The sequence below is a fragment of the Gorilla gorilla genome, chromosome 15 (assembly GCF_029281585.2).
Source record: "Gorilla gorilla gorilla isolate KB3781 chromosome 15, NHGRI_mGorGor1-v2.1_pri, whole genome shotgun sequence".
Taxonomy (NCBI): Eukaryota; Metazoa; Chordata; class Mammalia; order Primates; family Hominidae; genus Gorilla; species Gorilla gorilla.
Window position 1 is genome coordinate 122,179,125 of NC_073239.2, and position 107,037 is coordinate 122,286,161.

Genomic DNA, 107,037 nt, shown 5'->3' on the forward strand with positions numbered 1-107,037 from the left:
TAATCCCAGCTTCTCGGGAGGCTGAGGCATGAGAATCGCTTGCACCCGGGAGGGAGAGGTTGCGGTGAGCTGAGATCTTGACACTGCATTCCAGCCTGGGTGACAGAGCAAGACTCCATCAAGAAAGGCAAAGGCAAAGGCAAAGGCAAAGCAAGGCAAGGCAAGGCAGAGAAAGGGAGGGAGGGAGACAAAAAGCAAGAAAGAAAAAAGAAAATGTCCAGAACAGTTAAATCCATGAGACGGAAAAGCAGCTGCTGACTGGTGGGGCTGAGGGCGGGAGAATGAAGAATGCTGACTAATGGGTGCCGGCTTTCCTTTCTGTTTGGGATGAAGAAGGCATTCTGGAAGCAGGCAGTGCTGGTGGCCGCACAGCAGTATGAATGTACTAAATGCCGCTCAGTGTGCACTGTAAAGTGTTTAATGTTCTGTGAATTTCAGTTCCATTTTAAACAAATTTTATTTAGAGATAGGGTCTCATTATGTGGCTCAGGCTGGACTTGAACTCCTGGCCCCAAGCAATTCCCCCACCTCGGCCTGCTGAGTAGCTGGGACTACAGGTTCACACTACCATGCCTGGCTCGGTTCAATTTTTTTTTTTTTTTTAAAGGAAAAACCCATGTCACTGAGGCTGTTCAGGAACATTCCACGCTGTCTATGACCACAAGGCCACTGCCCACACATGGAACTGAGGACAGGGCAAGTGAGGCCTGCTGTCCCTCCAAGATGGAAAGGGAGAAAAGGCAGAAGCAGCCCAGGCACTTTACCAGTTCCTGCTGTGCACTGGGGTGGCTCGAACGGGGGTTCGGGGCAGGCCTGATGTCACAAGAAGTTAGGACAGGCATGCCGAGAGGCAGAGGACAGCCTCCCCGAGGACACGACACTCCCCAGAAACCCGAAGATCCAAGGCAGGAGAAAGGAAGCTGTCCTGGCAGGAGGAGACCGAGGCCGGAAGAGGTGCTGTGGCCCTGGGGGCAGCTCCCTTGGCCTGTGCTTGGCACATCCCCTGGGGGCACTGGAAGTCTCGGAGGGGTTGGGCAGGGCAGGTGGTCAGATGCCCCTCTGGGAGGTCACCGCGGCTGCCTGGGGCCAGGGGAGGAGGAGACTGGTCTGAGGGCCTTTGGCTGTTGTCCAGAGTGGTGGCTGTGCAGAGGGTGGCTTCGTTCCCCATGGAAGCAGGTGCAGGAGGAGGAGGAGGAGCTTGATTTGGGGAGGGGCTCCAGGAGGGGGAATGAGAGGACTCCGTGTGGCCAGGTGGTCTGAGCCACAGTGGAGAGCTCTGAAAAGCCACCTCTGGCTTTGGCAGTGTGGGGGCTTCAAAGACCCTGCTGAGCATAGTGGCAGAGGCCCCTGCAGATGCCCTGTAGCGGGGCCAGAGGGCACGTGGGGTGAGAGCACCAGTGTCAGCTCCCCAGGGCTGCCAAGACAAACCACTGCCAACCCAGCAGCTGGGAACAGCACAGCCATGGCCTTCCAGCCCTGGGGGATGGGTGTCCAAAATGCATCCCACCGGGCGAAGGTCAAGGGTCACAGGGCAGCGCCTTCTGGGGGCTCCAGGGGAAGATCCATTCCTTGTCTTCTCCAGCTTCCGGAGGCGGCCCCCGCCCCCTCCTCATCTTCCAGGCCAGCAGAGTGCCCCTCCGTCCTCTCTCTGACTCTGCTGCCGTCCTCAAGTCTCCACCTCCACCCTCCTGCTCCCTCTTCTGAGGCCCTTGTGACCACAATTTAGGGCCCCCCCCGGGTCATCCGGGGCCATCTTCCCATCTCGGGTCCTTCTGTTAGTCAAACCTGCTAAGTCCCCTTTGCCACAGAAGGTCCATACTCGCAGGTTCTGGGGATCCAGGTATGGACTCTGGGGAGGATGCATCGGGAGGGCATCACCACCAGGGCAGGACCCTGTGGCGCCAGGATCTGCAGCCTGGGGTCTCGCCCCGCAGCAAGTGGGCGGGTTTCTTGCAGGACACCTAGGAGACTGCTGTGGGCCTCTGTCCTCCTTCCTCTGTAAGGGGAGTGAGGCAAGGGCCCCTGCCAAGGATGAGATGGGAGGGGAGGGAGGCGAAGTGGCCCCCGTTGGCAGGGGGCTTGGGTGCGGGCTCCGAGGGGGCCTGGGGAGCAAGGCTTCCTGGTGGCACCGTGCTGGGGATGCTCCTGGGCCATGCTGGAGGCAGGGCAGGTACAAGGGGGGCCCCTGGGCTCCTCCAGGACTCAGCTCCTTCCCAGTAAGGTCACAGGCAGCAGGTGGATTGGAGAGTTGAGGACACTGAGCAGGGAGCTACAGGCATGACAGAGCCCAGGTGGGGGTCTGGGGGGTGGGGAGGACGTGGGGGAGTCAGGGGCAGGAGGGACGCAGGAAAGCCGGGGGCGGGGATTCCGAGGTAAGTGCAGAGGGAGTGTCCCGAGAGAGGCTGAGTTGAGGGGAAGTTGGAGGAGGATCAGGATGGGGGGTCAGGAGGTCGGGGGTGTGGGGCACAGAAGTCCACTGGGTGTGGGCAGGAGTTGAGTGCAGAGTGCTCATAAGTGAGCAGAGTGGTGGGCTCCAGGACTGGCAGTGGGGGGCTAGGGGTGATACAGTAGAGACCACACCCGGAGGAACAGCAGGGGGCTGGGCCGTGTGTATGTGTGTGTGTGTGTGTGTGTGTGTGTGTGTGTGTGCATCTCTGTGTGTCTGTGTGAGTGTGTAAGGGAGTGTGAGAGAAGAAGTACGTGTGTGTGTGGAGGTGTGTGTGGGGGTGTGTGTGGGGGGGGTGTACATGAGTGTGTGGGGGGTATGTGTGGGGGGGTATGTGTGTGAGTGTGGGGGAGTATGTGGGGGGTGTGTGGGAGTGAATGTGGGGGGTATGTGTGTGTGGGGTGTGTGTGTGTGTGAGTGGTGTGTGTGTGTGGGGTATGTGAGTGGGTGTGGGGGTATGTGTGGGTGTGTATAGGGGGTGTGGGGGAGGTGTGTGTGTGGGGGGTATGTGTGAGGGGTATGTGTGTGGGGGGTATGTGTGGGGGGTATCTTTGTGGGGGGTATGGGGGATGTGGGGGGTATGTGTGTGGGGGTGTGTGTGAGTGTGGGGGGTATGTGTGTGGGGGTGAGTGTGTGGGTGTGTGGGTGTGTATAGGGGGTGTGTGGGAGGTGTGTGTGTGTGGGTATGTGTGTGGGGGTATGTGCGGGGGGTATGTTTGTGGGGGGGTGTGGGGTGTGTGTGTGGGGATATGTGTATGTGGGGGTGTGTATGGGGGTGTGTGTGGGAGGTATGTGGGTGTGTGTGTGTGTGTGAGTGTGGGGGGGTATGTGTGTGTGTGTGTGAGTGTGTGTGCAGTCAAGCTTCTGCACTGAGTAGGAATAGGGCGGCTTCATTAAGCAAAGGGGCTGAGCGGGTTGGAGCACCTGCAACCCAGGAGCGCGCTGCAAAAGAGGCTGAGTACACAAAGGCTTCCTCCCAGGCTGAAGGTCCTGCCTTCGTGAGGTGCTTGGCAGGGAGAGCCCGGGAACTGCTGTTTTTTCTGGGCATCTGGAAAAGCCTTTTCTTTTCACCTATGATAGGGAGTTTTGGTGATGATAGGTTGTTTTTTGTTTTTCTTTTTTTTGGGGGGGTGTTGTTTTTGTTTTAGACAGGGTCTCACCCTTGCCCAAGCTGGAGTGCAGTGGTGCAATCTTGATTCACTGCAGCCTCGACCTCCTGTGCTCAAGTGATCCTCCCACCTCAGCCTCCTAAGTAGTGAGGACTACAGGTGTGCACCCCTACGCCCAGCCAATTCTTTGTATTTTTTGTGGAGATGAGGTCTCGCTATGTTGCCCAGGCTGGTCTCAAACTCCTAGGTTCAAGCAGTCCTCCCTCCTTGGCCCCCACAAACTGCTATCAAGGCATGAGCCAGTGACCCAGCGTGTTTTGCATGTCCTAAGCTATATTACCTTTTGTCTTGAGTAATCTCACAGTGGGCTCAACCTCACCCTGTCAGCTGAAAGTCTCAAGAGAAGAGAACTGAACAGAGCCTGGGGTCAAGGTGTTTTCAGCCTCCCGGGGACTTCACAGGAGCCGTTCAGGGCCATCAGTGGGTGGGGACTGGAGGATTCTAAGGATACCCAGGTCCCCACAGTCAGGGCGTGTGACGAGGCTGGCAGGGGCTGCTCTGCAGTTCTGCTTCTAGCCCCCCAGGGCCTCACCACCGTCTCCCAGGTCCCAGGCATGAGTCAGAGCAGGTGCGGTGGAGAAGCAGCATCCTAGCTGCCCCACAGGCGCCACCTGGTGTCACATCCTCTACTCTCAATGGCCAGCTCCCACGTGGGCACAGCTGGCCTCCAGACACCTCCCTTCACAGCCCTCTGAAGGCTCCCTCCCCCTGCTCTGGTGGAGCCCATCCTGCAGCCACTTCCTGCGACAGGGTGCATGGAAGACACATTTTGAGCACCGTGCCTATCTGAGAATGTCTATTACACTCTCATCCTTGAATGATAGCTGGGCTGGGTATAGAAGTCTAGGCTAGGGCCGGGCGTGGTGGCTCACACCTGTAATCCCAGCACTTTGGGAGGCTGAGGCAGGTGGATTACACGAGGCCAGGAGTTTGAGACCAGCCTGGCCAACATAGTGAAACCCTGTCTCTAATAAAAATACGAAACACTAGCCAGACATGGTGGTACATGCCTGTAGTCCCAGCGACTCGGGATGCTGAGGCAGGAGAATCACTTCTGCCTAGGAGGTGGAGGCTACAGTGAACTGAGATCACGCCACTGCACTCCAGCCTAGGCGACAGAGCAAGACTCCATCTCAAAAAAAAAAGAAGTCTAGGCTGGAAGTCACTTTCCTCCAGCATTTTGCAGGCATTGCTTCATCGTCTGTCTGTCTCCAGGGGCTGCTTCCACTTCTCAGGCCATTCTGAGGCCCGTTTGAAGACCTAACATATGTCCATGTGGAGAATGTTCTGTTTGCCCTGGAAACGGGCACGCAGTCTCTGTTCGCGGTGTTTTCCACATTGTCGCGTCTTGGCTTGGGGATGCTTGAGCTGGCAGTTTCTGAAAGACACGTTAGAGATAAAACTGAAATAGGAGGTGACAACTAGGATCGACTTCAAAATAATCACGTCGGGAGAGGGAAAGGAGACGGCAGAACTGGCCCCACGCTGAAGACCACTAAGGCCTTCTCAAAAAAAAAAAAAAAAAGAGGGGGGCATAGTGTAGAGAGGTGGTGTGGGAACCGGAGCCGGCCCAGAATGGTGGTGGGGCACGTCACTCACTCCTGTGGCTTCGGCCGCCGAGTGTGGTAGAAACCATCAGAGCAGAGGTGGTCCACACACTGTGTCTGCCACAAGGCCCGTGATGAGCCGTGGCCGGATCCAGGATGTGACCCAATGGCAGATCCAAGAAGAGTTCAACATGAAGGAAACAGGAGAGCCAGAGATATTCCCCAGGTTTTCTGGCCCTAGCACCTGGGAGGTGGGCCCACCTGGAACAAGGGCAGATGTGGTTTGTTTGTTGTGGAGCTGGGTGGAGTGCGAGGCGTCCTGGGGAAACTGGGTATTCACATGCAAAAGGAGGAAGCTGGATCTTCACCAACCACCCTAATCACCCTAACTCGGGCCAGGTGTGGTGGTACACGTCTGTAGTCCCAGCACCCTGGCAGACAAAGGTAGAGGCTGCAGTGAGCAGCGATCATGCCACTGCACTCCAGCCTGAGCCACAGAATGAGACCTTGTCTCTAAAAAAAAAATAGATTAACTCAAAATGGATGAAAGACGTAAATACAAGAGCTATATCCATAAAACTCTGAGAAGAAACAGAGGAAAAGCTCCAACACATTCCATTTGATAGTGGCTTTTTTGGACATGACACCAAAGGTACAGGCAACAAGATAATAAATAGACAAATTGGGCTTTGTGAAAATTTAAAACTTGTACCTAAAACAGCTGAAGTCCATTGATGGAGAAATGGATAAGCAAAGTGTGATATATACATACAGCGGAATATTATTTAGCTTTAAAAAGGAAGGAGATTCTGACCCATGGGTGACCCTTGATGACATTATGCTGAGTGAAATACACCAGTCCCAAAAAAGACAGATCCTGCCCAAGTCCACTTATAGGAGATCCTAGAGGAGTTGAAGATATAAAGACAGAAAGTGAGGTGACGGTGCCAGGGGCTGGGGAGCATGGACGGGGGCGCTGGTGTTGAATGGGAACTGCTTCAGTTTTGGACGATGAAGGGCTCTGGAAATGATAGTGGCAAAAGTTGCGCGCCATCAATGTTCCTTCACACTCCTGAGCTGTTTACTTAAAAATGGTCGAGATGGCCGGGCACGGTGGCTTGCACCTGTAATCCCAGCACTTTGGGAAGCTGAGGCAGGCAGATTGCTTGAGCTCAGGATTTCGATATCAGCCTAGGCAAAATAGCGAGACCCCGTCTCTACAAAAAATTAGCTGGACGTGGTGGTGCACCTGTGGTCCCATCTACTTGGGAGGCTGAGGTGGGAGGATCTCTTGAGCCTAGGAGGTTGAGGCTGCAGTGAGCTATGATGTACTCCAGCCTGGGTGACAGAGCAAGACCCATCTTAACCCCCCCCACCAAAAAAAAAAGATGGTAAATGTTGTTATTGCATGTTTTAACACAATATAAAACACGCAAGCACTGTTGGCCATGGTTGACTCTGGTAGGGAATGCACTGTTCACTGCATACTTTTAGGTGCTATTTAAATTTTACCATGGCATGTATTACTCTTTCAATTTAAAAAACTTTTAAAAAGTGGTTACCGTGGTAAATTTTACATTGTGTATCTTTTACTACGATAAAAACAAATTGGAAAACTTTGTGAAGTGTCACTGGCTATGTACACAAAAGCTGGAGCGTGTGAGTCGACCCCTGCAGGTGGGGAGGGCCCTGAATCAGTGCTCCAGGGGCCTTCCTGGGTGAGACGGGCTGGGGAGCCCATAGGAAAGGTGGAAGGTCCCCCAGGCAGAACCCGGGAGCAGCAGCAGAGGTCACTGAGCGATGGGGAGGGGGACACTGAGCAATGGGGAGGGGGACACTGAGCGATGGGGAGGGGGACACTGAGCGATGGGGAAGGGGACACTGAGCGATGGGGAGGGGGACACTGAGCGATGGGGAGGGGGACACTGAGCGATGGGGAGGGGGACACTGAGCGATGGGGAGGGGGTCGCTGAGCGATGGGGAGGGGGACACTGAGCGATGGGGAGGGGGACACTGAGCGATGGGGAGGGGGACACTGAGCGATGGGGAGGGGGACACTGAGCGATGGGGAGGGGGACACTGAGCGATGGGGAGGGGGTTGCTGAGCGATGGGGAGGAGGACGCTGAGCGATGGGGAGGGGGACGCTGAGCGATGGGGAGGGGGACGCTGAGCGATGGGGAGGGGGACGCTGAGCGATGGGGAGGGGGACACTGAGCGATGGGGAGGGGGTCGCTGAGTGATGGGGAGGGGGACAAACGTGCCTTTGAGCCCCAGGGCCTGTAGTCAGATGCCTCGATGCCTTGGGCCCCACCCTCCTGCTGGAGCTGTGAGCCCTTCCTGCTCGAGCTGTTCATCTTTAACCTAGGGAAATTCTGACTTTGTATTTTCAAAGACTCCTCCTCCAGTGACCCGTTCTCCCTGGGGTGAACAGGAGGATGCCCACACCTCCCCAGGCTCCACGACCCTGCCCCCACCACTGTGTGTTCTGGGGAAACCCCACCACCACCCGTGTCCAGCTCTGGCCCCTTCCCCGGGGCACCTCTGAGCCTCTGGGTGGTTCTTCCCGGGCCTCTGCCCTGCCCCGGCCCCTCTGTGCATGCCTAGTCCACCTCTTCTTGCTGGCATAGGTGGGCACTTTGCTTCTTTCTCTTCCAGGGCTGCGCACCTGCCATGCCAGCCGCCTCCCCCTGAGACCCATCTCTCCCGGGAACGGGCCCACAAGGTGGGAGGTGACAGCACCCGCCGACGGCACACAGGCCCTCTGAGACCTGCAGGAGCCGAAAGTGCCTGAGGGGCTGGGCCCGGGTCCTCTCTGCCCGCGGCGTGTTCCAAGCCTGTGGACAGTTCTCACTTGGTCCTGTCTCCTCTGTTGGTCTGTTTTGTTCCTGACTGTGGTTCCAGGACTACGAAGGCAACAGAGGGGCGTCACGTGCATGTGCGCATGTGTTCTGGGTGTGCCCCTGACACCCCATGGCCCCTGGGACACCAGGGCAGCCTGGCACAAGAGAGGGTCCCCGTCATGGGCTGGGGCGGGTGGGGCTGGGTGGTGGGTACTTGGGGCAGGGCCTGCGGGTGCTCCCTAGACCACCTTCACTGGGCAGTGCCTTCCGGAGAGTGCAGGGGCGGGCCCAGCAGCAGCAGGAGGTGTCCACCGTGGGCTTCAGATGCAGCCACAGGCTTGGAGGCCAGAGCTCATAAATGACAAGGCTCTGGCCTGGGCCGCGGAGTCTGGCCAAAGGAGAAGAAACAAGTCACTTTCTCTCCCTCAGCCCAATTCCCAGCCCCCATGGAGCTGGGAGAACAGGGGTGGCTTCTTCCTCCTCCACCTCGGCTCCCGGGTGCTGCTTCTCCTGGGACTTCCGACATGGCTCCCTCGTCCATCCCCATCTGGCATTGCCCTTAGGATGTGGGAGGGGTGCCCGCTGCCCCAGACCTTTGCAGACGATGCCCTGGTCCTCTGGGTAGCACATCAGCACATAAAGCATTCTCCACGCTGACCCCACACATCCCCGCAGGACTCTCAGACCCCACGCTGACCCCACACATCCCCTGCAGGACTCTCAGACCCCATGCTGACCCCACACATCCCTGCAGGACTCTCAGACCCCACGCTGACCCCACACATCCCCACAGGACTCTCAGTCTCCACGCTGACCCCACACACCCCCGCAGGACCCTCGGTCTCCACCTCCTGCTCGGCCCCCACCTCCTGCTCGGCCCAGCCGCATTCCCCAACCACGGCAGGGTCTCCCAAGGACAGAGCAGCCAAACAGGCCCACAGCAGGGCTGGGGGCTGCAAGCCTTGCCTGGGGGCAGGGGCTGGGCTGGCCTCACAGCCTTAGGGAACGCCTTATGGTCCCTTCCTGGGAAGAGGAGGGAGGGTGTGGCAAGGCAGAGGAGGACACATCTGCCCTCCTCTCCCCAGCCCACCCTGAACGTGGGGACTCCGGAAACCACCGCCAGGCACAGAATAGACCTGCCGCACTCAGGCCCACCCAGCCCCTCCTTCGATAGGCCCCCAGCCCTGCTCCTGCCGGCACCCGCCTTGTGGACGTGTGTCACCTGGGGCTGGCCGCTGGACCGAGGCCCCCATGCCTGGCCCCTAGGCGCCCCTGGGTCTCGAAGGGAAACGGCTCAGCCCACGGCCCCAGCACCAAGTGAGCCCCAGCCCCCGTTACAGAGCAAGCCCACCCGGAAAGCACTAGCCCAGGGAACAATGCCCTTCGTGTGACAGACTTTCCCCTCTGTGAGAGAAAATAGAGTTCAGTAGAATGGCAACTTCCTGCATTTGTGCCTGCGCCTGAAGGGGTGATTCACGCACGGACCTCCCACAAAGACAGCCCCCACCCCGCGCCCCAGCCAACACCGCCAGGCCCAGTGTCCCAGAGCCTCCCGGCTCTGCCAGCCCCCCGGGGCCGGGCCAGGGCCCACTGCCCTTCCAGGGAGCTCCTGCCTTCTTCCTAGGCTTCAGCTCCACACCCAGCAGCCAGAACACACGCATCAACACAGCTGGTGTGAAGCACGGAGGGCTTCCTGAGGAGCCAGGCACAGGGTGCTTGGGCACTGAGGGGCTGTGGTGAGGGCAGGCTGTGGGTGCTCAGGCAGCAAGGGTGGGGTGGGAGGGGTGGGCATGGAGCCCACAGTGGCTGGGGAGTGGGGGGTGTCCCTGGACATGGGGAAGCCAGGGAGGGCCACGGTACAGGGGCCATGGCTGCAGGTGCCCGGTGCCTGTGGGTCCTGGAAAGCGTGTGCTCCTGAGTGGCCCCAGAGCCCATGGGACATCTGACCTGCCAGGGGACAGTCCTTCATGGTAAAGGAACCTCGAGGGCACCCCCAACATCTTTCCCTTCTGGAGAAGAGAGGTGGAGGGCCACATATCAGTGGGAGATCTGAAGAAGGTGCAGGAGGAGTCAGCGGAGGTTCCTGCCAACCGAGGCATAGCTCCTCTGCACCCCGCCCCCAGCTTCTGGGAGAATCCACACAGCTCCAAATCATTCCTCTGAGGGCCCAGCCGCCATCAGTCTCTCCCCAGCTCTGTATACAACCTGTGTGTGGTCCCCAAGCCTGAGGAGCTCCTGCTACCACGAAGCAGCCTAGAACCCGCCCCCAGACCACTGCCCTTCCTGGGACCACTCGCCTCCTGGTCTCTCTTGGGCAGAGACCCAGCCAACCACCCTGGGGCCTCTGGTCTTCAAGGTTCTCACTCCCTCCCCTCTTCCTTCCATCCCCCAAGTCTCCCCTTAGGAGTCCCTAGCACACAGAGACTGTGGGACCACCCTGCCCCCGGGGGACACACATGCCCTCCTCTGCCACCAGGTGCAGATGGCTGTGACGAGGCTGTGTGCAGACATCCTGATGCAGGAGCCAGTAGACAATGCCCAGCTGCCCAGCGCTGGCCCCGCATCACACTGGCATCGTGCCCAGGCAGCCCCAGCTCTGAGGCTCCTCCCACCCACCACCCAGCTCTCTTACCTCCATCCTTCCCAGCGCCCCTGCATCAGTCAGGCTCTCCCTGCTGCTGTGCCTCCTCCCCTCTCTATCCTTCACCTGCATTTCCCCAGCTGAATCGCACCTGCACGGGATCCTGGTGTCCTCTTCTCAGAGGACCTGAGCTCACACAGGAGACTCAGATTCAGGGCCCTGTTCCATTTCCTGGGCTGTGTGCCCTCTGGCTCCTTATGCCAAGGGCTGCCTCCCCACTTCTCTGGTTCATAGGCAGCATGGCATGGCTCCCCAGAGTGCCCCGGTTAGTGCCAGGACCTTCATAAACATGTGCTGCTGCTCGTAGAGTGCCCACTAAGATCTGGCACCTCCTTTCACCTGTGTGAACTCCCCCAGGAGCCTCAGAGGCAGGGAAGACTTGTCCAAGGGACAAGCAGCTGGGCTGGGGTGGCCATTGGCTTGCTCTCATCGAGTTCCCGGGAGGAGCTGTAGGCGGGAATGCTGAAAGCCATGTGCACGTGGCCCCCAGGCCCACTGTGCCCGTGAGCTGGAGGGTGGGGGGGCCTCCTCTCCACCCGGGGCCCACTGTGCCCGTGAGCTGGAGGGTGGGGGGGCCTCCTCTCCACCCGGGGCCCACCGTGCCCGTAAGCTGGAGGGTGGGAGGCCTCCTCTCCACCCGGGGCCCGCTGTACTCATGAGCTGGAGGGTGGGGGGCCTCCTCTCCACCAGGGAAGCCTGCCTCCCCATCTCCCACACTCTCTTGCTGACTTCCCTGGAAGCTCTGTCCAAGGAAGTCCAGAAGGAGGAGGGACAGGCCATGTTTGTCCGGCAGTGGCAACTTCAGGTGATGATGGTGGTGGCAGACATGGGGACAGAAAGAGGCAGTGGTGATGACGGCAGGGACGTCAGCAAGAGGGGGTGCACCACTGGCCCAATCTGTGGGGACACAGCAGCAGTGGGGCCTGGCTAGCCGCACCCCCCACCCCACCTGCCGGCTGCCTCTTGCAGCAGGAAATAGATTTCCGGCTTGCCAGACTCTCCTCTCCACGTTCCTGCATCCCCTCCAAGCTGTTCGCATTAAGTTCTGCTGTTTGAAATCCCCGCGGTGGCTTCCGTTTGCTGATTGAGTTGGCCTGAGTCAGGGCCAGGGCTTTGCTGGGAAGGCACCCAGGGGGTCTCGGAAAAAGGAACTGCAGGAGACCCCAGGGCACATGGTGGGAAGTGAGCAGCGGCTGTGGCCATCCTGCTCCAGCTGGTTCAGTGGCCTCGAGTGCCATGGGGAGCTCTGGTGGGCACCGGTGGGCTGTGGCACTGGTGCCAACTCCCCCTCCCACCAGCTCCCAGAGACCCAGCCCCAGCTACGGGTGAGCTTACAACCGATGGCCAGCCAAGCAGGGTGCTGTGCTGGGCGAACCTGTGGGGCCTGGTGAATGGGCAGCGTGGAGCACAGGGGAGAGAGGACGAGGGGGTGGAGACGGCCTCAGATGGTCAGGAGCGCCGCAGAGCCCCCGTGAAGGAGGGATGAACCCTGGCCGCATCACTCCCCTCCCAGGCCTCAGCCCGTCTTCCCAGCCCACAGTCCTGGGTGGGCGTCTTCCGCATGGGAGGCCGTGGGCGCTGGGTTTTCACGACCCTGAAACTTGAGCCTGCCCTCGCTCTCTCTGAGCCTGTCATCCAGCAGGGAGCAGAGGAAGGCTGCAGAGCTGGGAGGGGCACCCTCTGTCTCAGGGTCTTCCTCCTCCTTCCTCCACCCGCCCCCAGCGCGGCAGGATCTGGAGGCGGGAGCCCCGCCCTCACAGTGTCCCCCTGGAGGGGACATCCCGCTCCTGCCCCCGCCCTGCAGACCGCACACCGAGCCCCAGCCTCACTCCCCAGCCCCCGGGAGCCCCGAGCCGGGTCTGCCGTCGCCTCTGACCCCAGGCTGGGCCGGCCTCCTCGTCTGGGCCTCGGCTCGGAGGGTTTCCTGCCCGCCCGCTCCTAGCCCGGCAGGAAGCGGACACCTCAGAACAAAGGGACCGGCGGACAATGGCCATTGAATTGGGCCGGGGCGCTCGCGCAGGGACAGGCCGCCAGCTGCCCGCGCTGATAAGACCCTCCCCGCGGCGCCCGGCGCGGGGGCCAACGCCCGGCTCGGCCTTCCCCTCCTTCGCGGCCCGGGGGGCCTCCGCAGGTGCGGCCGGGACTCGGGACCGCGGGCCGGGAGTGGGAGGCTCAGCTGCGGCCTCAGGGGGCCGTGCCCGCCCCGCTGGGGGCTAAAGAGGAGCCAGCGCCCGGGACCAATCCCAGGAGCGCGCCGGGGAGCCACCCTAGCACCTGCCCCCCTCGACCCTGCCCCGCGGGCTGAACCCCCTGGGATCTGGCCCTGCCCCGTGCACCTGACCCTGCCCGGAGATCTGAACCCCTAGGATACGGCGGGTCCCGCAGTCTGGGCCCTCTATGATCTGACCCCGTCCCTGCACCTGACCCCGCCCTGGGGTCTGGGGGTCAGGCCCAAGCCCTGGGCAGGCGGGGGCGGGGCGGGGGACGAGGGTATGTGGGGGCCAGACTCTACCCGGCTGCCTGAGAGCCTGGCCCTTGTGCACGCCAAGGAAGCCGCGCTTTTAAGAGGGCGTGATGTTTGGTATTTCCCCAAAATGCACCAGACGTCATGACACTGGAGAGCCTCAGGGCTTGGCTGCGTTTCCTTCGCATTGTTGTGGACAGAATGACAGCCAGGGAGGGCTGGCCACGTGGCTGCAGCATCTCCTGGCTTTCTGCAGGGTCCGGTCACTTGCTGTCCCCAGGGGCAGCCTGGGCCTCATGCCTGTGTATGCTGCAAGGGAACACGGGGTGGGGGGGTCTGCTCCAAGGAACGTCCTCCCCAGCTGGGCCTCAGGGCAGGGCCATCGGGAGGGAGAGGCCACATTCCTGCCCACCCCCCACCCCCCTGGACTCTGCAGGACTGTCCGACAGCCTCCGAGTGCTCGAGGGCCATGTTTCCGGAAGACTCTCCTTGAAGACTCTACCTCCTCCCGAGGCCTGGGGCAGCTCTGTGTTGGCAGAGACTGAACCTAGGACCAGTGAAGAGGCGGCTCCCTGTCCCCCATCCCCAGGCCTGAGCACCCAGGGAGATCAGGAGTGAGCGCTGTGCTGGCTCCAGAGGGCTCAGGGGCACCACGTTCCCACTCGAATCTGGGAAGGCTTTGTGTGGGCAGGTGCAGAGCTGTCATTAGGGCAAGGGCCGGGAGGGGTTGGGGTGTCTCAGCGTTTTCTGGCAGCAGCCTGGCACCTGGCTGCCCCAGGATTAGATAACCACACAGGAGGGGTGTGGCACTGGGAGGGGTCAGGGGCTGGGGGCTGAAGGGGAAGCAAGAACTCAAGGTTTGGGGAAACTGAGGCAGCCCCTCTCTTCTGGGCAGGATGAGATAGCCCAGGCCCACTTTGGTCTTGGCAAGCCCCAGACAGACGTCCAGCCCATGGCACTTCCTGCCATCATCTCTACCAGCCACAGACCGCTCCCTCAGCAAGCCACTGGCCAGGACAGGGATGACACAAGGTGAGCAGAGTCAGGACAAAGAGACACTTGCCAGCTGCAGAGGTCCCAGAGCGGGTTCTGGCCCAGCCATGGGGGTGAGGGTGGCAAGGAAGGCTTTTTGGAGGTGGCACTTGGGTTGAGTTTGCCAAGGGAGGAGGTGACAGAGGAAAGGCTTGACAGGCAGGGACAGCGGGGCATAGACCCCAGTCAGGGGAGAGCCGGGTGCTGACAGGGAGGGCAAGGAGTCCCAGGGGCACAGGTGGGGACAGCAGGGGCTGAGGCCATGCTGGACCAGGGACAGGAGCAAGGCTCTGGAGTGGCAACCTGGAGGCGGTGGCAAGCCATGGCAGGGCAGGTGGATAGTGGTGACTGCTTATCTGCTGGGGTCCCCAGGAGTCAGGTCAGGTGGGGGTACCAGGGAGAGGGTGCTGGGGCTGTGACCAGAGCTCTAGGGAAGCTCCCCTATGCAGGTCCTACAGGACCACCCTGGCAGCGGTGGTGCTGAGCATGATCACCCTGGGCCCCTGCTGGTGGGCTGGGGTGGTGGCCACAGTATGCCAGAAATGCTGGGGTGCTGCAGGCTGCCTTCTGGCTCAGGGGCTCTGAGCATCGATGCCCAACCAGGGCCCCGCCATCCAAGGAGCCAGCCCCAGAGTGCCCTACCATGTGCTGTGAGCACCCCCCTCTCCTGGGTACCCCTGAACCCTCTCCGAAGCCTGGTCAAGTGGATAACTGCCTGCCACATCCTCCTCCACCTCACTGGCCTGGCCCTGGTTGTGGCCCTGCTGGGACCACCGTCTCCACTCCACCCTGATCCATAGCCCTTCTGTAGCCTCCTTCCTGTGTGAGCAGAAGCTTCCTGGGTCTCCCTGCACCCACTGGGACAGATCCTGCACGCCCCTGGTGCTCAGCCACGCAGGTCATGGCGCTTGTGCATTCTGTTTTCTGAGCCACCCAGCCCAGGCGGTGGACACCAGCGTCCAGCCCCAGCACTCAGGCCACAGGAAGTGGGAGGTCCAGCGGCTTCCATTCCTGCCCTCGATCAGCCCTTGCTGCTTCCTGCGGCCAGGCCCCGCTTGGCGCCGGGCGGCCTGGTGAGCAGTGACTCATCCAGAGCCCAGCACCCGAACGTCCCGCTCCCGGCTCTCAGCAGAGGACCCCGTCCCCACCTCACCCCACCATCTGGCCTGGGCTGCAGGACTGCCACCGCCCAGCACACACCTCCTCCTCAGTGGCCCTGCACCTGCTCCCACCCACCGGCTGGGTGTCTTCCACTGTAAAGAGCATGACACCCCAGCCTCAGGGGACTCCAGCCCCCCACTCTCAGAGGCCCTTGCTGTCCCTGGCTGTGGGGCTCTGCTCACCTCTGCCCTGCTCTCCCTAGAGCCACCAGCCCTGCCGTCACACACCCTCTGTTGCCTGAGTCCTAGGTTGGAAGGCCTACCTACCTCTGTACACCTGGGACCTTCTGTAGCCCATTTCAGCCGGCCAGCCCCTCCTCTGGGAAGGCTTATGGGCTCCTGAGAGCCCTCTCAGCCCCGCCTCGTTGAGGCTGCCTCTCCTGCCTCCACCCCATGGACCTTGTCTTTGAGCTTGGTGTGTCCCCAAGGCAGAACTCACCCTCCAACCCCATCCTATCGCGACCCTCGCCCAACCTGCCTGGAGACACTGCACCGGTCAGGATGAGAATGGAAGTTGGGCCAGGCAGCAGAGAAAGCTCCGAGGAAGCTCCCCTGTGCAGGGTGCCCCGACCCCAAATCCAGGTGGCCACCCCATTTAAGTGACAAAGGAGCTAGCCGCCTCAGTGGACTCCTTCCCTCCCTAGAGGCCTCCCCTCCCATCAGCGAGGCTCCTGCCCTCCTCATGACACTGTCACACACGCCCAACACCTGCAAGAGGGCTGCACCCACACAGGCACTGAGGGCCCCTCAGGCTCCCACGCCACACAGCCCACCCAGCTGTCCCGCAGCGCCTCCTGATGGCCAGGGCCCGAGGGGCCTCCCCCAGCTTGCAGAGCCTGCGAGCATCCTGTGCGTGGGTATGTACAGATGCACCTGTCCCCCAGTGGCCATGTGACCACCACACCCCTCCCCTTGGTGGGCTGGGAAATATCGTCTCTGAATAGCAACCTCCCCGGGAGCCAGGCTGGGACACACCAGCCCAAGAGCGTGCCCAGGGCCCTCCAAGGCCACCAGCAGGCTGCTGAGCCCTGATTTTCACCTCCCAGGATCACATCATCCCAGGCTCTTCCAGCCCCAGCCCCTCCACACATCACAGGCCCCTAAATTTGGCCCCACCTGAACCTACTCCTTCCCGCTGTCCCCCTCCCCTAATAACAAATCCCTGCTGAGACCTTCACCAGGGCGCCAGCCTCATCTCCTCCTCCACCCACCTCCCGGCCCCACCCAGGGACACCCCTAGCCTCTGGGCCCTTCTCCATCCCCTCCCCAGAGTGCTCCAAAATGGAACTAAGCATGCGCTCTGCTCACAGCCCCACAGCCCACCCTCCAGCGGCTGGCAAGGCCACTTCTCCTCTGCCGACCGGCCGCTGCGCCTCACGCCGATTTCCCTGCTCAAACTTGTGCCTATGGATCTTGTTGGGGAGGGGGTGGCTCGAAGCACATCTCCCCTACAAGGACAGGGGCCCCGGCCTGCGGGCAGCACTTCCCGGTTCCCTGCTTCATCCTCGCCGACTCTGCGCACGCACTTGGCTGTCAGGCTTTCTCCACGCTTGCTGCGTGAATCCATGAACAAATGCAGGAGAAACACGCATTTTCCAGAACCCCACGTGCAGCTGGAAGGAATGCTCTGGTCAGGGATTTGTGGGAGGGGAAGTCGGATGGGGTGAGGCCTGGAGGGTGGGCTGTGTGGGGATGGCAGCCACTCCCCATCCTCCGGGCGCCGCGGGGGCAGAGCACAGAGACAGAAGCTCGAACATCATCTCCATGCTGGGTACGTGTCTCCCAGCATGTGTGTTCCTGGACCCCAGGCAGGCGAGGCTGTGGCCTGCAGGTGCTGACCCTAGCTCAGCCTCAGCCCACAGTGCCGCCTCCACCTGCCAGGTTCTGCGGCACCTGCAGTCCGGCCCTGCACTCCTGCCCAGGACCCCCACGGCGGCCAACTCAGCTCAATGGGTGGGTGGTCAAGGCTGGAGCAGAGCCATGGGGGCCACCCCCCGAGGTGTGCTGGCAGCCGGGTCAGGCTGGGGTCATTTTCCCAGGCTCCACGAAGGCGGGTACCTGGCAGACAACGTTATTGTCCACAGGGAGGCAGCAATGACTCAGTCGGGCTGGTGCAGAGGCCCCCCGGCCGCAAAGGAAAGGAGGGTCCCCACATCGTCTGGCAGAGTGGGCACTGCCTCCCCTGGGCAGGTGTGACTGGGCCTTTTTCCCGGCCTCCTATCCCAATCTCAGTCCAGCTAGGGCCTCCTGGGCCTCTGTGATCCCAGCTTTGCTGTTAAGTGGGTACATGTAACGCTCCCTCCCTGCCTGTCAGCGGGCCTGAGCTGCGGGCACTTCCCCAATCGAGGCCCCCCGGGCTGCTCAGGAGTGCCCCGACCCCAGCTGTGGCTCCTCCCTGTCCAGGGTGAGCTGGGGTGGCAGTCCTGGGGGCATCAGTGATGGAACAGAGTTGGGGTTGAGGTCAGGGTTGGGTCCCCCAGCCTAACACCCCTGACCTCACAGTTCCAGCCGTGCTCATTGTGTGGGGACAATGGCTTCCTGAGCCAGGTTCCTCTCCAGGCAGGAAAACCACAGAGAACCTCCTCTTTGCCTCCGCCCACGGCCCCTTTGAAGGGCCTGGGCCAGCCTCAGGCACTGACTGCAGCCTTGGGGCCTGCCCCTGGTGCCACCTCTTACCAGCCTAGCCCAGGCCCCGGTCTCCCCAGGGACCTGCCAGCCCTCCAGACACGTAGTACAGGCCGCAGGGACAGTTACTGACGGCCCAGTAAGCCGCCGGCCAGAACCATGCAGGCAGTGGCTTCAACACGGCATCAGAGCTTGGAAGGACGCAGAGTCCTGGGCCCGGACTCCGTACAGGCTGGAGACGGAGGCAACCAACCCCCCTCGGTGCCTCCCAAGAGGCCAGGGTACATCTGCAGGGTGGCTGAGCCCTGTGGGGGCGGACAGCCAACGGGCCCTGGAGGGTGTTGGCCCTGGAGCAGGCGCACCTAGGCTGGAGAGGGCAGAGGATCCTGGCACTCAAGGCCTGAGAAGGGCCATCTGTCCTCACACAAGACAGGGGACTCAAAGCGGGGCTGCCTCAGGGCGTGTGCATGCCCTGCCTCCCCAGATGGTCCTGGGATGCCCCTGGAGATGCAGAAATTGGGGGTCAGTCCTCCAGGGGAAGGCAGGATTGAGGGCTTTCTAGAGTCACAGGTGGCAGGTGGGTCTGGCAGAGCTCTGCACTCTGAGGCCTCCAGCCGTCTGTTCACCTTGCTGGTGAAGGTCTTAGACCCCAGGCAGAGGAGGCTGGGATGTTCAGGCCTGGGGTGTGTCCAGGGCCCCACTAAGGTCTCTGGTGCCAGGACTGGGACAGGGACTGGGATGCTGCAGGGGCAGGTAATCTCCTGAAGCCCCCAAGGCTCAGGGTTACTTTTCCTCAGAGCCTGTCTCCACCGTCTTGGCCAAGGGGTCCTCAGACCCTGAAAGGGAAGGACCGAGGAGGAAGGCGAGGCGGCCTTGCTGTGTGGTGTTGGGGGGCACCAGCCAGGCAGGGCTCCAGGATTCAACAAAGACCTGATACAACAATAAAGAACACAAAGGCATCTTCGTGGCCTCCGGATTCACCAGATGGGGTGCAAGGTGGGCTTCATCACCCGGGAAAAGGCCAAGTGTCCCAAGAACATAAATGTCCGCTTCCAGATGGTGCCGCCCGTGGCCGCCAGGGGGCGGGCCAGCCGAGTCTCCCGGACACACTGGGCAGGCCGGTCCCGCAGGAGCCTGGATCCCAGGTGCCCATCCCTCAGCGGGTCCATGTCAGCCTGCTGCGTCTGGCTACCACCTCCAAGCTCCATGGAAGAACCACAGGGCGGCCCCCACCCACCATCACCCAGCTGTGGGGGCTGGGAAGGGCGTGCTCCACACTCCTTCGCCCGACTCCCTTAAACCAGGGGAGCGGGTGGCAGTCCCTGGTGGCAGACTCAGACTCTAGACAGTGACAAAAGAGCTCCCCATTTCTGGCCCCAGGCTCGGCAGCTCCTCATGCAGCAGCCCCTGCCCCACCTGGAACAGGACCAGAGAGCAGCAGCAGGCCTAGAAGAGGGCTTCTGTCAGTGTCTTGGAGGACACTGGGGGACAGACGGTGGAAAGAGGGGCTGGGAGGTGGAGGGAGGGGATAGGGGGTAGGTGAAGGGAGGGGTGGGGGATGGGAAGCAGGAGGCAGAGGGAGGAGTGGGGGCATCCTCAGGGGCTGCCCAGCATCTGCCCTCGCAGAGCCTCTCATTCAGTGAGAGGCCCTGCAGGTGTCCCTTGCTGCCCCAGTAATGCTCAGCCCAGGCCCAGGATTCCTGACCCACCCTGGCTGGGCTGACCGGGGGCCTGTTTGGCAGAGGGGCAGACGTGGGCAACAGAAGGCACCTGGGGGTTGGGGGAGCCTGGGCCTGTCTGCTGTCCCCTATTCCAGGGGCCTGGGCAGTAGGGGGTTCACGCTGGAGCGCTCACCCAGCCTGGCGCTGCCTCACTCCCCGAACTGCCAGGAAGCTCACCTCACTCCCCACTCTGTGGCCGAGGGATGGAGCAGGTGCCAGGTCACACAGCACCGGTGTGGGCTGGGTGACCATCAGGTGCCGGAGTTACCAGACACAAGCCCCCAGATCATCCCTCCCCGCTGCATCTGTGGGGAGTGGCTGCAGGGGCAGGCCTGGTGACTCCTGGGCCCTGTCACGGTGCCCCTGTGAGGAGAAACTACCAAGAGCATCCCCAGCCGGGCGCGGTGGCTGACACCTGCAGTCCCAGCTACTCTGGGGGCTGAGGCAGGAGGATCGCTGGAGCCCAGGGATTTAAGGCCAGCCTGGGCAACATAGCATGACTCAATCTCAAAAAGAAATTTAAAAATTAGAAAGATCACCCACAGGCCCACAAGTGTCTGAGGGCTCAGCCACCACGTGGGTGTGGACTGCGGCCAGTTGTCTGCCCCAACCGGGCCCGACACCCTGAGCTGGTCCAGAGGCTCCCGGCCCTTAGCATCTGTGCATCCAGGTGTGGGTCTGGGTACACACGCTCAAGCCCGTGCACGTGGTGGTGGGATGGGTGCGAGCAGACGTGCGTGCGGATGAATGTGTGTACGCGTACACGGGTACTGGGTGTGCATGAATAGCGGCCATGTAGGAGGGTGTGGTGTGCATGGAAGGGCACTCACATGAGGTGTGCACAGGCACACGTACGTAAGGGCATTAGGCATTTCTCTGTGGATGGTCACATGCCTGCACACGTGTGCCCCTGAGGCTGCCAGCTCCGTCCTCTCTCTGGCTGGCTGACTCTAGCTCAGCAGCCAGCAGCCAGCAGCCCACGTGGCCCTCAGCCCCTGCCCTGCCCTCCCCTCTGGCATGCGGGCAAAGGTGACTTGGACTTGGCAGAGGGCAGGAAACTGCCCAGGAAAGCTCTGTGGCTGCATGAATGGGCAGAACCCGCCCACTATGCCCCACCTGAAATTGGGCAGGACACGTGCACTTCCTGCCCACTGGCCCTGAGCGGTATGTGCTGAGCTGGGGTAGGGGGGTGAACAGAGGGGCCTGGCTGGCCTTGGGTCCTGGCCCTTGATCCCACAAAGTTCCCAGTACACAACACCAAACTCCACACTAGGACAGGGGTCCAGGATGCTCGGGCATACGTGTGCACTCATGGATGCACGCACACTCACATGCCGATGTGCTCCATCCCCACAAAGGGCCGGTCCCTGGCTAGTGCACGCCAAGCACAGTGGGGGTACACGAGAGGCCTGGGGACTGTGGAAGGCTGGGGAAGTTGGGGTATCCCTGGCAGAGAGACCACGGCGGCTGGCTGCCAGTCACACTCCCAGCCTGAAGTAGATCTTGCCACATCTGGGGACAGCCCCGGGCCATGGGAGAACCTCCAGGGCTCTGCCCCTCCAGTGCCAACAGAGGCTCCCCAGGGCCCAGCTCTGCTTACCCAGGGTCCTTGGGGTTCCTTGGCCCTGTGCCCCTCCCCCGTGGGGCCCGCTGCTGCCTCTGCCCTTGCAGAGCCTCAGACGTGGGAGGCCAGGGGCGGGGAAAGGCCATGCAGGTGCCCCCTCCCACCCCAGCAATGCTCCGGCTTTGCAGCCCTTAGCCTGCCGGGGGACCCCTCCCCAAGGCACCAGAAGAGAGAGAGGCCGCCCAGGCCAGCAGCTGGAAGGACCGGGCCTCAAGTAAAACATCCAGCCAGCCTCCACGAGGACACACTGCCAGGTCTGGGGCCACTGCCTTCTGCAGCCCCGACTCCCCCTGCCGCCCTTGAGGCCCTGCCCCTGCTCTTGGCAGCTCTGGGCAGATGCCAGCCTGCCTTGAACACTCAGCCCAGGCAGACAGCTCAGGCCAGTGGGGAGGGGAGTGTCTGGCCTCCTCTGCCACACTGGGAGCAGCAGCTGGGCTGGACCTGCCTGGGGCCCGACTCTGAAGCTGCCAATCCGCCCACCTGCCGGTGCCCCCAACCTCGCTCCAAGCCACAGGGTAAGGCTCTAGGTGCCCACCCAGCATGAGGCAGCCAGCTGCAGAGGGTGCTGGCCACACTCGCTCCTCTTCCCCTGCTCCTCAGCACTAGACAGAGGCTGCTGGGTCATCCGCTGTCAGCTGTGCTGGGCATGGGAACTGCTCCCTCTGGCACTTGGAGTCTCCTGCAAAGCACCTAGGCTCAGGAAAGCCTGGAGACAACCAGTGCCCCTGCAGGGACTTGAGGAAGCCAAAGTCAGGGGCGCAGATGCCCGGCCTGTCCCTCCCCTGGCCAGCGTGGTCCACACCCATACGGCTGGACCAAATGAGCATGGGTCAAGAATAAAGGCCAGTGAGCATGTGGGCAGGCATAGCAGCCCCTCTACAGTTGGGGTACAGGGATTGTGGGCAGGCATGGCAGCCCCTCTACAGTTGGGGTACAGGGGCGTGGGCAGGCATGGCAGCCCCTCTACAGTTGGGGTGCAGGGGCGTGGGCAGACATGGCAGCCCCTCTACAGTTGGGGTGCAGGGGTGTGGGCAGGCATGGCAGCCCCTCTACAGTTGGGGTACAGGGGTGTGGAAAGACATGGCAGCCCCTCTACAGTTGGGGTACAGGGATTGTGGGCAGGCACGGCAGCCCCTCTACAGTTGGGGTATGGGGTGTGGGCAGGCATGGCAGCCCCTCTACAGTTGGGGTACAGGGATTGTGAGCAGGCATGGCAGCCCCTCTACAGTTGGGGTACAGGATTGTGGGCAGGCATGGCAGCCCCTCTGCAGTTGGGGTACAGGGAGGTGGGGCGTGGCCCAGCTTGTTCTCTGGGTCAGGGAGTGAGGTCGCTGGGCAGACATCCCTAAGGACTTGGCAAGGAGCCCAGAGGCGGCAAAGGGTCAGATCTCGTGCCCCACCCTCCAACTCTGTGGCTCAAGGGGATCCCTCCAGGGGGCTCTCCCCACCCCAGCTCCATGGGCTGCAAAGAAGGAGCCATCCAGGCACAGAACAGCTGGACCAAGACAATGGAGCTCAGGGCCGGCTGTGGTGGAGCCTCGGGCCTGACCCAGTCCTGAGCCCCACATGCCCCACCCCCTCGCTCTATGGAGCTGTGCAGACCACTTCTCCCGGGCACCCCCAAAGGTGGACACAGGCTCTGACAAAGTCCTGGAGCCCTCAGGACCAATGAGCCCCCAACTGGCTGTTCTCCAGTCCTGTCAGGACTGTAACGTGGTATCCAAGGGGTGGTGGCGGCCACCAAACACCAGGTTCCTAAGCCAGCTCGTTAACAGCCTCGGATGGCCCTGCTCTGAGCAGGCAGCAGGAGGCGGCGGTGGCTGCTCAGGGCTGGGGTGTGCATGCCTGGCAGGCCCAGCCCTGAAGGCAGCGTTCAAGGGGACAGCTAGCAAGCTAAGGATAGTGATGCGGGGCTGAGAGGCTGGGCTCCCCCTTCCCCGAGGCTGCAGCATGGTCTGGTCCTGGCACTGGGAAGGGCCCAGGCAGAACCTGCCCGAGGTGCTGCTGGACATGCTGGCAGGCCCCATGCAGCTGCAGCGTACAGCTGGCCAAGCACTGCTTCAGGCCTGTCAGCCTCCAGGCTGGGAGATGTGGCCCCTAAGCCACCTACGGGACTGAGCAATACAGACCTGAATGCCCAAACCCGGCGTTCAGGCCAGCACCCAAAGGCACCTGGCCACTATGGCTGTCTACTCCCGGGCCGCAGCACCTCAGCACCTCGGCCACTCAAGTGTCTGTGCAGCACAGGCCCCCATGGCTCCAGGACCCGGATGCTGTGTTCCATGCCGCACCCTCTCTGGGGAAGAGTCTTTCCCCCACCAGCCCAGAGATGCCCCACCTCCCCTCCACGCCGCACCCTCTCTAGGGAGAGTCTTCCCCCACCAGCCCAAAGATGTCCCACCTCCCCTCCAGCCATTGTGGGGCTTGACTCTAGCACACTGGTCACCGCCTGGCCCCGCTTGTGCCCCTCAGCCCCACATCCCAGCCATCCTCTCCCGCGCCCCAGCCCCTGAGCCCCCCCCCCCCCCCCCGCTTCCATCCCCAAAGGGTGGACAGCCACTGCCTCCCGGGCCTCCCTTTCCCCTGGCCCTCACCTCCCACCCACCTCTCCACCCCTCCCTCTGCCTCCAGCCTCAGGCGGGCCGTTCAGCCAATATCCTAAACCACCTGTGGGCCAAGCCACTCCCGCACAGGCAGCCTGGAAACCTTCTTTCCTGGCCTCCCGAGTGGAAGTGCCCAGCCAGAGCTGTCTGTCCTGAAACCCCTCCAACACCCAACTGGCCCCAAAGCAGGTCTCCCTGGGATGAGGATTCCTTCCCTCCTGCGGAGCTGCAGCCCACCTGTGCCTGGGGCCCCACAGCCTGGCAAACAGCACCACCAGAGTCAGACGCTGCCCCCAGCCCTGCACCCCAACACCCGGGCCGAGGGCTGGATCGCTGCACGGCCCGCCTCACCTGCGCCCCTCAGCTGCACATCTGGTCTCCTCCCCAAATAAGATCTGGTGGCAGGTTTCACCCATTTCACCCCCCAGATCCACCCTCTTCCATCTCCAACAAAACCCCCACTCCATGCCACCTGGCTGTCATCTCTGGCCCGGCCTCAGTGGCCATCTGCTAGGCCGGGAGCCCCTCCAGCTGGTCCTCAGGGTTCCTCTAAGAGCCCCCTCTCCAAGCCCCCATCCTGCGGCCCCACGGCCCACCTGCACCTCCCTCGGGGCCTCTGGGTGCCAGCTGTGGCCCCCAGGCCCGCCCACCCTGGCCCAGTTGCTGCTTCCTGCTACCCCAGCCTCAGTGAAGCCCCTGTGGGCTGGTCCTGCTGTTTCACTTTCTTCACAGCACTCACCTCCCGGTGCCCACACTGCGCTGGGGGCCCAAGCGGGGACTTGTCCACCCGGTCCCGTGGCACACCCATGTCCAGCCCAGGCTGATGCACACCCACTTAACAGCTGCTGCAGTAGTTGGGGGGACCTAAAGACCCCACACCCCTCGCTCAGGGCAGCCTCTGGGTCTCAGGGGCTAATATCCACAGCCAGGCTGTGCAGCCAGCAGACCGACATGATGGCTGGCCACAGATCGCAACACAGAATCAGACAAGCCTCAGGCAATTTCTGTTAAGTAACAACAGATCTTCCTGCTTTACTAAATCTATTCTTCCCCCAAGCCCTCGAGAAGCCCTGGCAGGACCCAGGCTGGCTGCTGAGCTCTGGGCGGGGGTAGGGGGGTCTGGCCTGCTGCGGGCCAGGTTGGGGCAGGACATACGCCCCATTCCATGGGGAGGATGAGGCCCCTGGGGATCAGTGAGGCATGGCTCTGCCTCAAGGCCACCCTCTCCTAAGGACACAGGGTGAAGCCCCCTCCTCGGCCACATCCGGGGCAGCCATGCCAGAGCTGAGACCCCCTACGAGTGGTACTGGGGCCTTCCCACGAAGAGGCCTGGGGAGGCTCTCGGGCCTCCGTCTGCCCTCCCTCCTCGATGGGGGGCCCGATCCAGCTCTGACAGGGAGCGCCACTGCCCTCTGGCTCTGTCCACGGGGAACTCCCAGCGCCAGGACACTATGCAGGCTACGCCCGCACTGCCTACAGAGCTATGCTCAGGACGGGTGGGCGCTGGTCTCAGCTGTCGGGCACTCAGTTCACCTGCCGGCAGCCGCAGGGCTCCTGGGCACACAACTCAAGTGGCCCTGGAGCAGGGGTCTGACCCCCATGCTGCTCCAGGCGGTGCAGGCAGCGGGGAGGGGGGTCTGGAGGAGGCAGGGGTGGGGGTGTCTGCCTCGGACGAGGCAGGTATCTGGATGCAGGGCCACAGCTGGAGGCAGAGGACCTTCGCAGAGCTGCTGCCTCTTAAGTGCCAGATCCTCAGCTCCCACGGCTGCGCCGGACACCTGCAGGGCTCTGGCTTCCACTCTGGCGGAGGCCACTGGCGCCAAGTGCTGCTCAGGAGGGGACGGTGCAGAGGGTGGGCTGGGGACTGCAGAGCTGGTCCTGAATCACAGGGCCAGCACACTCAGCCCTCCACACACTTGGACAGCAGTGGGGCTGCCCCAAGCCTGTTTCCTTAATAGTAGCAACACCACACTGCCAGCCTTGAAGGGTCCTTGGATGAGTCGACGGCAGGCAGCGGGACCCAGCCCTGCGCACACCCGGCCCACATCTGATCACACACATGCAGACGCTTGGTCCGGTTTCCCTTGCTGAATAGAAACACAATCCCAATGGTAAGTTCCACATGGGACAAGGACTGTGAGACAGGTGCCACCTGTCACCAGGAGTCTCGGCGCTGGGGCCTGCCTGCTGCGGTCCTGGAAGCCCGTCTGATGCTGAGGAGACCCGCGAGGCCCCCTGCCAGGACATCACCTGCCTGGAGGCCACACTTCAGTAGCCGTCGTCCTCATCGCCATCACAGCCATAGTCTGCAGAAGAGCACAGTCATGAAGCCCAGGGTCTCTGTGGGACCCAGGAGCCCAGACCCCCCAACCCGCCCTGTTCCTGGTGCCCCCCTAGAAGACTCAGGCTCCAGCCCCAGCCCCAGCCCCCCACGCCCCGCCAGGAGCCATCTTGGGCTCCTCTCCACCTCCCGGGACTGGCACGCACCCAGAGCAGGGCCTTGCTCCTCGTCGAGGGCACCTGAGAGCAGTGTGGGCTCCCTCAGCCTCCCTCCCTGGGTGTGCAGGTCCGTGGTGGCGTGCAGACCCGGGAACCTCGTGCTGCTGGCTGGGCGGCCCTCGTGGCGGGTGCCTCACCGTCCCTAGCCTCTCGGACCCTGGCTGGCTCCAGCCTCACAATCGACATGACCAATTTACAAAATGTCTTAGTTCAAATTTCTTTCCAGGGAAAAACAGAAATTTAGTTTGAAGCTAACAGGCCCAAGTTCAGGGATCATGAGGGGCAGTAGCTGACGCCTTTACTTCCCTTGAACCCCTCCCTGTTGTCGGGCCCCACCCACCGTTGCTGCCCATCATCTGCAGGGCACTGACGCAGGGCTCCCCGTCCTCCTCGTCGGGTTCCTCCTCGTCAGCCTCCTCGTCGGCGTGGTATGACACGGGCCCGCTCTCCACCAGCACCGCCTGGGGCCTGGCAGGCTCAGCTCCGAGCGTGGGAGAGCTTGGGAGCAAAGCCTGGAACAAAGTGGGGCTCTGACACACACAGAGCTGGGAGCCCTGTGTGTCGCAACAGACCCCTCAGACCCACCAGGGCTGGTCCAGGATGCTCAGCCACGCCCGCCACACCAGTGGCTCCCGCGGGTTGGCCACAGCTCCCAGGCCCACTGGCCCCTTTTGGCCTCCTGGGGGCTGTGCCATGAGCTGTGTCAGCATCAAGATCCCACCCTCAGGCCTCTGCCAGCCCCTGCTCCTGTATCCTACTGGGCCCCACCCCAGTGCTCGGGGAGCATGCAGAACACCTTTCCAGACCATAGGCCTCGGCCGAGGACACTGTGGCCTCAGCCCCCGGGGGCTTGGCCTGCCCTGACCCCCAGATCACAGACAGAGGCTGCTGCTCCGGCCCCTGCCCCAGCCCCCGCCACCTGCCAGCACCTTCACCCTGGTTTCCTGGGCCAGACCAGTCCCCAACAAGTGACAGTCCAGGTGAAAGACCCCTGAGCCCTGGAGGGCTGGGCCCTGTGACCTGGCAGTGCCTGCTTCCTACATACAGGCTCCCTGCAGGCACCAGGCCCACAGCAAGGCTGCTCAGCCTTGGCCCGAGCGCTGAGCAGCAGGCACACAACGGTCCCCACTTCCTGCCTGCTCCTGCTCCGGCAACCGGGAGCTCCCACCCTCGGGCCTCGATTCTCTGGCCATGCCAGGCAAGTATGGAGCAGCAGGGGCAGGCGCCTCTGTCAGGCCTGTTCTCCCTGTGGTCACAGACCAAGCATCTGGGCCCAGGAAGAAATGGGTGGGCTGCCTCCCAAGGTCTCCCTGCCCTGGCTGTGTGGGACAACGCACCTCTCCCGTGGCCACCTTCTTTGCTGGCTGCGTAGACACCAGAGGCCTCAACCTGCAAAAGGAAGCACAGCATGGCGGCCTCAGCCCAGGCTCCTGAACGCCTGCCCACTTATTCCCTTTTGCCCATCTTCACTTTCCCAGCGTTAATTGACTGTTTCTCTGTCCCTTTGGAAGCCTGGTTCTGCGTCCAGGCTCTGTGTACTCCATCAGTGCTCACTGCACGTCAACACAGAGCTCTGACCCGTTCACATTCTCAACAGCGAGCAGCACTCGACACAAACACAGAAGCTGCAGACGCCCCGCTCCCCAGCCCACTCCCCTTCCAACAGTGCCTGAGCCCTCAAGGAGCTGCCTGGTGCCCTACCTCACTCAGGGAGGAGGGTAGGAAGGGTGAAGGGACACTGTCAGACCCGAGACTGCTTCCCCAACCCTCACCAGGCCCAGGGCAATCCCTACTTCTGTTGACAATACCCTGCACAGGGCCTGCTCGCCGGCCCGCCACACACGAAGGCCAAAGGTGCCTTCCATATGCCAAGTCTTCTTGGAGACTGCTGGTCCCCCCAGGGAGACAGAGGGGCCCAGGGGAGAGGACGCAGGCATTACCCGCAACCTCCAGCACGGACACACAGGGCTGTCGGGCAGGCAATGAGAGGGCTCAGGGCCTGTGGGGAAGGATGCAGTGGGGACAGAGCCCTTCCCTCCAGGGCGCAGCTGTGTGGGGAGGCGGTAGGGGGCCTGAGGCAGGGCCCTGCCTGGCTCTGACGTGTCAGATGAACCCTTGGGACACTGGGAAGGGACCCCGTGACAGGTGGACCTTAGCAGAACATCTAGACGTGGAGCTCTGCTCGGGGTGAAGCTGATAGCAGGTGTGAGCCAGGCTGAGGCCCCGGGCTCCCCATGTGGCCCCTCTCCAGACTGGAGACAGTGGGAGCCTCAGCTCCCAGGGCTGCTGGTGGTGCTGTATCCTCAGGCCAGGCCTCCAGCCTGGTTCCTGGAGCCTGACAGGTGCTGCTCCGCCCTCCCCACTCCCATCCCCAGGCCCACTGTGCAGTGGAGTGGGGGCCTCTGGGGATGGCAGCTGGCCCTGCAGCGGGGCTTCTCAGCAGGCTGACCTCAATGAGACACCCCACTGTGGTCTCTCCAGAAGTGGCTGGCGCTCCAGGAGGCAGGCCTGGCAGTTGGGTGGGAGGCCTGATCTTGGCGGGTGGGACTAAGTCCCCAGGAGATTCATGCTCTGGAAGGTGAGGCCAGCAGGCCCACATTGAGAAGGGCCGTGAGACCCCGCTGGCTCAAGGAGAGGTAGTTTTTTTTTTTTTTTTTTTTTCTGAGACAGAATCTTGCTCTGTCGCCAGGCTAGAGTGCAGTGGCGCGATCTCGGCCCACTGCAACCTCTGGAAGAGGCAGTTTCTTTGACTTTGGCAGACTGTACCTTAGCCAGAGAGGAGCAGATGCTGGCGGACAGCAATACGGGGCTACAGGGAGAGGGGCGCTGTTAGGAGGGTGCGCTTCCTGCAGGGACACACCCTCCCTCCCCCACCTGGCACTGAGGACAGGCTGAAATTCAAGCCACAAGGTCCTGCTGCACTGACCCAAGGTCCTAACGGACACGTCCAGCTTTTCCAGAACCAGGAAGCAGCTGTGCCAGGCCTCACCCTGGGGGGCCAGAAAGCTCCCTACTCCTGCAGAGCCCGGCTGGAGAGAGGGTGCGTGGTGTTCAAGAGTGCAGAACCGCAAGGGCTCCCGGGGTCTGCGGGCTAGCTGGGGGCCTGTCTCAAGGGCTTCCCCCCTCTTCCACGCAGTATCCTGTGTGAACCTGAGGCAGCCAGGCCACATGGGAGGGCCTGAGAGCGCCTGGAGAACAAGCTCCCACCTGGCATCACCTCGGCCATGGCTTTGGCCTGTAGGGGGGTCCCCAGCCAGGGACCTGAGGATGTGGGGCGCTGCGGCCCACTGTCCACGCAAACCCACTGTTGGGCTCAGGCTGCTCCCTCTCGCAGCCGCGCCAGCACCTGCTGAACCCGCTCGGCTGAAGCTCGGCCCCAGCCCAGCCTGGGGTGATCCTGGGGCCTGTAAGCAGGCAAGAGGGCAGCTCATCTGGTGGGCCCCCACTTTGTCCCCCTTCCAGATATGGGCGCTGGGGCCCACAGCCCACACTGGCCCCTCTGCCTGTCCCCAGAGTGGGACGCTCAGGCATGAGGGCAGACTGATCTGCATGAGCTAGAGGAAGACCCCGAGGGTCAAAGCAGCCCGAGTGACCACAGAGTGAGGAGGAGACAAGCTCAGAGGGAGCGGCTGCCCACATCCCTGTGTGGCTCAGCTGCCCATACCCCTGCATGGCCCACCCCTGCGTGGCTCAGCTGCCCACACCCCTGCGTGGCCCAGCTCAGGTTCTGCAGTTGTCTGTCATCAGCGGAAGCATGCATCACTACGCGGGACCAGGGGCAGGTGGCCAGAGGGAGATGGGCTAGGCAGCCACCGGCAACCAAAGAGAAAGGGGGTGCAGCTCAGGCTGGTTCCCCCACAGCAAGGAGGGACTGCCATGCCTGGGCCACCCAAGGCAGCACAGCTGCTGCTGAGGGACGCTGTGGTCGCTGGGCTGAGGCAGTGCCTCCTCAGCTAAACCCCTCCTCGGTGGTCCCTCCCCACCACCCCTCCCCACGTCGTAGCCTCAGCCTCTTTCCAAGTGGTCCAAATCCCTTTTTCCTCACCCGAGTGTGGGTGAAAAGCTGCCCCCATGGGCTGCAAGGGCAACCGGGACATGCCCTTCTGTCCCCAGGTAGACCCCCTCTCCCCTGCCCCGCTGGAAATGCCTGAGCTGCCCAGGCCTGAGTGGGGGTGGGAGTGCGGGGGGTCCCCAGCCCTGAGGTCTTCATGCTTCCGTCTTAGAACACTAAATATTCCCGAATCAGATCATGGCCATGTTGGGGGGAAGACTGATGGGTTTCTAATGCAGGAAGCAGTGCACGAACACGCAGATGTGTGTGCACATACACTGTGTGCACACAGACTCACAGATGTGCACACACTGCACACAGTTGAGAGACTTAAGACACACAAACACACCCCACGCACACAGAGAAACACAGTGTATACAGACACATGCATGCACACGTGTACACAGAGACACAGACCTGCACACCACAATCTGTAGACATACAGGTACACGTGTTGCATGCACACACACTGCATGCACAGAAACATAGGCATGCACACCTGCACTTGCACACAAAAACTTACACACACATGCACACACACTATGTGCAGTCACAGATACAGGCACACACTGTGTGCACACACAAGCATGCAGATGCACTGTGTGCAGACACTGAACACATGCACACACACGTACTGAGTGCACCAACGCACACACGTACTGTGTGCATACGCACTGCATGCACAGACACAGGCACACACACATGCACACATACACTGCAGGCACACAGACACAGGCGCACACACACACACTGCATACAGACACAGGCGCATACACACACTGCATGCATACAGATACAGAACACATGCACACTGCATGCACACACACAGGCACACACACATGCACACACACGCTGCAGGCATACAGACACAGGCACACACACACTGCATACACAGACACAGGCACACACACACACATGCACACAAATACTGCATGCACACAGACACAGGCACACACTGCATGCACACAGATACAGGCATACACGCACTGCATGTACATGTATACACACACAGAGACACACACATGCACACCCGGGCCCTGTCTGGGCCAGCTGGTCAGATGTGACAGAGGGGGCTGTGAACCCTGTCACCAGGCACCAGAATCACCCAACTGGGACAGGACCCCCACCTCCAGCGCTGACAGAGGCTGGCTGGGCAGGCAGAGGACACGGAGACTAAGGCCTCAGATCGGACCTGGGAGTACTCAGGCACAGGGGAACCGAGCCACAGACCTGCCCTGACTTCACCTCTGCCCCACTGACCACCTACGCATGCCAGGAGCTGTGCTAGGAGTGCACCCCCAGAGGACCAGTGCATGGCTGATGTAGAGGAGACAGCCCATGCGGCCCTCCTGAGGGGCTGAGATGCCGGCTGAGAAGCACCAGCCTGCAAGGAGGTCAGGCTCCCTCACAGAGCAGCACCTGGGCACCCCAGGGGAGCGGCAGGGGCAGGGCCACAGCACAGCCGACTCTCGCGGGGTAGAGTGGCCAGCCTAGAAGCTCAAAAGGCCAAGGAGAAACCACCGCAAATACCGCAAACAACAGGAGGCCCCGACAGGGCTGCCGAGAGTCAGCACTGCCCCACAGGCGGAAGCAGCTGGAGACAACGCAAGAGATCCCAAGAAGCAGTAGGACCAGCAGACGCACCCAGCCCGGAGACTCGGTGGGGTGGAGTGAAGGTCGGAACCACCAAAGGGTGGACCCAGAAGCTAAGCCGCCAACCCCATCTCCACTGCCAGAGGGACACATGGACCAGCCACGGGCCCCCAAGACACCGCAGGTGAGCCCAGCTGCCCGTGGCCTCGTCGGGAGAGCCTGCAGCCGCCCCCCAGCGGCAAGCTGTGCACAGAGGCCGACCCACTCCAAGGTGGCCTGCATGGAGCCGCAGAGCCTCGTGACCCTGTGCGCTGAGGCCAGCACATCCCGCCTTTGACGTCCCTCAGCCACGTTCTCCACCCACATCCTCCTTCCTCAGCAGTGCGCTGCTCTCACCCACCACCTCAGCAGAGACGGCAATGCAGCCAGGGTGCGCAGAGCAGGCACAGGGCGGCAGGGCTGGGGACTCTTCTTCCTGAACCCAGTCTGGAGAAGGCACCGACCCCACGGATTGTCCCAGCCCCTCCTTGGGACAAAACAGAGTCTAGGCTGCAGGACCCCTCTGACAGCCGGACCCGCCCGTCGGCTCACAGCCCACCAGGCCAAGGAGAGTTGAGACACTGTCAACGTGCCGGAGACGGCCCACCAGTCCCCAGCATGCAGGTGGCAAATGCCACTCCAGGCACTTCTGTGGCCTCGGCTGGCCCCTGGCAGCTCCAGGACCCGAAGCCATGGGCCTCTGCTCGCCCTGGGCTGCTGCCCTAACCCAGCCACTCAGGACAGGATGGTACCTTTTCCCCACACTGGTCACAGGGTCAGCCCCACTTCTGCTGGCCGGCGTCCTCCTTCGTGACAGCTTCCTGGCACTGGCGCTATGCTCGGGCTGTGCATCCTCCCTGTGCGGACTGCCCCCGCCGGCGCTGCTGAGGCCCCGGAGCACGCTATAGTTGATCTTGCTGGAGATCTTCTTCTGCTCCAGCATCTTCTCGATGGCCTCCCTGGCGGTACTGGCCTGAATTGGCTCCCGTCGCTTGCAAGACTTCTTGGGCTTAATGGAAACACGCAAGAATGCCTCCCATGAGTCATGCCCCCTGCACTCAACCATCAGGGGCTCCACGTGAGGCCAGGAGTGCAGGCGGGTGAGGCCTGGCTCAGGCCCTCAGAAGGGCTGCTCCTGCCTCTTCCTCCCAGAATGTGGGCCAGCCTGGCGCTCTCTGGGCCTGCCCACGTCAAATCCTGCCCTCCCAGGTGAGTGGGGCACGTGGCCTGGCATGGGTGCTGGCAGGGCCTCCAGACAGCAACAGCAGCAAACATGCCACAGGTGCTCAGGGCCCTGCTGCCCCTGGGTCCCACACAGGGCAGGGCCACATGAACACGGCAGGGCGATGTGCTGCTGCACTGTGAGGGCTGCAGCAGAGATGGCTACTCAGTGAAGACAGACAATCCACCCCAGCACCGTGGCCCACGTCAAAGGCCCCAGCTGCCCGAAGACCCTGGATCTCATTCTAGGAGCTGGAGCCACAGACCACTTCAGGGCAATCAGCCTACACCACCCCTGCTGCCCCCTGCTGCACGACGACCTTCCCGCGTGGCCCAGCAAGGCCTGGGACGTGCTGCTGGGTGGGGTGGAGTCCCTGGGCTCCTAACTCTCTGACCACAAGCTCCCCGGGTCCTGCTGAGTGGGTAGGCCCCACATCTGCCATCCCAGCCACCTCCAGCTTCGTCCGAGGGACCCCAGTCTCGCAGGCAGGGAACTGGCTCCCCGTGTTTTCTCCTGCTCAGTCACTCAGAGGCTCAACCACTGCTGCCTGCACCACGAGGCTGAAGGCACATTCCACCAGAGAGTAAGCTGGCAGAGCAAGTCACCGTGACGGCCACAAGGCAGGGAGGCATGACAGTCGGACTTTCCCAGGGCGTGAGAAGAGCAAACCCATTACACAGGCAGGGACCCCAGTGTCCAGCCTCGAGTCTCGACAGTCTGCCCCGGTGCTGCATCCAGAAGGTTACCCCAAAGCTGAGCACACGCCCTCCAAGGTGAGGCCGACGGCTGGGCGCCTGTGGCCAGCACGGGGCAGGACCTAGTGGTTAGGGATGTGGGTCTGGGGTCCAGAGCACATGGCCTCCGGCTGCCTGCCCTGGGACCTAGACCCTCCTGTCACATGGGGAAGGGACATTCCAGAGACATTTGCCCCCCCGTAATCTGGACACCCCCAAGAAGGCCAGGCCCAGCGTCACAGGCGCCCACCTTGTGTTCCTTGTAGATGCCGAGCTCCTTCTCTTTCGCTATTCTTGCTTCTTTTTCTAAAAGTTCAGAAAGGGGACCAGCGTCACTGAGGGCCCACGCCCCAGGCCTGGGGACTGTGCGTCCTGCGTGTGAGTGCGGGCAGGTGGCGCTTACCCCTCTGTTCCCGCAGGTACTCGGCGTTCTCCCTCATCCACAGCTCGGCCTTCACGCGGGCTTCCGACTCATTCAGGATGTACTGGGCGAGCACAGGGAAGTGGGGCTGGCTTTTAGCCTTTGCACACCGGGGCATGCTAAGGTCGCGCTGGCCAGCGGGAAGTATTTCCACCGTTAGAGGAAGGGGAACCCGGGGCAGCCTCTATTTAGTGCGGAGCCTGGGCTGAGGCCTCACCGCGCGGGGCGAGTTGGGGACCTGTTGCTCCGTTGCCTGTCCCAAGGCCAACCACGCAGGCCACATGTGTGAGACCCTCTAGGGCAGCTTGCAAGCCCTGCCGGCACCAGGACCCCGGCCAGCCAGAGTGCAGGCCACAGGTCGCCACAAAGGGGCCAAGTGAGGGTGAGAGCCTCCCACTCAGGTACAGATGGGCCAGGCTGGAGGGGTCTGAGGCACCACGTGGCCATGAAATCAAGGAAGAAGACTTCCTGCCTGACAGAGGGCAAGTATATTGAGATAAACTGCAAAGAGCTGGTCCCAGTGGCTGGAAGCCCTGGGGTTTGGGGGCGCACAGCGCATGTGGAGTCAGTGGGTGCCCTCTTGTGTCTAGAGACCCCTCGAGGGGCTGCCCCTGGTGCTATTTGTGCGATGTGTGCTTGCCGCAGGCTATGTGCCGAGGGCCGCAAGGGCCAGGTGCAAAGCCAGGGGCCTCTCGACAGGCCGCCCCCGAGCCGACACTGGATAAGAGAGTGTGGGGGTGGGTCCCGGGAACAGTGGCTAGAAGGCCAGGAGCCCATTTCACCCAGCGGGGTGGGCTCGGCAGGGGAGGTGGCCAACCCCGCCCGACCACTCAGGGCTCCTTGGGCTGCAGCGCCCTCCCAAGCCCAGCCCCTCTTGGGAAGGGGTGCTGCCACTTACCCTGTCAATCTCCAGGTCGTCAATGCCACTGAGGTCCAGCTCACCGTCTCCTGAAGCATCTTCTGGAGGGAAGCACAGCATCAGCGTCACTCAGGGCCAGCTCTGATTACAGGAGCGTGGCCACCACCTGGGCTGGCTCAGGACCCTGGGTCTGGGCTAAGGGCCTTCTAGAACCCCGTCCCCTCCTCTGCACTGGTGGGTCGCGCCCTGTTTGCCCACATGGCCACACCTCTTTAAATGCTTAGCTCAGGACGCTAAGCGAAGCCAGCAGAACGCTAAACTGAAGCTACAAAGGAAAACCCCAGCACTCCTGTGCTTTTCGTAAGAAAGCAACTTTTTAAGAACAGGAGACAGAGGCTGTCAGGCCCCAAAGACCGAGGGAGGGCACGGAAGCTGGGCAGGAAGGAAAGGTCAGGCCACGGAGTGAGAGGGGTCTGTGCTCAGGGTAGCCAGTTCCCCATCACTGAGCCCATAGGTCTGGGGATAGAAACGAAGGAACAGAAATGATTCCGGAGTCCAGGCCTGAGGGAGCCCTCCATCATCACGCTCAGGACACCCCAAAACCTGCCTGTCACCCCTGCCCAGCCCCACGCAGTCCAGGCAGCATCTGCACAGCCTGGAATTGGGACAGCCTCTCCTTGCCACAGCCCCACGCCATAGCTGCCTGCCCCGTGCTGCCAAGTCAACTCCAGCACAGGGCCAGACTGTCTGAGGTGCTCTCCTGCCATGCTGCTCCAGGGCCGAGGCCAGAGACGGCTCCTCTCACACTCACAGGCAGCCCTCAAGGCCCCCCACAGCCCTTCCTCAGCCCCAGCCAGAATGGCCCTTTCTGCTCAGGGTCACTGTGCCGCTGGCTGCCCCAGGGCCTGTGCATGTCCCCTCTGCCTGTTGCTGTGTGTGACTTGCCTGGGTTCCACCCACACAGCAGCCCCAACCATCAGGATTGTCTCTACCTTGGCCCAGAGGTCACTTGATAAACATTCACCTCGCTCCTCACACAGAGGCCAGGCCCTGGTGCCCGACGGGAGGCAGGGCTTGAGGGTGAAGCATTGCAGGAAGGTCTAGGCTCTCAGCCAGGGAAGCCTGCCCTGGCAGGGATGGGGGACGGGACCCACCTTTCTCCTAGAGCTCCCAGCCAAACGGGCAGGGTGAGGGGGGGCTGGATGGGCACAGTGGCCTGGCCTGGGCACTATGGGGCAGGGGTGCCTCGTCATTGCCATGCCCAAGCTCAGCAAGTGACGTTCCCCCGACCATGTTGGACAAGCGGATGAGGGGTGGAGCTGCCCCATGGGACTCCTGGACACAACTTGTGGGCTCCATTCTCCGTGGCCTGTGACCTGAAGGCGGTCCCAGTGAGGGTGACGAGACTCACTGCATTCCGGCGTCGGCACACACCCAGTTCTTCACGCCAGGACCACTGACGCCCACACAGCCCCATTGGGGGGACTGGTGGTGCCACCACCCAAGCCCACCGCCCGAGAACACCACACCTCCCGACAGAGGATGGCAGCATCCGGCTCTCCCCATGAGAGGGACATGCCTGAAAGCTCTCCCGATGACCTCAGCGCCCCCCAGGGCCCCATCAGAACTCACTGGGGTCACTGCTCTGAGAGGAGATGCATTCGCGGATGGAGTCTGAGATGCCCAGGCTGGCTGCAGTGGGGAGGGGGTCCAGCAGGGACCCCAGGGCCGGAGGCCTGCTGCCCCACTCGGGGCTTCCTGCTGCTTCCGAGCTGCCGGGGGCGCCACCAAGGAGCTCCCGGTATAAGTCTTTGTTCAGGTGGCTGGCCGCGGCTTCCAGCTCCTCGTCCTCCGTGTCCTCCTCGCCACACAAGCTGGACGCGGTGTCCTCGGTGGAGCCTAGGTGTACACAATCCACCTGTTAACCAGGCACAGGGCCAGGGTGCCCGCTTTTGTGACAAAAAACAATGCTACCAAGCTGCCAGGTAACCCATAGAACGGCTGTCAGTGCACGGTGCCTGGCGGTCAGGTGCCAAAGAACGAGCCTCAGCCCACACCTCGCACTGCACGCGGAAGTTAGCTCAAAGCAGATCACAGACCTAGGGGGAGAGTTAAAGTACAGATATTTCAGACAAAAACGTAAAAGAAAAACTTTGTGACCTTGGATAAGGCAAACATTTCTAATGGTTCTAAAAGCAGAATCCATAAAACACTGATAAAACGGATTTCCAAAAAATTAAGAACAACTGCCCTTTGAAAGACATCGTTAAGACAATGAAGACAGCCCACAGGCTTATCTGCAAATCTCATAACTGATAAAGGACTTAAATCTAGAATGGATGAAGAATTCCCAAAACTTCACAAGAAAACACAACCCAATTAAAAAATGGAAAAAGATCTGAACAAACGCTCCAGCGAAGACGACATATTGGTGTAAACGAACATATACAAAGACCTCCAGTCCTGAAGGAAATGCAAATGAAACCACCCCAGGCTCCTCCTTCACAACCATCAGAATGTCTAGCCCTGAAAAGAAAACCAGGCCGCACTTCCCAGACAGGGGGAATACGCTCCCTCGCACTTCCATGCATGGTGCTAACCCTTTGGAGACAACCTGATCAGTTCTTTTTTTTTTTTGAGATGGAGTCTCGCTCTGTCGCCCAGGCTGGAGTGCAGTGACGCGATCTCAGCTCACTGCAAGCTCGGCCTCCCGGGGTCACGCCATTCTCCTGCCTCAGCCTCCTGAGTAGCTGGGACTACAGGCGCCCGCCACCACGCCCGGCTAATTTTTTGTATTTTTAGAAGAGACGGGGTTTCACTGTGTTAGCCAGGATGATCTCGATCTCCTGACCTTGTGATCTGCCCACCTCAGCCTCCCAAAGTGCTGGGATTACAGGCGTGACGCTCTGCGCCTGGCCGACAACCTGATCATTTCTTAAAGACAGGCAGTTCGTGGCCGCCCACTTGAGCCCAGGAGTTCCAGACCAGCCTGGGCAACACAGCAAGATCCTGTCTCTATGAAGAAATGTAAAAATTATCTGGGTGTGGTGGTGCCCGCCTGCAGTCCCAGCTACTTGGGAGGCTGAGATGGGAGGGTTGCTTGAGCCCAGGAGGTTGACACTGCAGTGAGCTATGATGGAACTATTGCATTCCATTCTGGGTGACAGAGTAAGACCCTGTCTCAAAAACAACAAAAAAAGACATACACACTTGGCTTTCACATAACCCAGCAATTTCACTCCTCAGCAATTGACCCAAAAGGAAATCAACGTCCACACAAGCACTTGTACACGAGTGTTCACGAGCGCATCTGAAACAGCCTCAAACGTGCAATGTCCTCCAACAGATGAATGGCTACACACCCTCAGCGTGCTGAAGGGCTACCGACTGCCACGCCACAACACAAACGAACAAACCATTGACGCGTGATTCAACAGAATTACACTGTGAAAAAGCCGAAGGGAAAAACATATACTATGTGATCCCACTCCTACGGAATTCTACAGAATACAACTAATTTATCGTGACAAAAAGTAGCTCACTGGTGGCCTGGGGCAGGAGGGGGGTTAGTGACCAAGGGCCTGTGGACCCCGTGGGAGCCACAGATCTGTGGGTCTTCTTGGTTGTCACTATGGCTTCACAGGTGTGTGCAGACATCGAAGTTCAGAAATTAAAGGGCACGTTTTAAATATGAGCAGTTTTCATACGGCAATTACACCTCAATAAGGCTGTTAAAAATCACCCAATGGTAAATTTAAAAGACTGAGAAAAGAACTTTCACGGGAGGAATGTGAATCCTCCCCCTTGAGCTACGTGTTCATTTCTTGAAACCACTTGCTGTTGCCACAAGTAGCTCTAAACTAACCCAATAATGCCGCACCCAATAGTTTAAGGATGTACAGCCAATCACGAATGAACGTTACTATTGTAAGCCAATGAGAATTCCCGACAGACAACTTTGTATCTATCCAATCACTGTCCCTTTTTGCCTTTAAAAATCCATCTGTAGCTGAGGATGGCTCACTCCTGTAATCCCGCACTTTGGCAGGCCAAGGTGGGCAGATCACTTGAGGCCAGGAGTTCGAGATCAGCCTGGCCAACATGGCGAAACCCTGTTTCTACAAAAAATACAAAAATTAGCTGGGCGTGGTGGCGCATGCCTGTAGTCCCAGCTACTCAGGAGGCTGAGGCAGGAGAATTGCTTCAAACTACAGGGTGGAGGTTGTGGTGAGCTGAGATTATGCAACTGCACTCCAGCCTGGGTGACAGAGTGAGCCTCTGCCTCCAAAAAAAGAAAAAGTCCATGTGTAACTGCTGCTCACCAGAGTGTATATTCAGGGCAATGGGATATGTCCCCCCTGGCTGCAATCCTCAAGCTTGACCCAAATAAATTATGTAGATTAATTTTGCCTCTGCTTCTTCCTTTAAGGTTGGCAAAACTCATCTTAAAACATCCCACTCTGGATTTTGTGTGTGTGTATACTAGGGACAGGGTCTGGCTCTGCTGCCCAGGCTGGAATACAGTGGTGCAATCATAGCTCACTGCACATCGAACTCCTGGGTTCAAGTGATCCTCTGGCCTCAGCCTCCCGAGCAGCTGGGACTACAGGTGCACACTCCCACGCCCAGCTAATTTTTTAATTTTTTGTAAAGATGGGGTCTCACTATGCTGACCAGGCTGGTCTTGAACTCTGCTCAAGCAGTCCTCCTGTATTTGCCTCCCGAAGTGCTGCGATTACAGGCATGAACCACCATGCTTGACCCGCTCCCTAGTCTTAGACTGCTTTCTTCTGAATGTGTTCCAATACAAGATTCCCAGCTAGCACTGAGTCCCGGAGGGGTCTCCATGGTGAGGAATGGCTCCTTGGGGGAAAGCACCTGATCCCTAGAGAGCAGATGTCAGTGGACGATGACCTCTGGACAGAGCAGCCTCTCAGAAGCCCCTCCCCAGGCAAGTGGGCCCAGGCCGCAGGTGCCAGGAGCCTTGGGGGCTCTGGCTGCCACATTCCCGGGACATGCACATTCCCTGGACTGTTGGCTCTGCCCCAAAAGTACCTCCAGAGTTCGACCAGGCTGGGCCAGGTCTCTCACCCTGGGTTCCTGCAACAGCCTCCCTACCTCCTGCCTCTGTTCTCAGGCCCTCCCGTGGCTCCTGCTAACCCCCAAGTGAAAATACACCGTACAGAATACAAATCAAACACAAAATTCTAAGCCCCACAACCAACCAAATGGATCCCTTCTCTTGGCCAAGGAGATTTCAAAGAAACCTGAAAAGCTAGTTCAGACCATGATGGGAAGTGGGGGCAGGGTCAGACACGCCTCATTATACCCGCTTATACCCCCTCCCTTTGGAGTTCAGGCACAGCTCATCAGCATTAACATCAAAACAGAGATCTGATGATTGACCAGACTTTGTAGCAACAGATACCAAATTCCAACCTGACTCTAGTACAACATCAATGACAGGTAGCAGGCCCTGAAATAAATAAAAATATTTTACCCCAAAATATCTTTGACATATTTTGAAATGGCCCCGCAAAGCTGTCTTTTGTAGGGGAAACTTACATTTTTTTTTTTTTCGAGACGGAGTCTTGCTCTGTCACCCAGGCTGGAGTGCCGTGGTGCGATCTTGGCTCACTGCTACCTCCACCTCCCAGGTTCAAGTGATTATCCTGCCTCAGCCTCCCGTGGAGCTGGGACTACAGGTGCGCACCACCACACCCAGCTAATTTTTGTATTTGTAGTAGAGACAGGGTTTCACCATGTTGGCCAGGACGGTCTCCATCTCCTGACCTCGTGATCCGCCTGCCTCAGCCTCCCAAAGTGCTGGGATTACAGGCGTGAGCCACCATGCCTGGTGGTAAACTTACATTCTGTAGATAATCCCCTTCCCTTTCCAGGTCTTTTTCTGATCCTGAAGAGATCTGCTGAGACTCTAGCACATTTTAAAAAGGTCTGAATAGGGGCCGGGCACAGTAGACTCACCATCTTTTGCCAGGCTGGCCAGGCCCCCCTTGGCCTTTGGCCGGCTGTTTTCTAGTTCAATCTCAATTGCATCCTGGTAACTGGATATTTCACCTGAAGCATAAGTTAAAAGCAAAAAGTCAGCACAAAATCAATTTTCCCAACAAAACAGAAGCATTGCATGGGAAGATCGGTTGGTTACCTTCAACCTCCTCCAGTTTTTTTGACAGGACTTGTTCAAGCTGAAACGGAACAGGGCAAGAGGCTTTGTGAAGGGAGGCCCTGGTGCACAGCGCAGCCTCTGGGGTGCCCCGTGGGCCCCAGGGACCACAGGCTGCTAGAACTTAGGGGTACGCAGTGGTGGAGGTGGAGCTATGGGCCTGTGTCCCCCACGGGAAGAGGTGGCACTTCCCAGAGTCTGTGTGCGGGGCATCCCGGAGCCTCAGGCTCTGGCCGGTCATAGCACTAAAGAGCGGCTATGAGGTTTTGGGATGGCACCAGCTCTGCTACAACCCCAGTCGGGGTGTGCGGCTTCCCCCCAAGGCTGGCAAGCCCAGCACAGACAGACACCAAGGCCGGCGCTACCTGCTTCATCCGCAGCTTCCTCTGCCCAGCTGTGTAGGAGGGGGGGTCGCACTCCTCCTCCAGGTCGATCTTCATGAACTCGTCAATGGTCAACTGACTGGTGGGGGTGTCTTCAAATTCCGTGAGCCTAAAATGGAGCCAGACATGGGAAATGGAGCTGGTGGCTCTGAAACCAGCTGTTTAACACTGAGCTTCCGCCTGGGCGTGGCTCATGCCTGTGATCCCAGCGCTTTGGGAGGCCAGGGTGGGTGGACTGCTTGAGTCCAAGACTTCGAGACCAGCCTAGGCTGTAACACAGTGAGACTCTGTCTCTACCCAAAAAAAGAAAAAAAAAAAAAAATTAGCCAGGCATGGTGGTGCACACCTGCAGTTTCTGCTACTTGGGAGGCTGAGGTCAGGGAGAATCGCTTGAGCCCAGGAGGTTGAGGCTGTAACGAGCTGTGACAGCGCCACTGCCCTCCAGCCTGGGCAGCAGAGTGAAATTTTGTCTCAAAAAATACATAAAAAATAAAGTAAAAGGCCCGGCGCAGTGGCTCATGCCTGTAATCCCAGCATGTGGGAGGCCGAAGTGGTAGGATCACCTGAGGTCAGGAGTTTGAGACCAGCCAGGCCGACATGGTGAAACCCCATCTCTATTAAAAATAACAAAAATTAGCTGGGCATGGTGGTGGGAGCCTGTAATCTCGGCTACTCGGGAGGCTGAGACCGGAGAATCGCTTGAATCCAGGAGGCGGAGCTTGCAGTGAGCCAAGATCGTGCCACTGTACTCCAGCCTGGGCGGCGAGAGTGAAATTCTGTGTCAAAAAAATGAATAAATAACAATAAAAACAAATACCTGAACTGTGCTTGTCAGATGTTCCTCCAAGGGGCCTGGCGCTCAGGCCTTGCCCCTCGGCGCCCAGGTCCCTTCTGGCGGTTTCTCCACCCCTACCCGATCCTGCCCGGACCTCTGCTCACTAGGAGAAAGGCCCACAGGCACCTTCATCCCTCACAAGAGGACCCCAATCCTAGGCGGAAGACTCAGAAGGCCTGAAGAGAGGAGGCTGGGCTAGAACATCAGCACCTGGCAGTCGGGCAGGAAGGGGCCCTGCAGGCCTTTGAGCCATGGGGCTCAGTTCTTACGAACGCCTCTACACGCTACACAACCTCCAACACGTTTCATCAAAGGTTTTTTACAGAATCAACGGTCAGATGTTTAAAGTGAAATACTTTACAGCTGGTTTTGGAAAATGCCACAGGACACAATCTCAGCTGAAAAACAGCAGTCCTGTGTTTAAGATTTGTGATAAATGTCACAGCAGTTACAGGTGGCAGCAATTCCACTGTCACACTTACCTTGTCAAAGTCTATGAAACAGGGCTGTGGTGCAGGTGAGCTGTGAGGAACCCCGACAAATAGCACCCAGCAAAGCCGGGGTGCAAAGCCCCGCCCCTGCCTGCCTGGCTTGCTGTGCCACTCATTTCACTGATGCGGGGACCTCTTATGGAACTCCGGCTTCTCACTGGGACAGGGGTCACCTGGGCTCTCAAAGTCCAGGACGGGCCACAGCAAAAAGGAGACGGACCAGGCTTCTGACGTCAAAGACAGCCTCCTGCCTGTTTGTGACTTAGGGCAACTTTACACATCACCCTCCGCCTCAACTTAGAAACACAGGGCGCGTGGCTCATGCCTGTAATCCCAGCACTTTGGGAGGCCAAGACGGGCAGATCACGAGGTCACGAGTTCAAGACCAGCATGACCAACATGGTGAGACCCCATCTCTACTAAAAAATTAGCCAGGCGTGGTGGCACACGCCTGTAATCCCAGCTACTCAGGAGGCTGAGGCAAGAGAATCTCTTGGACCCAGGAGGCAGAGGTTACAGTGAGCCGAGATCACGCTATCGCACTCCAGCCTGGGCGACAGAGCAAAGCTGTCCCTCAAAAAAAAAAAAAAATAATACAGAGATCGGAGGAGGAGGATGCCTCCGCGGGATAGGGCCGGCCCCAGAAGGACTAGCAGGGAACTCTCTGGAGGGAGGCGAGGCAGCCCACGAGCACGTCCAAGCCATAGCGCGACCGGGGCTGGGCTAGGTCCCGGCCAGCAGCCAGGCGGGGGACCAGCAGGGTCCCGGGAGGTGGTGCCTGCTCTGGCAAGCAGGCCTGAGCTGGACTGACGAAGCCTCTGCGTGGTCCCCATGCCATGAATGAGAGCCCCTCACCTCTTCCGCAGCGTGGACTCACACACTTTGACCACACTGATGACCTCCTTCACAGTCCTCCTGAAGTCATGCATTCTGGCTGCAACCAGGAGTGCTGGAAGGCAACGAGACGGGCCTCGTCAACCACAGCTGGGAACCAGGGCAACATCTGTGGTGGCCCAGGACAACACTGCGGATCCCGGTCACTGAGATGATGACCTGGACGGGCCCCGTCAACCATGGCCGGGAACCAGGGCAACATCTGTGGCGGCCCAGGACAACACTGCAGATCCCGGTCACGGAGATGATGGCCTGGGAAGACGTGTCTGTGCCAGGCAGTGAGACCCTCACTTGTCATGGCTACTCCTGAACGACAAGACCCTCTCTATCTTATTGTGGGTGGTGGCTGCACCCCATTCCATTTTCAAGTCAAGGAAAATTAAAATGAAGGTTTCCGAGAGCTTCACGTAATCCCTCAAAGCAAACAAACTAACTCTAAGATGACTGTGCGGGAAACACAGCTTGTGATGGGAGCTGGGGATTCTGAGGATGTGGAGCCAGGCTGGGCAGGAAAGGGGCGAGGCCACAGCTGGCAGCTGACACAGGTTCACCAAGGACACAGTGGGCCCAGAACCTCCAGTGCAAACATGGAGATCATGTGTGCAGATGGAATGGCTTCTCAGGTGGACTGAATCCTGCAGTGCAGGGATGCTGGTACCTGGCCTGCTGGGTAGAGTGGACTCTGTGGGCAAGAGGGTAAGGGCCCTGATGAGGAGTGAGGGCCCTGCCGACCTGGGGCTCCAATTCCGGGGTTGGGGTAGTTGACCAGGCCACGGCCACATCCACCCACCAGCACCGAGGGCAAAGTGAGAGTCTGAGTGACAGCTGCAACCTGGGGGTTCACAGAGGTCCAACTAGAACAATCGCCCAGCTGGGGGCGGGGGACAGCCTGACAGCCCTGTGGCACCCTCATGAGCAACAACCTAGCATCTCAGGAGAGGACACACCACTATCCGCGTCAGAAGCCGGGCCCCACAAGACCACGGGCAGGGATGGCCATGCAGCCGCACCCCAGAAGTAGGCAACCTGGGGTCAAGGCCGCTCTGCCCTGAGGGTTCTGCCCCTTATGCCAGGACACGCAGATGCCAACGGGGCAGCCAGGAGGTCCTGGAGGGCTCAGGACCCCGGTGGGCCAGGCCAGTGTCAGCCCCGGGAGGCTGGAGGCAGCTCTCAGTGCTCTGCCAACATACGGCACAGCTCACCAGCACTCAGGAGTCAGGAAAGTGTGAAGCCAGGACCCAGGCCAGCATCCCCCAGGCCAGGGCAGGGCCCGCTGTACCTGCTCCACAGAGGCCCGAAGGGCGCCGGCCTGTGTGCATCCAGTCCCGCTTCATCCTCTGTAGGAGCCTCAGGGCAGTCATGGACACCTCGTGGTTCTTCTCCCCGAATTCCAGCAGGTGCGCAAAGCGTGGAATATACAGGCACGGGTCTGCGGCAGACACAGCACCTCAGTGCCCACCTCCATGTGCCACGGCACGTGTACAGGCGGCCCACGCAGCCCAGGGGTGGGGCAACCTGCACTTGTCTTTCCAGGCCCCCCACCAGTCCCCCTCCCCTGGACAAAGCCTCTCTGACCCTCAGCTGGGGCAGCCATCGCACTGAACCCAGGAGAGCCACTGGCCACCTGCTGCCAGCCAGCCTGCTGCAGACACGCTAGGGCCAGGCAGCGTGCTCCTACTGCATGGCCGCCCTGCTCAGGACACAGAGGGGCGCACACCCAGCAGCCTTCCCTCCAGACCATGCAGACAGCACCACCCCCAACAACGGTCCCGGGACTCTTAGAGCAAGACAGGCGTGGGCTGGGTACACAAGTCGCCAGCCGGCCGGCATCAGCTGACACTCATGGGTGAGAGAGGAGGACCCACTTCTGGCATCTCTACCAGCATGGCGGTGCCACGGGGGCTGTGTGTGCACACTGAGGCCTGGCGCTGTGCACCTCTGCCAGCACGGCACAGTGCCACGGGGGAGTGCCTGGAGCAGGACAGGCTGGGCACTCTGCAGCCTGGGCCCTGAGCAACTGCATGGACCTAAGCAGCACTCCCCTATGCCGAGCATGAGGCCGGGATGTGACTCCACAGGGCCCTGCTGTGCCCCACCAGGCTCAGGTGGCTATGACTTGCATCCATTCATACTCACGACGCGGCCCCCCTTTCCAGCTGAGGGTGTCCGTAACACGAAGGATAAACGCTTAAGGTGAAAAATGTCCCATTTACCCTGATGTGATTGTTACACACTGCATGCACGCATCAAGACACCTCACGTGCCCCATAAATACACACACCCGCTGTGCACCCACAACTAAAGATAAAAACAAATGATCCACAACTAAAGATAAAAACAAATGATTTGTGGTGATTTGGCTGCTAAAATAGATATTATTTGGAAAAAAAAATTAGGTAATTTAAAATAATTGCCAAGATTTTTAATGATTTTCAATAAGATACAATCATCGGAGCTAGAAATAAAGAGAATGATAAAAAATATGCTTATAGGCTGGGCGCGATGGCTCACACCTCTAATCCCAGCACTTTGGGAGGCCGAGGCGGGTGGATCACTGAGGTCCGCAGTTCAAGACCGGCCTGACCAACATGGAGAAACCCCGTCTTTACTAAAAATACAAAATTTTCAGGGCGTGGTGGTGCATGCCTCTAGTCCCAGCTACTCAAGAGGCTGAGGCTGGAGAGTTGCTTGAACCAGGGAGGTGGAGGTTTTGGTGAGCTGAGATCGCTGCATTGCACTCCAGCCTGGGCAACAAGAGCGAAGTTCCGTCTCAAAAAAAAAAAAAAAAGAAAGATATGCTTATAGACTGGGCAATACAGAGACGAAGTCTATACAAAAATTTTTTTAAAAAATTTGGCCGGGGCCAGGTGCTGCGGCTTACGCCTGTAATCCCAACACTTTGGGAGATTAGGGCGGGTGGATGACCTGAGCTCAGGAGATCGAGACCACCCTGGGCAACATGGTGAAATCCCGTCTCAACTAAAATACAAAAAATGAGCTGGGTGTGGTGGTGCACGCCTGTAATCCCACCTACTTGGGAGGCTGAGGCAGGAGAATCGCTTGAACCTAGGAGGCGGAGATTGCAGTGAGCCAAGATCATGCCACTGCACTCCAGCCTGGATGACAAGAGTGAGACTCTGTCTCAAAAAACAAACAAACAAACAAAAAAATTAGTGGGTGTGAGACTGGGTGTGGTGGCTCGCATCTATAATCCCAGAATTTTGGGAGGCCAAGGCAGGTGGATTGCCTGAGCTTAGGAGTTCGAGACCACCCTGGACAACATAGTGAAACCCTGTCTCTACTAAAATACAAAAAAAAAAAAAAAATTAGCCGGGTGTGGTGGCAGGCACCTATAGTCCCAGATACTTGAAAGGCTGAGACTACAGCATTGCTTGAAGCTGGGAGGTGGAGGTTATAGTGAGCCAAAATCATGCCACTGCACTCCAGCCTGGGCGACAGAGCAAGACTCTGTCTCTTTAAAAAAAAAAAAAAAATTAGTGAGTGTGGTCTAGTCCCAGCTACTGAGGAGGCTGAGGCAGTAGGATCACTTGAGCCCGGGAGGTTGAGGCTGCAGTGAGCTGTGATTGCACCACTGTACTCAGGCCTGGGCAACAGAAAAAAAAAAAGAGAGAGAAAGAAAAAGATGTACTAATGTGGGTGGGACTTTGATGCTCATTAATTCTTGAAATAGAAAACTCATTTCAAAAACACTGGTAAATATATCGACGGCTGGGCACAGTGGCTCACACCTGTAATCCCAGCACTTTGGGAGGCCGAGGAGGGTAGATCACCTGACGTCAGGAATTCAAGACCAGCCTGGCCAATACAGTGAAACCCCGTCTCTACTAAAGATACAAAAATTAGCTGGGTGTGGTGGTGTGCGCCTGTAGTCATCCCAGGTACTAAGGAGGCTGAAACAGGAGAATTTGCTTGAACCCGGGAGGTGGAGGTTGCAATGAACCAAGATTGCGCCACTGTACTCCAGCCTAGGCGACAGAGCGAGACTCCATCTCAAACAAACCAACAAAAATTCAAGACAAGCCAGGCAGAGTGGCTCATACCTACGTTCCTAGCTACTTAGAAGGCCAAGGTGGGAGGATTGCTTGAGCCCGGGAGTTCGAGGTCAGCCTGGGAAACACAGCAAGACCCCATCTCTTAAAAAAAAATCTGGGGCCGGATGCAGTGGCTCACACTTGTGAGTCCCAGAACTTTGGGAGGCCAAGGCAGGAGGATCGCTTGAGCCCAGGAGTTTGAAACCAGCCTAGGCAATATAGTGAGACCCCCATCTTTACAAAAAATAAAAATTTAGCCTAGTGTAGTGATGCATACCTGTTGTCTCAGCTACTTGGGAGGCTGAGGTGGGAGGATTGCTTGAGTCCAGGAGGTCGAGGCTGCATTGAGCCATGACTGTGCCACTGAATTCTAGCCTAGGTGACTGACACCATGTCTCAAAACAAAAAACAAAAAAGACAAGCCAAAAGTGTTTTTTTCAAGACAAATCCGTCAGTGACTAGGGTGGAGGAGGAGGTGGTGGGCAGCGGCGGCACGGTGGGCAAACGCGGAGTGGCAGAGCGGCACGGGACAGGCATGGCATTTCATCATGGAAAGGAACCCATGTCAAGCAGCCTGGAATCTGCAGGCGCACAGCGACAGAGGAAGAATTAAATGAAGGAAAAACACTGGAAACAACCTTCAAAACCACAATAATGGGGGATTTTAACATGGTTCTCTGAAATTTGACAGACTGATTAGGAAAAAAAAGACTAAGGGACGACTTAAGACACATCACCATAGACTCAATCTGACAAGGATGTTCTAAATTCTGTACCCCATGGAGTCATCATGCTTTTCCAGTGTCTGTGGGACAGTTATGAAAATGACCAGGTATTATAGAACAAAGAAACCCTCAATATATTTCAGGTAACAGCACATAGGACATGCCATTTGACCCCAAGTGCAAAAAAAAAAAAACTAAAAATGAGCAAAAACAAGTAGTCCCCTCACCTCCAAACGCTATTAGAAATTAAAGTTCAATCCTTCAGGTAACTTTATTAACTCAAGCGCTTTGTGTATTTAAGGCAGCAATGGGTCAGGCGTGGTGGCTCACGCCTGTAATCCTAGCACTTTGGGAGGCCGAGGCAGGTGGACTGCCTGAGCTCAGAAGTTTGAAACCAGCCCGGGCAACACAGTGAAACCCCGTCTCTACTAAAAAATACAAAAAATTAGCCGGGCATGGTGGCACGTGCCTGTAATTCCAGCTACTCAGGAGACTGAGACAGGAGAATCACTTGAACCTGGGAGGTGGAGGTTGCAGTGAGCTGAGATCGTGCCACTGCACTCCAGCCTGAGTGACAGAGCAAGACTCCATCTCAAAAAAAAAAAAATAAATAAATAAAGGAAGCAATGAAATTAATGAACCAAAATAACAGAAAACTAAAAATTAACAAAATTAATTATTTAAAGTAGGCAAAGGCACTAATAAGAAAAAGAAGCAAATAAATTACCACTGTCAAGAAAAGAATTAAAAAGTCCAACAGCCAGTATGGTGCTGACATAAAGACAGACCTACAGACCAACAGAACAGAACAGGACAGGACAGGACAGCACAGGGCCAGAAATGACAATGACAGACAGATGACCTTCAACAAGGGTGACAAGAACTTCTTGCACAATGGGGAAAGGATGGTCTCTTCAATATGCAGCGCTGGGAAAACTGGATATCCACTTGCAAATAAAGATAGACCCTTACCTTACATCATACACAAAAACTAACTCAAAACCGATGCAAGACCCAAACACAGACTTGAAACTGTAAAACCCTTAGAAGAAAACACAGGGAAAGACTTTATGACACTGGTCTTGGCAATGATTTCTTGAACATGACACCAACAGCAAGGGCAATGAAAGTAAAAATAGACAAATGGGATGACCTCAAACTAAAAAGTTTCTGCACAGCAAAGGAATCCATTAACAGAAATGATATCCTATAGAATGGAAGAGACTATGTGCAAACCATCAATCTCATAAGGGGTTAACATCCTGAATATACAAAAAAGTCCTACAACTCAGGAACAAAATCGATTAAAAATGGGCAAACTGCACTTTTGTAATCCCAGCTCTTTGGGAGGCTGAGGCACAAAAATCGCTTGAACCTGGAAGGCGGATGTTGCAGTGCGCCCTCACCACCGCACTCCAGCCTGGGCAACGGAGTGAGACTCTGTCTCAAAAAAAAAAAGGCAAAGCCCTTGAACAGACGTTTCTCCAAACACGGCATGCAAATGGCCAACAAGCACATGAGTAGATGGTCAACATCATTATTTATCAGGGACATGCAAATCAAAACCACATGACACTACCTCATGTCCATTAGGATGACCATTATCACAAACAAAAAAGAATAGGCTGGGCGCGGTGGCTCACACCTGTAATCCCAGCACTTTGGGAGGCCTAGGCGGGTAGATCACTTGAGGCCAGGAGTTTAAGACCAGCCTGGTCAACGGAGTCTCGCTCTGTCATCCAGGCTGGAGTGCAGTAGCATGATCTCAGCTCACTGCAACCTCCGCCTCCCTGGTTCGAGCCATTCTCCTTCCTTGGCCTCCCGAGTAGCTGGGATTACAGGTGCCAGTTAATTTTTGTATTTTTAGTAGAGATGGGGTTTCACCATGTTGGCCAGGCTGGTCTCAAACTCCTGACCTCAAGTGATCTGCCCACCTTGGCCTCCCAAAGTGCTGGGATTACAGGCGTGAGCCACCGCGCCCAGCCTACACTGTAATATATTTAAAAATCAAAGTGCAAAGGGTGGCTTCTAAGGATGAAAATTATTATTCACACGCTCCACACCACCATGCAGATCAAGACGCTGACTACCTCTGGCGGCTCAGCAGTTCTATCCCAGCAGCCCCGGAGACAGCTGTCGCCCAGGTCTTGCGTGTTGCTGTAAGGTATTCCTTCTCACTGCATTCCCCAAATGGGCCCACCACAACCTGCTGACCCTTTCTGTTGCTGATGGACATGTAGGCTGTCTCCACTCTGGCCATTTGTATTTCTCCTGGAAATTGCTTATGCCCGTTACCTTTTTCTATGGAAATAGACGGCTGGGAAAGAAACCATGGCCACAGCAGCCAGCGTGTCTTTGCCAGTGGGGTCCCACACTATGAAATCGCAGCTGTGGCCTCGGTGGGTGTGTCCTTGGCGGGTGCGCCCACACACTTTCTCTCGGAACTTTCCGGACTCTCATGCATATGCTACAGCTTTCCAAACGGCTTGGCCGTGCGGAGTTATGCACCCACCTGCAGCAGGTGATCTCCAGCTGCTCTGCATTCCACCAACACTACGTGACAAGTCTCAAGTTCAGCCGCCTGGGGGCTCGGGCACCCCATCCCTGGGAGAAATGATGATGTGTGCACTCTGGGCCATTGCACGGTGTCTGTTCACGTCCTTTGCCCGTTTTTTAAAAAACTGGGTTGTCAACCTTTTCCTTCCTGACTTGTAGTTGCTCATCCATCCTGGAGAGTCCTTTGTTGAAAATACGGCAAATATCTTCTGAAGAGGACTCTCCCAGGGAACATTCACTACAACTGTAACGACCACAGAGACACAGAGCTCCTGTTCACTGTTTAGCCCAGGACTGCGGTGACGGGTGCACCCATGACCCGAGATGCTGGCTGCGTCCTGTGGAGTTTCCTGCATATGGAAGTTTTAAAAGTCTAAAGCCTGGCGGTCCAGGAGGTTGCGTGTGGGTCCTCGGGGAGGAACCCTCCTGACAGCCAGGCCTTTGGAGCTTCGTCTGCACGCGAGCTTGGCGTGCACCAGCTGTGCGGCCCAGGCCAGGTGACACGGCCTCTGAAGTCTGGTCTCCTCGTCAGCAAAGCCAGTGCCCCATGCCACGCACCTCCCAGGATTAGCCCCAGGCCGGGAGGCTAGAGGCCCCACAAGGAGCGAGCCTGCGACTGCGATCCACAGGCAGAGCCACAGAGGCAGGGCGCGCCCTGGGGCCCAAGCTCCAGGGCTGCAGGCCCAGGGCCAGATCCTGACTTGCCCACCCGCCGGCTGTGTGACCTTCAGCACGCGACTAACCTCTCAGTGCCCATTTCCTCGAGGAAAATGCCGGGAAATAGCAGCGCCTGCCCCTGTAAAGCCCTCAGAGCAGAGTGGACCGCGCTCTCTGCAAGCGCTGGCTGCTGGCGTCCGCAGCAAGCTAAATCGCGAGGCATCTGAACGAACAAGGAAGCCCAACGACCATCCCACAGGCCGCGGCCAGAGGCAGACTCCGGAATGCAAATAGCCAAACAAGCAGGTCCACCTGCATTCCTAACCAAAAGATCGCTAACTGAAGAACCGGCGCAAGCACGTGCGCATGGCACTGCGGGTCTGGGGGCGGCCCGGGAGCCGCCTTCCACGGCTGCCTCTGCACCGCGCGCGGCTCGCGCCGGTTGCTGGGCAGAAGCTCGAGCAGCTTCGAGGATGTCGGGCCTGGGGGCGGGGCCGCGAGGCAGCGTCGTCGCGCGGGGCGCGGCCCTGACGCAGCGTGACGCACCGGCGCCGCGGCGGGTACGGGCTCGGGCGGGCGGGACGGCGCCCCCCGCGGCCGGGCCTGGCCGGGCTGCGCTAGGCTGGGCTCGGGCAGGGTCGCAGGGGCGGGGGTGGCAGGGGAGCGGGTGGCAGCCCCGCGGGTCACAGCGCCGCCGCCGCCCATGCTGCTGCCCCTAGCCTGCCTGCACGGCCGCGTCGCTCAGTGCCTGACCTCCTTGCTTTTGCTTGCAGAGCCGCTCCCGAGGCCCCGGCGCGGCGCGAGGGCGCGGGGCGCGGCGTCCACAGGCGCCGAGGCTGCCCCCGCCGCCCCGCCCGCGAAGATGGCGGCGGAACTCTACGCTCCCGCCAGCGCCGCGGCCGCGGACCTAGCCAACAGCAACGCCGGCGCCGCCGTGGGCAGGAAGGCCGGGCCGCGCAGCCCGCCCAGCGCCCCCGCGCCCGCGCCGCCGCCGCCCGCGCCCGCGCCGCCCACACTCGGCAACAACCACCAGGAGAGCCCCGGCTGGCGGTGCTGCCGCCCCACGCTGCGCGAGAGGTGAGCCCGTGCCCCGCGGCCCCCGCGCCCACGCCCCGCGGCCCCCGCGCCCACGCCCCCAGCCCGTGCCTCTACCTTTGCAGGAACGCGCTCATGTTCAACAACGAGCTCATGGCCGACGTGCATTTCGTCGTGGGGCCCCCGGGGGCGACCAGGACGGTGCCCGCCCACAAAGTAGGTAGCGGCGGCCCCTCTCGGAACGCGTGCCCCGTCCGCCGTGTGGCTGACCCGCAGCCTGCGGGAGAGCCAGGCTCACGGCGACGCTTTCTCCTCCCAGTACGTCTTGGCTGTTGGCAGCTCCGTCTTCTATGCCATGTTCTACGGAGACCTGGCGGAAGTCAAATCTGAAATTCACATTCCAGACGTGGAGCCCGCAGCCTTTCTGATCCTCTTAAAGTAAGTCCACTCTACTGGGGAAGGACGGTGGGTCCGTTTTAGGCGGCCTCCCGAGGCTTTTGAGGGGAAGCACACAGGAGCTGATGGACTCCTCTCCCAGGCCCAGCCCCGCAATGGGTGCTTGGGAGCCAGCCCCTGACGTGGGCCCTGCCTCGCCTAGGTACATGTACAGTGATGAGATCGATCTGGAAGCCGACACGGTGCTGGCCACTCTGTACGCTGCTAAGAAGTACATCGTCCCAGCATTGGCAAAAGCCTGTGTCAACTTTCTGGAGACAAGTTTGGAAGCCAAGAACGCCTGCGTCCTGCTGTCCCAGAGCCGGCTGTTTGAGGAGCCCGAGCTGACGCAGCGCTGCTGGGAGGTCATTGACGCACAGGCCGAGATGGCCCTACGGTCCGAATGCTTCTGTGAGATAGACCGGCAGACGCTGGAGATCATTGTCACTCGGGAGGCCCTCAACACCAAAGAGGCGGTGGTCTTTGAGGCGGTCCTGAACTGGGCCGAGGCGGAGTGCAAGAGGCAGGGGCTGCCAATCACCCCACGAAACAAGAGGCATGTTCTGGGGCGAGCCCTCTATCTGGTCCGAATTCCAACCATGACCCTAGAGGAGTTTGCCAATGGCGCTGCCCAGTCAGACATCCTGACTCTGGAGGAGACCCACAGCATCTTCCTGTGGTACACGGCCACCAACAAGCCCCGCCTGGACTTCCCCCTGACCAAGAGGAAGGGCCTCGCCCCGCAGAGGTGCCACCGATTCCAGTCTTCTGCCTACCGCAGCAACCAGTGGCGGTACCGCGGGCGCTGCGACAGCATCCAGTTTGCAGTGGACAGAAGGGTATTTATTGCAGGGCTGGGCCTGTATGGCTCCAGCTCTGGGAAGGCTGAGTACAGCGTGAAGATTGAGCTCAAGCGGCTCGGGGTGGTTCTGGCTCAGAACTTGACCAAGTTCATGTCAGACGGATCCAGTAACACCTTCCCGGTCTGGTTTGAACACCCGGTCCAGGTTGAACAAGATACCTTCTACACGGCCAGTGCCGTCCTGGACGGCAGCGAACTCAGCTACTTTGGGCAGGAGGGGATGACAGAAGTGCAGTGTGGAAAGGTGGCCTTCCAGTTCCAGTGCTCCTCGGACAGCACCAATGGGACTGGGGTCCAGGGTGGGCAGATCCCTGAGCTCATTTTCTATGCGTGAGGTGCCCGGGGAGGCTGCAGCGGGTCAGCGAGTGAGTGGAGGGGAAGTCAAGATGCTAACTGCTTCTTGACACCATGAAAGGCTGCTCTTAATTTTGTCTCTCTTTGACATGTAGTCAGCTGAAGCTTGACTGTCTAGAGACCTTTTCCACACAGCTAGAACGCAGGGATTGGAGTCTTAGGCATCTCTGGTACACTGGGGTGCACGTCTCAGGTGGAGGAAGATTTACGGCTCAAGACAGGCCCCAGATCCCCTCCCAGTGGCACCCACGCCACCTGCTTTGAGGGGTTGGATGTTCCTGCTACCCTCTTGGATTCTAAGTGGTTCCAAGCTTAACTTGAGACCTTCCCTTCAAATCTAAAATTGGCAAAAAGTCACTTAAAATAGTGGACTTCTGTAATAAACATTGCCTAAAATAACACCCACGTGTCAGTAAATGACTACAGCAGTTGTACAGTGGGGTATTCTCTTTCTCATGCAACAGAACAGCTCCCTCCCATCCCGAGGAGAAAACCTGTCATGCTGAACATGCTATGTGGTTAGGAGCAAACTGCGCCCTAGTGAAGCCCATCTGTCCCCTGGGTTGCTGGCTGGCTTCTGGGCCACCCTAGGAAACACCAGGTGCCTGGTTGTCTCTATGTCCTAATGCATCACTAGCACCTCAGAGTCCTACCCTATGAACAGATTGTCGGGGGAGCATTCTGCTGGGCCCAGCGTTCTAGACCCTGGGGACACAGTGTCACTAGCTGTGACACTGCTGCGGGACAGCCTGTTGCAGGAGTGGACTATAGGGTGAAACAGGCTCTCCCACCCCTTGTCTCTCTCCTCCCACTCTGCATACCCTGTAGGCAGTTGTTTTCTGGAAAACCTGTATGGCCCCTGAAAAGAGGGATGGCCCCTCTTGGCACCTGGCAGAGGGCATGGGCCGAGTGTATAGCCCCAGCCAGTGCCCCTCTGCTGCTGCAGCCCATGCTGCTCAGTCCTGTTGGTGACCCAGCCCCACCTGGTGCTTCTCTACCCAAAGGACATACGCTCCTAGATGCAAACAGGCAAAGTAAGAAAGGGGCCTCTAAGCGGGCCATGGAAACCAGTCATCTGCTTGGTAAAGAAAGGGTAGGTCAGAACCATCGGGCAGTGAGTGCTGTTTTGATCCTTTCCTTCTAGACTTTTCTACTAGGTTAGATTCTGCATGCATGAACACTGCTGCTGCCTTGAGGGGGAGACAGGACTTACCCTACACCTAACACACGTCAAGAAAGGCATACAGGAGTTTCACAAACTAGCACACAACACAGAACAAAAGTGGCAGAAAAACCACAAAAGAGGGCTATGGCTGGAAAGCACAACCAGGAGCTGCCCCACTGTCCCCATCTGTCCAGAGGCACCTGGTGCCACGTGTGTTCCTTAAACCTTGTCCACACAAGATGCTCCCAGCACGCAGCACTTCTGTTTCCCCGTCTACACCTTCCTGCCACCTGACAGGCACTGACAACAGGCTTTCTGGTTTTGCAGCAGAAAGCAAGCCCCAGGCCAGGTGCGGTCTCATGCCTGTAATCCCAGTGCTTTGGGAGGCGAAGGCAGGAGGATCGCTTGAGGCCAGGAGTTTGAGGCTGCAGTGAGCTATGATTGTGCCACTGCACTCCAGCCTGGACAACAGCGAGACTCTGTCTTAGAAAATAAGGCCCCACATTGCTGAGCTCCTAGCAGCTTTAAGAAACATTTCTTACCTTGAGGGGTCCCATGCTTGGACAGGATTTCCCTCCATTGTTCAAAGGACATTTGGCACGCTGGTCCCTACAGCAGCCTGCTGGACACCCCAGCATCTCACCCAGATGCCTACCTATGGCCGGCGCATTGATGCAGAGCTCTCTTGCCAAGAGAAGAAACGTCTTTCCCAGCACGTACACATTCACCTGAGATGGAGAGATCACAACCAGAAACAGCATTGGTATTTAAGGAAATGTTTGCTTTTTTTCTCTTAAAATGCATCTCTTGTGCAGTCTCTAAAGACTCCGATAGCCCGTGGAGCAGCCACCCCACACCCGCAAGCCTGGCTGGCCTCCCTTGGCTGCTGGGGCTCCCAGGGCCCTGCCTTCTTCCTCTAAGCTGCTGCTTTAGGCCATGCTGCCGTCTCGCCAATGATGGCATCTGCTTAGAAGAAAACCTGACTGCAAGGTCCCTCCCAGGGCGTCATCACATGGTGCACGCGGCATTTCATTCACAACTGCACACCCATGAACACAAAACCAGTTCTGTCCACATGTGCTCCCACCAGCCACACCTCCAGCCCAGATTCCGATGGGCCCAGGGGTCTTGGCCTCAGCCCCCATGCTGGGATTGAGATCTGTGTTCCTCAGTGACTCCCCTGCCCCCCGCACTGTTCCTACCTTAGGTCCAAATCCACACAGATCCTGTCACCCCTGCCTCGGCTACCTGCCATAGGGCAGTGGAGGTGAGGCCCAGACCGAGAAGGGCAACGCCGAGGGCTGGCAGTGATGGGAGCACCGCTGCTTGTCCTCAGCAAAACAAGGACTCTAGCCTGTGCGCAGACCCTGTGCACAGCCCTGCCGTGGGCCGAGTACCCCTAAGGAGCCCTGCTGGCTGAGGGAGGACACTTCTGAGCAATGTCTGCTGGCAGGTGTGGATGAGGTGCACAGCGGGAATAGCCTGGTCCCTACTGGAGCCTGCAAGAGCCCTGCCCACCCTTGGCTGTCTTCATCCCAGGCTTGCCCCTGGGGCCCCCAGGCCTCACAGGCTTGGCCAGTCTGACCCTCTGCCACTAGCCTCCCCCAAAGAATTCCCTCGCCTGACCAAGCCCGGCTCATGCGCCCTTAGACAAGTCCCCTTGTCCTGGCCCGCCAGTGGCACTTACAGGTGCTTGCTGACTCCAGGGTACTGGGAGACCTAAGGGACCGCACACAAAGGGGCCTGTCTGCGCTAGAGGCAGGAGACAGAGGCAAGAGCCAGAGGCAGCGCTTGTGGGGGATACCTCTGATCAGAGACCCTGCCTGCTGGGAGGGCTGGGTCCCCACAGCAGCTCCTCCTGGTCACCATCCACCCCAGTGGGGCGCAGCTTCCATCTTCTCCATTATATCCGAGGGCTCCATCACAAGGGCTGGTGGCTCACAGAGTGTGCCTTCTGAAGGAATTTCCCCTCCTCACAGTTTCTGGGGGTTCCAGGGATCCCTGGGGTCTGCTCACCAAACTGGGGGGCGTGTCAGCACATGCAGTGTGTGTGTGCATCCGCATGCAGTGTGCAGACATGCATGTGTGTACACACGCATACAGCGTGTCTAGGTGTGACTCACGCATGTCATGTATGAGTGCCCCAGCCCCTGTGCTGGGTTCCTGCCAGGCCCCTGCATCTTGATCGTCCTGATCCCACCATCTCTCTTTAAGCCACAGCAGAACCATGATCTGCTGCTGGCCTCTGCCTGCCCACCTCAAACTCCACACCCCCCAACCTTGTGTCCCAGAGACACAGGGGTCAATGAGACCTGAACACTGCAAGTGAGGAATCTCCAAAGGGCCTTTACATGGAAACTCACGTTTAAAAAGCCATGTGTGCAAAACGCATGCAGTTTTTTTGTTTTAGTTTGTTTGTTTTTGAGACGGAGTCTTGCTCTGTCGCCCAGGCTGGAGTGCAGTGGTGCGATCTCTGCTCACTGCAAGCTCTGCCTCCCAGGTTCACGTCATTCTCCTGCCTCAGCCTCCTGAGTAGTTAGGACTACAGGCGCCCACCACCACGCCCAGCTAATTTTTTTGTATTTTTAGTAGAGATGGAGTTTCACCGCGTTAGCCAGGATGGTCTCGATCTCCTGACCTCCTGATCTGCCCGCCTCAGCCTCCCAAAGTGCTGGGATTACACGAGTGAGCCACCGCACCTGGCCGCAGTTTTTTGTTTGTTTCCTTGAGATGGAGTTTCACTCTTGTTGCCCAGGCTGGAGTGCAATGGCGCAATCGTGACTCACTGCAACCTCCACCTCAAGGGTTCAAGCGATTCTCCTGTCTCACCCTCCTAAGTAGCTGGGATTATAGGCATCCGCCACGATGCCCAGCTAATTTTTGTATTTTTAGTAGAGACGGGGTTTCACCATGTTGGCCAGGCTGGTCTTGAACTCCTGACCTCAGGTGATCTGCCTGCCTCAGCCTCCCAAAGTGCTGGGATTACAGGTGTGAGCCACCGCGCCTGGCCTAAACACATGCAGTTCTTTACAGAGTTGCTAACGTGTATGAGGACCATTTATTGGAAATTTTCTTGCTAACAGTCTAACAGTGGCTGCTCCTTGAGGGCAGAGGTCAGGGTGGGGCACAGCCAGCTGCCCCCCCATCTCTCTTCCTGGGCAGCAGGTGGATTCTGCCTGCAGACTGCCCTCGTGGGTGTCTGATGAGCTGTGTGCCCAGGCCAGTGAACAACCTGGGTCTGCCCTAAGGCAGGGATCAAGAGGGAGACTCCATGAGCTCGCCATGGGACCATCTGAGTCCCCAGGAGCCTGACCACTTCCGGAGCAGCTGCCCTGGCCCTGGCCCTCACACTCATCTTCCCTGGAAAGTCGTGGGGTTGGAACCAGGGTCATGTGGTTTTGCCCTGCACCGAGCACAGAGCATCTGAAATGTGGACTTGCTGGATTATCACAATTCCAGCAGACCATTTTTAGCTTGACCACAAAATGTTTCAGCGGTAGCTTCTGAGTTGCCATTTATAAAGACAGCTGGGAGGACAAGGACCCCAGATGCCACCTGACACAGGCAGAAGCCTAACTGTGGGCTGCTGCCAAAGGCGGAAAGCCCCTGAGGACCAGAGGTGGCAGCACAGCCTGTGGGTGCCCAGAACCCCTGTGGGCACCTGGATCTGGACAGAGCTCCCTTTGAGGAGTGAAATCTACATGAATTCTGCACTGTGGTCACAACTGTTTTCAATATTTCTCTTTTTGAGTCCTCAGCAGCATGGTCACCAAGGACCTGTGGTGCAGCCCCCAGCACCGTCCCTGCAGAGCCTCGGTGCCCCCACCCTGTATCCTGTCTGCACAGGGGTCCATGGGGTTGGTCTTTCCACTCTGTCACTTTGTTCAGTCATGTGGAAAGAGAGAGGTAACTGAAAGTGCTTTCTGTGGTACCCAGAAAGTGAGTGTCTCCAAACAGACTGTAATATAAGATTTTTCTACAATTTAAAATGCATGCAAGAGGCCAGGTATGGTTGTTTATGCCTGTGATCCCAGTCTTAGGAAGGCCTTGGTGGGAGGACTGCTTGAGCTCAGGAGTTCAAGAGCAGCCTGGGCAACATGGCAAGACCCCGCCTCTACTAAAAATACAAAATAGCCGAGCATGGTGGTGGGCACCTGTGGCCCCAGCTACTTGGGAGGCTGAGGTGGGAGGATCGCTTGAGCCCAGGAGGCAGAGGTTGCAGTAAGCTGAGATCACGCCACTGCACTCCAGCCTGGGTGACAGAGCGAGACTCCATCTCATAAATAAATAAATAAATAAAATGCAAGGTCAAAAGACAATCTCCTATACCAAACTAGGTACTCACAAAAAATTTATTTAATTGAAAATAATCTCCTTTGTGTAGGACAAAAGTTCACTGTTCACCCAGGCCTAGCTAACACCCAACCGTGCCCAGCATTGGCAGGTGCCCTCCTGCCATGGAGACCCACACTCCCACAAGTCTCGGACTGTGACCCGCATGTCATGAAGGCCCCTCATCCTACAGACCAAAACTTCCTGACCGGGCAGGCAGCACAGACCGGCCACTGAGATGCGTGGAGGCACCTGGGGTACACCCCGGTCACAACCCCGGCCACAACCCCCAGGTCACAACCCCAGGTGGGGAAAGATGCAGGACGGAGGTTGTCTACCTGGAGCAGGTCGCTGAGGTCCAGGAGCATGTCTGCAGCAGGAGTCAAGGATCCTGTCGAGTGGCTGCAAGCTCAGGTTACTCGCCCACCTTCAAATGGGCAGGACCGCAGGACTGCACCTCCAGGGAGCTGGAGTCGCCCCTCCAAATATAAGCTCCACCTTTGATCAGGAAGGAAAGGTGGGATGGAAGCGAGGCGCGGCACGCTCAGGCCTCACCAGAACCTCCCAGCCCCAGGCACAAGTGAGACTTCTGTGAACCCAGTACCAGGACAAGGGACTGCAAGGAACGTGGAGCCAGGTCGGGGGAACCAGAAACGGTGGGGGCTTCCATCTGATCCTGGAGAGAGCGTGCACCCCCACACACCCGCCTGCCCAGTCAGGTGCCCACCATATGGTGGATCTGCTGCCCACACACAGCACAGAAGAGACAGTGGCACTCATGCTCCATCCCAAGGGCACTTGCTGAGCACCTATCAGGCGTCAGGCAGGCAGTCCTCCCGAGAGACAGAAACATAGACCTGGGGCCCCCTTGGTGAGTAGTGAGCCTGCAGGCACCACTGGGGGCTGCGCTCAAGAGACAGGTGTGGGGACCCCGCACAGGACCTGTCTTCACTCAGATGAACAAACAGGACCAAGAATGTGTCCTAAGTGATTCAAAACTCACATGGATACATAAGTTATCAAACACAAGTCACTGGTTAATACACCCTGCCAGACAGCTGAAGTGCACATCTCCCATGGGCCCACTGTAGCTTCGAGAAGTCACTAAGGACACCTCCTGGAGCTGGATCAGGAGTCCAGAGCAGGGGTCCAAAGGAAGATCCCCGGGACCAGAGCAGCAAAGCCCCACCACGCAAGAACCTCGCAAGCAGTCAGATGGTTAGGACGCCAGCCCACTCATCCATGCCCTGGGCTGGAGGCCCCTGACCTCTCTTGCAACTCCATGCAGAACAGCAAGGCCTCCCACCCTAAGAAGGTGCCAGGGCTAGGTACAGGGGCATTCCGACACAGAGCAGAACCCCCAGGACGGCTGGGACGTGAGCGGTAAGGCCCGTGAACAAAGGTGCATCTGAAGGCAGGCAGTCCCAGAGGGCCGAGACGATGGGCAGGACCGACTGCAGCACAGCCAACAGCCTCACAAGAGGCACTGAGAAGACCGGTGGCAGGGGTGGGGCCAGTGACATCAAAGAAACCAAAGGAAAGCAGTAAGAACTACCTGGGGAAACACCCGTGACAACCAACACACACGAACGGGAAAAGTGAACGAGGCCAGAAGGCTACACCCTGTGTGACTCCAAGCATACACCTTCCGGAAAAGGCAAAACTATGGAGACAGCATTAGGTCAGTGGCCACCAAGGGCTGGGGAAAGGCAGGGTGGGTGGGCCGAGAGGAGGGTTCCAGGACACTGCAGCTCTGCACCACTCCGCACTGGTGGGTTCACATATTGCATATTTGTGAAAACCCATAGAAGGCACAGCCCCAAGAGTGAACCTCAATGTGAACTGTGGACTTTTCTTACCAACAACTTGGCAAGACGGGCTCATCAACCATAACAAATGGACCAGCTAACACAAGATGTTAATAACGTAGGGAAATTGGGGATTGAAGGGGGTGTATGGGAACTCTGTACTTTCTACACAATTTTTCTATAAACTAAGACTGCTCTAAGAAATGAACTCTACTGGGCTGGACGCGGTGGCTCACGCCTGTAATCCCAGCACTTCGGGAAGCCGAGGTGGGTGGATCACGAGGTCAGGAGATCGAGACCATCCTGGCTAACACGGTGAAACCCCGTCTCTACTAAAAATACAAAAAAATTAGCCGGGCGTGTTGGCGGGCGCCTGTAGTCCCAGCTACTTGGGAGGCTGAGGCAGGAGAATGGTGTGAACCCGGGAGGCGGAGCTTGCAGTGAGCCGAGATGGCACCACTGCACTCCAGCCTGGGCGACAGAGCCAGACTCCGTCTCAAAAAAAAAAAAAAAAAAGAAATGAACTCTATAAGGCCAGGCGCAGTGGTTCACGCCTGCAATCCCAACACTTTGGGAGGCCGAGGTGGGAGGATCACCTGAGGTCAGGAGTTTGAGACCAGCCTGGCCAACATGGTGAAACCCCGTCTCTACTAAAAATACAAAAATTACCCAGGGGTGGTGGCGGGCGCCTGTAATCCCAGCTACTTGGGAGGCTGAGGTGGGAGAATTGCTTGAACCCAGGAAGCAGAAGTTGCAGTAAGCAAATATCGCACCACTGCACTCCAGCCTGGGCAACAGAGCGAGACTCAGTCTCAAAAAAAAGAACTCTATTTAAATAAGAAAAAGAATAAAGGCCAAAATAAAAAAAAGGCAAAACAATTCAACAGAAGCTTCATGAAGACAAAAAAAAAACAGCCAACAAGCACATGAAAAAGAACTCAACTGCATTAATCATCAGAAATGCAAACAAAACTGACAATGCAACGAGCCCGCGACGTCACTGAATGCCGGCGAGGATGTGGGGCAAGCATAGCTCACCCATGCTGCTGATGGAAGCGTGAAGTGGTACAACCACCTTGGGAAAAGGCCTGGAAGTTTCTTACAAAGCTAAACACACACCTCTGACCCACGTATTCCACTCCTAGGTATTTACCCAAGAGAAATAAAAACAGACGTCAGCCAGGTGCAGTGGCTCACACCCATAATCCAAGCACTTTAGGAGGCTGAGGCCAGCAGATCACCTGAGCCCAGGAGTTCAAGACCGGCCTGGGCAACACAGTGAGACCCTGTTTCTACAAAAAAATCCAAAAATTAGCCGGGTATGGTGACAAACACTTATTGTCCCAGCTACTCAGAAGGCTGAGGCAGGAGGATTGCTTGCACCCAAGAGGTCGAGGTTGCAGTGAGCTGTGATTGCACCACTGCACTGAGCTGGGGCCACAGAGTGAGACTCTGTCTCTAAAAATAAAAAGAAATATGTCCACAAAAAAACTTGTAGAAGAATGTTCATAGCAGCTTCATTCAGAAGAGCCAAAAATGGGGAGCAGTCCAGGTGTCCATTAATACAAGAATACTCTGGCTTGTATTCACACAGCAATACCACTCACCATACAAAACACCATGGGCGCCTCTCAAAACCATGTCCACCGGACACGGGGCGCACACCTGTAATCCCAGCACCTTGGGAGGCCAAGGCGGGCAGTCACTTGAGGCCAGGAGTTTGAGACCAGCCTGGCCTACATAGCAAAACCCTGTCTCTACTAAAAATACAAAAGATTAGCTGGACATGGTGGCGTGCCCCTGTAGTCCTAACTACTTGAGAGGCTAAGGCATTAGAATCGCTTGAACCCAGGAGACAGAGGTTGCAGTAAGCTGAGATGGAACCACACTGCACTCAGCCTGGGCGACAGAGCTACATTCAGTCACCAAAAAAAAAAAAAAAGCATGTGAAGTGACAGGGCACAGATCATATGATTCCATTTATAGGGCATTCTAGAACAGGCACAACTGGTCTGTAGTGCAAGGAAATGGAAACAGCGGTTGCCTTTTGCGGGGCTGGGACTGTTGGAAGGGGCATGAGGTCTGTCCACAGAGCCCTGCTCTGGGCTGACGGGTGACCGTTTGTCAGAACTCTCCAGATGGAGCAATTAGGGCCTGTGCATCTCACTTTAAGCCAACTTTACCTTCAGAGGAGAAGAAGATCCAGGAACGATGCTCACCCCTATTGACCTGATGGTCTGCCTGCTGAAGGGCTGTGTGCAGTACACAGACGTCTGCAACTTGCCTTGAAATGTGCCAGAAAATAAGACGGTGAGGGCAGCATAGCTTTGGGGAGCGGACCACAGGTGTGAGCGAGGGGACTCCACAATTCACTTCAACTTTGCAGGTGTTCGAACTTTTTTTTTTTTTCCGAGATGAAGTCTCGCCCTGTCGCCCAGGCTGGAGTGCAATGGTACAATCTTGGGTCACTACAACCTCTGCCTACCAGGTTCAAGCAATTCTCCTGCCTCAGCCTCCCAAGTAGCTGGGACTACAGGCATGCACCACCATGCCTGGCTAATTTTTTTTGTATTTTTAGTAGAGATGGGGTTTCACCATGTTGGCCGAGCTGGTCTCAAACTCCTGACCTCAGGTGATCTGCTCACCTCAGCCTCCCAAAGTGCTGGGATTACAGACATAAGCCACCAAGCTCCACAGAAAATTTTCTTAATAAAACAATGGGATAAGTGTGCATGTTTTTAAAAGGAGCTTCGAATTAAACATTTCACGAAGTTACAATTACTGCTTTCCTTGAAATGAAAATCACCTGGCACTTGATCTGCATTCACATGGCTCTATCAGGCGCTTTCAGGGAAGTTTCCAGACGATGGAAGCTCACTTATGTGCTTCCCTTGTGAGGATATCACATTCCCTCTGGCCAATCCTGGGAGGGCCCATTAATGCCTTTGGGGCCCAGCCTACAGGTCCCCCAGCTAATGAGCTCCCGGGGCTCTGGAGGTTCCCCTGTGCCCAGCATGGCTGGTACCTGTGTCCTCCCAGCAGCCCCTCCCTTTTGCTGAGCAGCTGCTTCTGACCATCTGGGAATCAGAAAAAAGTCTGCAGAGAAGAGGCCCTGTCTGCGGCCCCCAGGGTGCGAAAGCCTGGATTCTGCCAGCTGGGGCCTCTTTCTGCCTCCCTTCTGGCCCCTGCCACGCTGTGCCGGGTGGTCTTCTGCTCCGTGCAGCTGAGTGCCAGTCAAAGGGGAGACGCGTGAGCACAATGGAGGGCAGGTGACACAATGGCCTCAAAGGGCGCCAGACATTCCTGAGTGCGGCAGAGGCCCACGCGAGGCTCCCATCAGCAGATGACAAGGCCCAGAAATGGTCCAGTCATGACGGTGCAGCCCTGCACCCCACTGCTGTGCCATCAAACTATCCCGGCTCCAGGAACCAACCAGGCTTCCCCACCACAGCTGTGGACAACACAGCGAGGGGCCACTCTACTGTGAAGAGGATGGGGAAACTGAGGCCGCCCACACCCTGGCTGGCTGCACGATGCTTGCAGGGAGAAAAACCACAGATGGGTCCTGACTCAAACAGACACACTTTCCTTACGTGGAAAAGTTTACAGAGATTTACATAAGGCAGAACTAAAACTTAAAAAAACAAGAAATTTCTCTCAACAGCCTCACATACAAATGCTCTTACTGGATACCCAAAGAGAGAAACAAGGGAAAGTGCTCTTGTATATAGAGCCCCACAGGAAGGGCTGTGTCCACAACAGTCAGCAGGAGCCAGCAGGGGCCCCACCCTGAGTGGACACCGGCATTCCCGGCCCCATGGGACTGGAGAGGGGGACTGCGGTGCCCACACGGTGTGAGGACCAAGGAGCGAAACCCACACCTTCTGGAGAATGATGCCCAGCACTGCACCGGCCCACGGCTCACTGCCCCTACCCAGTGCCACTCACCTTCTGCAGGCCCCCCCTGCTCTGAGTGCTCCTCACCGGCAGCCAACACCACCTGGCACGGGAACACACTGCCTGGCTGAAGCTCCGTGTACAGCAGTAGCGCCCAGCCCCACCCCACCAAGGGCAAGGCCCCGCCAGCACTCAGCATACAGCACTCAGCGGCCGACCAAGCACCCACACAGGAGCCTGGCAGGCAGACTGGGCATCCTCAGGCCCCACACATGCCTGGACGGGGCTATGATGGATCCTAGCTTGGAATGGGGTCACTCACCCCAGAGCTCGGATGCCCTCAGCACCCCGAGAGCAGGACCCATCAAGACCCAGGGCCTAGGTCATGAGCAGCCCTGCCCTCCTGAACTTCCCAGAGACCACCTTGCTCCTCCGCCTGGTGGTGTGGCACAGAGCAGGTGCTCTGGGAGTCCCTGAATGACTGATGCGGGGTAGGAGACCTGCTGGCTGCCCTTTGTCCAGATACCTCTGACCTCCAGGGAAGAGCCAGTGGGTCATTGCTGAGCCTTGCCTATCCCCTGTACAGTGACTAAATCCCTGAGCCACTGCTGGCTGCCACACCCCACAGTGGGCTCCTGTGTGCAGTACACCCTGAATAATCTAGCCCCTCACTGCTGTCGTCATGCATGGCCTCTGTAAAGTTCAAGGGTACCCAGGTGCCTTCTCAAAGTTCCCTGCTCTGAAGACTGAGCCTCCCACAGAGCTGGGAGCCTGGCTTTGTCCCAGCCACACTGAGGTGGTCTCACGGATAATGCAGCTGCTATCCAGGCAGTCACCTGACGTTCCCAGCCCCTGGCTTTCAAGCGCACACATGCAACCAGGCACATGGATGGCCCCAGGAGGAGCTGAGTGGCACGGGTGTAAGGTGCAGTGTCTCAGCTCGGGCCTCCTTCCAATTCTCGCCAATTCTAATAAGCTGTCATAGTCTGGCAGTGCCAGGCCAGGATTGCCTGAGGACAGGAGTTCAAGACCAGCCTGGACAACATAGCAAGACCCCATCTCTATTAAAAAAAAAAAAGTGGCTGGGCACGGTGGCTCACGCCTGTAATCCCAGCACTTTGGGAGGCCGAGGCGGGCAGATGACAACGTCAAGAGTCCGAGACCAGCCTGGCCAATATGGTGAAACCCTATCTCTACTAAAAATACAAGTTAGCCAGGCATGGTGGCGGGCACCTATAATCCCAGCTACTCGGGAGGCTGAGGCAGGAGAATCGCTTGAACCAGGGAGGCAGAGGTTGCAGTAAGCTGAGATGGCACCACTGCACTCCAGCCTGGGCAACAGAGTAAGACTCCATCAAAAAAAAAAAAAAAATGTAGGAGCCTAGTGCTCACAGTCTCACTTGGCAAGGGAAGATAAGAGTTTACAGTTCAGTGGCTTCCGAGCCAGCCAGACGCGAGGGGCCAAGCTGCCAAGAGAAGAGGAAGCAACTTCAACAAGCGAGCAGGGCACAGTGCACTTAGTCCCTTTATGGCAGCTGCTGCCCCTGGAGCCACAGGCACCAGGCTGAGGCCCACCAAGCCCAGAAGTCAGCTCTGAAAGGCAAAAGAGCCGAGCAGGAAGTTCTGCAGTCCCGAGGTGCCAGGAAGGGACACCTGGGTCCTGCCACGATCCTTCAGCCGGGAACCAAGATGGACCAGCAGCAACTGGATCAGAGTGAGCTACCTGCATGCTCTCTGCTTGCTCAAGAAAAGTTAAATTCCTGGCCGGGTGTGGTGGCTCACGCCTGTAATCCCAACACTTTGGGAGGCTGAGGTGGGCGGACCACGAGGTCAGGAGATCGAGACCATCCTGGCTAACACGGCGAAAACCTGTCTCTACTAAAAATACAAAAAATCAGCCGGATGTGGTGGCAGGCACCTATAGTCCCAGCTACTCAGGAGACTGAGGCAGGAGAATGGCATGAACCAGGGAGGCGGAGCTTGCAGTGAGCAGAGATGGTGCCACTGCACTCCAGCCTGGGCAACAGAGTGAGACTCTGTCTCAAAAAAAAAAAAAAAAGAAAAGTTAAATTTCCTCTGGATGGAAAAGTATCCATCATCTCTGTAATATTTTACACCTAATATTCCAGCGATTCAATAAAAAATTACCAAGCATGACAAAAGACAAGACCAAACGAACAAAAACAAAAAGAAAATCAAGATAATAAAAACAGAACCACAAATGATTCAACTATTTGGCTTATCAATGACTTTCACCTAACTATGAAGAAATGAAGAATCTTACCAAAGAACTGGACTCTAATAAAAGGAGTCTTAGTGATGGCTCACATCTATAATCCTAGCACTTTGGGAGGCCAAGGCAGGAGAACAGCTTCTGCCCAGGAGTTCAAGACCAGGCTGGGCAACAGAGCAAGACACCATTCTCTACAAAAAATAAAGAGCCCAGGAGTTCAAGACCAGCCTGGGCAACATAGTGAGACCTCATCTCTATAAAAAATTGATGGCCGGGCACGATTGCTCATGCCTATAATCCCAGCACTTTGGGAGGCCGAGGTGGGTGGATCACGAGGTCAGGATATCGAGACCATCCTGGCTAACACAGTGAAACGCCGTCTCTACTAAAAATACAAAAAAAAATTAGCCAGGCATGGTGGCGGGTGCCTGTAGTCCCAGCTACTCGGGAAGCTGAGGCAGGAGAATGGCATGAACCCGGGAGGCAGAGGTTGCGGTGAGCCAAGATCGCGCCACTGAACTCCAGCCTGGGTGACAGAGTGAGACTCCATCTCAAAAAAAAAAAAAAAAAAAAAATTGAGTGGGTGTGGTGGCGCATACCTGTAGTCCCAACTACTATGGAGGCTGAGGTGAGAGGATTGCTTGAGCCTGGGAGGTCAAGGCTGCAGTGAGCTGTGACTGCACCACTGCACTCCAGCCTGGGCAACACAGCAATATTCCATCTCTTAAAAAAAAAATTAAGAAGTTAGTAGATGGGTTCAACACCTGATTAGATACAGCAAAAGAAAGGATGAGCAAAAGAGAGAAAGGCTAATATATGGAGTCCCAGAACAGGAAGAGAGAGTGGAGCAGAAACTTTATTTGAAAAGATACTACCCAAGATGTCTCCAATGTAGACAAAAGACATCAAGTCATAAGTTCTACTTATCCTTTTCTTTGTTTTTTTTTTTTTTTTTTTTTTAGAGACAGGGTCTCACTCTGTCACCCAGGCTGGAATGCACTGATGTCATCACAGCTCACTGCAGCCTTGACCCCTGGGCTTAAGTGATCCTCCTGCCTCAGCCTCCTGAGTAGCTGGGACTACAGGTGTGCACCATCACACCTGGCTAATTTCTTTTATTAGCCTAGGCTGGTCCTAAACTCCTGGCCTCAAGTGATCCACCCACCTCAGCCTCCCAAAGCGCTGGGATTACACCCATAAACTACCACACCCAGCCAAGTCACAAATCCTTGAACTTCTACAAAAAATAATCTGGATAAACACAAAGAAAACCAAATCTAGGTACATCAGAGTCAAACTGCCAAATCCAAACACAAAAATATTTCTTAGAAGCAGGTAGTGGGCCGGGTGCAGTGGTTCACGCCTGTAATCCCAGCACTTTGGGAGGCTGAGGTGGGCAGATCACCTGATGTCAGGAGTTTGAGACCAGCCTGGCCAACATGGTGAAACCCCTCTCTACTAAAAATACAAAAATTAGCTGGGCATGGGCCAGGCATAGTGGCTTACACCTGTAATCCCAGCAGTATTGGGAGGCCGAGGTGGGTGGATCACAAGGTCAGGAGATTGAGACCATCCTGGCTAACACAGTGAAACCCCTTCTCTACTAAAAATACAAAAACAAAATTAGCCAGGTGTGGTGGCGGGCACCTATATTCCCAGCTACTCGGGAGACTGAGGCGGGAGAATGGTGTGAACCCGGGAGGCGGAGCTTGTAGTGAGCTGAGATCATGCCACTGCACTCCAGCCTGGGCGACAGAGCAAGACTCCCTCTCAAAAAAAAAAAAAAAAAAATTAGGTGGGCATGGTGGCATGCACCTGTAATCCCAGCTACTTGGGAGGCTGAGGCAGGAGAATCACTTGAACCCAGAGGGCGGAGGTTGCAGTGAGCCGAGATCGCACCACTGCACTCCAGCCTGGGTTGGGCAGCGAGACTCTGTCTCAAAAAAAACAAAACAAACAAAAAACCGTGTGATGTAACGAAACTCACCTAGAGAGAAATTTATAGCCTCGAATGCTTATGTTAGAAAAAACAGGCCAGATACAATAGCTCACACCTGTAATCCCAACACTTTGGGAGTCCAAGATGAGAAGATAACTGGAACCCAGGAGTTTGAGACCAGCCTGGGCAATACAGTGAGACCCCATCTCTAGTGCACCTATGGTCCCGGCTACTCGGGCTGCTGAGGCAAGAGGGTCGCCTGAGCCAGGGAGTTGGAGGTTGCAACGAGCTAGGGTGGTGCCGCAGCGGTACAGCCTGGGAGAACAGAGCAAGACCCTGTTTCTAAAAAAGTTTTAAGAATTAATCAGTGTTACTTACATTAGGTAACAGATTAAGGGGAAAATGTACATGAAAAAATCATAGCAATAAGTACATTGGTGTTGGGTAAAATTCAGTATTTTTCATGACAAACACTCTTGGAAAGTTAGAAAGCAAGGTAACATCCTCAAGCTGGTAGAGAGTCCTATACACAAAAGCCTACCGCAGATAATACAGCGAAGGGCAGAAAACACCCCTCCTAGGACAGGAGGGAGCCAGGCACATCTCCCTCCCCAGGACCATGCCGAGTCCTCGGCATACAAAAGGCAGGACAAATAGATGAGAGGTGTGTGGGTTAGAAAGGAAGAACCAAGGCTGGGCGGGGGCTCACACCTAGAATCCCAGCACTTTGGGAGACTGAGGGAGGCGGATCACTTGAGCTCAGAAGTTTGAGACCAGCTTGGACAATATAGCAAAACCCCGTCACTACAAAAAGTACAAAAATTAGCCAGGGGTGGTGGTGTATGCCTGTAGTCCAGCTACACGGGAGGCTGAGGTGGGAGGATCGCTTGAGCCTGGGAGGCAGAAGCTGCAGTGAGCCAAGACTGCGCCACTGCACTCCAGCCTGGGTGATCGAGATCCTGTCTCATGAAAAAAATGAAAGGAAAGAAGCAGAACTGGCATTATGAGCAGCAGGCACAGTTGTGTGCATTAAAGGAGAGACTCCAAAACTCAAACAGTAAGATCGACAATTGAATTTGGTAGGAATGATGTATTAATAATGTCAACATACAAAACTCAGCTAAACCTCTGCTACGCCAGCAACAAGACACCACTGACAAGGGGCCCACATGGGCCCACGCTGGGTGTGCCCGTGTTTCCAGGTTAGCCTTTCGGAAGTCTGAAATGGCAACTTTTTTTTTTTTTTTTGAGACGGGGCTCACTCTGTTGCCTAGGCTGGAGTGTAGTGGTGCGATCATGGCTCACTGCAGCCTCGACCTCCTGGGTTCAAGCGATCCTCCCACCTCAGCCTCCCCAGTAGGTGAGACCACAGGTACACACCACCAGCTGGATTTTTTTTTTGTTTTCTTTTTCTTTTGTAGAGACGGGGTTTCACCATGTTGCCCAAGCTGGTCTCAAACTCCTGGACTCAAGCAATCCTCCTGCCTGGGCCTCCCAAAGTGATGGGATTTACGGGCGTGAGCCACTGTGCCTGACCTGAAATGGCAACGTCTTCATGCCTAATGATGTCTGCACCATTTGATTCCCTCATCAGCCATCCTGATACCTTCTTCTGACCACTTAAACTGTTATAAATGCCCTGTCCTTGAGAAGGCAGCAGAGGGAGAGGAGCAGGAGCAAAGGCGCCTGGTGGCAGAGGGAGGTGCTGGCCAGAACAGGGGGGCAGAGAAGTGTGGGCTCTGAAAGCCCATCCCAGACCCCAGAATGGAATAAGCTGAATGCACATGGCCCCTGCTGACCTGAACGCACGTTTCTGCAGCCTGAGAGAGGAGCCGGGTCTGAAGGGAGTGTGGCGGCTGGCGGCAGAGGCCTTGCTCCCACGCATGGCCAGGCACGCCATGGAGGCTGAGGCTGGCAGGCCATGGAAGCTGGGCATGCTCTCTGCAGACCTACGTGGGGACAGGTGATGGCACCATCCACAGTGCTGGCCCCAGGGCTCGGACGCCCTCTAGGGCTCACCAGCCTGTCACCATCCCAAGATGCCCTCTCACATGCAGGCCTAGGGCAGCCTGGCTGGACAGGAACAAATGTCAAAGACCCACAAACCAGCTGTGGGCAAAAGCTGCAATAACAAGTCAAGACACACAGCCAGGAAAAGCACACTGGCCACAAACTACCTGCTCGACAATGGCAGAGGTGCTCATTCCAGCTGAGTCTCTGCCCGGCATGTCCAGGTCCCGCGTCTCAGCCCTGCTGCCCACACAGCCTCCCTGGGCTGGGAGCCAGGAGCAGACTCAGGCCTAGGGTCAGCCGGGCCTTGCCAGACTCAGTGGGACTCAGCAGCACCCTGTTCCTCCTCCAGGAATCCAGGACTGGCTGTGTCAGCCACCAGGCTGCGGGGCCAAGAGAGGAGGTGTGTGTGCACAGCCCCCGGCACTTTCGGGGTGATAGTGGACACACCTGAGGAGCGGGCAACAATGAAGGGTGGGCAGAAGGAGGAATAAGCTTGGATGTTCTTAAATCAAGCCCTTGTTCCTTCTGAGAGAGGTTTTCTTGTATCCAGCCCTGGGCTCAGGGCACTGGTCCCACCCATGGGCTGGACGATACGATAGGAGGATCCTGGAGGGCCTCTCCTGGGGTGGGGGCCATGCACCCCAAATGTAAGCTCACTGCACAGGACCCTCCACGTCCTGCTGACAGCAGGGTGGGGGTGGGGTGGTGGGTGCTGTTGCGCCCTGGCTAAAGGGGGCGAGTCCAGAAAGTGACGGGAGCTGTGCAGGCAGCAGGGCTGGGCCAAGCAGCCCTGTCTCGGAGAAGAGAGCCTGGCTGCACACACCCTCTCCTGGGTGGATTTTCTGTGGAAGGGAAGTGGGTGGAGCTATTGAGGAAACTGAGGCAGCACATGAGCCCAGCCAGCCAGCTGGGGCTGCAGGAGGCGAGGACAGTGGCCAGAGCCAATGCAGGTCAGCAGGGAGGGAAAAGGCACAGGGGCAGGAGAAAACAAGGAGGGCGGTGAGAGACGGAGACATGTCCAGGATGGGTCTGGGGGCTCTGGCTGGCAGGCCTAAGGCATGGTGCTGCCAGCAACCTGAAGGGAGGGCAGAGCGGGACACGCTACACCTGGCCTGACCCACTTCCCTCTAAAGCGCCGGCAAAGCAGGGGTGGGCTGGGAAGTGCGGGCTACAGCTACCCGAGACCAGCCCGAAGCATCCTCTGAGGATGCTGAAGGGAGCCCCACCAGGCCACCAGCAGCCAGAGGGGATAGAGTGCGGCCTCCCGTGAGCACAGTCCTGTTCCAAGCTGTCTTGTCCTTAGCAGCTTTATAAGGTACAAGTTTGTGCCACAAACCTGCCTGTTCACAGTGCACCGGGCAGTGGGTTTTCGTATATCCCCAGAGCTGAGCAACCACCACCAGGATCTAATTTTAGAATGCGTGGGGGACACGGGGTGGCTTCCTGGATGCTGCCGCTGTGAGCACTGTGCTTGAGCCTCGGTGGGGACACGGGTACTCTTTTCCCTTGGGCACACACTTAGGAGCAGGCTCGCTGGAGCGTGTGGGAACTTTGTGGCTAAGGGTGGTCCTGCCCGGCTCAGAGGCAGCCCCGGCAGTGCCACAGGACTGCTCTCCGTCCCGCCCGTCATCACCCCATGAGGGCCCATGTCCCAGGGCATCTGTCCCCCCACAGGAGGCCCGGTGAGGCAGCAGCATGGACGCGGTGCCACCCCACCTTGCTGACGCCAGGGTCCCAGGGCCGGCCTGCACCCTAGGCCCTGCTCCACAGCGGTCCCCACACAGCTCCTACAAACACAAGGGAGGCAGAGCCACGGGCTGACCCTGGGCTCTGCTCAGCTTCTCTCTCAGGGCCTTGGTCTGCCTCTAAGAGAGCAGGATCGGAGCAGACCTCTCAGTGGGACCCCAGGGTGGAGCTGGGGCGAGCAGACAGCAGGCGGGGCGGGCAGGGACACGGGCGTGGGCTGCCTAGGCACTTTGCATCATCCCTATCCCTAAAGGCACGTGTGTGCTTTAAACACTTTTACGCAGAAATGACGAATTTCAAAATGTTAAAAGGACTTTTTTTTTTTTTTGAGACGGAGTCTTGCTCTGTCGCCCAGGCTGGAGTGCAGTGGCGTGATCTCAGCTCACTGCAAGCTCCGCCTCCTGGGTTCCCACCATTCTCCTGCCTCAGCCTCCCAAGTAGCTGGGACTACAGGCGCCCACCAACACGCCTGGCTAATTTTTTTTGTATTTTTAGTACAGACGGGGTTTCACGGTGTTAGACAGGATGGTCTCGATCTCCTGACCTCGTGATCCGCCCACCTCGGCCTCCCAGAGTGCTGGGATTACAGGTGTGAGCCACCATGCCCAGCCCGAATTTCAAAATGTTAAAAGGACATTTTCAGGGTTGGGTGCAGTGGCTCATGCCTATAATCCCAGCACTTTGGGAGGCCGAGGCGGGTGGATCACTTGAGGCCAGGAGTTTGAGACCAGCCTGGCCAACATGGGGAAACCCCATCTCTACTAAAAATACAAAAAAATTAGCCAGGCATGGTGGTGCACACCTGTAATCCCAGCTACTCGAGAGGCTAAGGCATAAGAATTGCTTGAACCTGGGAGGCAGAGGTTGCAGTAAGCTGAGATACTACCACTGCACTCCAGCCTGGGTGACAGAGCAAGACCCTGTCTGGAAAAAAAAAAAAAAAAGTAACATTTTAATGAAAGATCCTGATACTGAGGGTTGCCTGGCCAGAGGCACAGTCAGCAGGCTACCAGCTCGTCATCTCCAGGAGCCCTCCCTGTACCCCACTCAAAAGAGAAGCAAGCCACCAGGATCACCTGGCACCCAGGACTCCCCTTGAGGGGGACCAACCAGAAAAACAGACCAGGACAGAAAAGAGCTCAAGGTGAGAAGATGCCACACTCAGGAAGACGGGAGATTATAAAAAAGATTCGGAAAACACACAGAGCTCTTAGAGATGAAAAACATGAAAGAAATGAAACAGCCTGCTGGAAGCTAAAGTTCAGGTGCTGTCCCAAAGCAAAAAGATAGCCACGTGCAAAAGAAGGATGAGATAACCACATGGCTTCGGTGTGGCAGGCAGAGTAACAGAGAAGAACGGAGACACATCTAACGACGAATTCAACAGAAGCTCAGGACAGGAGGCTGTGAGAGAGCAAAGGCCTGATGGGCTCACACTACCGTGAGATTTCTGAACGTGGAGATTAGAGGCAAGGAGCTGAAGCCCCGCAGCTGCACAGCAAGGGCCAGGAGCCAGAGGGCCACAGAACTGCCCAGTGAGAATGCTGGAGGCAAGGCGACGGCAGGGGTGCAGGCTGGGAGGCAGACGTGTGGCTGGGCACGCCACACCCACCAGACACAGGGCAGGGAGGGGGACCACCTTCAGAACGGCGCAGCTCGGAAGAGATCCCTCTCCCAGGGAGCCATTGCAGAAGGCACCTCACAAGATGAGGAGGGTGTGGACCAGGAAGCGGGGAGCCCCCAGAGAGCAGGGAAAAGATGCAGGTGCACAGCAGGTGTGGACAGCACAGCACAGAGCAGAAGAGGCTGGAAGGCTCTGGGCTCCCTGTCAAGAGGCCGAAGGCAGCTCCTGACCCATATGTGTATCTGCAGATGGCAGCAGTGGGCACAGGACCAGATGCACAGAGACCAGTGCAAGAGAACACCAGACACTGGTTCTCCACGCAAGGCCAAGCTGCACACCGCTGAGGGTCGGCGGCCTCCCCGCCCACCGCCTGCAGTCACGGTGTCCACGCACAAGGCCAAGCTGCACACCGCTGAGGGTCGGCGGCCTCCCCACCCATCGCCCACAGTCACGGTGTCCACAGCTGCAGGCACTCAGTGTACGCCTGGCTGCAGCCCACTCAGCAACAGCACCCCACCTGCTCAGGCCAGAGGGCGGCCTGAACCACAGGGGACGTGGAGACAACACCCAAGGCGCAGTAGGTCCACAAGTGGGGAGAATCCAGGGCATGATTCTCAGGGACCGACAGAACCCTCGCTCTGCATGCCCAAGGGCTGTGCAAGGAAGGCAGGTGCCCAGCTCCCCAGTTCTTCGATCCAGTAAAAGGAGACCCCAAATTCAGAAAGCCCTGGATCAACTGAAACAGTTCTTCCAATAAGGTGTTTTTCTATTAAAGACAAACACCAAGTTACTGCAACTACCAAGTCCCAATATTCGAGGGGAGCCAACTAAGCATCAAGATGGGGCCCTCTGGGAGGCTCTCAAACCAAAGGATACGCGGCGTGCCCTCCGTGCGGCAGACCAGGTAGAGGCAGGCAGCAATCACGTGGGCCATCTTCCGGCCGCGGGTCAGGTGCCTGCTCACGGCCATCTTGAAGAAGTTGAAGGCGGTGTCCAGGCAGTGCTGGTTCAGCTGCAGCTGGTTCCCCAGGTGGTGGATGTGGCGCCTCCCTAGGACACAGCACGAGGCAGCTCTTAGCCAAATGTTCCCACAGAACGTGAAAAGTATCACACGGCCACAGTAGCAACTTTAAGAATATAGATTTGTGCTTTTCCTTGTAAGTTTCTGAGCTCACTTTTTATATGTGGGTTCCAATCACTTTTCATTTAAGGACACTGAAATGTGAATTTTCTGTGATCTCCATGTGCCATGAGATCCTGTTCTGCCTGTTTCCCTTCTTTAGGCTCTGGGTGGCATGTGCAGTGTGGCTGAATGTGCCTCTCTCCAGGGCTCTGAGGTGCGGCGTGTCTGGCAAGGGCTTGATTTGGGCTGGCTGGCAGGTGCTATGCCCCTGACTGCCCTGGGCTATGGTGGGAATGCCCCTTTTCCTACAGCCACATGCCCCAGCGCCACCGCCTTCCCCAACCGCACAGAGGCTGGGTCAGCCCACCCGTCCCTTCTCAGCAGGGCCCATTCTGCTCAGCCCTGCGCCCGCCAGCCTCTCCTCTAAGAGCCAGCCACCTGGCCTGAGAAAAAGCCAGGCTAGCGCCATCCCCTGCACCTGCCCAGAGGGAGGGCCATGGTGTAGGGAAAAGGAAGAGAGATCAGACTGTTACTGTGTCTATGCAGAAAGGGAAGACATAAGAGACTCCATTTTGACCTGTACCCTGAACAACTGCTTTGCCCTGAGGTGTTAATCTGTAACTTTGCCCCAACCTTGAGCTCACAGAAACCAGTGCTGTATGGAATCAAGGTTTCAGGGATCTAGGGCTGTGCAGGATGTGCCTTGTTAACAAAGTGTTTACAGGCAGTATGCTTGGTAAAAGTCATCGCCATTCTCCAGTCTCGATAAACCAGGGGCACAGTGCACTGTGGAAAGCCGCAGGGACCTCTGCCCTGGAAAGCCGGGTATTGTCCACGGTTTCTCCCCATGTGATAGTCTGAAATATGGCCTCGTGGGATGAGAAAGACCTGACCGTCCCCCAGCCCGACACTCGTAAAGGGTCCGTGCTGAGGTGGATTGGTAAAAGAGGAAAGCCTCTTGCAGTTGAGATAGAGGAACGCCACTGTCACCTGCCTGCCCCTGGGAACTGAATGTCTCGATATAAAACCCGATTGTACACTTGCTCAATTCTGAGATAGGAGAAAAACCGCCCTATGGCGGGAGATGAGACATGTTGGTAGCAATGCTGCCTTGTTATTCTTTACTCCGCTGAGATGTTTGGGCGGAGAGAAACATAAATCTGGCCTACGTGTACATCCAGGCATAGTACCTTCCCTTGAACTTAATTATGACACAGATTATTTGGTTCACATGTTTTCTTGCTGACCTTCTCCCCAATATCACCCTGCTCTCCTGCCGCATTCTTCTTGCTGAGATAGTGAAAATAATAATCAATAAAAACTGAGGGAACTCAGAGACCGGTGCCGGTGCAGGTCCTTGGTATGCTGAGTGCCGGTCCCCTGGCCCCACTGTTCTTTCTCTATACTTTGTCTCTGTGTCATTTCTTTTCTCAGTCTCTCGTCCCACCTGACGAGATATACCCACAGGTGTGGAGGGGCAGGCCACCCCTTCACCATGGCAAGGGCATGCCCAGCAGACCGGAGGCCACTGCGCCCTCCTAGGGGCTGCGAGGTGCTGGAGGTGGCCAGGACGGCAACATCCGAGCACACGCGCCTCCCTGGAGCAAGACCCTCCCAAAGCTGCGGGAAAGACCCTCCACAAAGCATCAGGAGGGAAATGGCAAAGCTGCCCTGCAGGCAGGAGGAACCTTGGGAAACAAATGTCAATACAGAGTACAGGCCAACCTCACTGCCCCACTCTGTCTGCAGAGCACAGGCTGTGTGGGGAGCACCTGAGCCAACCTCACTGCCCCACTCTGTCTGCAGAGCGCAGGCTGTGTGGGGAGCACCTGGGCCAACCTCACTGCCCCACTCTGTCTGCAGAGCACAGGCTGTGTGGGGAGCACCTGAGCCAACCTCACTGCCCCCACTTCTGTCTGCAGAGTGGGCGTTGTGGGCAGGCAGAGTCCTTGCTCCAGGCAATAAGCCCCATGGGGTACCCAGAGGACATGTGTGGTGGGTCACGGCTCGGTGCAGAGGAATGCTGCCGCCACGGAGATTCCAGTTCCCATTGCATCCTCTGGCACCCAAACCCACAGTCCTCCTGCAAAGACTACCCGAGGCGGCCTCCAACCCCATATAAAGTAAAAAACTGACCTCCCAGATTTATTTGATAAGGGCACATGAGCTGGAGAAAGTGAGGGCTGATGTTTTGCTCACGCCAAACTTCACTAATGATGACCAGCAGCCAGAGGTGGGCAGCTGCTGAGCTTGCATCCCAAGGAAGCCGGTGGCCAGGGTACACAGTCCGGCAGGTCCAGGTCAAGCCTCACACTGCCAGGCCCCTGGCAGTCAGCAGCACCACATGGAGCCCCCAGCCCTGCTGTGGCCCTGCCACCTTGAGCACCTAAGGCCACCTGCCTAGAGCTCATACAGCTCTGAGGCCTGCAGTCCAGGTGAGCTGACGTGGAAGGCTGGTCACTGTCCCCAGAGCTGAGGCCTGGGCCAAGCCAAGACCCCAAAAGAAGGGACAGAAAGGGCATCGTGCCAGCTGCCACCTGCGCATGTGCAGCACCTGCCAGACCATCCCCGCGGCCCAGCAAGGCCCAGAGGGAAACAGAGTCAGCTGACAGGTGACCCGCTGAAGCTACGGCTCCTTGCCTACCAGCTCTCTGCTGTATGTTTGAAAATTCTGTAATAAAAGGTAAGAGAGAGGTACTCTCTGAGGCCACACACTTGAGGCTGGGACTCGATCCCAAGCCCCGACCCCACAGGCACCAGCTCGTGTTCCCAGCATGCAGGGGTGCTATGGTCTGAATGTTTGACTCCTAAAATTCCTATGTTGAAATGCTATCCCCTACGGGGATGGTATTAAGATGCAGGGCCTTTGGGGGTGACTAGGTCAAGAGGCAGAGCACTAATGATGAGCTCAGTGCCCTTAAAAACCGGACCCCAGAGAACTAGCCCAGCTCTTCTACCACGTGAGGCCACAGTGAGAAGGAGCTGAGAGGCGGCCCTCACTAGAGAGCTGGGGAGGAGGCCACAGTGAGAAGGAGCTGTCTGTGAGCCGGGAGGGGGCCCTCACTAGAGAGCTGGGGAGGAGGCCACAGTGAGAAGGAGCTGTCTGTGAGCTGAGAGGCGGCCCTCACTAGAGAGCTGGGGAGGAGGCAGCTGTCTCCCCCATCTTTAGCTCAAACTTTCCAGCTCCAAAAGTGTGAGAAACACATTCCTGCTGTTTTGCCTTTCTGGTCTGTGGTGTTCTGTTACAGCAGCCCAAAAGGACTAAAATGGGGGCTTACGATGACCGCAGTAAGTTATTTTTTACCATCTTCTTTCTCTTTTTTGAGATGGAGTCTCGCTCTGTCACCCAGGCTAGAGTGCAGTGGTGCGATCTCAGCTCACTGCAACCTCTGCCTCCCGGGTTCAAGTGATTCTCCTGCCTCAGCCTCTTGAGTAGCTGGGACTACAGGCACATGCCACTGCACCCAGCTAATTTTTTGTATTTTTAGTACAGACAGGGTTTCACACTGTTGGCCAGGATGGTCTCGAACTCCTGACCTCGTGATCCGCCCATCTCCGCCTCCCAAAGTGCTGGGATACAAGCATGAGCCACCGTGCCTGGCCAAATATGTTATTAATAAACAGATATTCACATAGAAACAAACTACTAATTAGCTAGCCATAGCCTGTGAGTCTCCTTAGACTTCCTTCCAACAAATGAATTCTAAAAGTAAACTCAGGCTGGGTGCCATGGCTCACGCCTGTAGTAATCCCAGCACTTTGGGAGGCTGAAGCAGGTAGATCACTTGAGCCCTGAAGTTCAAGACCAGCCTGGGCAACATAGTGAGATCCAACTGCTAAAATAATCAGCCAGGTGTGGTGGTGCAAGCCTGTAGGCCCAGCCAAGGTAGGAGGACTGCTTGAGCTTGGAAGGTTGAGGCTGCAGTGAGTCATGATCCTGCCACTGCAGTCCAGCCTAGGCAGCAAGAGAGCGAGACCCTGTCTCCAAAAAAAAAAAAAAAAAAAGATTTGAGGCATATCACCACCTACATGTAAACTATAAAGCAATAAAGCTTCCAGAGGAAAACACAAGAGTATCTTCAGACCTTGGAGTAGATAAGAATTTCTTGAACAAGTCACAAACAGCCCTAACCATAAAAACTGATATACTGGGACTTCATTATAATTAAGAAATTTCTGGCAGGGTGCAGTGGCTCACACCTGTCATCCCAGCACTTTGGGAGGCTGAGGTGGGAGGATCACTGGAGCCCAAGAGTTGAAGACCAACCTGGCCAACATGGTGAGACCCCCATCTCTATTTAAAAAAAAAAAGAATTGGCCGTGCGCAGTGGCTCATGCCGGTAATCCCAACACTTTGGGAGGCCGAGGCGGGCAGATCACGAGGTCAAGAGATCGAGACCATCCTGACCAACATGGTGAAACCCCGTCTCTACTAAAAAGTACAAATATTAGCCGGGCATGGTGGTGCACACCTGTAATCCCAGCTACTCAGGAGGCTGAGGCAGGAGAATCACCTGCACCCATGAGGCAGAGGCTACAGTGAGCCGAGATCGTGCCACTGCACTCCAGTCTGGCAAAAGAGTGAGACTCCATGTCAAAAAAAAAAAAAAATTAAAAATGAGTGGATGTGGTGGCATGTACACGTGATCCCAACTACTCGGGAGGCTGAAGTGAGAGGGCGGCTTTAGTCTGGGAGGTTGAGGCTGCAGGGAGCAGCGACTGCACCACTGCACTCCAGCCCGGGCCACAGAGTGAGACCCAGTCTCAAAAAAAAAAATTCAGAAGTTTCTGTTCGTCAAAAGACAACATTAACAGAGTGAGACAAGCTATAGATGTGGGAGGAGGATTTGAAACATGTATATCCAACAAAGGACTCGAATCCAGAATATATAAAGAACTCTACAAATCTGTAAGAAAAAGACAACTCAGTTTTTAAAAAGCACAAAAGACGCCAATAGGCACTTCACACAGAAAGGACGTCCCAACAGCCAAGAAGCGTGAGCAAAGGTTGTGGCCATAATTACTCACCAGGGAAAGCGAATTAAAGCCGCAGCGAGTGTGCTACACACCTACCAGAAAGACTACAATTGGAAAGGCTGATGATGCCACATGTGAACAAGGCTGCGGAGCCACTGGGACTCTCCTACACTGCTTCCTGGTGGGAAGATGAACTGGTACAAGCACTACAGAAAACCCTGTGGCCCTATCTAATGATGAGCACACCCAGACCTCAGGACCCAGACACCCATTCGCAGGTAAACTCCCAAGCGGAGGGGGCACCTGTGTCCACCGAAGGACCATGTGCAAGAACACGCATAGCAGCTTCCTGTGCACAGCCAAGAATGGAAACACCCCAGACGTCCATCAACAGGAAAAGGAGATAAACTGTGGTCTATTCATCCCATGAAATACTACACTGCAATAAAAGAATAAACTACTTACACGCTCCAAAACAGCACGTTCTAGAAAGGCTCCAGCCCAGACACTGGCAAGCCAGACGCGGACGACTACAGCCACAGGAGCTCTCCTTCCTTGCTGCTGGGAGCACATAATGGCTCAGGTGCTTTGGAAAAGGGTTTGGCAGTTTCTTACAAAACTCAGCATACTCTCACCACACCGCCAAGCAATCACTCAGAAAAACCTGCGCATGACGTTTACAGCAGCTTCACTCATAATCGCCCAAGCCCAGATTCCCTTCAGCAAGCAGGTGAAAGGATAAATCAACTGTGGCGCACCTAGGCACCACTAAAGAGAAAGAGGCCACAAGCTGTGCAAAGACCTGGAGGACAGTTAAATGCCCATGGCTGAGTGACAGGCTGCACAGTGACAGGATGCACAGTGTGCGACTCCAGCTCTACGACCATGTGACCAAGCGCCAGTGAAAAGATCAATGGTTGCTGGAGGCTGGGGAAGGAGGGATGAATGGGTGGAGCTCAGGGGATCTTTAGGACTCTGAAAGCACTCTGTATGAAACTGTAACAGTGGTTACCCGTCACTACGCATTCGTCTAAACCCACAGAACATGCACCACCCAGCGTGAGCCTGGGTGTGTGGTGGAAGCTGCGTGATCCTGAGCCCAGGTGTGCAGATACAGCCTGAATGATCCTGAGCCCGCGTGTGCAGGTGGAGGCTGCATGATCCTGAGCCTGGGTGTGCGGTGAAGGCCGCGTGACCCTGAGCCCGGGTGTGCAGATACAGCCCACGTGACCCTGAGCCCGGGTGTGCAGGTGGAGGCTGTGTGATCCTGAGCCCAGGTGTGCGGATACAGCCCACGTGACCCTGAGCCCGGGTGTGCGGATACAGCCTGCGTGACCCTGAGCCCGGGTGTGCAGGTGGAGGCTGCGTGATCCTGAGCCCGGGTGTGCGGCTACACGCCGCGTGATCCTGAGCCCGGGTGTGCAGATACAGCCCGCGTGACCCTGAGGCCGGGTGTGCGGATACAGCCTGCGTGATCCTGAGCCCGGGTGTGCGGATACAGCCTGCGTGATCCTGAGCCCGGGTGTGCGGATACAGCCTGCGTGATCCTGAGCCCGGGTGTGCGGATACAGCCTGCGTGATCCTGAGCCCGGGTGTGCGGATACAGCCTGCGTGATCCTGAGCCCGGGTGTGCGGATAGAGCCTGCGTGATCCTGAGCCCGGGTGTGTGGATAGAGCCTGCGTGACCCTGAGCCCGGGTGTGCAGGTGGAGGCCGTGTGATCCTGAGCCCGGGTGTGCAGATACAGCCTGCGTGACCCTGAGCCCGGGTGTGCGGATACAGGCTGCGTGATCTTGAGCCCGGGTGTGTGGATAGAGCCTGCGTGACCCTGAAGAGTCGATGTGGGGCGGCTGACTGCAGCTCGTGCACCACAGTGGAGGGGGGCGCTGACGGTGTCAGGGGAAGCTGTGTGGTGGGAGGTGCTCAGAGTCTACAGGAACTCTCTGTACCTTCCGATCCATTTTGCTGTGAACCTAAAATGCTCTAAAAATTACAAGTCTTTTTTTTTTTTTAATTCCTTTCTATATGATTCCCACTGTATGAAGCAGAAAACCAAGCGAAGCCAGTGGGCAGCAGGTGCTTTCTGAGCTGCTGCGGGCCTGACTCATGTGGATTTGTCAGGCGGTTCATGGAAGGTCAGCACATTTCATGCACTTTACTACGCGTGCTATACTAGGAAAAACAGACCAAGAGAACAGAAAAAGAATTTCCCTGAGAAACGCGTCCCAAACGAAAGGCTCATCAGGTCAATGAAGAGAGCCCCACCTAGCGGCATTTCAGAACCGTCGCTTCAGAACATCAAAGAAATCATCCCAAAAGGCCTGAGATTTTAAAAACAGAGATCAAAACACACTGGCATTCAACGTCTCTTGCTGGTGGACCCGGAGCAGATGCTCCCCACATTCCATGGGGTGCCTGTCTCAACCCCTTGGCAACCATCCCAGGGGGAAGGGGCAGGAGTTTCTCTCTCCCAGACCCTTTCTCTAAATACAGTCTCAGCGTGTCCCCAGCAAACCAAAGGAGGGGCCTGTGACCTCGCAGGGTGCACGGAGGCAAGCAGAGGAGACAGAGTCCTCGCAGAACATGACCGTCGCTGTGGGCAGGAAGGGTGGCCCGTGAGTTTATTTCCATCTTTGCAGTTTTCTAAGAAAGGCAATCAAGACTTCACCAAAACAGTAACAGTCGGAAGCTACATTCACAGATTTCCACCAAACCTGGCAGGCTGGGTGGCGGGCGGGAGTGGAGGCCGTGGCCCAAGCTTGCAGCGAGACCAGGGCTGATATGAAACCTTCAACCAGGGCGGTATGGGGACAACAAAGGAGAATAAACAAAATTTAAACAAACATAACCCATGATAAACCAATCAATCAAAATAAAGGGTTTTTTAAAAGTAAGATAAATACAGCCAGGTGTGGTGGCTCACGCCTCTAATTCAAGCACTTTGGGAGGCCAAGGCGGGTGGATCACCTGAGGTCAGGAGTTCGAGATAAGCCTGGCCAACATGGCAAAACCACGTCTCTACTAAAAATACAAAAATTAGCCGGGCGTGATGGTGGGCACTTGTAACTCCAGCTACTCGGGAGGCTGAGGCAGGAGAGTCGCTTGAACCCAGGAGGCGGAGGTTGCAGTGAGCCCACATCGCGCCACTGCACTCCAGCCTGGGTGACAGAGCGAGACTCCATCTCAAAAAACAAACAAACAAACAAAAGGTAAGATAAATACGAAATACAAAATAAGAGGCAGGAAGAGCCCAACGCATCAGAAATGTGCCAGTTACAATGGGCCAAAATCCCCTCTTGTGTCTCCAGAAGTATTCGAAAAATACATTAGGATCTGCCTCACAGACACGCTCCCAGGACACTCGACAGCAAGGAGGTACGGCGGGCCCAGCCAGCCAAGGCAGAGGAGGACATCACTGCCACAGCAGGGGGCCTGACTGGCAGCGAAAGGGACGACCCCGGCGAAAAGTCGGCAGGAAACAGGACAGGGGCTGGACCGACAGCCTCCCTCAGCCCCACACCCCACCCAGGCAGGAGCGGTGCCTGGCCCGGGGCAGGTGGGTGGGAGAGCTCACCGAGTGGGCAGCAGGGCATGGCCCCTGATGCTGCAGGTACCCGGGCTGCAGCTGCAGAACCTCAGGTGGGAACCCAGGTACAAAGATCAGCACAGGGTCCCCCAGAACCACCCATCCCCAGTAAGACTCAAGAGGGGTGGGGGCCCCGCAGCTTCCCCCACACAGTGAGTGGGGTCCACGGGGCCTCCTGGGCCTGCAGGGTCACAACCTTCACTGACACTCACCCCTAATTAGGGAGCCTGTATGTTCCAATTTTCATTTCTTTCTTGAACCAAAGGTATTTAAAAGGCTTTTGAAAAGGTAAGATGAGCTATTTCTCTTTCTCTGTTGTTGGTTTCCAATCTTATTGCAATGCACGCGTCTGCACCGACACTACTCTTTGCAATTTGTATAGGTCTGAGGCACGACCAACTCTAGTAAAGGTACGCGAGTTTTTGGGAAAATACAGACTACGTTCTCTGTGGAGAACAAAGCTCTTCACAAGGAGAAAATCTTGAAGTCAGTAGAAGAAAAAAGGAGATAGCCTAGTGGCACCACAAGCAGTGGGCAGAGCTGGGCCCCAACCCAGGCAGCCTGAGGCCAGGAGGGCCCCTGGGCAGCGCAGCCCCAGCCACCACCTGGAGGAACTGTAAACGTGTGTGCCAGGAAGCCTTGAAACAGACAAAACAAAAAACTGACAAAACTGTGGGTAGGAGAGGACGGATCCAGTCACTATGCTAGGTCTTCATGCACACTCTCGGTGGCAGACACAGAGAACCAGCCAGTGGAGAGGAAGAGGGATGTGCTGCGCTGCACCCGCTTCCTGCAGGAAACGCATTCAAGCGCCCAACACACATGCACGTCCACAAAACTGGCCTTCCACTGGGCCACAGCTCGAAGCATTTCCGAAGACTGAAATCACACAGAGGGTGCTCTCTACTGCAGAAGAATCACACCGGCAGTCAGGAAGAAAGGCGCTGACTATACTCCTCTACTAGTAAATCCACAGCAGGACAAGGAAAAAAACACAAGGGAAGCGTAAGGATCCATCCACTCTGCTGTGAGGGATCATCGCAAGCCCAACTACCCCTGCCAGCCTAAGTGTGTCAGTGCTGGCCACCCGTCGGCGGCAGCAGCCAGGAGCAGAGGCAGGTGCTCAAGAGCCCGGCCTCCTGGAGATGGCCCAGGAGAAAACAGCCAGGGTGACGTGCTGTCCACAAGAGATGTTCTACCTGTCCCAATCACCTTCCAGCATCCACACTAAGGCTGCGGGACATGGCTGCACCGATCACAAGAATCCCTCACGTGGTCCTCAGGTTCCTGAGAGTGTACTCAACGAAACAGTGAAGCCGAAGAGATCCTAGCACAAAGGATCCCTGCCTGGACTGACCCACGGCCAACCCACACTCAGTGGTGAAGACTGGATGCTTCCCCAGGATCAAGGACAAGAGGATGTCTGTTCACAGCACAGCTATTCAATGTGGTAAACAAAAAAAAACAAAAACAAAAAACAGGCACTAGACTAGAAAGGAAAGATAACACGATGTTGTACTGAAAATCCTAAGCGACCCGCTAAAAAACTCTTCAGCATAAAAAATGAGTTCAGCCAGGCTGCAAGATACAAGATCAATACATATCAACTGAGACTAAATTCGACAAAAGAAGTATAAAACTTATACTCTGAGAACTAATAAAATTGTTGACACAAATTAAAGAAGACCCAAATAAATGGAAAGAAATCCCGTATTCAGGTATCAGAAGACTTAACACTGTTTAGGCGGCAGTGTTCCCCAAAACGACCAACATATTAACGCAATCCCCGTCAAAATCCCAGCTGACTTCTTGGCAGAAACTGACAAGCTGATCCTAAAATTCACACTGCCACTCAAGGGACTTCGAACAGGCAACATAACACTTTTGAAAGAGAGCAGCTAGAGGACTCACAGCTCCCGATTTCAAAACTGACTGTGAAGCTTCAGTGTCCTGAACAGCGTGGAACGGGCACCAGGACTGTCATGCAGTCACTAAGCCAAACTGAGGATCCAGAAATAAGCTTTTAGGTTTACGGTCAATCGATTTTCATCAAGGGCACCAAGAGGATGCCAACTTGCAAAATACAGTGTTTTCAACACATGGTCCTGAGAAAACTGGGTCTGCACGTGCAAGAGTGAAGGTAGGCCGTTACCTTACATCACATGCAAACGCTGACTCAATATGGACCAAAAAAACTGGAAAGAGAGGAAGGCGCAAAACTCCAAAAAATCATAAGCACAAATCTTCACGATTTGGACTGGATTAGGCAACATTTGTTAGTTATGATACCAAAAGCACAGCCATCAAGAGACTAAATAGGTAAACTGGATACTATCAGAATTTAAAACATTCGTGCTCCAAAGGATACCAGCGAAAAATAAAAAGACAAAAGAAAATGAAAAGAACACATGAAATGGCTGAAAATGTCTTATAAATCACACATCCGATAAAAGACTTGTACCTAAAACACATAAAATCACACATCCGATAAACGACTTGTACCTAAAATATATAAAATCACACATCCGATAAAAGACTTGTACCTAAAACACATAAAGAACTTTTTCAACTCAATCATAAGACAAATAACCCAGCAGACATTTCTCCAGTTTGTGGTGAACTGGCACTTTGACAAAACGCAGTGAGAATGTCACTACAATATCCAACTGCTATAAATGTGTTATTTCTGCCTCCATCTCACTGAGGCCAGCAAGCAATGGCTGTGGATCCTGCGGGATCCACTGGGTTCTCCCCAAGCAGCCCTGGCAGAGTCTGCAGGACACCCAGGAGGGGACTCAGGGCACGATTCCTGCTGGAAAGCAGCCTGGGCTGGGCGTGCAGGGTGACGAGGAAGTGGCAGGCCATGAGGTCCATGGCTGAGTCAGTGCCCTCCACCCTAGCACCACCATCCCCATCTCTGGGACCCGCCGCACGCTCAGCAGCATCCGCGGTGGGAAATACCATTCTGCAGGGTCTGCGCTCTCGACTCCTTCCCCAGATTCACGTGGAAGCCGCCACCCAGAGTCGGGGTTTTGCCAGCACCTGGAAACACAAAAAAAGATAGATCAGCCAAAACTTGGAGATCTGCATTTACAACCCTTTCCTAACATCCACAGACACAAAGTGAGAACAAAGCGGGGGTCAGCACTCACGGGGGAAGCAGCAGGTCGGCCCCCCACACCTCCGTCACTGAGCCAGGAACCCCAGTGGGGGAAGCATCTCTCACTCTGCCCAGCCAGCAGGGTTGAGGGTAGGCCAACTGCACTTTCCGCATTTTCCTTTTTTTTTTTTGAGACAGTCTCGCTCTGTCGCCCAGGCTGGAGTGCAGTGGCCCCATCTCCACTCACTGCAAGCTCCGCCTCCTGGGTTCACGCCATTCTCCTGCCTCAGCCTCCCAAGTAGCTGGGACTACAGGCGCCCGCCACCACACCCGGCTGGGATTACAGGCACTTTCTGCATTTTCTAACCATGTCCCTAACACACTGCAAGTCCAGAGTGGACGCTGTCAAATGGCTGCCGGGTGAGAACACAGATGTACCTCCAAACCTCTGCAAGTGGTGCACACACAGCATGGGCTGGCCATCCCCCTTGCCCCAGGCCAGCCCACTCAGATATCACTCCTGCATGGTGACTACATGTGAACACATCCACCTTCCTGCTGGACTGCAGGGGACGCAGGTACCATCCCATGTGCCCCAAGGCACTGCAACCAGCCAGTCTGCAGAAGGCCCCCACGCCTCAGTCCACCCACCCATGGGGAGGCTGCAGCTGAACCTGCTGGACACTCTACTCTGAAGCTCTGCCAACTGACAGCATGCCTACGACGTCCACCACATTCTGCCCTGCAGGGCTTCGGGGTTAAGACCTGGCCCTGGTACCTCTGGAAACATCAGGTGGACATTTGGATAGTTCACCAGGTTCACCAGCCCGATCGCTGCAGCCTGATCTCCCAATGAGCATGGTGGACATGTGGATTGTTCACCAGGTTCACCAATCCAAACGCTGCGGCCTGATCTTCCAACAAGAACAGTGAGGTGAGGCCCCAGGTATGCCCAAAGATGGGGAGAGCTGGAAAGTGCCCCCCGCCCCACAGTGTCAGCCCTCAGTGGCTGGCACAGGGGCCAGTACATTTGTGACAAAGCACAGACACAGGACTGGAGGCTGCCGCAACCAGGGGACGCGCAACCTTGGCCACTTGGGGGAAGGCAAGTGTGCAGGGCCTGTCGGAGGACACTGGAAGGACAGGATGCAGAAGCAGAAAGCCAATCGCTGGAGCCTGGGGCCAGGCCCTCCAGGGAAAGCATGAGGCAGGGACCTCAGGGTCATCCAGGGGCAGCCACCAGCACAGACAAGGCAGAACAGGCACGGCCTCTGGCTTCACTGTGAATGTAACTGAATCCCAAACAAATACTAACAACACTCTTTAAAGACTCCAGTAAAATGATTCTAAAGTTCGGTTGGAAGCAAAAAGGAACTAGAGCAGCCAAGAAAAGTTTTGAAGAGAGCAAGGGGCAGCTACTGGGCCCGTCCGGGAACTCAGAGCTGAACAGGGTCAGGTGGCACTCAGCTTTTCCTGGTGGCAGCAGAGGCAAAGCCCGGCCTCCTTCAGGCTGAGGCCCAGAGCCGGCCTCCTGGTGGGTAACGTGGCCACAGGGATGGCCGGCAGTAGCAGCAGGGCACCGGCACTGAGCACAGGCCTCTCCAACAAAGGTGGTGCCGGGACGGGGGCAGTGCCTGGAGACTACCTGGGTTGTCACAACTGGGATCTATGTACTAGTTTTCTGTGGCTGCCATAAAAATTGCCACAAACCTAGTGGCCTTCAAGAAGCTGTAGACGGTCCGGGCGCGGTGGCTCACGCCTATAATCCCGGCACTTTGGGAGGCCGAGGTGGGTGGATCACGAGGTCAGGAGATCGGGACCATCTTGGCGAACATGGTGAAACTCTGTCTCTACTAAAAATACAAAATTAGCCAGGCATGGTGGCGGGTGCCTGTGATCCCAGCTACTCAGGAGGCTGAGGCAGGAGAATCACTTGAACCCAGGAGGTGGAGGTTGCAGTGAGCAGAGATGGTGCCACTGCACTCCAGCCTGGGCGACAGAGCAAGATTCCGTCTCAAAAAAATAAAAATAAAATAAAGTAAAAAAGAAGCTGGAGTGGTGGCCGGGCATGGTGGCTCACACCTGTGGTCTCAACACTTTGGGAGGCCGGAGCAGGAAGATCGCTCAACCCAGGAGTTCAATACCAGCCTGGGCAACACGGGGAGACCCATTTCTTTCTTTCTTTTTTTTTTTTTTTTTGAGACGGAGTTTCGCTCTGTCACCCAGGCTGGAGTGCAGTGGCGTGATCTTGGCTCACTGCAAGCTCTGCCTCCTGGGTTCATGCCATTCTCCTGCCTCAGCCTCCCAAGTAGCTGGGACTACAGGTGCCCGCAACCACGCCCGGCTAATTTTTTGTGTTTTTAGTAGAGATGGGGTTTCACTGTGTTAGCCAGGATGGGGGGCGACCCATTTCTACAAAAAAAAAACTGAAAAAAATTAGCTGGGTGTGGTGGCACCTGCTTGTGGTCCTACTATTCAGGAGGCTGAGGTTGGAGGATCACTAGAGCCCGGGAGGTCGAGGCTGCAATGAGCTGAGATCGCGCCACTGCACTCCAGCCTGGGTGACACAGCAAGACCCTGTCTCAAAAAAAAAAAAAAAAAAAAAGAAGCTAGAACAGGCCAGGCATGGTGGCTCACATCTGTAATCACAGCACTTTGAGACGCTGAGGCAGGAAGACTGCTTGAGCCCAGGAGTTCAAGACCAGCCTGGACAACATAGCAAGATCCCATCTCTACAAAAAAATAAATGAGCGGGGTATGGTGGGGCATGCCTGTGGTCCCAGCTACTCAGGTGGCTGAGGCAGGCAGATCGCTTGAGTCCAGAAGGTGGAGGCTGCAGTGAGCTGTGATGCACCACTGCACTCCAGCCTGAGCAACACGGTGAGAACCTGTCTGAACAAATAATAAAATAAACAGAAGCTGGAACAGGTCGCAGTGGTGTCTCCTTGTGGGGGCTAGAGAGGACCTGGCAGGGCCACAGTGAGGTGCCTGCTGATATGAGAATCCAGAAGAGAGGCCAGGGAGAAACGCAGGACTCAGAAGAGACCCATCCTGGAATAAGGGGGCTCTGAGCAGCACTGATGAGCCAATTCTAAATTCTGCAGAAATCTGGCCCAGGCCTCCCCAGGCTGAGCTCAAGGCGCCTGCAACTCCGACCCTCCCTCAGAGTTCTTTGTTTTGTGAGCAGTGTGTATTCTTTTTTTTTTTTTTTTTTTTTTTTTTGAGACGGAGTCTCGCTCTATAGCCCAGGCTGGAGTGTAGTGGTGCGATCTCGGCTCACTGCAACCACCGCCTCCCGGGTTCAAGCGATTCTCCTGCTTCAGCCTCCTGAGTAGCTGGAACTACAGGTGCGTGCCACCACGCCCGGCTGATTTCTGTATTTTTACTAGAGATGAGGTTTCACCACGTTGGCCAGGCTGGCCTTGAATTCCCGACCTCAAGTGATCCACCCACCTCAGCCTCCCAAAGTGCTGGGATTACAGGCGTGAGCCACCGCGCCCCGCCTGTTTTTTCTTTTTTTTTTTTTTTTTTTTTGAGACGGAGTCTGGCTCTGTCGCCCAGGCTGGAGTGCAGTGGCGCAATCTCAGCTCACTGCAAGCTCCGCCTCCCGGATTCACGCCATTCTCCTGCCTCAGCCTCCCGAGTAGCTGGGACTACAGGCGCCCGCCACCACGCCCGGCTAATTTTTTGTATTTTTAGTAGAGACGGGGTTTCACCATGTTAGCCAGGATGGTCTCGATCTCCTGACCTCGTGATCCGCCCGCCTCGGCCTCCCAAAGTGCTGGGATTACAGGCGTGAGCCACCGCGCCCGGCCCCCGCCTGTTTTTTCTAAGCTTTTGAATTAAGATCACCATTCTGTGTAGCCCCTGGCATGCTGGTCTCCAGCACATGCTCCCTCACCAACTTTTACTTTAGAAAAAGAAAAATCTCACTATATTCTAATTAGTGTATATAATGCTTTTAATAAATAACTCATATAATACTACATTAGAAAAAGGACAATGATCAAAGTATAAAAAGCCAGCTGGGTGCGGTGGCTCACGCCTATAACCCCAGCACTTTGGGAGGCTGAGGCGGTCGGATCACCTGAGGTTGGGAGTTCGAGACCAGCCTAACCAACAAGGAGAAACCCCGTGTCTACTAAAAATATGAAATTACCCAGGCATGGTGGCACATGCCTATAATCCCAGCTACTCAGGAGGCTGAAGCGGGAGAATCACTTGAACCTGGGAGGCACAGGTTGTGGTGAGCCGAGATCGCGCCATTGCACTCCAGCCTGGGCAACAAGAGCGAAACTCCATCTCAAAAACAAATAAATAAAAAGCCCCTGAAGCCCCACCTTCCAAGAATAGGGGACGCCGTACAGCCTCCATTATAGCCACGTTTCCCTGCCTAGGTACAGTGGGCGGCAGGCGTGCTTCTGACAGAACAGGGCCACAGTGAGATGCCACGTTACATTACAGTGATGATTTCGATTCTGGTTGTGTTTTACGCAATCTCTTCACTCCTTGACCCATACCCATCAGCTTGCACCACAGCACACTGCAAAGCTGCGTGCGTCAGCAGCAACATGCTCCACCTGCCACCTCTGCCCTCCCTCCTCCATCACTCTATCTTGCACCCTCCAGCCTCCCATACCCTCCTCACACCCCAGGACCTCTGTTTCCTGTCCCTGTGTTGTTCTCCCTGTCCCCCAACACCACAGTCACCCTCCCTGGGGCCACGCTGCTGCACCTGCTCTGGAAGCACCTCCTGGCTTCTGCTTGCCTCACACCCTGGTGCGTGCACACTTGCAGGCACACACACACAGGACTCATGTGGACAGTGTGAAACCTCAGAACACTAACCCATGGGGAGGATGAAAGAGGAAAGTGCCACCTCTGGCTGAAACTGCCAGGATGCCCTCTACTTCTAAAAACATTTGGTATTTTCCATAGCGCGTTTCTATAACAAAAAATATGTGCTAGTTCCCGTTAGCTGGAACTGACATGTGGAAGGGGCCAGGTCTTGTGGGGCCTGGCCAAGACTGCCCCCCTGTGGACAGCAAGGGAGGACCTGCGGTTCCACCAGAGCCAGAGGAGGGCCAGAGGCCACAGGGGCACCTCTGAGCTCCGACAAAGCCAGCAACACCCCATACCGCGGAACAGACAGAAAGGTGGGCCAGGGGCCCTCCATGTCCTGAAAGACCCAGCACAGCACTGTCCATTTCACACCAGGATTCTTCCAACATGAGAAAGCAATAACCTTTAATATTCACGTGCTCATTTAACTTAACTGGGGGCGGGCTCAGTGGCTCATGACAGTAGTCTCGGCATTTTGGGAGGCCGATGTGGGTGGGTCACTTGAGGTCAGAAGTTCAAGACCAGCCTGACCAACAGGGCGAAACCCCGTCTCTACTAAAACATACAAAAAACAAAAAATTAGCCAGGCATGGTGGTGTGCTCCTGTAGTCCCAGCTACTCGGGAGGCTGAGGCAGGAGAACTGCTTGAACCCAGGAGATGGAGGTTGCAGTGAGCTAAGACTCTGTCAAAAAAAAATTTTTTTTTAACTGGAGACTTTCTGTTGCTGCTGTGAAACTTCCTTTTTTTAAGAGGCAGTCTGGCCGGGCGTGGTGGCTCACGCCTGTAATCCCAGCACTTTCGGAGGCCAAGGTGGGTGGATCACCTGAGGTCAGGAGTTTGAGACCAGCCTGGCCAACATGGCGAAACCCCGTCTCTACTAAAAACACAAAAATTAGCCGGGCATGGTGGCACATGCCTGTAATCCCAGCTACTTGGGAGGCTGAGGCAGGAAAATCGCTTGAACCCGGGAGGCGGAGGCTGCAGTGAGCTGAGATTGCACCACTGCACTCCAGCCTGGGCAACAAGAGAGACACTCCATCTCAAAAAGAAAAAAAAAAGGTGTCTCACTCTGTCACCCAGGCTAAAGCGCAGGGGCACCATCACAGCTCACTGCAGCCTCAACCTCTCGGACTCAAGGAATCCTCCCACCTCAGCCTCCCAAATAGGCGGGACCACAGACATGCGCCAGCATGCCTACCTAATGTTTTCTTATTTTTTGTTTTCTTTGTTTGTTCTTTTGAAGACAAGACAGAGTCGCCCAGGCTGGAGTGCAATGGCACGATCTTGGCTCACTGCAACCTCCACCTCCCGGGTTCAAGCGATTCTCATGCCTCAGTCTCCCAAGTAGCTGGGATTACAGGCGCCCACCACCATGCCCAGCTAATTTTTGTATTTTGGGGTTTTTTCTTGTTTTGTTTTTTTTAGTTTTTGTAGAGACAGTTTCACTATGTTGCCCCCGCTGGTCTCAAACTCTTGACCTCAAGTGATCCTCCCACCTTGGTTTCCCAAAATCCTGGGATTACAAGCATGGGCTACCAAACCTGACTGGAAACTTCTTTTAAGGGGAGACACCTGTAGGAGGCCTGGCTGGCTGGGCGGTAATGGATGGAGAGGAATTCAGGGGTCCCACAGGTGAGTGCCCAAAGGAGGCTGGACCAGACCGCAGTGCATCCCTGAGAGCTGGGGACGGGGACCCGGGAACACAGGGCGTGTGCCTACTGGTGGGGCTGGATGCAGCAGCATCAGACATCTGGGAGGAGCACTGACAAACAGGGCCAAGCACGGCAGCCCACACCCCTTCCCACGTGCAGCCCCTTCTCAGGCGCAGACCCTTCTCAGGCGCAGACCCTTCTCAGGCGCAGACCCTTCTCAGGCGCAGACCCTTCTCAGGCGCAGACCCTTCCCAGGTGCACACCCCTTCCCAGGCACACAACCCTTCCCAGGCGCAGACCCTTCCCAGGAGCAACCCTTTCCCAGGCCCACACCCCTTCCCCAGGCCCACATCCCCTCCACAGGTCCAGACCCCTTCCCAAGCCCAGGCCCCTTCCCCAGGCCACTGCGGAGGAGCTGGTTTTGTAGTGATTACAATTTGGTTACGGAAAACAGGACGTGTGTCACGCTGCAGGCTAACCAGCAGCTTCCTCCCTCACCCAGATGGCAACGGGACAGAATTCACCCGTTTCCTGAGAGCAGGCACCTTCAGCCACAACTCAGGGTTCTGGGGGTCATGGAGCAGAGGCAGAAGCCTGGAGCCTTCCACCCTGAAGACTAGAGCCCCGCCAGGAGGCCAGGCGCACGCTCGGAACCCCAGGCCGCAGGGAGAGGCCAGGCGCACGCTCGGAACCCCAGGCCGCAGGGAGAGGCCAGGCGCACGCTCGGAACCCCAGGCCGCAGGGAGAGGCCAGGCGCACGCTCGGAACCCCAGGCCGCAGGGAGAGGCTGGCCGGTCACATCCTTCTCTGAGGCAGAGGGAGCTTCCCAGCAGGCGAGGGCAGCTCCACCACCTATGTCCCTCTCCAGGGCCAGCGCCACGTGACATGCAGCCATGTCACAAAGTAGGTCCAGCTGCATCGTGACCCCAAACGGAAAACAGCAGCACGCACGGACACCCCAGCTTCAAAGTTCTAACTGTGAAGCCACTGAAAGTTGTGATTACGGGAAATGCTCCCCACCCCCACAAGTTCTGGCGACACTGAGGTGTGCTGCTCCTTGCACAGGACGAGGAGGGACCCCTGCAAGCAGGAGCCCAGGATGCCTGGTGTGTGGGCGCCATCACCATCACCTGCTGGCAGAGGGAAGCCTCAGGGCACACACAGCGCAGGACACTGATGTGGGCTCACAGGGAAGCCCCGCCTTGCCTCGGTGGAGCAGACGGCCTCCTCAGGGCACTGCCAACGGCCCCCAACTCCACCGTCCGCCTGGCCCCTCCAGCCACGCTGAGCCTCAGTCCTCACCCACCCTTCTCTCTGCACAGTCTCTGCTCGGGTGCCCCGGGACGCTGGAGCACCAGTGTGGCTTCCCCCGCGGGGCCTGGCTTCCAAGGTCAGGACCCTCTGGGGACTCTCCTGAGGCCTCTGGTCACCTGCCCTGATGCCTTAGTTAAATATTCCAGAGTAAACTGCGAAGCTGTGTCAGGCTTAGTTCTCAATTAATAGGCAAGACACCTAGGAAAGACAGTGGCCTTGGGACTAGAAAACGACAGCTCAGAGAGAAAGCTCAGCTTTCAAGATGAAGCTGGAGGAAGGGGCGGCTGGGGCCTACTTGTGTGCCAGGGAAACTGAGAAGCCACCAAGGTTTCCAGCCCCCTGTGATCACCACTGTGACGAGGGAGGGAGGATGCCAAGTGGGCACCTAGAGAGCCTGCCTGGGAGACAGAAGGGCTGCCCAGAGCAACAGATCCCCTCTCTCCTCCCCACTCTCGGCCCAGGCACCACCTGCGCCGGTCCCCAGGGGCTAAGAACCCGCCGCCTCGCAGCACTTCCCCCAGGACCACCACAGTTGGTTGCTGGGCCTGCCCCTCCCTCAAGAGAGTGTGCCTGGGCTCAGAGGCGTCTTGGGGCCACCTGACAGCGCTGGCTCTGAGCTTGCTCTGACAGCACCCGGGTGACAGACTTCCAGCTCTGCACTGCTCCACACCACCATCCTCCCCCAGCAGGGCACAGTGAGGGCAGTGCGCTGTCACCAGGCCCGGATGCACTTAACACTGTGCCTGCCCGGGAAACCCTGCGTCTGCTGCCATGACAACTTGCTTTCATTACTGTTGTTATCATCCCAACAGACATCCAAGTCTTGGCAACTGTGACACAGCTGCAAACTCTGTGCCCAGCAGTCCTAGGAAGATACCCAGGGAGTATGAGCATGGAAGACGATGGGGAGGGAAGAGCAGGAGAGAAAACTCAGTGAAGCCCAAGCCAGTTCTTAGAAAAGATCAAAAACATGGATCAACTTCTAGCAAGAGAGACAAAGGGAAAAAAAGACACAAAACACCAACATCTGAAAGGAAAAAGGAGGCCACTGTGGACCCCGCAGATATCAAAAGGATAAGGGAATGCTTCGAACAACTCTCTGGGCAAATTCAACAACTAGGTCAAGTGGACCAGTTCCTCAACACAAGCGGCTAATTCACCCCAGGTGAAACACAGCATCTTAAATATAACTAGAACCTCAGTGATGAAAGAAGCCGAAACCACAGTGCAGAATCTTCTGAGAAAGAAAGCTTTGGGACCAGATGGCTATGCTGGTGAACTCTACCAAACATTTCAGAAAGAAAGAACACCAACTCTACATAATGTCTTCCAGAAAATAGAAGAGGAAACGTTTCCCAACCCATTCCATAAGGAGCAGAACCCTGATACCCAAGACAAGGACGTTACAGGAAAAACTACAGGCCAATATCCCACACAAGCATCAGCAGGAACCCTCAACAGAACATCCGGCGCTGAGCAAAGCAGCTCATGCCGCTAATCCCAGCACTCTGGGAGGCCAAGGTGGGAGGATGCCTTGAGGCCAGAAGTTCGAGACCAGCCTGAGCAGCAAAGCAAGACCACATCTCTACAAAAAAAAAAAAAAATTGGCGTTGGCTCACACCTGTCATCCTAGAACTTTGAGAGGCCAAGACGGGAGAATTACTTGAGCCCAGGAGTTCCAGACCAGCCTGGTCAACATGGCAAAACCCCATCTCTACAAGAAAAATACAAAAATTAGCTGGGTATAGTAGGACGCACCTGTAGTACCAGCAACTCAGGAGGCTGAGCTGGGAGGGTCACTGGAGCCCAGGGGGTTACGACTGCAGTAAGCCATGACCACTGCACTCCAGCCAGGGTGACTGAGCAAGACCCTAGACCCTGTCTCCCCCACCAAAAAAAAATTTTTTTAATTAGCTGGGCATGGTAGTGCATGCCCGTAGTCCTAGCTACTCTGGAGTCTCAGGTGGAAGGATCTCTTGAACCCAGAAGTTCCAGGCTGCAGTGACCTGTGATCACACCACTGCACTCCAGTCTGGGCAACAGTGAGACTTCGTCCCAGAAAAAAAAAAAAAAGCTGGGTGCGGTGGCTCACGCCTGTAATCCCAGCACTTTCAGGGGCCAAGGCAGGTGTATCACTTGAGATTAGAAGTTCAAGACCAGCCTCGCCAACATGGTGAAACCCCATCTCTACTACAAATACAAAAACCAGCCGGGTATGGTGGTGGGCTCCTATGTAATCCCAGCTACTCAGGAGGCTGAGGCAGGAGAATCGCTTGAACCCAGGATGGGGAGGTTGCAGTGAGCCCAGATTGCGCCACTGCACTCCAGCCTGGGCAACAGAGCGACACTCCATCTCAAAAAAAAAAAAAAAAAAAAAAAACTCAAGGAGTGTATTAAAAACTCTTAGGGGCCAGGTGTGGTGGCTCACACCTGTAATCCCAGCACTTTGGGAGGCCAAGGCGGGTGGATCGCCTGGCCAACATGGCAAAACCCCGTCTCTACTAAAAATACAAAAACTGCGGCCAGGTGCAACAGCTCACACCTGTAATCCCAGGACTTTGGGAGGCCGAGGTGGGTGGATCACGAGGTCAGGAGATTGAGACCATCTGTGTAACCCCGCCTCTACTAAAAATACAAAAAATTAGCCGGGCGTGGTGCTGGGCGCCTGTAATCCCAGCTACTTGGGAGGCTGAGGCAGGAGAATGGCATGAACCTGGGAGGCAGAGCTTACAGTGAGCCGAGATTGTGCCACTGGACTCCAGCCTGGGTGACAGAGCAAGACGCCGTCTCAAAAAAAAAAAAAACAAAAACTTAGCTGGGTGCGGTGGCGGGTGCCTGTAATCCCAGCTACTTGGGAGGCTGAGGCAGGAGAATCTCTTGAACCTGGGAGGTGGAGATTGCAGTGAGCCGAGATGGTGCCACTGCACTCCAGCCTGGGCAACAAGAGCAAGACACCATCTCAAAAAAAAAGAAAAAAAAAAAAAACCTCTTAGAACTAACAAGTAAGTTTAGCAAAGCCATAGGAAACAGGACAACACACAGAAATCAACCATATTTATATAAACAAGCAATGAAGAGTTGAAAACTAAATTTAAAAAAATTCCACTTATAATAACTCCTAATAGAGCTTAAGTACACATCTAAAAAATGTCCAGAGGGCCAGGCACGGCAGCTCATGCCTGTAATTCCAGCACTTTGAGAGGCTGAAGTGGGGGGATCACTTGAGGTCAGGAGTTCGAGACCAGCCTGGCCAACATGGTGAAACCCTGTCTCTACTAAAAATACAAAAATTAGCCAGGCGTGGTGGTGGGCTCCTGTAATCACAGCTACTTGGGAGGCTGAGGCACGAGAATCGCTTGAACCCAAGAGGCAGAGGTTGCAGTGAGCCGAGGTTGCACCACTGCACTCCAGCCTGAATGACAGAGCGAGACTCCATCTCAAAAAAAAAGTCCAGAAGCTGTATGCTGAAAACTACCCAACACTGACAGACTATATCAAAGAAAATCTAAATGAATGGAACTGTGTTCCATGGACTACAAGATTCAACATAGAAAAAATGTCAGCTGGGCACGGTGGCTCCCACCTGTAATCCCAGCACTTTGGGAGGCCAAAGAGGGCGGATCACGAGGTCAGGAGTTCGAGACCAGCCTGGCCAATGTGGTGAAACCCCGTCTCTACTAAAAAATATACAAAAATTAGCTGGGTGTGGTGGCGCGTGCCTGCAGTCCCAGCTACTCAGAAGGCTGAGGCAGCAGAATCACTTGAACTCGGGAGGCGGAGGGTGCAGTGAGCTGAGATCGCGCCACTGCACTTCAGCGTGGGTGACAGGGTGAGACTCTGTCTCAAAAAAAGAGAAAGAAAGAAAAAATGTCAGCTCTCCCTAAATTTATCAAGAGGTTTAATGCAATTCCAATGAAAACCCCACCAGGACTTTTGTACAGGTTGAACATCCCAAATCCAAAAATCTGAGATTATAAATGCTCCAAAACGGCCCAGCGCAGTGGCTCACGCTGGTAATCCCAGCACTTTGGGAGGCCGAGGCAGGCGGATCACGAGGTCAGGAGATCGAAACCACCCCGGCTAACACGGTGAAACCCCGTCTCTACTAAAAATACAAAAAATTAGCCAGGCGTGGTGGCGGGCGCCTGTAGTCCCAGCTACTCGGGAGGCTGAGGCAGGAGAATGGCGTGAAGCTGGGAGGCGGAGCTTGCAGTGAGCGGAGATAGTGCCACTGCACTCCAGCATGGGCAGCAAAGCGAGACTCCATCTCAAGAAAAAAATAAAATAAAATAAAAAATAAATGCTCCAAAACATGAAACTTTTTGAGTATCAACACGATGCTCAAAGGAAATGCTCACTGGAGCATCTCAGATTTCAGATTTTTGGATTAGGGATGCTTAACCAGTAATTATAATGCAGATATTCCAAAATCAGAAAACTCCGGTATCCAAAACACTTCTGGTCCCAAGCATTTCAGGTAAGAGTATGTGACCTGCAGAGATGCACAAACTTACTCTAAAATTAAAAAGAGAAAGGGAAATTAATAGCCACAACAACTTTGAAAAGGAAGAACAAAGGTTGAGGGACTCACAATATCTGATTTCAGGACAATATAACGGGTATAGTAAAAAAGCGTGTGATGCTGACAAAGGAAAACGGCACCTGATCAACAGGGCAGGACACAAGGCCCAGAGACAGACCTGCACGGACGGGGCCCAGTGAGCACAGCCGAGGGAGCAAAGGCCTTCAGTCTTTCAACAAACGGTGTTGAAACAAGGGGACCTCCAGATAAACAATGAGCCTCAGCCTACAAAGCACACCTTATACAAAACATAGATGGGCCACAGATTTAGGCCAGGTGTGGTGGCTCACGCCTGTAATCCCAGCACTTTGGGAGGCTGAGGCAGGCGGATCACTTGAGGTCACGTGTTCAAGACCAGCCTGACGAACATGGTGAAACCCTGTCTCTACTAAAAATACAAAAATTAGCCAAGTGAGGTGGCGCACGCCTGTAATCCCAGGTACTTGGGAGGCTGAGGCACGAGAATCACTTGAACCTGGGAGGCAGAGGTTGCAGTGAAACGAGATTGTGCCACTGCACTCCAGCCTGGGCCACAGAGCAAGATTCTGTCTCAAAAAAAAAAAAAGAAAAGTTAAAACTTCTGCTTTGAGGCCATGCGCAGTGGCTCACGCCTGTAATCCCAGCACTTTGGGAGGCCGAGGTAGGCGGATCACGAGGTCAGGAGATCGAGACCATCCCGGCTATCCCAGTGAAACCCCGTCTCCACTAAAAAATACAAAAAAAATTAGCCGGGCATGGTAGTGGGCTCCTGTAGTCCCAGCTACTTGGGAGGCTGAGGCAGGAGAATGGCGTGAGCCTGGGAGGCAGAGCTTGCAGTGAGCCGAGATCGAGCCACTGCACTCCAGCCTGGGCGACAGAGCAAGACTCCATCTCAAAAGAAAAAAAACTTCTGCTTTGAAAATCACATATACAACAAAGGGCTTGTAACTACAATCCACAAAGAACTCCCAAAACTCAACAATAAGAAAACAACCCAAATAAAAAATGAGAGTCAGGGTGTGGTGGCTCACGCTGTAATCCCAGCAATTCGAGAGGCCAAGGCTGGAGTATCACTTGAGCCCAGGAGTTTGAGACCAGCCTGGGCAACATAGAGACCCTGTCTCTACTAAAAATAAAATAAAATAAATGATCACAGCGTGGTGGCATGCACCTGTAGTCTCAGCTACTCAGGAGGTTGAGGCAGGAGAATTGCCTGAGCCTAGGAGTTCAAGGCTGAAGAGAGCCATGACTGGGCCATTGCACACCAGCCTGGGCCACAGAGTGAGATCCTGTCTCGAGATAAATAAAAAAATAAGACTTGAGCACACATTTCAACAAAGAGGATTCGGGCATGGCAAATAACCACCCTAATAAGGTTGAACATCACTAGCCAGTAGAGAAATACAGAATACCACTAGGATGAGATGCCACACACCTGTTAGAACAACCAAAATAAAAACATCGACAACACCAAGTGCTGGTGAAGATGTGGGGCAACTGGTGAGAATGCATAATGGCACAGCCACATCACAAAACAGTTCATGACAGTTTCCCATAGAGTTACACATACAGCTAAGTTCCCCAGAGAAATGAAAACGTATGTTCACACAGAGAGCTGCAAATGAATCCTTTTAGCAGCTCTATTCACAACCACCTGAAACTGACCACAGTCCAGCTCCTTCCACAGGCTGGGGTCCATCCCCAGCCCGCAATACTGCCCATCACTGAAACGTCCCCTCCGAGGCCTGCAGCAGCCTCAGTGGCCCTAGGGCATCCGCCCGGGAACCACGAAGGCCAAGGGCAGCAGCAATCGGATTCTAAGTACCAGATATTGCTGAAAACAAAACTGCAGGCACAGAGAGTGACAGTGAGGGGCAGCTTGAGGGGCCTTCTGGGCTCCCCAGGCTCTCTTCAACCCTCCCTGTGCTGGCTGCCCTGGCCCACGCGTGTGTCGAGGAAGTCCACGCACGCCACGCGGGTCCACAGGCGCGCGAAGAAGGTCTACATTCGCGCCAAGGGGATCCACACTCGCGCCCAGACGGCGCAGAACCGCGCGCCCCGACAGAGCGTGCGGTACCGAGGCGCTGGTCCCGGCCGCGCCGTCACCGCCTCCAGCCCGCCTAAGCCGCACCGGGAAATCCGCGCAGCGCCAGCCCGCGGGACTCACCGTCCAGGGACACGAACTGGCCCACGGCCGAGGAGCCGCCGCCGCTGCTCTCCACGAACTGCACCTCGGACACGATGATGTTGTCCTCCAGCACTGAGCCGCAGGCGGTGCACACGGCGTCTCCGCGCGCCGCGTCCAGCTCGATGTCCGTGCCGCCGCAACCGCGGCACACGCGGCCCGTCATGCCGGCGACCGCGCGGGCAGCGCCCGGAGCCTCCGAAGACTCTCAAGCCACCCGAGCCTCCGGAGCAGCCCGCGCCGCCCGCCCAGGCCCAGCCGCCCGCCCAGGCCCAGCCGCCCAGGCCTCGCCGCTCTCGCGAGGCCCCGCGCCAGCCGATTCGCAGCCGCAGATTCGCCCCGCGCGCCGGGGCCGCGCCGCCCGCAACGGCCGCGCCCGCGGGATGGGACAGGCACCGGGACCACGGCGGGGACGCGAGGACTGGAGCCGCGACCTCCCCACTGCGAGCGAGCTGGCCTCCCCTGCGGCGCGCCGGCGTCGGAGGGGCGACCTGCGGGGTCTGGGCTTCGGCGGAACCCGAGCGGGGCCTAGCGGAGAGCGCAGCCGGGGACTGGCGCTTGGGGGCGGGGCCACGGCGGTGAGCGCAGCCCGGGACTGGAGTTTGGGGCGGGGCCTCGTCGGTGGGCGACACTGGGGACTAGAGCTAAGGGTGGGGCCTCGCGGTGAGTGCGGCCGGGGACGGGACCCAAGGCTGGCGACGGGACCCAAGGCTGGCGACGCGACCTAAGGCAGTGGGCGGGCCCTTGGCGATGAACGCAGTCGGGGACTAAAGCTGGACGCGGGGCAGAGGAGGGTCCTCCTCGGATAGTGAGCGCGGTCTCCAGCGGCGAGCTAGGCCTGCGGTGAGGACTCAGAGCCGGATGCGGGGCTGAGGGTGGGGGGCGGGGCCTCCCGTGGAGAGACGGCCTGCGAAGGGAACTGGAGCTGTGGGCGGGGAAGGGGGCGGAGCCTGGGTCTGGACCCGAACTGTGGGCGGGACTTGAGGCGAGGGGCCGAGCGTGGTGGGCGGGGCCTTGGCTCCTGAGGGCGACCTGGGACCCAACCCCGGGCTCTGGGAGTGGTGGGCGGGGCCAGGGCAGCTGCGCTTGGGGGCCTGGCCGCAGAGGTGGAGACACCCGCCAGGGGCCACCCTGCCCCGCCCTCCGCATTTGTGGCGTCCGCCGCTCCGCTCGCCCAGGTTCCAGAGCCTCCCCGTGTGCCCCGCTATTCTCCGTTTTCTGTTCCCCTAAAATTCCCACTTTCTAGCAGTCATTCGTGGCCACCTGTGGTTTCCCGTGAGTCACCTCGCTGTGCCCCCTGCCCAGAGCGGGAACCCTGGCTGCGCACGCCCTCAAATATCTGCAGGTGCTGTTCACGATCGCCATAGGGCCGGTGACATACCCAGGAATGAGCCTAAAAAGAAATGCATAACCAGGCGTAGTGGCTCACGCTTGTAATCCCAGCACTTTGGGAGGCCAAGGCAGGCGGATCACGTGAGGTGAGGAGTTCGAGACCAGCCTGGCCAACATGGCGAAACCCCGTCTCCACTAAAAATACAAAAAAATTAGCCAGGCTTGGTGGTGGGCGCCTGTAATCCCAGCTACTCGCGAGTCTGAGACAGGAGAACCACTTGAACCTGAGAGGTGGAGGTTGCAGTGAGCTGAGATCCCGCCATTGCACTCCAGCCTGGGTGACGGGTGACAAGAGTGAAACTCTGTCTCAAAAAAAAAAAAAAAGAAAAAAGGAAATGCGGAAGACCCCACCCTCTTTTTTTTTTCTTTTTTTTTTTTTTGAGACGGAGTCTCTGCTCTGTCGCCCAGGCTGGAGTGCAGTGGTGAGATATCGGCTCACTGCAACCTCCGCCTCCTGGGTTTAAGCGATTCTCCCTCTCTCAGCCTCCCGAGTAGCTGGGATTACAGGTATGCACCACCACACCTGGCTAATTTTGTATTTTTAGTAGAGACGGAGTTTCTCCATGTTGGTCAGGCCAGTCTTGAACTCCCGACCTCAGGTGATCCGCCCACTTCAGCCTCCCAAAGTGCTGGGATTACAGGCATGAGCCACCATGCATGGCCCTATTTCATTAATTTCTGCTCTCATTTTTGTTAGATCCTTCTTTCCACTTAATTTGGTTCAATGTGTTCCCTTTTTCTAGTTTCTTCATTTTTTAAAAATTGAGATAGTGTCTCATTCTGTCACCCAAGGTGGAGTGCAGTAGCATAATCAAGCCTCACTGCAGACTCTACCTCCTGGGCTCAGGTGATCCTCCCACCTCAGCCTCCCGAGTAGCTGGAACTACAGGCATGTGCCACCACACCCAGATAATATTTTTTGTAGAGATGGGTTTTTGCCTCATTTGCCCAGGCTGGTCTGGAACTCCTGGGCTCAAGTGAGCCACCCGCCTTGACCTCCCAAGGTGCTGGGATTACAGGCATGAGCCACTGCTCCCCGCCCTTTCTCTAGTTTTTTGTTTGTTTTTTTTTTTTTTTTTGAGATAGAGAACACCCAGGCTGGAGTTCAGTGGTGCCATCTCAGCTCACTGCAACTTCCACCTCCCAGGTTCAAGTGATTCTGTCGCTTCAGCCTCCCAAGTAGCTGGAATTACAGGCATGCGCCACCACGCCCAGCTAATTTTTGTATTTTTAGTAGAGATGGGGTTTCACCATGTTGGCCAGGCTGGTCCCAAACTCCTGACCTCAAGTGATCCACCTGTCTTGGTCTCCCAAAGTGTTGAGATTATTACGCGTGAGCCAATGCACCCGGCCCCTTATTCTAGTTTTTGTTTTGTTTTGTTTTTTGAGGTGGAGTCTCGCTCTGTCACCCAGGCTGGAGTGCAGTGGTGCGATCTTGGCTCACTGTAACCTCCACCTCCCGGGTTCATGCCATTCTCCTGCCTCAGCCTCCCAAGTAGCTGGGACTACAAGTGCCCACCACCATGCCTGGCTAATTTTTTGTATTTTTAGTAGAGACAGGGTTTCACTGTGTTAGCCAGGATGGTCTCGATCTCCTGACCTCGTGATCCACCTGTCTCGCCCTCCCAAAGTGCTGGGACTACAGGCATGAGCCACCGCGCCTGGCCTTTTTCTAGTTTTTTAAGGTGAAAGATGAGATCATTGATTTAAGATCTCTTTTCTTTTATAAATAGGCATTTTATTGCTATAATTCTCCCTGTAATTACCACTTTAGCTGAATCCTGCACATTTCAATGTGCTGTGTTTTCATTTTCATTCAGCTCAAGATTCTCTCCACTCTTAATTTCCTCCCGGATCCAAGGGTTATTAGGAAGTGTATTGTTTTGTTTCTAAATGTTGGGGATTTTTCAAATATGTATTATTGATCTCTATGCAAAATGCTCTCTGTCCATGATGACATTTCATCCTTATGGCAACACTAGCTTGCAGACACTGTTGTCTCCATTTTATGGAGGGAGCCCTTGAGGATGTGAGGGGTGACAGCCCCAAATCTCATAGCCAGTAGGTGACAAAGCCAGAATCCAATCTGAGTCCGTGTGGCCACTGGATCCTTGCTCTCACCTGACAGACTAGAGGGGTTATTTCGTGTGCTCCCTCACCAAAGCCTGTGAGGTGCCTGCAGGTGCAGGGGGCAGCATGCCTCCCAGGCCACAGCAGTGCAGGACAGTCAGGCAGTACAGGACAGTCAGGCGGTACAGGACAGGATTGGCCAGAGGAGCAGAGGGTGGGGAAGACCACACCCACAACGGTAAGAGGTTTAAAGGGTGTGGTTTCGGCCAGGCTCGGTGGCTCAAGACTGTAATCCCAGCACTTTGGGAGGCTGAGGAGGGCAGATCACGAGATCAAGAGATCAAGACCATCCTGGCCAACATGGTGAAACCCATCTTTACTAAAAATACAAAAATTAGCAGGTGTGATGGTGGGCGCCTGTAGTTCCAGCTACTCGGGAGGCTGAGGCAGGAGAATTGCTTGAACCTGGGAGGCAGGGGTTGTGGTGAGGCGAGATGGCGTCATTGCACTTCAGCCTGGACAACAAGAGTGAAACTCCATCTCACAATAAATAAAATAAAATAAAATAAAATATAAAAAAGGGTGAGGCTCTACTGGGCAATGGCCCAAGGTGCGTGCTGCCAGAACTAAGCCTTTGCTCAGATGGGCTGCAGAGGAGGGGTGCTATGGTCTGAATGTGCGTTGTATCAGTCTGTTTTCACACTGTTGATAAAGACATATGTGA

At 56.7% G+C, this 107,037-nt stretch overlaps 2 protein-coding genes across 7 annotated transcripts; one reads left to right on the forward strand and one right to left on the reverse strand.

Annotated features, from left to right (window-relative positions):
• Positions 1–24,874: 24,874 nt before the first annotated feature.
• BRF1 (BRF1 general transcription factor IIIB subunit) lies at positions 24,875–103,408 on the reverse strand. 6 transcript variants are annotated; one of them, XM_019009457.3, is made up of 18 exons: positions 102,834–103,408; positions 88,158–88,238; positions 76,388–76,561; positions 60,590–60,621; positions 56,575–56,647; positions 45,358–45,507; positions 44,040–44,133; positions 41,841–41,967; positions 41,458–41,497; positions 41,277–41,369; positions 36,924–37,190; positions 35,331–35,389; positions 34,415–34,496; positions 34,262–34,317; positions 32,808–33,064; positions 27,710–27,761; positions 26,713–26,884; positions 24,875–26,179 (listed from the first exon to the last, which is right to left on the reverse strand). In XM_019009457.3, exons 1-18 carry the CDS (start codon positions 103,015–103,017, stop codon positions 26,142–26,144), a joined length of 2,031 nt encoding a protein of 676 aa, XP_018865002.1. In that variant the 5' UTR covers positions 103,018–103,408; the 3' UTR covers positions 24,875–26,141. The 6 variants fall into 6 exon arrangements, with proteins under 6 accessions (XP_018865002.1, XP_018865001.1, XP_018865003.1 ...); XM_019009456.4 differs by having other exon boundaries at positions 35,331–35,392; XM_019009458.3 differs by lacking the exons at positions 56,575–56,647; positions 60,590–60,621; positions 76,388–76,561; positions 88,158–88,238; positions 102,834–103,408 and adding an exon at positions 51,368–52,597 and having other exon boundaries at positions 35,331–35,392.
• BTBD6 (BTB domain containing 6) lies at positions 52,600–55,155 on the forward strand. The gene is made up of 4 exons (XM_004055798.5): positions 52,600–53,145; positions 53,229–53,319; positions 53,423–53,541; positions 53,702–55,155. The coding sequence occupies exons 1-4, from the start codon at positions 52,772–52,774 to the stop codon at positions 54,732–54,734; spliced, it is 1,617 nt and encodes a 538-aa protein (XP_004055846.3). The 5' UTR covers positions 52,600–52,771; the 3' UTR covers positions 54,735–55,155.
• Positions 103,409–107,037: the final 3,629 nt, after the last annotated feature.

What these genes read in the sequence shown, in the direction of transcription:
- BRF1 (XM_019009456.4), bottom strand. Translation starts at nt 103,017, where the DNA reads ATGACGGGCCGCGTGTGCCGCGGTTGCGGCGGCACGGACATCGAGCTG. An exon ending in AGCGCAGACCCTGCAGAATG is followed by an intron (nt 76,562 to 88,157) that starts GTATTTCCCACC and finishes GCTGTGTCCTAG; the next exon opens with GGAGGCGCCACATCCACCAC. An exon ending in GGAAGCTGCGGATGAAGCAG is followed by an intron (nt 41,498 to 41,840) that starts GTAGCGCCGGCC and finishes GTTCCGTTTCAG; the next exon opens with CTTGAACAAGTCCTGTCAAA.
- BTBD6 (XM_004055798.5), top strand. Translation starts at nt 52,772, where the DNA reads ATGCTGCTGCCCCTAGCCTGCCTGCACGGCCGCGTCGCTCAGTGCCTG. An exon ending in GGACGGTGCCCGCCCACAAA is followed by an intron (nt 53,320 to 53,422) that starts GTAGGTAGCGGC and finishes TTCTCCTCCCAG; the next exon opens with TACGTCTTGGCTGTTGGCAG. An exon ending in GCCTTTCTGATCCTCTTAAA is followed by an intron (nt 53,542 to 53,701) that starts GTAAGTCCACTC and finishes TGCCTCGCCTAG; the next exon opens with GTACATGTACAGTGATGAGA.